We start from the raw sequence: 144179 nt of genomic DNA, 5'->3' as shown, positions 1-144179 counted from the left end.
CGCAACTAACCTCGAAGTCGGCCGCCCCGGCGTAATGCGACATCTCGTTTAGTCTGTTGATGTCCCCATCGTTCCCTGCCTAGCGTGTCATCACCATATCGGACTCAAATATAGTAGGAAAGGGTAAAAAGAGAGGAGAAAGAGTTTGACTAAGTCAAAATGGAGTCCAGAAACAGCCTGTAAACGACTTATATTTATAGGCGTCGTTCGCTCTTATCTCGTTTACAGTGTAAATGAGATAAGGGGCTATCTCGTTTACAGTGTAAACGAGATAGCCACGTAACTACATTGCAGTTGACGTGTCATATCTCGTTTACACTGTAAACGAGATACATGCAATGTCATCTCGTTTACAGTGTAAACGAGATATGACTGGAGAACGCAAATCGATAAATATTTTAAAAAACATTTATTTCGGTAATTGTTACTTTTATTTTATTTATTTAAATAAAAAATTCCTATATATTATGTCAGAACTAAGAAAGATATGATATAAAAATATAAAATTACCTTTGAATAGGTCGAAGCATATATAATTAATAATTATTTGATTACCACATTTAAAATAAAAGTGTTATTGCGAAAGAAGAAGAAAAAAAAAATCATTTTAACATAAAGATACACTAGCAGAATGTCTTAATAGAAAATATATTTAAAAAATAATTAATAACATTTTGATATTAGAAATGAACAAATATTTAAAATATTAATATTTTTTGTCAGATAATTATTTAAAAATAAATAAAGTAATAAGTGACTTAAGGAAAATTTATAAGATTAATTTTAGTCTTTGTCATTGATATTAAGATTTTATTTATAAGAATTCATTCTCCACTCAAAAGTTTAAGACCGAATAAATTGAAATATTAATTTATTGAAGACCAAAATATTTGATCCAAAACTCGTCGGGAACCAATTTAGGTATTTAGTATATTGATTGACAATATTATTATTATTTTAATAATTAATCATATATTCTTGTGAGATACTTAATATATAGTCAATTAATAATAAATATTCACACTTAATATACTCAAATAGTCAATAATCTTGTACGGAGTAATTAGATAAACTTGTCATGAGAATGCCTATTAATGAAATAAAATGAGTAAATTTTTGAATTCTTAAATTTAGTCAGTACATTGTAATAAAAAACAATTACATTTAATTAAAAGCTTTCTTGTATAAAATTACTAAAAGCATTTATTAGTGAATTCCATTTTTTAATTGAAAAGGTTCATTTAAAAAGAAAAGAGTAAATATCAAATTGCTTCCTAACTAATTTTAGATTAAACATTTTTATTTTTAATAAACTTTTATATATTATACTAGAAGTCATTATTAAGAATAATTATTTCGACAACACAAATTGTCCATTCGTTGTTTTCAATTAAATTTTTGGTATGCATGTTAAACATGTAAATTTCTAAAACTTTATTATAGGACAATTAGGTTTTAAAAATATAATTATAAGACAAATTAATTCTCCTTTAAAATAATGAAAAGACCAATGACAAGAGTGATTTTTGAAAAATAAAAATTTATTGTGTAGCAAAATATCTTATCTAAAATTTCTTCAAAAACCATTTAATACTATTTTTGTTACTAAATTATTTGAAGCGTTAGTAAACAAAATAATAATACTTTTAAAAACTATTAAAAAATACATAAAAATAATAATATAAAACAAAAATCATGAAAAAAATTTAGCAAAATGAAGATAAACAAAATCAAAAAATAAAAAATTATAACTAAAGTACAAACGAGAAAGAAAAGGGGTATAAATTACATTTATATGAAAAATAATATGAGAATAATTTAATTAATTCATTTATTTCATTTTTTATTCATTATTCATTAAATAGTTTAATATTTATCTTGGTCAAATTAAATAATTGATATAATTGATTAATTATAATTAATATTATTCACTTTAGAGGGTTAACTAAAATATTTTGAAATATTAGTAGTAAAATTGAAATTAGATGTTAAGAATAATATCAAAACAAAATTGCATTTATTATCCTATTAATATATTTTAATAAAAATTACATTTATACATCTTTAAAACGCATCACTTTAATATAAAAATAAAATTATAATAAAAATAAAATTATAATAAAAATCACATATACTTATTAGTAAATTATATAAAAATATTTTTTAAAGTATATCACTTTTATTATATAAAAATAACTTGCACATCTTTAAATGTAATTATGATAATTAACTAAGTATTATATATTTTTTAATAATTTATATTTTAATAGTTTATCTTTAATAATACATTATTTAATAATTTGACAATTTTCTCGTATACGTAAAACTTTTAATTGTACTAACAATGCAATATATATATATATATATATATATATATATATATATATATATATATATATATATATATATATATATATATATATATATATATATATATGGTGCGAAAAAAAAAAGTTAAAATGGCATAAATTTTTTATTAAAAAATATTTTTTTTTCAATTTTTTCGACATGTGCCCAATTTTTTAAAGTCATAGATTCTAATTGAGAATAAAAACTAATGATAATTAAGTCCAAAAAAAGTAATTAATAAAAATTAAAATTTAAATAAAACAAATATGTTTTAAAAAATAAAATAAAATAAAAAATTTTAATTATGATTATTATTATATATATTTATTTCAAGGTTCATATTTCGAAAAAATTCAAAGTATTAATATTTTGTATTTTGTATTTTTTTAATTTTAGATTATCACAAATATTAATTATGAATAAGGAAGGAATTACACCCTATATTGTATGTTCTTGACTTTTATCTATTATTATTTATGAATTTAATTTTATTGATATTATTTAAAAAATATATTTTTTTATTTTTCTTCTTTATTTTTATTTAATTATATTTCGTCAATACAATTAGTGGGAACTACTATATTAATTTTTTATAATTTAATGAAATGAATATTTATTTTATATTTTTTTTATGAAATCAAGTTTAATCAAGATTAAACTTAAAATAAAATAGAAATATTAGAAAAAATATAAAGTTTAATTAAAATTTTATTTTTTTAGTTTTTATCATTGATTAATTTAAAAAGTTATAAAATATATTGTAACATCCTAATTATCAAAATGCCACGCTTTCGGCTGCGCCACTCTGATAGCTCAGGTATTACGACGACTCTTAAAATATTTAATACTAATACATGAGCCTGTTTAAAACTTAAATCGAATTTTTCAAAAACATACATCCATACTTAAAATACAAATTACAATACTTACAAAGAATATATATATATATATATATCAAATTCCTATCCCTCTTATAAAACTTGTAAAGATAAAGACGAGAAAAAAGTAGATAAAAATTAAACAGCATTATCGACTAAGCGAAATGCAATACAACTCTTCGCGAGCTTTTTTATCCGTCTCCTGAAAAGATAGAGCTGTAGGGGGTGAGAACCTAACCACACGGTCTTACCATAGAGTTTCAGAATTGTCATAATAAAATATTTAAAGAGAAATCTATTTTTAAACGCAGTGATTATTGTTCGTCCTTTGAATCATTTAAAAACCAACAACTAGTCATCAAAAAACCCTTTTCGAATCAATATTTAAATATCCAGAAATCCAAAACCTTTCTTTTCTTGTAAGAAAATCTTAATCAGAAACCAACCACGCAATCATTCAATACAATCATCAATTTAGCATCAAAGCTCATTCTCAAAAGTAGCACACCAGGACAAACACAGGTAAAACAGACAAAGAAAGCACAGGTTAGGTAGCAGTTACAACAAATAGTTCAAGTAGCAGTTAATAACAGTTTAACAATTAGGCAAACCAAAACAAATTCAAACCCAAGGAAAGCATACAAATGCATATGATGCATGCCTGTCTTATGGCTAATGAGCTCATCTGTCGGTTATACAGCCAACCCGACAAGTCCGGTTTGCTAAACCCTTGGACTGTCCCCCGACGCGCATCCCCATGAGTCTATGCATAACTTTTTCTCATATATAAATAAAATCGCTCAATGGGGATACCATTCCCAGGAATTTATAAGTGCCCGGTCACCCTTACATCGTAGGGTCAACAGAATATTGAGTCTCAACCTAGAGCAAGTGGTGCCAAGCCACTGCGTCTACCCAGGAAAACTCGTGTCTCAGATAATTCAATTTCATAAGCCATATGAATAATTCATTCAACATTCATCAATATCTAAGTCATTCTCAATATCATCATCGTTCGTTAATCCATATCTCATTTCCAAATCCATTCAAAAATCATATTTCAAAGTCAATCCTCATCATCCTTCTTTCCATTCCGTTCATCAACAATTCCAATTCAAAACATAATTATTTCTTTGTTAAATAAACCAATCTTAAAACATATAATGTTTAAAACCCAAATCTTTTTAAATAATTACTTCAAACAAAATTTCTAATTTTATAAAATTTCAACAGCACCTCCTCTAAAACTCAAACTCTGCCACCCTTTTCGGGTCCCATCCAAACATTCCTTAAACCCGTTCTCAACCATTTCCAAATCTCAATCATTTTTCAAAATGCAACCAGTTCTAATATCAAATTATTTTCAAGTCCAACCATTTTCAATAATAAATCATTTTCAAAATTAAACTAGCTTAAATATTAAATCATTTATAAAATCAAACTAATTCAAAATTTAACCGCTCCCAAAATTAATTCATTTTCATATCTCAAATCATTTCCAAACCCTATTCATTTACATCATCAAATTAACTTCAAAACCAAGAAAAAATACTTTTTATAATAATCAATTAAATACTTTTCAAACTAATTTCTTTTAAAAAGTCACACACCACTCAAGCAATCAAATTAATCATTCAGTCTAGTAAACAACCACATTTATAAGACAATCATAATCACAGACATATGTTTCTCACATTAATATCTATTTATAACAACTCTATAAGATAAAATAAATTTTAAGAAAATCCCTATCTCAAAAAGTTGAACCCATTAACTAAATGCGTCACAAGAACCCTTTCTCTCAGTCCGAAATCAACTGCAGCTTCAACCACAAGTATGTTCGCTTTCGCAACAGCAGAAACGACTTTAATCGCAACAGAAAATCTCGATAACTCAATCCTAATACATAAATATCGCGAAAACCTTAATAACATATAATGAAAAACTAGCGGCGATGGTTTGAAATAAGGTACACTTACAGTAATAGCAGAACAGAGCAGCCGCAATTCCCGAGCTGACTCGGCAGATTTAGTGTTAGGGTAATTTTGTATATATAGATATATATATTTTTTTATATAAAACTAAGGATAATTTAGTAATTGAAAACCAATTTAATCAAACAATAATCATATATAAAAATATCGTTTATTCATCAAAATTACAAATTATTTTTAAATAAGTAGTCTAATTTAAAATACAAGATAATATGCTTAATTTTTTTTGTTCATAAAAAAATAAAAATTTTAAATTCCAAATCTCAATTATTCAAACCAAATCGTGTAAAATTCTTATTATTTCATAATTACTAAATTTTATAATTTAAATATAAAAATTATCTAATAATTATATATAAGATAAAAATCTAATTTAATTATCAAAACTTATTTTAATTAATTTTAATAAAATAATTTATGAAAATAAAATCTCTAATAAATAAATAAAATTTAAAATCAGCTCATAATAAAAAATTTTAAAAAAATCTTTGGGTCTTACATATATTAAATTATAGTAATATATGTTAGTGATTATATATGATGATATTATAAGATTTATAAGAATATTAGTTAAGATGAATTAGAAAAATGCATGCTACACTTTGTATTTAATATAATGATGGCTCTAACTAAAAGAATAATTGAAATTAATTAGAATGACAAAATATTTAAAAGCCTACTGATAGCTAAGGTCTTAGTCATTCCCAAGACATTATTTGGATTAAAGGAATTTGAAAGGAAAAAAATAAATAAATAATAAATTATTTTTTGTTTAGATGAGAAAAAAATTTGAATAAAAAAAGTGATGTGGAGTTTATATAAAAAAATTTTGTTCAAAAATAGAAGAAAATTGATAAAAAATGTATAAATAAAGATAAAATTATAGATTTATCCTTATTTTTAATTCATTTTTTCTGAAACTTAAAAATACGTCTCTTTTTTTCTTCTGTTTTACTGTCATCTTTAATAGCGTCGCTGTAATTTTATTTTTATCATTGTAGTGATAATTTTATCGCATTTTTATTTTTGCATTCTCAAAATAAAAGTACTCTTTTTTCGACATTTTCGTAATTTATTAATGTATTGATGACTTAAATGCATTAATAAATTATAATTATATATAATATAGATAAAAATATTAATATAATTTTATTCTGTTATAATTTTTTTATTTAAATAAAATATATTTTTTATTTTTTTATATATTTTTTTATTTAAACAACACAAAAAAAATACTTTTCTTTTTATTTTTTTTCCCTTATTTTCTGTTTTACTATTTATTTTTATTTATCTTATATCTAAACAATGTGTAAGGTCGTTAGATCAAAACATGGGGAATGAAATTTTTTTAATATAATTGGCTATGTTGAAATCAGAAAACACAAATAATATAAAATTAACAAATAAAATTAAATAAGATAGAAAATAAAGTGGGATAACCGAAAACAAAATAGAAAAATCAAACCAAAAGAAGATCATTCTAGAACGCACCACAACTCAAATCATTCACATACTAACTTTTTTAACATGTTTGCACACACAACACTTCTTCTTCTAACTCGATGCAACCATGAAAGCTCAAACTTCATATACATATCTTTTAAACATGATTAAGGCAAGTCTCTATTTTTTTCCCATATGCGTGTACTTTTGCTTCGCGAGACTTTAAGGCATTTGGCGATTTCTCGCCGGAGCAAATACGTAGCATGGCCCAACAGACGAGATCTCATAGGAGGATTTCGTCTGAGAGGCCAATATATCATGAGCCCGCCTTTTTTCATGCTAATTCTGCGTCAAGTGAGATGTGTGATGGGAGTGGATCCTCTCTAGTGAAAAAATTGGAGGGTGTCCAGTATTTAATTTTACTTTTCATTGCTCTCTCTTTCTCTTTTTTATTTTTGGTCCTATTAGAATATAATTAGGATCAATTAGGATTAATTAGAATTATTTAGTATATCTGAATATTTATTATAGAATATTATGTCTTTATTATTACAATTTTCTTAGTCCCTATAAATACCCTTTTATATTGTATCATTCCAGACAACTTAAATATACTCAATAATACATAAATCTTTTATCCAATTTAGTCTCTTATTTCTAACATGGTATCAGAGCCATGGTATCCTCCTTGAAGATGATAGGTTGTTTTCCTTGCGGAGAAATCACCATAGTTTTTACATTTTTTTTCTATGCCATTTTTCTTTACCTTTTGTCACTCCTTTGATGCTTTTTTACCTCACCGACTAGTCTAGTTTTTTTGTCTTGTGTTTTTTTCGAGTCGTATGATCAAACACAATTGTCATCAGTTGCTTACCTATTCTCGTGAAGAAATCATATAGTTTTTGCTCTTTTTCGGCAATTTCGTCTGCGTTTTCTCGTAGCAGTTTTTCTCTCGTGGCAGTTCCGTCTGCATTTTCTCGTGCCAATTCTGTCTGCGTTTCGTCTGTGTTTTCTTGTGGCAGTTTCGTCTGCGTTTCTCTCCGGCAGTTCCGTCTGCGCTTCCTTCAGACAAGAGGCAGTTCCATCTGCACTTCCTTCCGCCAGTTCCGTCTGCACCAGTTTTATCAGTTTATACAGTTTTTTTTTGTTGTTTTAAATAAGTTTCAAACTCAAGTTGTCACTTGAGTTTGAAGGGGGATGTTAGAGAATATAATTAGGATCAATTATGATCAATTAGTATTATTTAGTATATCTGAATATTTATTATAGGAGATTACGTCTTTATTATTATGATTCTCTTAGTACTTATAAATACCTTTTTATATTGTATCATTCTAGACAATTTGAATGATACAATATAGAAGGGTATTTATAGGGACTAAGAGAATCGTAATAATAAAGACATAATATTCTATAATAAATATTCAAATATACTAAATAATTCTAATTGATTCTAATTATATTCTAACAGGTCTCATTTATAGAATTAAAGGTGAGAGATTACACTTTATTCTCTCAAATGTTAAAAAAACTAGAGAGAATCCATTTCCAATGTGTGATAACTGGCATATTTACCAACAGCTAATTGTGCTATGAAAAGATTTGGGTCTCTAACGTAAAAAACGGTCTATCAAGTCAATGCTTCGATTTCGGTAGGACTAGCATACCCCATTCGCTAGCTTTTAGTTCCCTTTCTATCTTTAGTTTTAATATATAAAACTAAATTTAAAAAAAAAATTAGAGGCTAGATTTGTAAAAAAAATTTGAAATAAAATAAAATAGTGAAAAAATTATATATAAAAAATATTTAGTTTCACTTATTTCTTGAGACTCTTCTTAAAAAAAAATTTAACTAAAATTTTTAGATCAAATTATTTTTTATAGTAATGATTTTTAAACTCGTCTCTTTTATATTTACATTTCTTTTTTTATTCTGTTTTTGAAATCTTTTTTCTTTGAATTTTTTTTATAATTTTTCTCACAAGTTCCTTTTTATATTGTTTTCATTCCTTTTTTTATTGATTCATCTTGATATTTATAGAAAAATATAGCTTAATTAATGTGATTTGAAGTATAAAAATTATCTCCTATGTCTTAACTATAATTTTCAAAACGCATAGCACATTCCAACAGTATTTTTGAGATATGCATGCTGTCGTTTCTTCAGAGAAAAAATATTTAGTTATTTATTAACGGATCTTCTGCCATAATAAATATTTAATTATTAAATCATATATTAATATAAAAAAGATATCAATTAAAATGATTAAAATTATTGACAAATCTCAATATAAATAATTAGAGAAAAAGACAAATAGATTCCTGACTTTTTGTCCCGCGAATATTTTTGTCCTTGACCATTGAAAAATACTTTTAAGTCCCTGATCTTCACAAAACTTGGACAGATCAGTCCCTGACAGAGGCATTTGGACGGAGGGACTGATCCGTCCAAGTTTTGTAAAGGTCAAAAATTTAAAAGTATTTCTCAATAGTCAGGGATGAAAATGTCTGCGGGACAAAAGGTCAGAGACCTATTTGTCCTTTTCTCTAATAATTATTACAAAAATAATATATATATATATATATATATATATATATATATATATATATATGTCATTAGTATTTTTAGTACCAAAAATATTACACATTATAGATGAAAAGGTGACATGCAGAGTAATAATTCCTTTAGAAGTGTATATAGGCCTTCACACTCCCACCACCTCATAAGAGCTTGTTAGGAGTGCATAGTACAAAAAACCAAAAAAGGAGAACAATTTCCTCTCATCAAAATTTCTTCATTCATCATAAAGTATGTCTTCTTCTTCATTTTCATCATCATCGTCAACTTCTTCTTCTTCATTATCATCATCATCAACAACTCTTCAATGGTTAAGTTTAGTAGGAATAATTTGGCTCCAATCCATAAATGGAACAAACACAAATTTTCCAGCATACTCTTCCCAACTCAAAGAGCTTCTCTCAATCTCCCAAATCCAACTCAACAACCTTGCTTTTGCCTCAGATGCTGGAAAACTCTTTGGTTGGTTCTCTGGCCTTGCTTCTCTCTACCTTCCCCTTTGGCTTGTTCTAATCATAGGTTCAACTCTTGGCCTCATTGGTTATGGTGTTCAATATCTCTTCCTAACTAACCATATCTCAAATCTCTCTTATTGGCATGTTTTCTTGCTAACTTTCCTTGCTGGCAATAGCATTTGTTGGATCAACACAGTTTGTTATGTTGTTACAATAAGAAATTTCTTGTCTCATAGTCAAGTAGCTGTTGGAATCACAACTAGTTACCAAGGTTTGAGTGCTAAGGTTTATACCAATGTTGTTGATGCTTTTTTCTCACCACAAAAGAACAAGGCTAGAGCATTTTTGTTGCTAAACTCTGTTTTGCCCTTGGCAATAGGGTTAATTGTAGCTCCTATTCTTAGACAAACCAAAGCCACATCAAATTCATCAAGTGATTATTATATTGGGTTTGGTGTGATTTTTGTGATCACAATTGCAACTGGGATTTATGCTGTGGTTAGTATTTTGGAATTTGTGTCTAGCAAAATTTCATCACTTGGGGTTTTAATTGGTATCTTAGTGTCACTTTTCTTGCCACTATTGGTTCCAATTTCATTCAAGATCAATCAATTAGTTAAATCATGGCATGAAAATAGGGAGAAGCTTAGAGTGTACCATTACACTCTAGAGGAGAATTACATCACCAATACTAATAATGATGAAGTCAAAGAGAGTGATGAAGAAGAAGAAAAAGAAGTGTGTGTTGTTAGAGAAGAAATTGGAGTGAATTTGATGGTCAAAAGAATAGACTTTTGGTTATATTTCTTTGTGTACTTTTTTGGTGCAACAATTGGTTTGGTTTTTCTTAATAACTTGGGACAAATTGCTGAATCAAGAGGAAGCTCTAACACTTCATCTTTGGTGTCTTTGTCTTCATCCTTTGGTTTTTTTGGAAGACTCATGCCATCTCTCATGGACTATTTCCACAGGTAATAATTAATTAATACAAATTTATAATTTTAGAAATATTTTCTTTTTTTTTTTTTTTCATTTCTTTTCCCCTTTATCTCTATTTTTTTTTTTTGTGTAATAGTATCACCAACTAGAACCACTGCATTTACATTCTCATTTAATGTAGAAAATAATGACCACAGATGTGTTGGTTGATCTACATTGATTGATGAAGACAAATAAACTAGAAAATTTTAAGACAAATAATGAATACATATAATATATTTCACAATTTACAATATCTGCTATTAAGTTGATATATATGACAAATAAGTTATATATTCAAATATCGTATCTCAAAACTAAACTTGTATTTGGTAGGTACCTCATGATAACACTATAGAAATAATGAAAAGTAACTACTTGATTTGGTCTACCAAATTTTTTAAGTAACTTAAATCAATCTTTAAAATTTTAATTTAATTAAATTGATCTTTCGAATTTAGTTTTATGACTCAATTTCATCTATTAATTTCCAATTAATTCAATTTAATCCTCCAAAATTTGATGTTGTAAATCAATTTGGTCTTGTAATCACTATTCCGTGAATATCGTGATGACATGTGATGAGTGATTGAAAAACCAATTTGTATTATATCAATAAATTTAGATAGACCAAATTTCTAAATCCACCTTTAATTACCAAATTTCTAAAACCACTTTAGATATTGAAAAACCAATTCTTTTATGTATAAGAACTTGTCTTCTTCAAAATAAATTTATTAATTACAAGATCCCAATATTTGTGTGCATCATCATCAATGAGACAGATACCAAACATTGCCAAATAAAATAAAGAAAAAGGATAGGGTACCAACATATTATCTGTCAATTTCTGCCAACTCTTATTTATAATTGTGTTTCATGGAAGTATATTCGTGGATGTGTCTAATAATTAATATATTTTAAATACATATATAAAGAGACACATCCAAAAAATATATCTATAAACACACTTCTATTAAACACAGTTATAAAAAAGACATTTTTATTAAACACATCCACGAACACACTTTCATAAAACACAATTATAAATAAGAGTTGGCAGAAGTGGGCAAATATGCTGTTGGTAACGTAGCAGAACCGTAAAATAAAATATTATAAATTTGTAATAGTACTAAATTAATTATTTCTATTTCAGGGGAAAATCCAGAGTTTCAAGGCCAGCTTGCATGGTAGCACTAATGTCACCAATGTCATGTGCATTCTTCTTGTTACAAAACAGCACCGAAATCTCACTTTACATCAGCACTGCACTCATTGGCGTCTGCACCGGAGCAATCACTTCCATTGCTGTCTCCACCACAACTGAGTTATTTGGAACAAAGAATTTTTCGGTGAATCACAACGTTGTTGTTGCCAACATTCCAATAGGGTCCTTCATTTTTGGTTACTCGGCTGCTATTCTCTACCATAAGGAAGGGTATAATAGTAATAACATTAATAATCATGGCAAATGCATGGGAATGGATTGCTATGCTAACACTTTCAAAATTTGGAGTTGTTTTTGTCTCCTTGGAACTTTTTTGGCTCTCATACTATATGTTAGGACACGCAAATTTTACTCACAAAGATAGTGAAAAAAAGACTTACACATTGGGGGGTGAAATATCAAAATTGCCCTTAAAAAATTATGTCGATGACAATTTTTTATTAAAAATAAAATAAAAAGGTTTTCAATTTTAATTGTCAGAGACATAATTTTTTATAGGCAATTTTGATATTTTAATTCATAAATTTAGTTTTACCAATTTTTAAATATATATCGCCCTTGTGTTATGTTATTTTCATTTTAATTATGTAACCAAGGGAAGAAGTTGTAACTTCTACTATACCCCGATCTTAGGTTAAGATGTAGTATTAGATAATTAAGTAAATAATAGAGTAGTATTTTAGAATATATGATGATGTATAGGCAAAAAATCGTACATATATTACGAGTGTTACTGACTCTCTTGCATAGTAGTGAATTAATTAATTTATTATATAGTTTTAAATAGTATAATTAAATGGTATGCTTTTTTGGTTTGAAGCTGCTGTCTTGGAATTTATTGTATAGCAAATGATGACAACAATATGCAACAATATAATTTATGTTTTAAAATTTCAATGGATATGCCAATTGCCAAAGTCGTTTTACTTCAAAAGATGAAATATATAGTATATTAGCATTGACCAAAAAAAAAAAGATTTTTTATAGGGTCAAGCTGAGCCGTACTAAAAGGGTTAAAGAGGGACGATATTTAAAATTTTAAATATAGAAAATGACAGTACTAATTATTGAGAGAGAATTTCTTAATCATAAGTTTATGAAAAGAACAAAATGCCAATGTCATTGAACAAATAATTTAATTTTAATGTATTAATAGTATAAAATATTTTATATAAATATATAATTATATTATTTTTTTTAAATTATTATTCATACAGTTAATATAAAAAATAATTATTTTTATTAATATAAAATTACTTTATATTTATAATAGATTAAAATTAAATTCTTAAACAAAATAGTAATTGAGAATAAAACCTTGCTATAAACAAAAAGTGATGCCGGGTGTTGCTGACTCTGCTATATATAGCTTATCCATCATCAATTGATTTAATTTTGGGTTTTGTGAACAAAGTGCTTGAATAATAACACTTTCTGGTAATGTTAGCGAATTGAAAAAAAAAAAAAGTCATAAAAATTGTGTTTGGAATTGAAACATGAACACATTTATTTTGCTTAAGAAAGATCTTTTTATGCTTTTCATCCTTTAAAAAAATAGTGATAATTAAAGTCAAAGGCAATTTATTTACCTCTATATATTTATGTCTTATCTTAATTGCTTAACATAATGTTTAAAAATATAATTCTTTTATGTTTAATATAATATTTAATAATATTTAGAATTATTCATTGTTTAGTTTTTGTATAATTTTAATTATTATAAATCAAAATAAGTAGTTATAAATATTTTTGAAAGCAAAATAATTACATATACTCTAAGAACATAACAAGCAAAATATTTTTCTTAAAAAATTATAAAAATAGAAGATTTTAATTGGAAAAAAATTAATTTCTACTAAAATTAAATTTATGAAAAATGAGTAAAGTATTTATATTTTACACCTTGAATAATATTTTGAGACATTTATTAATATCATAAAACTACTTTATTTTTAGGTTTTTTACATCGTATAAATTTTGATATCATACTATAAAATTATTCCTTTTAAAAATTTTAGTTAATAATAAAAAATACATAAATAATCATATATTTAACAATTAACAAAATTTATGTTGCAAAATTTTATGAGTTTTGCTATAATAGGTAGCTTTGTTCTTTATATTATACAAAATAAAATTTTTTTATTTTTTTTTATTCTTTTATAGTTTTATTATGGTATGAGAGTCATGGTATCTTCTTTGAGAATGATATATAAAGTATTATCTTTTTTGTGAAAAATTATCCTATTTCTTTTTTATTCCCCTCTCGTAATGAATAATTAATCTTCGAATTTAACTCCGGATCCAACCAATCCCTGTTATTACATCAATCCAAATGAAAATCTTATCTTAGTCTTGGTTATTCCTGTTCTAATAAAAAATAACTACCATTCATGGAATAGATCATTTATTATGGCATAATTTCCAAAAATAAATATAGATTTTTTACCGACAGTTCCGTCTGCGCTTTCTTCCGTCAGTTCCGTCTGTACTCCTACAGTAGTTTCGTCTACACTCTTACAACAGTTCTGTCTGCGCTTCTTTTTTGCAGTTTTGTTGCACGCTTATCGCGCTCTACGCGCCATCTGAAGATCACTCTTACCACGCTCTACGCACCTTCTGAAGATCACTTTTACCGCACTCTAGGTGCTCTTTGAAGATCGTTGTTTGTTCCCTCTCCCTCAAGCCACTACAAGAAAATAGAGTTATTTTAACATTTTATTTTTTAACACCATAATTAAATGTCAAAATTAATATATATTTTTGACAAATATCACAAATGTCAAATTTTCTATGTTTTCTTGATGAATAATTTGACCGTAGAAAATTACTCCTCAATTTTGATACTCATTTGTTTTCAATTTACTCCACTATTTTTCTTCTTCTTTGGGCTCTGTTAATTTTGACATCACACTGCTCTCAGTTTAGGATTATACTACTCATTCTTTATCTTCAAAATCTCAATTTATTCTTTAGTTTCAAGATCTCATTTCATTCTTTGTTAAAATTTTTTGTTGAAAATATTTTATAGTCAATAAGTGTCAAAATAAATAGTATTTTTGACAATTAATAAATATCACAGAAAATATGTTCTCAAAATTTTCTAACAAATTATTTTTGACAGCCAATATTTATCAAAATAAGATTTAAATTTTTTTCACAATCACTTATATGTTAAAAATACTATTTTTGACAAAATTTTTATTAACATATTTTCATAGTTAAAATAGTATCAAAATTTGTTTTTTTGACAAATTTTAATTTTCTTTTACACATTATAACCCTAAAAAATAATCTATATTGTTGTAGTGAGCACAACATCTCCTTCTCTGTTTCTGCCGCCGGCAGTCCTAGCCCCGCCGCACGCATCTTATTCTGTGTTACCACGTCGCACACGTCTTTGTCAACCATTTTATTAATGTGAATTATTGATATCTTCCATCCACCAACTTGCATATTAAACCATTATTTTTATGTCACCATCTTCTTTTAAAAACAAAATTTGTTATGCTTATCTTTTTTTAAGTTTGTTATGTTTATTTTTTTCTAATAAAATTATCTAGAGAATTTGGTTGTTTAATTTTAAAATTCATAATCAATTTAATATAAATAAGTACCATTGTTCTTTATATTATACACAATAAAAATTTTTCATTTTTTTTCTTTCATAGTTTTATTATTAATATTATTAAAGTGAAAAATGTGATCTCTTAATGAAAAAAAAAACTTTTAAAAATATTGTATGAGACTTATCAACAAAAAATTGGATAAAGAAAAGGGGTACGGTAGCCAATGTCACTGGGACACTTGTTTGGCGAACCCTATTATCACTTTCAATTCTTTGAACTGTTTTTCGTTTATCGATCACATAAAAAAAAAATTAAAAGAATAAAACATGAATGCATCCGCGTAAATAACTATTAATATATGTGCTGTTATGGATTTATGTTGAGGCAAAGTAGAACGATGTGAAAAAGTTTCAGCAGTGTACATGGGTTAAATGAATGAGAATGCTTTTATGTCTCTCTGTCTTCACTCTCATAAGTCAATGTTTTTTTTAGGGGGAGAAGAAGATAATTAATTTTGCATGGCTTGGAATAAATGTTTGCCCAATTCTGCCTCAAAAAAAAAAAAAAAAAAAGAAATTCTCTATAAGTTTGTAAAAACAATATTTCCTTTTTTGGATAACCAAATTTAAAATAAACTTATGATAAAAAAATTTATTATAAATAATCTTAACAAAGAAACATTAAAATTATATAAAAAAAAGGGTGTTTGTTTAATTTATTCCTTTAGAAAAATAAAAATTTTTTGAATTTTGAATGGTTGGGATATATATATATATATATACTAACCAAGTTGGGTAGATTTAGTAATTAATTCATTAGTCTATTTAAATAAGTGTCGAAAATTTAAATATTGTTTTATATATACAGCAAACCTTTAAATAAAATTTCAATCTATGACGGATCAATCCTTTATCTACCGAAATATACATATATATACTCAATTTTTTTAGACAACTGTGTTTAGAGTGTAACTTAGGGCAAGCATCATGTGTGCGTCATCATCTTCGTCCTTTGAGAGTAGCACCTACCGATGATATGAACAAGACTGAGTCTTTATTATTTATTTAAGGTTGGTTCATTTATTGTTGTTGGGAAACGATCTATTAATTTTGGTGACAGAATTTTAATAGGACTAGACTCTATATAAGTATTCAGTGGTGAATGGGGACTAATACAATTAATGTCACAAAATCTGGATAGCTGTTAATCGATATTATGTTTTCTGTTAGGAATATAGTTGTTTATATATATGTTATAAAATAAATTATGAATGATCTCTCTAAATATTTTGATGTGATTACGTTGCACTTCAAATTAGTTGCAGCCGCTCCATAAATCTCGATCTTTAAAACCATTTGATTAATTATGAATAAAACAATCTATTTTGAGACCTTTTAAGGAAATGATATATAGTTTCACTGTTTTTCCATCCACCATTTTCTTGCACAATAATCTGAATTGAGGTATAATTTTTTTTAGTGCTGAGATATAACTCTTTTTTTTTGTTTATATGGAATTTTTTGAACACAGACGTAGAACTATACTTCAGTCGTTGAGAAATATTGTTGGAGATTGTGACCTGCAAAGAGACTCCAATGTTCAAATAAGAAAAATATAAGATGAAGTATATGTTATTCATAGTGAATAGCATATCTTTCACGTAGTTAGAGTTTTAGGTTTATAGAGATGTTGAGTTATAAGCGATTACTCAGCAAGTCAACAGGCCTAATAATACGGAGCTATTAAGGATGTCAGCCTGATTTTGTGGTAACTGCTCTTGAACATATTCAAATGATTCTATTATAGTTGAGATTCTCTCTAACTGAAGATAAGTCACCTTTATTATCTTACTTAGATTTTGAGTTATAAGTATAATGAAGTCGAACTATAGCTAATGGATCAAGAAGTAAATTTGGGCCGAGCTATAGCTAATAGATCAATGCGTAAATTTGGGCCGAGGTATATGTTTCATTGGCCGAATTATAGGTAATGGATTAAGACTTGTTCTCTGAGTAATAGGTGGTAGTTACTGAGTAATACAGAATGGACCAGACTGTAATGGCTGAGTTTGAGGTATAACGACTGAGTTATAGAGATAATGACCGAGTTATGTGTTGGTAATTTGTGAGTCATGAAAATCCTAACGTCTTGACATAATATCCGAATTATACCTTGTAGCCGCCGAGTTATAATGACCAGATCAATGCCCCCAAGCTTGACCTATTTATTTTTAAGAGAAGTAGGTTGAACTTTTATGAAAATTGAGTTATAACTTGGCAGGATATAAAAGAGATGCGCTTGTGTTATAATTCGGAGATATGAGAATTAGCCTCCAAGATCAACTTGATAATCTTGAAAATAAAATTGGACAAGCTTGTCGTTGAAAAATGTGTTGCTTATTTCAATATATTTTTGAACGAGCTTATAGATGATTGTTTGTTGGACCGACATCGACTTATAGGTGTCGGTTTGTTTTGACTGATTCAAACTTATAATTATCAGTTTGTTTGAAGTGATTCCAACTTATAGGTGTTGGTTTGTTTGGATTGATTCTGACTTATAGTTGCTGGTTTGTTGCATTGATTCCAATTTATGGTTGCCAGTTTGTTGGATTAGTTCTGACTTATAGTTGCTAGTTTGTTGGATTGGTTCCGACTTATAACTGTCGGTTTGTTTTTGTATGCCGACTTTAATATTGATTTGCCATAATATGTGTAGAGCGTAGGAAAAACAGTAGCCGAACTAAAAGCATGAATAAAAATAAAGAATGATGAAGTTAAAATAATATACTATTTATTGAGGATTACCCTTAACATAGAAGATATAGGATGTGTCTCATTAAAACTACTCCAAGCAAAATTCTGTGTAAAAAAAATCTTGTAAGTAAAAAAAAGAGTACATCTTCGAGTCATAGTTCTTTGTCAAGTAGTGTTTGAAGGGTATAAGTCCCTTGCTCATCAATTTGTTGATTCAAAAAAGTCCTTCTGGTCGTCTTATTTTGATTAAGTTGGTTTATTGATTTGCCGAGCTTGTCTAAGTTCATCTATTTCCATCTGTCCAATTGCTTTTTCTTGGAATTCTGCTAAAGTATTTGCCTTGGCGACAATAATAGTCACGTGGAACTTGCTAGGGCGAAGACCACTCTTAAAAGTATGGAGATGGACGTCAAGGTTGAGGTTGGAGATCTCCATTGCTATCTTATTGAACCTCGTCATGTAATCATGAAGACTTTCGTATTGACGTTAGCTTGTTTGATTGTGCTAAGGTAGTCAGAATCATGAATATAGATCTTGGATGCTGCAAAATTGTTGGTGAAGAGGTTGGCCAATTTCTAAAAAGTAAAGATAGAACCTGCATGTAAAGATGAAAATCAGAGTAAAGCAGCACCATCTAAAAATGTGGGAAAAGAACGATATAATATTGGTTCAGAAGCACTGTTAAGAAACATCATTGAGTGGAACTTAGTAACATGTATGTTCGGATCCCCAATCCCCTCGTATGACTTCAGAATGGTTGGTAGGGCGAAGTTCTTCGACATCTGAAACTTCATGATTTCCTAGGAAAAAGAGTTTATATGCCTTTTCAGTGCCTTTGAATGTGTGACTTCTACCAGAGTATGAGTTTCTGACACATGCTCATCATTATTATGAGCATCCTTGCGATCTTTCTTACTATTAAGGTTTTTTTGCTGTTGTGTTAACAACTCAGTTAACCTTTAGACTTCGGTCTCAAGCGCCGCGTTCTTAGCTAATAACTCAGTCTTGGTGGAGGAGGAGGTGGGCTTTGCACATGAGCCATTGATTATAACCTATAATAGGGTAAATAATCGGGTAGAAAGATGGCAGTGGGGTTAAGTAAACTCGGACCCACGGTGGACACCAAATGTTTCTGCACAGTAATCTAAGTCGAGGTATAACTCCTTCTTAGGGGTGGCAACGGGGAGGGTAGGGGCGGGTTTTTGCTCTACTCGACCCCGCCCCGCCGTACAATAACCCGCATAGAACCCGCCTCACTTCTACCCGCGGGTAGTAAAACGCTGAACCCTAACCCGCCCCCGTCCCTATAATTATTAAAATCCAATAAATAAAATTAAATTTCAAAATTTATATAACCATCATCACATACATAACATAAATTAAAGTAAAAATTTAAATATGATACAATATTATTAATCATTTACTAATTATTTTACATATATTATACATATTATATATTAAAATTATATATTATATATATAGCGGGGGCGGGTAGGGGCGGGTATTACCTAAACCCGACCCGCCCCGCTAAAAACCCGCCCCGAGCGGGTAGGGGCGGGGTGGATACCCGCGGGTTCGGGTGGTATTGTCATCCCTACTCCTTCTGTTTATATGGAGTTTTCTGAGCATAAATGCCGAGCTATACTTCAGTCGTCGAGGAACACCAGAGGAGGTTAGGACCTATAAAGAGACTCCAACACTCAAGTAAGAAAAATTATAAGATGAGGTATATGTTATTCATAGTGAATAGCGTATCTTTCATATAGTTACAGTTTTGTATTTATAGAGATGTTGTGTTATAGGCGGTTACTTAATAGGCCTAGTATTGCGGAGCTATTAAGGATGTCCACCTAATTTTATGGTAACTGCTCCTGAATATATTCAAATGATTCTATTATAGCTGAGATTATCTCTAACTGAAAATAAGTCACCTTTATTATCTTACTTGGATTTTGATTTATAAGTATAACTAGGTCGAGTTATAGCTAATAAATCAAGAGGTGAATTTGGTCCGAGCTATGGCTAATAAATCAATGGATAAATTTAGGTTGAGGTATAAGTTTTATTGGTCAAGTTATAGATAATGGATCAAGACTTATTCTTTGAGTAATAGGTGACAGTTAGAGTAATACGGAATAGACCAGACTGTAACAGCCAAGTTTGAGGTATAACAACTGAATTATAAATATAACAACCGAGTTATGTATTGATAATTTATGAGTCATAAAAATACTAATGTCTTTACTTAATATCCGAACTATAGCTTGTAACCACCGAATTATAATGACCAGATCACACCATATGTAAAAAGATTAGCTGCAATTATTTACAAATTCAATTTTGCTAGGGAATCAAGAGGGGGTCCAGCCAACTCTTGCCAACCCTTATTGGGCTGGACCCCGAAATCTATTTCACCACACAAACAAGAAGCAACATCTAAAATTAACCCCAAATAAACAAAATTAACCCTAGTTAAACCTCTTCCCCTTTTCACCGTTTTATTTCAGCAGCATTCAAAACCATCCAATTACTGTGCCTCCCAACCAGGTTCATCGAACGCCTTTTTCAACCGCTGTCAACCACTGCAGCGCCTCCGTCCATCCACATGCGAGCACCAGCTGACGTCGGAAGCTCGCCCCAGACCGTCGCAACGCCGTTGTGTCACCCATGTGCGAGCAACCAGGGCGTCTAATTCTCACCCACATTGTGTCGCTGCTGCTGCATGTCGTTGTCGTAGCGCCATTGAAGCGTCGCCTTCTCTGCCGAACAACTCGATGCTGGCTTCCCTGTTCTGCTCTGATGAACACCGCGTCGGACTCCTCCTGCTAGCGCCGTGAAGCCTCACCTAATAGTACTAATCAGTTAGTATCTATTCATGGGTGTTACTTGATTGAAAAGGGTATGAGTAAATTAGTTATAAGTGGATTTTAAATCAGATCATATACATATAATGACACAATCATATATAATGAATTTTGATTTATTGGATGTTGCAGCTATCTAAGATTAGAGGTTTGATTGAAGGAATTCAAATGAGTTTTCTCTGAAACTAGCTGTTTTTTTTTTTTTAACTGAGACGGAATAAAATTGGGTTCGATTGTGGTGATTATAGGTCAATGTATTTGTTTGACACTTGATGTTGATGTCGTTAGGGGCCCCATATTGTTGAGATGCCTGTACATAGAGATTGGATGTTACTGCTTTGTTAGATTGGACTGTATTATTTTTTATAAAATTCTTTGACTTTGCGACAAAAAAAGGAAATGGTGTTTGTGGGTTGTGTTAAATGTGAGTGGTTTAAAATTTAACTACACATTTGCAATATGCTACATTAACTAGACACTGTGAAACATGGTCCTTTTTTCTCCTAATTTTTTTGTGTATATGTTTCCGACCATAGTAAACATATGTTGCTTTTAGTATGTATGTGGATGATTTTTGACCGATTTTGTGTATTACTCCATGTGTTTCTTTTTCTAAGTCAGATGTTCTAAGGAGATCGACAGGCTTTAGTGTTGTACAATATGAGTAGTAAATGTCAAGTTTAGAACTTAGCTTCAAGTTTCAGTTTCATCCTTGGTTTTGCCACTATTTTGCCAAATAGTAGAATTGTATTTTTATGTGTAAGCACCAATTGGGAATAAACTAAATTTGCCAATTTGTTAGTACAGCAAATTGGATGTATTTTATTTTGGTCCTACTTAGTATCTTTCTTTTTGTAGACAACTTGAATGTTTATGAAAAAATTTACGTCACATGTTTCTTTTGTTAAACAAATAAATGCTTCTTTTTTATACTAAATAGATGATTCTTTTAAAATGAATCATCATTTAAGAAGGGAATTAACTTTGAAGTAATTGAACCTATATTGTACTTATTGATTCAATTGTTGTAACTTATGAACATTTTTATAGTTAATATATAATAGACATAGATGGCTATTATTCTGTTGCATACACGTTGACCATAAATGCTTTATTTTGCTTTCACTTTGCAAAGGCATCCTGAAGAGCCGAGCACAATATACAAAAATCTACATCAGATATTTCTTTTGTTAAACAAATGGATGATTCTGTTTATACTAAATGGATGATTCTTTGAAATGAATCATTATTTTAGGTGAAAATTAACTTTGATGTAATTGAACACATATTGTACTTATTGATTCAATTGTTGTGATTTATGAGCATTTTTATAGTTAATATATAATAGACATAGATGGCCATTCATTTGTTGCATACACCCTGACCACTAGATAATAAATTTAATCATGAAAGTAACACTTGTCTCATAAGTTCATCACTAAGTAGTACTAAGTAGTATATTGTGTATGTGGACTCTGGAGTCCAAAGTTCAAGTATAATAACCGCATAAAACAAACAGTGGGTAAAAGAAAAACTGTCAAAATACTTTGATTGCTCTTGAAAAAGCAAATAACCAGATATTGTTGTTGTTCTTTTTTTATCTTTTTTCCTTCTTTAAATTTTGTTAAACAAGCATCAGGATAAAGACAAAAAAATTTCTTTCTTTTGTGATACTTGTATTCACTATCAATTGAATCATCTCTGTACTAAAGAATAAATACAAGTAACTTATGTTAGGTACCTAATTATTTTTACAAAGATCTAAGTGGATGTTACTTTTATCAAGCATCAGGATGTTCTTTTTCCATACTAAATAGATGTTACTTTAACAGAAGCCATGTGAATGAAAAAAAAAAAACTTATCCTATATAAGTAACTATAAATTTGTCACCATGCTAAAATGCAATGAAAGGAATCATGATATTCATTCAACTTATCCATAAATTTTGCAACACTATCGATACAGGAATTCATCATGACTAAAACTAATACAAAAAGAATAATCCATTTAATATAAAAAAAAATCTATTTGTTTAACAAAAGAAACATCTGACGTAGATTTTCGCATATTGCTTTTGCCTCTTCAAGATGCCCCTGAAAAGTGAAGCTACATCATTTAGTAAACTTTATATTTTGTTTGAGGGGGGTGAAGCTACATCATTTAGAAAATGGATATATCATTAATATACAACTAGCTAAATAAAGAATAACTTTCTAGTTGCTACACTTGGATCACGCCTCTTCACTTTATCCAATTCATCAACTGTTTCAAATTCCTCTTCAATTAGTTTAAATTCATCAATCATTTCAAAGTAGACTTTCTGTAATTATCCATTTGCAATGACAAGCAAAGACACATACGCAGCCATAAGCAAAGAAATTCTATCTAAAAAACAAAGAAACAGCCATCTAATGACAATTATAAAAACAAAGAAACATCAACAATCATATACAAAGAAACATCTACTTTTAAAAATAAAAGACAGAATTATTATTCAATCTAAAATAATCTAGCTATTTGAATATAGTAAATATTTATAGAAGTAGCCCAATGCATATAATGCTATTTCTTCTCCGAATTTGGCCATAACTGTCTCCAAAATAAATACAAAGTCCTCATTTTCAACCTCATCCATCACAAGTGACTAATTCATAAAGCTTAAAGGACTAAAATAAAACTTCAATCTATTTTATGCTTGATAAACACATAATACAAAAGATGACAAGAAGTACTAGAATAGAACTCCATACAAATCAATATATATTACCTTGAAAAAAAATTGCCAAAAACCTTCGATCATTGTGGTGGTATAGTGTTTCTCTCATTGAGGCAAAAATATTATATGCTTTATGCAGCATCCTTGAGCTTCTTGGTGATGGTGGCAAGAATATTCCCCTGGTCGAATGCTTGCAGCAATTCAATCTCAGAAACATGTCTTGTTCCATCACCAGCATAAGTCCCTACTCCATAAGGGCTTCCACCTTTCACTTCTTCCATCTCGAACATGCAATGGTCGAACGTGTATCCGATGGGAACATATATCATTCCATGATGTGCCAGCATTGTTTTAGCAGTACGGATATACATAAATCGTGACAAGTTTGATCAGCAACTAATAAATACATAGTGATATCTAATAAGGAACAAGGTTAAGATATATATAGAAGCTTGTTTTCTTATGGTGTTGTTTCTTGTCCACCACCTTGCAAACCAGTGTTGTAGAAGAGTCCAATAGGCTTGTCTACAAGGTCTTGTTGCAATCAAAGAGGTCCAGTTTTGTCAAGAAAATCCATAAACTGGGCAGCCTTCATTCCGAACCGCGTGAGGAAGCCGAAGATAAGGCCATCAGCTCCATTGAGCATATCAGGTTCAATGATTAGTACATCACTATTTGATGGTGCATTCAGCCATAAGCAAAGACACGTTATTCAATCAAGAACATTCCAGAGCCTATAAAAAATATAGAAACCAAGTAAGAACTATCAATAATTATGAAATCAAAGGTTAAATGTATTCAGTAAATCTCCAACATCCACCTTCATTCACAAATGCATAATAATTAGTCAAATTTAGAAGAATGAATTATCCTAAACTAAATCCTGATTACTAATAAAACCTAATAAAGAAGGCATGAAGAACCCTAAGCAGAAAAGAAATAAATTGTACAAAGAACGAGTAACACTAAAAAGAAACTACTAATTATCTCAAAAAGAAATATCCAACACTATAAGAGTTTAATTTTTAGAACAATATTGATTAAAAACATCCAAAAGAAACATTCATAATAAAAAACACAAATTAAATTAAAACTCTAAGATGGGAAGGAAAAAGAACCCAGGTCGCTGGGGAGGAGACGCAGTTGATTGATTGGAGTACACGTCAAGGCGGAGGTTGCTGCATCGTCGGTGGTTGCTACGACGGTGGAGGAAGCCGTGATGGGAGCAATGTGCGGAGGTGGCTGCGGCGTGAGAGGACGATGCCCGCACTGTTGGACGGTGGTTGTCGGTGACGTTTTTTTCGGAGCTGTTTCTGATTTCCTTCGCGACGGAGGAGAGGCGGCTGTGGGGTGTCGCCTAACGACGCGGTTCTGGGTGTTGCAGTGGCTATACCAATTGGAGAGGAGTGTGAACGATGCGGCTGTAGAAGTGGGAGAGAAAAAAAAAAGAAAAGAATTTTTGTCCACGACTATAGAAATGAGAAAAATAAAAAAGGTTTCTACCGTTTTTAATTAGAATTTATTTAATCAATTTTTAATTATTCAAATTTAAATTTAAAAAATTTAAAATTAATTATTAAATAAAATTATTTAAAAAATTGACGGATTATTCTTAGTTTTATATACTTTTCCTTACAAATTTCATTCCAATGTTGTGTTAAACTCATCATAGGATTAACATTCAATATAGAAACGCAAGAATAATAAAAAATAGTAGTAATTACCACATAGCTTAATTGAAAAAAATGGTTCAATAATAGTTAATTAACCATGCAAGTAGCCGTTACATACATATATATACATAAATAATAACTAATGAAGACACTAATTTAGTATAGTATATGAGGAAGATTGGCTCTCTTCTTCATCTGAAAATTTGTGCTACAATGCAAGTTGTTTATTGATATATAAATTTTAAAATTCCATGTCAACTATTTCAAACATGAAAATATCTCCCAGTCAACAAAATATTTACGGTTAATGGTATATATGGTACCGAAAGTTAAAACTATTACCACTGTTAGTTAAGATACAAAATGTGATTAATTAGAAGTGTCAAAAGAGTTGGGTCAATTATTTATCAAATATATACGGCTCTAAATGAATGAAAGCCGAATATACTAGTCTGTTTATCTTTTTATTTTTTATTTTTTTCTCTAAATAGATCAATTTTAATTAAAAATAAAATTCAATTTTCAGACTAAAATGTTATTAGATTAGAACTTGAGATATTTTTATTAAAATTTGAGATATTTGAATTAGATTAACAAAAATGTTTTTAAAATATTTAAAAATAAGAAAAAAAAGCATGATTCTCTAAAATAAAAAATTAATAAAATAGTAAAATAAGAAATTAACCACTCTTAAATTAAGATAATAATACTTAAATTAAGATAATAATACGTATATTTTATGAGAGTTATAAATTTAATAATAATTAATTATTCAATTTATCACTTTACGAATTTTTTACACTTTAAAATATCTAAATAAAAAAATAAAATAAAATAATGAGAAATTTTAAAACAAGCTGTTCGGTTCCTCGGGTTCCAGACGGGTCGATGGAGCTCTAATGCTGCGATGGTAAGAACCAGCCTTGATCTGGATCTAGAGGTTGAGAGCGGAGACTTCGCGACCTCCCGAGCTGCTGCGGTATATGTGGGGAGGCGCCACCTGCAATGACACTCCGACGCCCAAGTCAGAGATGGTACAGATGGCTATGAGGATAGTAAGATAGTGACGTACCGTGGGGGAGGGGTAGGGCCCTCCCCATATATACCCTGTCAGTAGGGCGGGTCCCACAGGATTGGTGCCTTTCCTGGAAGTTTTCTTTCCGAGCTGTCATGTGGCTGCCTGCTGGGGAGTAGGTGTTAAGGTCGTGGTCCGGACGTGCGACACCCGCCAGGCCAGCTGCTCGGGTCGGGTGGTCCCGTTTCACTGGGCCGGATCAAATGGCGTCAGCTGGGCTAGACCGTAACAGTGCCCCCAACGCGCCAGCTAGGGTTGCGAACAACGTGGGTGGCGCGTTCCATTACCCTTGGCAGCTTGTCAGTTGATCGGTAGGGGCGTGCCCTCTACGCGCGAGTAGCGCTCGTCGCCTCGAAGGAATGCCCTGTGTCGCCTCGAAGGAATGCCCTGCGTCGCCTCGATCTCCGCGTTGAGCATTTAATTCTCTTGATGGCTGATTTGAACCCTGCGTGAAAAGACTACTTTGCCCCTGCCTTTCGCGCTTCTAGGAGTCAGTTTTCCTTTCAGTTTTCATTCATTTCAGTCTCCATTTCCCCACTCCGGCCATATCTCTCTTGCTTCCTTTCATCTCCTCCAAAATTCCTTACTGCGAATCTCCTGTTCGTTCGAATCTTTCCAAGCTTTCCTCGATCATTACCATCACCCTGGTAAGCTGTTTTTTCCTCTCTCATTCTTTTAGTTTTATCGTGCTTTTTGGCTTTGTGTGTGTACTGTATGCTTGTTGGATTGCATGCTTGATTAATTTCCACATTAGGCAGACATTAGGGGGGTAACCATTCCAGGTTTTTGGTATTTAGGCTTCATTTTTAACCATAGATTTAGGCCTTGCTTGACTATAGATACTGCATAGGCAAAGCGTAGTTTCTGGTTTTAGTTCTGGTCTCCCGACTTCACAAACTGACTCTGGGTGGTGCCTCCACTGTAGGTATGGCCCAACGTCCCGTCGCAAGGGGTCCTGTTGCGAGAGCACCCTACGACTGATACGCTTGGGTGACCTCGGACGTGAAGGACGCCCCCAACCAGATGTCTCTGGAGGAACTTACGGTGTTCCGACAAGCCGAGTATCTTTACGGGGGAAGTCCCGAAGAGGCTAACTATGAGGTTTTTGTTCCTACCAGCCAGGAACGGATATTCCAACTAAACCTACACTATCCCCAGGTCCCCGATTAGATCTGGATGTACAAGGCAATGTTCACCCACTTGGGTGTTTGCATCCCCTTCTCCCCCTTTCAAATGGCGCTGCTTAACCGATGTGACGTGGTTCCGTCTCAATTGCATCCGAACAGTTTGACTTCTATCTGCTGTTTCGAGATGGTTTGTGAATATTTGGAGCTGTCGGCCTCTGTTGAGGTGTTCTTATTTATTTTTACCTTGATAAACCCTTCTAAAGAGGGGAAAGCCAAAAAAGGCTTCATGTCCTTCCGGTCAACCCAAGGTCGGAGGATCTTTGGTCTGTCCGAAGATTCCTACCACGGTTTTAAGGATAAATACTTCAAGGTTCGCCCGGTTGAAAGTCGGCATCCCTTTTGGTCGACACTAGAAGGGGAACGTCGCATCCCGACCTATTGGAATTTTGGGGCGGGGTCCAACGCCTTCACAAAGGTGACATATAAAGGGTTGTCTACCGAGAACAAGAAGGTTGCCGACGTTCTGTTGGCTATCTTTGACAGGAACCATGTTAACCCTCCATTTCCTTATGGGGGATCAGAACATGGCTAGGAGTTATATTGGTGGGTGGTCGTCTGGTCGCTTATTCATTTTTGTAATTTTTGTTGCTTTATTACCCGTTTTACCTTCTAACGAGCTTTCATCTTTTGTTGCAGTATCAATGGCTGGCGAGCAGGTTGGACTTGATGCTTTGTTCAACACTCTTCTTGAGGGTAGCGATGATGACTCTGCCACCCGTACAAACAAGGTGCCTCACTCTACTGGTGTTGAGGCCGAGGCTCAGTCCCAGCCTACCCAGGGGGAAGTAATCGGGACCAGCACTGGTTTGAGTCCCCGGCCAGAGGTGAAAGTGGATGCTGGGGGTCCTGAGGTTGTCGTCGTTGACAACCTGAGGAAAAGAAAACCGTCCTCCATCCCTGAGGGGGTCCTCATAGTTATAGAGAAAAATTTTGATGCAAGTAGCTTTAACGACTCCCGGCTCTTACCTGGCACAGAGGAATTCTTCTTGGGTGGGGATCTTGCCTCCCAAGCCAAGTGGATGTACCGCACGTTGCTCCGGGCTGCCGCCATAGCAAGGAAGGCAAAGCCCGTCTTGGCGGGAGCTCGGAGTCTGGAAAACAAGCTTCAATCGTACGTCAACGCCAATGAGAAGTACAAAGCTGAGGTGAAGTCGCTGCAGGCGCAGTTAGCTGCCTTAGAGGAGAAGATCAAGACCTCCGACGCGTCAGTTGCATGACTCACCGAGCGAGAGCTCACCTTGGAGGGCCAACTCAACACTGCTCAAGGTCAGGCGAAGGAGCTCGAAAAGGAGCGTGATTAAGCCCTCTCCTCGGTGATCGCGGCCAAGGCTGAGATTGCTGAGCTGAAGAAGAAGTATAGAGAGACCGTGAAACAAGGTAAGAATGCCATCATGGCGACCGAGGAGGCAATCAAGGCTCAAGTGAAACTGTTAGCTCCCGATTTTGATACCTCGGCTATCAGCGTTTTTAAAACCATTAAGGATGGCAAGATTGTTGATATGCCGAAGAAGTGATGTAATCTCACTGTATCTTGTTAGGACTTCTGTAATTTGTGTAGATCTTTGAACACTTGGGTAGTTTTAGTGAACTCATTTACCGTTTTGTCAGCAGATAACAAATTACTTGTTCACCGCTTTGCTGGTGCTTAACGACTTGCTTGCTGTGTTTGCTGGCCGTTTTATTAATAATTAACTATTTGTTTGCACTTGTTAACCGTTTTGTTGGTAATTATTGAAGCCAGGTCGTGGCTTTTTCGTTTGAGTGCTTGAAACTTGGCATTATTTAACAGCCACTCGTTGTCGCGTTTAGAGCTTCAGTGGTTCCCGGGGTGATCAGTCCCGGGATGCCGTGTCATCGTGGAACTAGTTATCTTTACTTGGCAAAGTAACTTGAATAACTTAAATAATATTGAAATATTAAGGACAATTAGAGTAGCTAATAACTTGAATAATATTGAAATATGAAGGACGATTAGAGTAGCTTGTATACGAGTATATTAAGATGAATTGCAAATAAACAACTAACGGGAGGTAATGCAATATAAAATAAAACGGGTCTTACTAAACCGGTACATTGCCTGCTCGTCGGGTGTGCTCGGCCTTCTAAGAGTAGAACCTTCTTAGGTTCCTTGCATTCTATGTTCTCAGGACCTCCTTGCCGTCCAGTCATTCCAGCTTATATGCTCTGTTACCGACTACTTCTTTTATCCTGTATAGGCCTTCCCAATTGGTTGCCAACTTTCCTTCCCCTGGTGCCGGTAGTCCAATGTCGTTGCGTCGCAAGACTAGGTCGTTTGGCTCAAAATCTCTTTTTAGTACTTTGGCATTGTAACGCAGGGTCATCATTTGTTTCAACGCCGTTTCCGACAAGTGGGCCATCTCTCTAGTCTCATCCAGTAAGTCCTTTTCTACGGCTTCTTCAACTCCTCCTAATAGTAGTCGTGGGCTTGGTTCCCCAATCTTTACTAGAATTATCGCGTCAACCCCGTAAGTGAGCCGGAAGGGCGTCTCCCCGGTAGATGACTGCTGCATTGTGCGATAAGACCAGAGGACCGACGCTAGCTCATCTGCCCAGGCTCCCTTCTTCTGATCAAGTCACTTTTTAAGACCCTGTAGGATGACCTTGTTCGCTGTCTCGACTTGGCCGTTAGTGGGTGCTCCACGGATGAGAACTTCTGCTTTATCCCTAGGCCAGCGAGAAATTCCCCGAATTTTTTTCGGCAAACTGTGTACTGTTGTCTGAGATGACGACCTCTAGGATTCCAAATCTGGCTATTACTTGCCTCCACATGAACTTTCGGCAATTTGCCGAGGAAATGCTGGCCAATTGTTCGGTCTCCACCCACTTAGTGTAGTAGTCGATGGCGACAATCAGGTACTTGACCTGCCCAGGTCCGACCGAGAAAGGTCCTAACAGGTCAACTCCCATTGAGAGAAGGGTCGGGAGGCCATTAGTAGGCTTAGCTCGATCGCGGGTGCTTTGTGAAAGTTGGCGTTGTCCTGACACCTCCTGCATTTCTTCACAAACTCTTTGGAATCCGACATCATTGAAGGCCAGAAGTAGCCGGCCCTGACGAGTTTTTGGGCTAGGGCTTTTCCTCCTATGTGGTGGCCGCAGCACCCTTGTGGACTTCGGTTAGCACATAGTTCGTCTGGTCAGGGCACAGGCACTTCAATAGACGTTAGTTCAGCCCCCTTTTGAATAGCTGGCCTTATATTATCGTATACTTTGCCGCTTCTCTCCTCAGTGCTTTCGCCGTCTTTTTGTCATCAGAGAGTTTACCGCTTTTCAGGAAATTGGTGATCGGGTCCATCCACGAGGGGTCTGCTTGGGTTATATGCAAGGTCACTGTCGGTTCTTTTACCAAACCTTGAATAAGAGATCGGTTCCCCGTCCCTGGCTTTGTGCTCGCCAGCTTTGATAGGAGATCAGCTCGTGTGTTCTCTCTTTCACGACGTGCTGCACCGTAACCTCGTCAAATTCTTCGCTTAGCTTTTTGACCTTCTCCATGTATTTTTGCAATAGAGAGTCGCTGGCCTGATACGTCCCATTAATATGTAAGGGGGGCGCCACCTGCAATGATACTCCGACACCCAAGTCAGAGATGGTACAGATGACTATGAGGATAGTAAGATAGTGACGTACCATAGGGGAGGGGGAGGGCCCTCCCTATATATACCCTATCAGTAGGGCGGATCCTAGAAGATTGGTGCCTTTCCTGAAAGTTTTCTTTCTCAGCTGTCATGTGACTGGCTGCTGGGGAGTAGGTGTTCGGGTCGTGGTCTGAACGTGCGATATCCGCCAAGCCAGCCGCTCGGGTCGGGTGGTCCCGTTTCACTGGGCCGGATCAAATTGCGCTAGCTGGACTGGGCCGTAACACAAACTAAGCAAGCTAAAACAGCTTGTTTATTTCATAAGCCAATTCATTAAATTTACGGGTTAATCAAACTAAATTTATTAAGCATTATAGAAATATTGAATAATAAAAAAATATTAATTATGTTAAAAAATTTTATTTTTATTTTTATTTAATTCATTATATAATAAATAAATATTAAATAAAATAAATTTATTTTTTTTATTTTCTTAACATTACCCTAAATATTACCTTTTCATGAACATACTTTGACAGTCATATAGGTGAGACAACCAAATCAAATTAATTGAAACCCATAAATATGCTAAATAATCCATTTGGAGGAAGGTTTAATTAAACATTGTAAGCTGGAAGAAAATTAAAAGTGATGTTGACGTCCATGGCTACACCTCTGCATATTTGAACTTTCAATGCAATTAATAGCCACAAGAGAAGGTGCCTATCCGATGGGTGTTCATGGATCGAATCCGATCCACATATTTACAGTGTTTATTCGAATTTGATTTGAAAATTGCGGATATGAATCTGATCCACAAGGCTATTGGATAGGATTAGATCTGCACACTAATAGAATCGGATCGCAGATTTTATGTAGGTATTTGCATATCCGCATATTCACAAAAATAAATAAATAAATAAGTAAATATTATTTTTATGTTTTATTTTAACTAATAATTTTTATATATTTTGTATTATTTTAATTTATTATTTAAAAAAATATATTTAATATTATTTTAAGAGTAAAAATATTTAAAAGAATAAAAAAATAAATTTTATTGATATTTTTTAATAAAAATAAATTTTTAAAAATATTTGTGTTTTGCGGATATATCCGCTATCCGATTCGATCCGATTTGCAAATGTGTAGATCGGATCAGATCCAAACTTAAAAACTGCGAATATTAAATTTGATCCGATGATTTTAATGTTGATTGGATCGAAATTTTAGACATATTCAATCCGATCCGATCCGCATTCATCGCTACGATCCGTTACCCCTATTTTTGTTCCATGCATGCATCATGTAGTAAAGTTCAGTGAATGATAACGTTAGGAGATAAAATAAATTTAGATTGTTTTAGTTGATTTTGTTTTTATTTCTCGAACATTATTACTGTATAAAATGGTGGATTCTATGCCATGTAAATTACGCGTGCCATGCACAACATTAAATAATATGAGATAGTAAATGGGTTGTTTTTTGTTGGAAGACTCTTACCCTTCTAAATCAAATCGAATTGAATTGGTCAAGCTATATATATGTTTAATTTTATGAACACAAAAAATTAGTTATCATATATTTATACATATTTTTTCATATAATTTTTAATAAAATTAAATGATCAATTACCATAATAATAAAATGCTTTATAGCAAAAGAATCATAAATTTTAAGAGATATAATATAATAAGATCTAGTAAGTGAAATATATCTAAACAAATCAAATTTTAAATTTTAAATATATAAAATGATTTCAACGTCAACCTATTTGTCATATTTTCAAATTCATATATGGGTCTTGATGAATATGTTGACATTATTCTCTTCTTTTTCTTTTTTGAAAGAACTGAAAGAATATTGTCAATGTTGTGAGGAAATATAGTGATCTTTTTTAGGACACACCATCTTACACGTATAGCGTACTATTCATTGCATGATTTACAACCACTAATAACTTTTATATTATTCAACTACTACTTTATTAGTTTTATCATATTTATCAAGTTACTACTTATTATTACAAAATATAAATTAAAACAAATTGAAACTTCAAATCAATTATTTATTAGTTTATATTAAAATATTATTATAAAAAATTTTCACTAACATTTAATTTAATTGTTTTTCATATCTGAATTTAAAGTAGTAGTCCAATCTATTTCATTCGATCAATCTATTTCGTTACGACCTGGTCCAAGTTATAATATTTCCGGCCCACCAAGCAAAATCGATAGTTTTTTGGTCACCACATGTTAAAGCTAAAATTTTATTAAAAAGTGTTTTTACGATTAATATTACATATTTAAATTTTTTTTATAAATTAAATTTAACCAAATTAAATAATAAAACTTAAAATAATACTAACCATAAATTATTTTTGTTATGTTAGATAGTCTAATATATAGTATTATTCTATAATATACAAGGTCTCTCATCATTACTTCGATTATCACCATAACTAATTAACTCAACATAAAGTAACGTTTTCCAATTTCCATTGTAAGGAAAATAACAGTTCAATATCATTTGAAGTAGTCATTGTTAAAACATGAGTAAATCTTATTATCTACTCTTAAATACCTTAATATTCAAGTATTTTATCATCTAACTTGCACATAGTATATGCTAAAACTATTTTAACTAATTTAAACATCAAAATTCTTTACAAAATATCCCACCACTATCTAAATAAGGATAAAATAGATCATCCAAAAACGTTTGAAACATACCCATGCATTCTCTCCTTTTTTAATTAGTTTTAGATAATATCTTGAAATAATTTATTAACTGAACAATAATTAATTATATATATAAAGTTATTTACTTGGGATGGATTTTCTTTTTGTATATGATCTATATATTATTGAAGACAATAGTATACAAATATTAAACATTTTTTAAAAGGGTGTATATGGCTTTTTTTCAATATTAATTATCTTCTATTCATCAAAACTTAAATATAAGATAACTATTTTTTTTTCAAATAAAAAAAAAAAATTATTCCTCCAACAACAAACATATTTATATATATATGTGGCAATGGTTTGAGTCTTTCCTCGTTCGATATGAACAATGTGGGTTACCATGATTCTGAATACATGTCTCTCTCAAAATTCCCATTGGCGGAACCAACGTGGTCCATGGTTCCTCAAATTCTTCATATATATCTTTTGGTGGAAACAATCATTTTCCAGTATTTGATATTTCCCAAGAGACATGGCTTTATATACTAATATCAATTTTTTTTTGAAAAATAATATTCATATATAAAATATTCTTGACATTCATTAAAAATACCATTATTACTAATTGATTGTCACAACAATTAAAGTGTCGAATAGCGGCGATTTATTTTATTATTTGTGGCACTTTAAAATTGTTTTTTAGTGGCCGTTAACAAAAAAATCGCTGCTAATTTATCAGATATTGCTGCGCTTGATAAAATTACCAACCAAACCGCCGCATTCTTTCAACTTAACTGTGTCTACGTAAACTGACGCTAAATGGCTACCGCAATCCTCCACCTGTATTGTAGTGTGTGTATTCAAATTATTTTTCAATTAATAAAGGTGGAAACTCAAGTGAAGTCGACTTTACGTGAAGTTGTTACCTGAGAGCCGTTAGATGATTTGACTGATTTGACTAAATTTTCATCCAACGGTTCTCAAATATCAACTTCACGTGAAGTCGACTTCACCTGAGTTTTCACCATTAATAAAACAAAGAGAATATATATATATATATAGTTGTTAAAGAAGTACTCATTTCAAAATAGTGTTTATTATAAAGAGTGTATGTACACGTATGCGAGATTATTTTTCTTATAATCACAACTTGAACCCAAAACCACTAATTAAGGGAAATGAGTATTTGTGATTTGTCACTCCAACTAAGTGTGTACGTGTGTGTGCGATGGCCTAAGATATTGAAATGATAAATTGTCTTTCATTAAATTGCATAGAGACGTTGTTTTTCATCAAATTTATTTCATTTTATTACACTTATATTATTGTTTAGTGAATTAATTAAATTTTCTTAACTTAAAAATAAATAAAAATTTATTTAGTTCTTAGCTATGAAGCACATACACTTCACTGAGTTGTCATATTCGTGTGTCGGACACATTTTGAATACGACATTCGTCGACACTTGTCCAATACGCGTGTCTGCTGTGTCCAACCGTGTCTTAATAAAAAATAAAGGATAAAGTATTAAATTGGTCCCCTACATTTTGGCGTAATCCTGTTTTGGTCCTTAAGGTTTAAATTGTCCTATTTGAATCTAAAAAAGTTTCATTTAACTTTAATTTAGTCCCACCGGAGGTCAAAGATAAATAATTAACAAAATGTCCTATATGACAACAGTAGAAGAACAATGTCGATAATCTAGAGAATAAGTACAAGTTCCAGAATCACAAAATCAACCGTGGATGCATCAATACATTTATTTATCATTTTTCTTATAATTAAAATAAAATATTTTCTATAAAACTAAAAAAAATGTTAAATACATATATTGATGCATCCATGGATGATTTTGTGCATCTGGAGCTTGTACTTATTCTCCAAATTATTGACATTGTTCTTATACTGTTGCCATGTAAGACATTTCGTTAATTATTTATCTTTGACCCCACGGTGTGACTAAATTGAAGCTAAATGAACCCTTTTTGGATTCAAATAGGACGCTTTAAATCGTAAGAACTAAAACAGGATTACGCTCAAATGTAGGGGACTAATTTAGTACTTTACCCAAAAATAAAAAATTATTCTCCGGACACACTTGTACACACCTAAATATCATCACGTGTCGGTGTCGACGTGTCAAGTCTTATTCTTAACATATATTTTTGAAATAAATTTAGATATAGTATATATTGTTATTTATTAAAATAAAAAATATTTTAAATATTTGATAATTAAAATAAAATATTAAAAATAATTAAAAAATTAATTTATATTTTAATATTAATAAAATATCAAAATATTATTACAATTTATTTAAAAAATATTTTATATTTTATATATATATGTGCCTTCATATCTTATAAAATTTTAAAATTCTTGTGTCGTATGTGTTCTGTGTCCGTATCGGTATTCGTATATCATAGGTTCTTAAAAAGCTTAGAATCGACGGAACGAATTCAATTAAGAATTGGTAACAGAATTTGATTGGAACTATTCGCATCCTCCTGGTTTCTAGGGAGTGTGTTAAGATTATTTTTATGGCTACTTTGTGATATTAATTAATTATAATACAATTAATTAATATGTCACTGGCTTGCTTGGTGCAACTGTGCAAGTATAATTATTAATTAACAACCATTGAACCTCTTGATGCTGATAATAGTTAATAATCAAGTAGTCATATCTTTCACTAATTTTAATTCATTTTTTTTGTTATAATTTTTGTCGTTACATAACTAAAAAGATGCCTACAAATTGGGTTATTTTGTCCCAAACCCAAAATTTGCTTTGGTCATTTCTTCAGTTAAACAATACGAAGAAAATGGGCCCTACAGGCCCATATAAACAGTTGAGATGATTAAAATGCTACTATTTAAGTTTAACCAAGTTGGGTTGATCTAGTAATTAGTTCAATAGTTCACTTAAGTAAGAGTTAGGAGTTCAAATCTTACCTTGTGTATGTAGCAGCTTAGTGGCCAGCGACAAACCCTTAAATAGAGTTCAGTATTGTAACGGATTAGTCCTTAACTTACTGTGGAAAATCAAAAAAATAAATAAATAAATAAAATGCTACAGTTTAACCATGACTGCTTGACAAAAAAAAAAAGACCGAAAAAATAAATAATTGAACTACTGAATCTAGTCCTTTTTTTGGTAGGATGAATTTAGTCTTCATTCAATGCCTGATTGTGTATTTAGTTTTCCTTTTAAGTTTTGGATAGTATCTCCTAATCCTATAGATCAATGACTACTTAGTCATGGATAGCTATTTTTTTTTTAAATCCTTCTAAATTCTAATACCCTCTTCTTCCCTCATAACAAAAAGCGTCTAGCCTAATAAACTATTTTGTCGAAAAAAGCCCAAATACATTAGGGTACTTTTTGATATACTTTTTCACCATTGCCATTTGCCAATACTTTGAGAATGTCCTCTTTAGTATTGGCTCATTAAAGTCGCTAGGCGAAGACGGTTACCCAGTTTTAGTTTACAAGAAAAAATGGGAGATAGTGCAACAATCCGTGTATGGCTTTATAGAGGAGCTTTGAAGGAATCCAACTACTATAAGAGAGATCAACATGGATGAACGCGCGAATCGAATTGGATTGATTATAGCTAAAGTTTTAATTTAATTCTTATTTAAATTATCGGATCAAATTCAATATCCATATTTTTTAAGTTTAGATTCGATTTGAATCGCATATTTATAAATCGAATCAGATATCGGATATATTCATAAAATATATAAATATTTTTAAATATTTATTTTTGTTCGTATGAGAAGGAAATAGATGTGTAAATTGGCTAATTAGAAAAGAATTGAACATTCATCCTAACTTTCATTTTATTGATCAACCTCCTAAAGGATTAAGATAGATGGTCCGTAATGTTAGAAAAACAAAAAAAAAACAGTTAGAATTTGTCTTATTTAATATTTATTAATTATTATAATAATTAATAAATACTAAATAAAATAAATTATAGTTATTTTTGATTAATTTTCTTTGGTTACTAAATATTCCCATAGATTGTAGCTGATGATTTGAGAGGGGTCACCTTATCCCAAAACATTGTTGAGTTGCAATCTTGGGCGTGAGCCTCGCTTTCTCACAAAAAAATCTGTGGAATTTAATTCTATTAATGTTATTTTAAGTTTTTAACATAGCTAATAAGTATTGAATGATTGTACTGGATTATCTTCACAAAACTTTACTTATTCAATGCTTTGTCAGAACAAATAAATAATAAATAAAATAAGAATAAAATTTATTCAAAAAATAAAATTTAAATTCTTTAATATTTGTTTAAACGGATAAGTGAATTGATCATTCGACCAATTTAATTTAGTCTAATTATTTTGTTTATTCTATTATTAACTAGTCTATTTTTCTTTCAAGTATCCAGACAACAATTTATTTATTTATTTCAAAAGAATACATATTTAATCATAAATGTTAAGTGTTTCGGTTTAACCCGATCGACCCATACACAATAGTGACCTGTGCGTTATTTTACCTCTCAATGAAGATTTGGATAGCTGACAGAAACTTTCAGGCAGACAAATTCAAGTCAGAGGGCCCATTCGAATACAATATATAAATGAGGAGGAATCTACCTCTTTCCAAAGGTACGCTACCTTTATCCTAATAAACCGCTATATATATCTTACAGACGCTTATTTTAGCATTGGAGTGTTCTTGCAAGTGACTCCATCCCACAGACCCACCAATAATCAAGACAACATCTCTCCGTAAAACTCACGTCCAAGTTCAGATACCACTTTCACTTAACCTGTTGCTCATAATCTGATGTCCATCCATTCCACCATTCTAGCGAGCAACCAAACATTAAGCAAAAGGATTATTTACAGCTTTTACACCAACGGTTACTATTAAAATAATGTAACTTAGCTTCATTCACAAAGTAAAGGCCTGTTTAATTTGTTACTCTACCTTGTTTGGCTTTTAAAAAATGTTTTCTGTTTTTATTTTTAATATTTTTATTTCAGAATTTTATTCAAAATGAAAATGGAAATACTAGAAACATTTTTCTTTCAAACTTTTTCACAAAATCTTAAAAATAAAAAATTTAAAAAATGAAAATACAAACTAAATAGACCTGAAAGCACTCGGTAATTATAATTACTTGGCATGACACAGTATTATTAATCACTACTGAATATTAATCAATTGTGCACATGAACTTAATTACTATAATAATATTATTATTACTATCAGATGTTAAGTTATTTATGCCCGTGAGTTACAAGAAGATGTGGTAGGTGTTTCTCGATGTTATCGATTATGCATATATAGACGAAAAAGAAAATATATTAATAATTTAGAGCGTACAATTAAATCTAACTAATTAATTTATTAGAGTACAACTATATATATTTGCATGAAACTTGGAATTCAAATTTCGAAGAGAAAATTTGTCTTGATCGAAAGAAATATTGTTTGGAATTCATAGGTTGTCACTTGTCACGGGCCATGATCATATATTATTAGGATCTGGATTTTGCACTCAACACATGGCTGGTCATGAGTGTTGGTATATACAACAAAATTAAACCAATAACGAACTACTAATAATTGAGAACCACATCATGTAGTTGTGATTTATCAAACTCAGAAGGGATATTAATTTTCCTGCCCATATATGATTTACTTGAATCTAACATAATTACCTTAGTTAGGAAGATAATGTTAGAAAATAAATGAAAGTGGCTGGTTCGGTTTAATCTCTACATTAATCGATAAAGAAGACAAACTGTTACGGATCTGGACCACAGATTCCAGACCCGGGACTGCACCCGACCTCGGCTTTCCGGGTCCGACCCGCACCTCGCTCAGAAGGTCCAAAAACCGGCCCTCCAAATCTCCTAACCAACTTTCGAATTCACTCGTCCATCTTATCTTAACCAGATAAAGATAAGATAAGATACTCATCACTACCTATAAATAGAGGACTAGAGTCCCTCCAGGTATTGATCAATTCCATACACCTTATACCTCCTAAATCCATTCTGACTTGAGCGTCGGAGTGTCTTTAAAGGTACCTCCCCCCATTGCTCCAGTCAAGCGACCTGGCTTCAGCCTCGATCCGCAGGTTCCCGATCCACCTCTCAAACCCGTACCAGAGACATCTCGTACACAAACAAATATAAAATATGTGATAATTTTATCCAAAACCAAAATCTTTAATGAGATATAATAAAGTGTTATATTTTGTCTATGAGAGGTAGAATATATATATCATAGTGTAATTCATCCTAATATATTTTTCATTTAGTTTCCTTCTAATGCAAGTTATTGTTTTAAAATCTCTTTCACTCTCTCTTTCTTCTCTGTTGTTACAGAAATCCATTCAGCTATTAGCCATCTTCTTATTATGTGCTTCTATATTTGTATGGGTGTTATTTACTTATTTATATATCTACAGTAATCTTAAGTCTTAACTCACAAGCCTAAGTTATTATTATTATCGGATGTAAAATTATTCATGTGTGGTTAAACTTTTCGGATTAAGAAATGATTCACCAAGGATATTGTTAAATTTTTAATGTCAAGTTTTTTTTTTATTGCTATGAATAATGGCTTGTATATGTAACTGTTTCCTTGTTCTAACTCAAATCGTATATTTTGCTTTTATTATTATTATTATTATTATTATTATTATTATTATTATTATTATTATTATTATTATTATTATTATTATTATTATTATCCACAGTTTAATTATAATGATTAATGATACTATTCTACAATTCGTTAATAATTTGTTTAGTTAAGTAATAATTTGGAGATATAATTATTAATGTACTTTTTTTTTTATAAGTATAAGTTTTTAAGAAAAATTTTATGGCATGATATTTCAAACTTTTATAACCTAAAGATCTAGAATTTGATTTTATTGACTCTAAAAAAATATTTTAGTATAAGACAATATATAAAAAGAAAAAGAAAATCTATTAAAAACATTTACGCAAACCTAAAACAATTTTTGTGTGAGAAGTATATATGTGCTGTTAAAAATATAATTATTTTTGTGTCTTGATTTCTATTAACTTAAGTTTTTAAGACAACAGATTTTATTTAACTTCGTAAAGAAAGAAACTAATAAAAACCTAAATATTGCCCTAATAACACAAATCTAGGGTTTTAGTTTCTGCTTATTTAATTAATTGTAAGTTGTTGATCCAACAATATTGTTTAACTGATAAGAAGCTTGACTGCAATAATTTGTAATCATTATAGATATTTTTCAGTTTCTTGTAAATTAATTATATTCATCATCATCATAGTGATCTACGGTTCTTTTGCATAGTTGGAACTACCGAACTAGTAGATTCCAATGCATGATCGAGACACGTGAATCAACAGGCATCATATTCATGCAACAACACCAACAATGTTCTATTTTGTTTTGTCACTTTGCAACTATCAATTCCCGGATTTCACATCTTACTCTAATTTCTTGTAATTTGTAAAAGCATTTTTTGTTGCAACATTAATATGCATTCATTTGTGTGGCGTTTCTTTTTCTTTCTATTTCGTAGTTTTTTATTTTTAATTTGTACATTGCATAACTAAAAGAAAATCGTAAAGAAAAAAGGTTGTAGTAGTTTTCGAGAACTACAAAACCGAAAGAAAAATGAAAACACCCACAAAAAAATCTATTGTTTAATTTGTAAATATTAATAAGCACATGATCTTTGGCTCAAGTTATAGCAGTAGTTCTACAGATTTTTTTTTTATCTAGATGCAAAAAAAAAAAATTGAAAAAAAAACTCAAGGGAAAATAGTTTTAATTTATATTGGCTAGCACTTTTAGTTAGTAGCCCAATAGTTTTAGGTGTTGTTTGGGCAAACTTATAAGAAAATATCTTTTTTTTTTAATTATCTTTTTTTAAAAGATCTTATAGAATCAACTTGGGTTGGTCGAGTTGTCAGTTCACTCGTCTGCTTAAGCAAGTGTCAGGAGTTCGAACCCCGTCTTGTGCATGCAGCAACTCATTGGCCAGCGGTAGACCCTTAAATAGAGCTCAGATCCGTGACGGATTAGTCATTAACCTGTCGGGTTGGGGAATACCATTTAAATAAACAAAAAAAAAGATCTTATAGAAAAGTAAAAGTAATTTTATGTTTAGATATCTCATGTAAAAAGATTTTCTTTTATTTATCAATTATGTTTGGATATAATAATATAAAATTATTTTTTTATTTATTTATTATGTAAAATACATATTTTGTTTAAAAACAAGATTTTTTAAAAAAGATGTAAATTGTAATTTCTTAAAAAAGATATTTTTTAAATTTTTTTAGTACTTTTATTTTTACTACTAAAAATTTATCAAACATGCTAAAAAAATAATAAAAAATATTTTTTATTAAAAAATATATTTTTTTTATCATCTTAATGACACCCAAACAAGTACTTAGTCTAACAGTTTAATATCATTCTTTTAAGCAACACTTTTAAATATTGTTAGTTAACTATTGGTCAAAAATAATAAATTATACTTGTAATGTAGCATTACTCAAAAATAATTTAATAATTTTACACCGCCATCATTTATTATTTTTTTAAAATAAAACTACACAAATTGCAGCGGTTTGCAATTGTCATAATTGGTTTTTCATACTTTCACAATAGATTGTGACAGTTTGCGATTGAATACTAAAAGCTCCCAAGTCCCAAATAGGATTTTAAGACACCAACATGTCTCGGGAAGTAGCAAAGGCGAGCAAAGGATTCAAATGTTCTCTCTAAAAAGGATCTTGGCATGTTCAACCATTTTCTTGGTCTAAAGTTACAAATACAAATCAAAGCAATCTGATTTTGACTCCATCTAAGTATGCTATGGAAGATTAAATTTAGCCTTCTCATTGGAAATTAGTGAGAAGAATCCTTTGATTAGTGAAAAAAATCCTTTGATTTGTCCATAGTATATATAATAAATAATGGTCTCATATTTATAAGGTGTACTGATTTTAGGATTGTTGACTATTGAACATATCAATTATGGAGTAAATTTGAATGATAGATAAAGTTTACACTCACGTACAGATAAAAAACGTACATAACATACATATAGAATAAGCATAAAAAAAAAAAAAAAAAACTCACAAAACATGATATTATTCTTTTTCTCTATCTCTACACATTCTCAATATACATAAGAATAAATGTTAACGTTGCAAGTGTGATGAGTAGTGTAAGAAATTAGTCTCACATTGAAAAAAATAAAAAAGAATGAGGAGTTTATAAGATGAGAAATCCATGAATTTACAACTTTAAGATTTTGAATTTGATGTGATGTCTTCACTCTCACGACAATTTATACTCTTGAGTTCTGTGTTCTCAAGAACCATCAAGAACTCTCTATATGGTTACTTGTTTCTCTATGTGTATGTGTATATCTATCTATATCATAGCTCTGAATACAAACATTTGGGACATCTCTAGAGACAAATCCAAATCCAATTTGACGCATCAACTACCAATTTCCCATCATCATCCCCAAGAAATACTTAGCTAAAAGTTAAAGATATTGTGCTTCGGAATGTCTATGGTACATTTTTGTCATTCTCTCTCATAATTAAGCTAATAAGACTAGTAGTATACCCTTTTTCGATGTACATTAATATAGATATGGATATATATAGATGGCATTGTGTCACACTTTAAACTTCAAAAAGTGTCTCCTATTATATTATATTACATTATATTATATTAGTTATCTAACCATTTTTTGAAAAAAAAAAAAAATAGTTACAGCAAGTTATATATAGCTAAGAGAGTAAGAGCCAAAAAGTCTAGCTTAGCTTGTTCATGATGCTAAGATCCAAATGGCCAACGAGTTTCCAAAAGTACAATAATATAAGATCTTGTAGATCACACACGGCACTCAGCAGTAGCATATGTATATTATTAAGATATATAGAAGTTTACCCAGCCACAGATTTTCATAAATTGTGTGGATAAGGAGCATAGTACTTTAGGCTAAATTAGTCTCATAATAAAAATTATTTAAGAGTAACATCCTAGATTAATTTTTAAATTTTTTTATTAAATATTTTAATATTGTGTAAAGAAATGTTGGAGGCATCCATAGAAGACAAATAAAGGTGCAAGATGTTTTTTACACTTTTGAGTTTTGAGTGGTACTAGTTGTTATTGGCACATTTTTATTTTTAATATTGGGTTAACAATTATATTTTTTTAAATTGTGATTTACTGTGGTATTTTTTTAAAATATGGAATGATTTAATTTACGAAGTATAAATCGGACCGTCTGATTTTTAAGAAGTACAGAAATCGGACCGTCCAATTTCTGTACTCGGATCGTCCGATTTGTGTTTAAAAAATTTTAAAAAAAGTATTTTTTAAACACAAATCGGTGGATCCGATTTGGGTACCCCAAATTTTTAAAATTGTTAAACACAAATCGGAGGGTCCGATATGTGTACCTCCCATAATTTTAAAAAACACAAAAATTATCATGTTAAGGTATAACACTCCTCCTACTTCCATATCGAAATTTTTTAGCCTGTTATTGGTTGTAAAATGTAAATATATGAAAGGAATAATATATAGTATAGTTGAAGAAATAGTGTGACAAATTAAAATTTAGTCTTTGTCAATACGTATAGTGTCTCAAATGGTGAATGAGATTCTCCTTGCCAGCTTCCAATTATGTTAACCCCACTGCCCAGCATCTCTTTCATCATCATCACGTTCCCATGCAGAACAAGAATGTTTGTATTCAGAAACATGTACTACTATTATATATTTCTTTCTTGTTTTATGACCCCACAATATACAAGCCTCCTCTCATTATTATTATTATTATTATTATTATTATTATTATTATTATTATTATGCATCCATGGCTTATCTAAATAGGACAAAGATTAAAACAGCTTGCAGATATTGTCTTTTTTCTGTATTATGGAATGTCTTTGTGACTGGGCAAAATTCTTTCCATGGATCTACTACATATATATATACTACTTAGCTTATAGTTTACATTCCAACCATGGTGTTTTTTTTTTTTTTCATAAATAAAACGTTTTTTTTTCTCACATGATATTCTTTATTTTTGTAGTTCAAAGATTAATTTATTGTAGATCTAATTTCAGTTTCATTTAAAGATTTATTACTGATTAATATATTAATATAATACACAAAATAAAATTTGAATTTTTGATATTTGTTTAAACGAAATCAGTAAATTTATCACTCAACTAATCTGAATTAATTAAAAAATGAGAAATATTATTCTCACAATTACAATAGACAAAACATTTAGGGTGAGCTTTTTTTTTTAGTAAACACTCAATCTGGTCCTTGTTTATTTTAAAATAGGACAAGGCAATTCCTGTCAAAAATAGATCCATTCCGTCCCTGTCTTTGTCTTCCATGAGTCATGGCGGCCCCTCCGCAATCTCTCTTCACCAAACTTAACGGAAGAGAGCTATGTGGCACTTAACATTGTTGATGTGAACGTTGAGTCTCCGTTAAGTACCTTGTTGGCGAATGAGCAATGGTCATGGGTCAATTTATCCCTCTATAAAAAATGGTAAGGGATTAATTTGTCCTCTTTTATTAACCAAAAAACTATGTTATTTGGGGATAATTCATCTCAATTGAGACCTCTCATTCCTATTCCAAAATCAAATAATTGAGACCTCATGACTCACCAAACCCATCGAATGGACTAACAACGTAACTATTACAACAAATTCAATAATTAGAGATTGTGTAATAATATCAGCAGAGACAATAGTTGTTGTAAGTTCAGGGACTATCATCAAAGCTTCTCTGATTTGTGTCTACTCCAAGTTTAAAGCTTCCAAAGTTTAGGCCACCTAAAAAAAATTGATATTGGATAACTTAGACTTTGCTAGCGTGGATATTAGCTATAAGACTTAAGCACATATATTTTGTTGTTTTAGTTATTTAATTATTTTGTTTACCAACGGAATTTTTTAGTAATTTCGCTAGTAAATTTGATGATTTTCAACAATTTTCTTGTAGTGTCATACAATTCTATTTGACTTGGAAGAGAAGTAAGAGGTTTCAACTGAGATGAATAATCACCCCAAATAATATACGTTTTGGTTTAGTGTAATACGTGAAACGAAGTCATGTTTGGTGGATAAAAAGGGACAAATAATCCCTGATTATTGTTGTTGAGTTAAGAATTTATCTAACTTAATTGATGATAATAACATTATTTTTATTGGGTTAACTACCCAATTAGTTTTGATTATGTTTGATTAGTGTTGCAGGTCAAAGAAATATTGTTGCAACAGCCCAATAGGATGAAAATTAAACCAGAAACATAGTGGGCTATAAAGCACTAAAAGCCCAAAGTTGTTAAGCAAAGAAATCACTTAGACTGAATAAGAAGAAAGCCAACCCAAGTCCGAGTTGCTCACCCAAGTTGATCTCTCTAAGTTGGTATGCTCTAAAGCCAACATTCATTTTTCTTTCGGTCAGTCTCAGAGAAAACAGAGAGAGAGCTTCGTTCTTTACTCATTTCATCAAAGAAGAAAGAAAGAGAAAGCTTAATCAAAGAAAGCAAAGGTCTAATCACCCAAATCAAACCTGTCTAAGCTAAGTCTGAAGTTAAAGATGATTTATTTCCATTTGCATGCAATTTACTTTCTTCACTCCTTCTTCAACTCTCTACTACTCAAATTTGGGATAAATGGAGAAAGTGATTTCTGATAATCACTGCTGTGAATTAAAGGCCAAAATTGTTTCTTGGGGACAAAGTTGTAGCTCAAAGATTTATATCTGGGTTTACCATTGAACAACTTTTTCATTGCTTCTCTGAGGCTTTCGATCAAGCAAAAATGCTCAATTTCAAAGTTCCTAATTTAGGGATTAATTGAAAATGGTAAAATGGTAAGTTGGTAGCACACACCTCGAGGAGTTGACTCTGAGAAAAGCAGTTCAGAAACTTGGAAAGAGATACAAAAAAAAGATGTTCATTCTTTGAAAAGCAAGGAGAAAGAACAAGAGTTAGAGTTTTCATTGAGAGCTTCCTGAGAAGGTTCAACGTTTTGGACAGTGCTATCTAAAGAAAGAAACATTCCGCCAAAATGAAGAACTTGATTAGTGTTTGCTCAACCCAGTTTAACTCATAGTAACAGAGGCTGTTGAAGCATCAATCTCCTTCATGTTTTACAGATTATAATTTCATTTTCAATGTATATCTTTCTGTAATTTCTTGAGAGGTAAAAGGCTAAAAGAGAGAGTATAAGAAAAAGCCAAAGAATGACAAAAGGCTGAGTGATACACTTGAGTGAAAAGTCTAGAGTTATTTTAGATTTCTTTAGGTGGTTTCTTGTGTCTTGTATCTTGTACCAGTGAGGTACCCCTTTTTTAGTTGGGTAAGCACTAAGAGTGAAGAGTTAGTTATTAGCATAGCCAAGTCAAGTTAGGTTAGAACTTGAGAGGAAAAGGATTGTGTCAATCCTATCGAATTGGTATATATAATATTTTAATTATAGTGTTATTCCACCACTGTTGTGGTGGAAACTGGATGTAGGTTGCATTGCACAAGGCAACTGAACTAGGATACATGATGGTGTCAGCTTTTTTCTTTCCTTCTCTGTTCTATTTTCTGATATTCATGAGACAAAACAAAATTGTCTTATAAACTTTTCGCTGCTGAGTTCAAGTAGATTCAGACTGAAAGTTTGTAATTAAAGTGTTATTTCATTAAAGTAAAAGAATACCATAGATTCAACCCCCTTCTCTAAGCTTTCTACAACTTTCAATTGTCTATAAGAGAGACAAATCAACCCCTGATCATTGCCTATAAGGAGACAAATCAATCTCTGACCATTTCTCATTCGCCAACATATCATTTAACAGTGACTTAGCATTCACATCAACAATATTAAGTGTTACAATAGCCTCTTTTATTATATTTGGTGAGAGGCGATGACGGAAGGATCACGCCATGACTCACGAAAGACACAGATAAAAATTGAAATGGGTCTATGTTTTCGACAAAAATCACTTTGTCTTATTTTAAAACAAACAGAAATCGAATTGAGTGTTTTTTCTTTTCAAAAAAACAAATATGCTTCTTAATATTTAAATTTATCTTATTATTCTTACAATGATAATTGAACCACACAACTTAATTACCACTCATGGTATAGAAAAAAGTTATAGCAATTTATGCAATCAAAATTACGTACGCTTTTGATGCATAAAATTAAAATTACTCCCTTCTTTTCGTTTCTTTTCTTTTCTTTCTTTTCCCCCTATTTTGGATGATTCAATTCCAAAAAATTACTTTGTGCCCCATGAAAATATGAATCTGCGTATATATGTCGTCAAACTAGCTGGGTCTTTAAGATCAGCTTGTCAAGATTATTGGAATTATTGGTTCAGTAGTGATGAGAAGTGACAAATGAATATACAACACGAGGGGAGAAAATAAAATAAAATAAAATAAAATAAAAGAGAAAACAAGATTGTCTTGAAGTTATAATTCATTCATAACATTTAATTTGATTCACATATATAATATATTATATTATTGTAACATTCCAAAACTTCATCACATGTATGTGTGCTCAACAAGATTCTGTTTCTTCATATATATCCTCTTTATAAACAATCAAATATTGTTCACCTTTCTTTGTGCATATCTCTAGATAGATACATACATAGAGAGAGAAAGAGAGAGATATGGTCTCCAAGGTTCAAAATCAAAAGACAAGATCCATGTTCAACAACCTTCAATTACTTCATTCTATCACACACTTTCAAAGGGTGATTCATTCATTATTTTTAAACATCTCTTTAATTTTATTCCATGTTTATTGCGCTAGCATTTTTCCTTCATTCACTTTATATAATTAATCTTTCACATTTTCAAAATGTCAATTTGATCTATTATTCAGTGATTAATGATCATCATTTTTTTTTTATAGAGACCAGAATCTATTTTTATTATAGTCTTGTTAGGAGCAATTCTTTCCACTTGATATGCTCAAATTTGAATATGATATATATAACTCACTTGATCTTATAAATATTATTTGCGTTTTGGGATCAATAAGAGTCGACAAAAATTGAACTCTAAATTTTTTTAATTATAAAATTCTAATATTATATCATAATATAAAATTATTTTTTTCAAAATAAAATTAAGCCGACAAGTAGATTTTATCTATACATATATATTTTGGAGATCATATGGAAATAGCAAATATGAATATGATGAAATATGTTTTCCTCTTTATGCAGAGGCAGAAGACACTAGTGTTATTGGATGCTTCAGAATACATAAAATTTTTAAAGCAAAGGCTTGAAGAAGAATGGAAGCAACTAGTAGCAGCCGCAACGATGCCTATGGTATATACTTTCTATTTTAATCAAAATAAATGTCACCATTTGAATTTAAATAAATGAATACATTAAAAAATATATATTTAGATATAAATTATGTTGAATTATATCAATATTTTTATTTAGAAATGAGATTAAGCAAATTTAACTCGATCCAAAAATTAGTTCATGTGGTAGAATGATGTTTTATATTATTTATAAATTCTTTAAAGAGTTTATTTTTGAGAGATGTGAGACTTATAATATATATCCTTCACATTTAAGAATGATCATGTGAAGTGTAAACATTTAGACTGCGTTTGTTTTTTAGAACAGGATAAGACAAGACATTAAGAGCAAGATATAAAGGATATAAACACAGAATTTAGTATTCTTGTATTTTGTTTGATGATAAAATAGAACAAATTATGAAAATTTAATTTATTCTTTTTTTTCATTCAAAAAATTTGAGAAAAAAATATAATAATAAAAAATATAATTATAAAAAATTAATAAAAATAATGAAAGAAAAAATAAAAAATAAATTGTCATTTGTTAGTATTTCTGTGTTTTTCTGTTAGAATGGACATAAAATATACTAATTCAGTGTCTCAAGACATAATGTCTCTGTTCATGTCTTATCTGTCAAATACGATTTTGTGTTTCAGTGTTCATGTTTTAGTGTTCTATCCCTTAAAATAAACGCAGCCCTATAGATAGATGACTTAATTATTTTAAAACAAAGGAATAACAGTATGATTCATAATATAAATTATAATTTATTAATCATAAGATGTTGTTTATACTTTTTGTTTATTGTTGAAAATAAATAATCATCCATCTAGACTTTGGACAGATTGATAACATTAAAAAAATTAATATAGGACTTTGTTAAGTAGATAATAATTTTTGTGAATAATGTGAATAATGTGTTTTAAAATTGGCCTAATAAAATAAAAACACACTACACTCCTAAATTATCCACCTATCTAAATCTTAATATTAGGATAACTATCCACACACCTAGTAAATTGAACATCCGATATATCCATTGTTTACATTATTTAGTATTTTCATTATCTACCTATACTTTTCCATCAATATATTATATTGAAGCAAAAAGTTGCATTACGATACATTAATGTTTAGAGGTATTAACTTGTATAAAGAGCAATTTATTCATACATAAACTGGTCATTATTAATTAATAAGACATAAGGCAATGTTGTGTAAATATTTTTGTGCTTGTTGCTAAATGCTAATTATTTTGATTAATTATTACAGCTAAAAGTTGAAGCGCAAGAGGAGAAATTTATGATAAAGGTTGTGAGTGAAAGGAGTTGCAAAGGTTTATTGGTTTTCATACTTGAAGCCTTTGAAGAGCTTGGTCTTGATGTGCTCCAAGCTAGGGTTTCCTGTGCTCAAAACTTCTCTCTAGAAGCAATTGGAATCAAAGTAATGATATATATACCTCTCTTACATATACATTTATCATAATATATGAAGAGAAAAAAAAAAGAATAAGGAAAAAAAGTATTATTATATGTATTTAAAAAATACAATCCTACTATATGCTCATAAAAAATCAATCACCAAATCAATTATTCGTATATTATACAGATATATAATAGTCGAATTTTTTATATACAAATAATATTTTAAAAAAAAATATTTATGATTTTAGATACATTTAAACATTTTGGGTTGATTATTAACATTAAATATGATGTTAAAATTAATTAATTAAAATAATTGATAATTGATAATTACTTACCCTCGATTCATTATTACTTACAGAATTGAAATACATACAATTACTAACATATAGTTCTTCAATTTTCCTAAAGACGTATTCACATTTAACTAATTAAATATCCGCTCATAATATTTGATTCAACAAATACTAAAAGATATGTGTATTATCGTTATTTATCATTATACGATAGTACATACATAAATATGAATAATAAAAGAAAAGAAAAAATTTAAATAATGAGTTTAATTTTGATACACTGAGAGTGTAAAGTGTTTTGCAGAGTCGTATAATCACATCCGTTCTTTTGGATGACTATTTACACAGTTAATATGAAAGTTAATTATGTAATTAGATACACGTGTAAAACTATTTTATACTAACAGTACATCAAAATCAAACTCTTGAATAATATCCCTTTTAATTTATTTATGCTCGTGTTTATTACTTGTAACCTTTTTGAATGGAGACAAAGAGAAAAACACTGACAAAATGAATTATTTTGTGAATGTCCCAGGATAAGAATGGTACATGCCATTTGGATGCACAAGTAATTCAAAAAGTAGTGTCCCAAGCTATTCAAAATTGGAGTGAAGTCACACACCAACAATGATCCCTGCTTGTACCACTTTGTTTCGTCCTCTCAAATTCGTTCAGATGTTTACCTTTCTGAATTATTTTGGTATATTATTATTGCAAGAAAATTGCCAGTTTTCCTTAATTAGATATAATTAGATATAGTCTCTCCGATCCCTTGACTTAATGGGATTAGAGAGATTATGTAAGTTATTTCCTCTAAAATGTATGTGAAGAATGTTCTAGATTTCTAGTGTATGTTATATATAAAAGGTATTGACAAATAAAATTAACTATATATATATATAAAAGAGTCCTGAAGACCTTGATGAAGGTTAATGAACCACAAACTTAATTAAGAACAAAGCTATAGCAGAAGAGCTGAGTCTAAGAAATGAAAATAGAAAGGGAAAGTATAAGGAGACAATGGAATATTTGTACAATGTGTACAATGGAGGTTTAAGGAGTATTAGAGATATAACCATTAGTGTTACCTTTTTTGATCAGCTCGGATGGTTATTCTAAATAGTATGGGAGATGTTCATTTTGTAACTCATATAACCCATTGTACACATTGTACAAATAAGCCATTGTCTCCCTAGCGGAACTAAGAAAGAAAACATTGCTTGAGTAATAGGTAAATTGTTATTGAATTCAAAGAGTAATACAATTGATACAAAGCACTGCACTATGAGCTACTATATAGTATGGGAAAAATTTCAAGTGCACCGAGGAACATTGGTGTTCTAATTATTTTAACCGTTGATTTTAATTAATATATATTATATATATTTTTTATAATTCAAATCAATGGTTAAAACAATTGGAATACCGATATTCTCATACACTTGAAACTCTTCTTATAGTATGACAACTAACCACTGCCTAACAATTCAACTACTTACAGAATTCTAGTCACGGTTGAGTCTAATTAGGTTTAATTACTCTGTTGGTTCCTATAGTTTCACGAAATTTTCAATTAGGTCCTTATACTTTTTTTCTTTTCAATTAGGTCCCTATATGTTATTTTTTTTCAATTAAATCCCTAATGTGACAAAAACGTCTAAAATAACAGAATATTCCCTTAAAAAAATGAATATTCTCTTTTTTTGGGATAGCAAGACACTCTTATATTTTTTAAATTCCAAAAAAACCTTCTCACTTCCACACTCACATATCTTTAGCCCTAACTTTTTCATCAAGCTCTCTCCGGATCTGCCGCACGGTGCCCTCTCGCCGCGCCTCCTCCTCTCGGCGTCCCTATCGTGCCTCGTCCCTTGTATTCTACTCATCCCTTGTATTTCGCCGCGTCTCTGTCCCTCTCTCCCTCGCCGCGTCTCACCTACGTGCCTCTGTGCCTCCGTTCTTCCATGCTTCCCTCGCCTCGCCGCGCCGTGCCTCCGTCCCTCCCTCACCACGCCGCCGCTCCGTCCCTCGCGCCTAGTTTCACTGTCTCGCGCCTGCTCTCGTGGCTTCCATTTCAGACAGAGCCTAGGACTAGCTGGATGCAGGGACTTGGGGGGTTGGCCTTGGTTATTGCGTTTCAGACAGAGCCCAGGACCAGGTATGATATTAGTTTTCACTTTTCAGCATCATGATTGTAAAGAAATTTGAGTCTGTCTTCAATTGCATATGTTTTACTTCATGATTACTTGAATACTTGTTTATTGTTTGTTTCTATTTAGGGTTTGATGATCAGTATTCAATAACATAATTCATAACATGATTGTACTAGTGATTTGTGTTCAATGCTTGATTCTCTTTCGGGATGACCTTATTGCTTGGCCCTCCAGGAAGTGGCAAAACAACACTATTGTTGGTTCTGACAGGGAAACTTGACCATTCTCTCAAGGTTTTGAATCTCTAGCCTTTTTTCTTGTCATTTTTTTTGACTAATTTTCTCTATATAATAATTGGTGTTTGAAAGTGGCATCTGCATGCCATGCCATATTGAATCTTTCAAGCATTGCTGCATTAATTTGTCATAGCATTTTTTTGTCTGCTAATATATAGTACCACAAAGGAATTAATTATGAATGAGGTGGAATGAAACTTAATAGTTGATAGTTTCTATTTAATATACTGTTCCTTACGTTGATTCATTGTTTAGATACAAGCTTATAAAAAAATTTTAGTCCCTCTAAAAGATTTTTCCTTTTTAACTATCCATTTATGCTCTTATTTTGTGTATTGGATCTGGCTTTCAAGTACTGATGATAGTTGGAGTTACTGATTTGGAATATTTGTATATGTTATTTTTCAACTTGGAGTTTAATTATCTTAATGTTCCATACAGAGAGATCCACAAGCGCATCTGTGTTGCTGGGAGTGATCCTTCACTTGTGGAATCTCTAACTGAGCCTACGTGGTCCCCGGATGGTATGTAAATTTGGCATCTTCTCTAATCTCTAAACAAGATATTTTCTTAATATCATCAAGTTATGATTTCATTAGACATTGACGCATGATTCTTATTGCTTTAGGTTATTTTAATATGCAGGTGAGCTTTTTTTCATCACAGATAGGAAAAATGGTTTTTGGAATATCCATAGATGGATAATTTTCATTATCTTATTATTGTGCCTTTCTCAACTTCCATATATAATTCTGCCTTTCTCAACTTCCATATATCAGGCAAGCTATCTTGTGCTTCTTATTGACAACAGGAAGTCATATATACTAGTTCTTATTTACAGAATTTGTTAAAGTTGGATGCTTTAAGTGGGAGGAATGGTGCTGGTTCTCAGCCAATGCCAAGAGCTAAACAGTAGACACTATCAAGAGTAGTTGTGACAAGAACGTCATCAGAGAAATATTCTAATTTCAGCTTGCCAACCTCACAATATTCTAAGGAGCAATCTAAATCATGTGAAATCTGCAAACGATTTAAGACTGTTTAAATCCAAGATTATGTGAGAAGCTTGAGGTAAAAAGAAATGGACTTTGAATGCCTCATTGTTTTACATTGTTTTATTTAATTCAGAGTAGAGATAGCAACATTTTGTATGCCTTATGTGTTAGAAAACGAGCGAAAGCATAATAAAAAGTATATTTTTAAGATTTTGTTTATGAGTTATATAATATTTTATTTATGGATTTTAATTTTTTATTATTGTGAAATTTTAATAAAAAAATTATTTGTTTAACATAATGAATCATTGAATAGGGATTATAGAAATATTTTTTATTAAATATTTATAGTTTAACCGAATTTTTAATTAAGTCCTTATAATTTTTTTCTTTTCAATTAGGTCCCTAAGGGTATAAAAGTAATTTCACAATTTACTAACATTTTTTTGACGTTTAACATTAATAGGGACTAAATTGAAAAAAAAATTAACGTATAGAGACCTGATTAAAAAGAAAAAAAATATAAGGACCTAATTGAAAATTTCGCGAAACTATAAGGACCAACAGAGTAATTAATCCGTCTAATTAATCACTATACTTTGGGTAGTTAAATTACACCCTTGATAATATATATACACACACGTGAGTTTAATTTTGACATAACAATACTGATTTTAATTTAATTATAATAAGGTGTGAGAAGTGCTAGCTCCATAAAAAAAAAATAGTTCACGGAGTGAAGTATATTTCACACTTTTAAATTATGTAAAGACTTTATTCTTGATAGATAACGTAAAATTTGTATGTAAATATATATTTTTTTTACGTTCAAAAATGATAGTCTGAAATGTGAATATTTACAGACAGGTGGCTCAATATTATTGGATCCAATAGATTCTATTCTAATTCTAATACTATATTAAAATTGAGATTGAGTATTCCTAAGTCAATTTCAAAAACTAACTCATTCAATAAAAAATATCTCATACTTATAAATTATTTACATGCAGATTTTATCTTATTAGATATAAAACTTGTAATAGTATATATCTCATTTTCTTTAAAATTAATTTATAAGAGAAAATATAACATATGGTCAATTAGAAAACTTTGACTATCTATATATTATACAGGTATAACTATTATAAATGTATAATTTATAAATTAGTTAAAAAGGAGATAATCACTCATGGGAATCCAAAAGTATATATTTTTCCCAAAACACCCCTAATTAAAAAAAAGTTATTTATTTTTTCTATTTTTTATAATTTCTAATTCCTAATATGTTATTGAATTACATAATAAAAATAAGAAAATGTGTGTGTAAGTTTAAACACATACTAAAACTAAGAAATCCATTATATATATCTAATTTTGAAGTCAAAAATTGTCACGTGGCATCTTCTCATTATCTCTAAATAAAAAATGTTTCCCGCTTTTTTTACTCTATTCGCGCTTCTTAAATCCAATCTCAATCCCCAATTGCATATTCAGATTAAGTGCTTAACAAAAAGTTTCTTCCAATTTTAACCCTCTTTCACCTTTGAAATTCCCATGCCCTGTTCCGCTTGAACCTTGGTCTTCAACAGCTTCCGCAACCTTCAGAGAACGCTGCCTCATGAGTCACTTCACTGGGTCTTCTTCTTCCATTTCCATCAACTGAGTCGCTCAATCATCTGCTTTCTAGCACTGTCGACGATTCAACTCACCACCTTACCACTGCATCAATTACTTCAGTTTCATGTGAGCAACTGTGTTATCCTTTCTATCCTTTCTACTCTTACCTTGATCCTAATATGATTAGAGATTGGGTTTGTTCATAACTCTATGCTTATATTCAAGCAAGAGATTGGTCAATCCCTTTACTTTCTTTCACTGTATAGTACATGTTTGATGATTTTGAACTTAATAATCGGTGAATTACTTTACTTCTTTTTTTTTGCACATTACATGTTTGTTGAATTGCTATGCCTAAACTTAGTTGCTGATTTTTTTGAAGCATTGCTTCCTTGCACATTACATGTTTGATGAATTGCTTTGTATTATAAATATTAGGTAGCCGAACTTAATAATCAGTGAATTGCATCACTTCCTTTCTCTTGCACAATACATGTTTGATGAATTGCTAGGCCTAAACTTAGTTGCTGGTTTTTTTATAGCATTACTTCCTTGCACATTACATGTTTGATTAATTGCTTTATATTATAAACATTAGGTAGCAGAACTTAATAATCAGTGAATTGCATCACTTCCTTTCTCTTGCACAATATATGTTTGATGAATTGCTAGGCCTAAACTTAGTTGCTGATTTTTTAATAGCATTGCTTTCTTGCACATTACATGTTTGATTAATTTCTAGGCCTAAACTTAGTTGCTGATTTTTTATAGCATTCCTTTCTATTCCTTACTCTTCCTCTGTCTTTATTTTTCTTCTTCTTTCAAAAACAAAGAACACTTAACAAGAAGAAAGTCTTTCCACCAGGTCCTAGAAGCCTTCCAATAATTGAAAATCTTCACCAATTAGATACTTCTTCCCTTTATCTTCAGCTATTCCAATTCTTAAAGAAATATGGCCCTATATTCTCCATTCAATTAGGTCTAAGGCCAGCAATTGTTATTTCATCCTGGCCAAAGAAGCATTGAAAAATCATGATCGTGAATTTGAAGGAAGACCAAACATGATTGCTCAACAAAAACTTTCCTATAATGGATTGGAGATGTTCTTTTAATTTTATATTCTTATAAGCACACTATAATATTTTAATTCAGATTGAACTTTGTGTGGACCTAATCAGTGTGGTGTATTGCATTACATGATATAAATTGAAACTTTAATTATCACATGAACCTCATTTCAATCTATTATACATGCTATCATTCTTATTTCAATCACATATGGCATTTAACTTGAATTTATACATAAGTTGTTTATACATATCTAAGTAATACTTATTCATTAGTTTGTATAAATTTTATTAGACATCTTTAATTTAAATTGCTTTCTATTTTAAATTATTATATTATGATTTAGTATTTGATATTAGAGCTTATTAGTTTATTCTGTTGTAATTTTTGCAGTTATTATTAGAAAGAAAAGAATGAATTCTACTAAAGATGAGTGCAAAAAGGTTAGATTAAGAAGAAAATCAATATTACTGCTGAAAAGAGGGCGACAAAAAAAACTGGTGACTCTCAAACTAATGAAAGGAATATGAAAAATTTAGGAAAAAGAAAAGTGCTAGCTGAAATCACTAATAGAGAGTCAAAAAAGAAAAAGATTTTCATTGGTATTGGAGAAAATTAAAAAAAAGCTGCAAGGATAGAGAGTTTGTTGCAAGTACTTCATACCTACCAGCACATATGTTGACTGATGAACTTGAAAGACTAGAGTCTTTTACACAAATATTTTTTAATCCAAATGCATTTCAATATGGAGTAGCTGCTGGTCAAGATTATTCAAATACAAAGAAATCTATGACACATCCAAGTTGTCATTTATCTTCTGGACGACATGTGATCAGTGGGATGAAGTTATTTTCTCAAGATTCTGAATTTGATATTTTAGAAGATGGATTAGTTTCTGTTAGAGTTGATTATGATTTCAACTATGATGATATTTCTGGTGAGTTTGCTATGAGAAATTAATTTTTTTATGCTATTAGTACTGTTACCTATTCTGAGTTAGTTTAGTGTTTAACTTTTCTATTTTATATGCAAGCAGCTTCTCAAAAATTTTACTCTCTGAGCATTGGTTTATATGAAAGTAACACTGATTTTCAAGAAGGTACTATTATGCTATGTTTTTATTATATTGTTTCACATATATTTATTTTGTCAATTACTTTTACATTTATTTCATTTTGAAGTTAAATTTATTTAGTTGAGAAATATTATATTTGATATGATACAGGTAATGGTCACCAAGAAAATAACTTTCAGTTCACATATGGAGGTAAAAGGTTACTTTTTACCTATAAATATTCTTTTTCTTTTGTATTGTATATTCTAAAGAAAAAATTTTGTCATATAATGCAGATTATTTTGATTTTGGTGATCCAATTTCAATTTGTCAAGAGTGTGGTGCTTTAATGTGGTATGATGAAAGAAATCGAAAAAATAGAAATTATATCATTCCAGAGTTTAGTCTATGCTGCAGTTTAGGAAAAGTGCAATTGCCTTTTCTAACAGAGCCTCCTGAAGTTCTAAAAGAGTTACTTTATGACTATGGTTCAAAGCATTACAAGAATTTTCAAAATAATATCAGAGCATATAATCAAATGTTTGCATTTACTTCTTCTGCTGGAAAGGTGGACTCATCTATAAACAAAGGCCATAGACGTGCTCCAACGGTCTACAAGATTAGTGGAGAAAATATTCATTATATTGGTAGTTTAATGCCTATGCCCGGTGAAAAACCTAAGTTTGCTCAGTTGTATATCTATGACACAGAAAACGAAGTAAACAATAGAATAGCACCATTTAGGTAATTTGCTTTATCTAAACTCGATTACTAATATGTTTTTTTTTCATTTATATTTTCTGTCTATTTTCTATATCATTTTGTTTAGCTATAGAAGTTCTTTTTTTTTTTACTTCTTTTTTTATTGATGTTGTAGGTCAAATGATTCTGAATATGCTATTGACTCTGAGATTGTTGGCAAGTTACAAAAGATGTTAGATGAGAATAATGCTTTGGCAAAATCATTTAGAATGGCGAAAGAAAGATTTGCAGGTTCTAATACAGAACATGTAAGGTTGAAGCTTTTAAGTTCAAGGTAAAAAGATAGAAGAATTTATAATTTGCCTGATGTTTCTGAAGTGGCAGCTTTAGTTGTTGGTGATATTGATTCTCTTTCATCAACCAGAGATATAATCTTAGAAAGGCAAGATGGTCGCTTAAAGCGTATGAATGAGATTCATGTTGCTTATCTTGGTTTACAATATCCACTTCTTTTTTCATATGGAGAAGATGGCTACAGAATTGATATTCAACATAAAATCATCGGGAGTTTGAAACCTAACAAGAGGAGCAAATTGACCATGCGACAATTTTTTGCATTTAGGCTTCAAACCAGGAAAACAGAAGCTCCAACAATACTGGTTTCTAAAAAACTTTTTCAGCAATTTGTAGTGGATGCTTACACTATGATTGAGTCAGAACGTTTGTTATATTTTAGGATTCATCAAAAGGAACTTAGAGCTGATGATTACAAGAGTTTGAAAAATGCTAAATCTACAGGTCAAACAAGTGGCTCAAGTGTAGGAAAAAGAATAGTTTTGCCATCAAGTTTTATAGGAGGTAGGCGTTATATGGATGGCTTATACCATAATTGTGTTGCAATTTGTGGCCATGTTGGTTATCCAGATTTGTTCATCACTTTCACATGTAATTCAGAATGGCCAGAGATCAAGCGACTCTTAGACCCTTTACATCTCAAACCAGTAGATCGTCCTGACATTGTTTGTCGAATGTTCAAAATGAAGCTTGATATGCTAATTAAAGATTTGAAAAAGGAAAGATTCTTTGGTAAAGTTGTTGCTGGTAAGGTGTACATTAAAAAAAAGTATATACTATTTTAAGAACATCAAGTATATCTATAGTTGCTAATATGTACTATATTATGATTTATGTGCAGATGTTCATACAATTGAATTTCAGAAACGAGGTCTACCACATGCTCATATTTTGATATTCTTGGATTCTTTAAGCAAATTTCCAGATCCAAAAGATATAGATAAAGTAATTTGTGCTGAGATTCCTAATCAATTTGAGCATCCAGAGTTGTACAAGGCTGTAAAAAAATTTATGCTTCATGGTCCATGCGGTTCTGTAAATATATTTTCACCATGCATGAAAGAAGGTCGTTGTTCAAAGTTCTATCCCAAGTCTTTTGCTGATTTAACAACTATTGATGCTGAAGGGTATCCAATATATAGAAGAAGAAAGACTGGTTGTTATGCTGAAAAAGGAAATGTGGCTCTAGATAATCGCTATGTTGTTCCTTATAATCCTTCTTTGCTAATGAAATATCAAGCACACATGAATGTTGAGTGGTGTAATCAGAGCAGAGCAATTAAGTATCTCTTCAAATATATAAACAAGGGTTATGATCGCGTCACTGCTATTTTAGATAATGCTGATGATAGTAAATGCTCAAATAAAGTTATTGATGAAATAAAAAACTATCTTGATTGTAGATATATATCCCCATGTGAAGCTGTTTGGAGAATATTTGCATACCCTATTCATTCTAGAGAACCTGCTGTACAGAGATTGAGCTTTCATTTGCCTGGTCGGAATCCAATTCTATATGAAGATGGTGAAGATATTGATGATATTCTGTCAAAACCCGGGATTGATCAATCAATGTTTACTGCATGGATGGAGGCTAATAACAATTACTCGGAGGCTAAAGAGTTGACATATTCTGAGTTTCCAAGATTCTTTGTTTATAATAAAAAAGAAAAAATCTGGTCAAGAAGAAAGTGTAGCTATACTATTGGAAGGCTTTATTATGTACCTCCAACATGTGGAGAGTTATTTTATTTACGAATGATGTTGAATTTTGTTTGAGGTCCTACCAACTATGACCAAATCAAAAGTGCAAATTGTGTTATTCACAATAGCTTTAGAGATGCTTGCTTTGCTTTGGGATTACTTAATGATGATAGAGAATATATTGAAGCTATCAAAGAAGCTTCATGTTGGGGTTTAGGTGATTATCTAAGGAAGCTTTTCACTGTAATGTTGATGTCAAATAGTGTGAGCAGACCAGAACATGTTTGGAAAGAAACTTGGAGGCTTCTATCTGATGATATTTTGTATAATGAAAGAAAATTGTCTAAAAATTCAGGTTCTCCTTTGATTCTAATAAAAATTTATTTTTTAATGATTCATATTGTGTTTCTTACTATAACTATTTTATTTGTTCTTATATTGTTTTTTCTTTTTATTTGCAGATTTATCTTTGACTGATGAAGAGCTGAAAACAAGATGCTTATATGAAATTGAGATGATATTGCAAGATAATAGGAAGAGCTTAAAAGAATATCCTCATATGCCTTTTCTAGAATATTTTGTGAGGCTGAAATTTCAAAATGGTTTAATTTATAAGGAGCTAAACTATGACAAGAACAATTTGAAAAATGAATTTCAAACATTATTCTCATCCTTAACACAAGAACAACAAGGTGTTTTTGAGAAAATTGTGGAAGCAATTTCTAAAGAAGATGGTGGAGTATTCTTTGTATATGGCCATGGAGGAACAGGTAAGACTTATCTCTGGACAGTTTTGACTTCTTTTTTAAGGTCACAAGGAATGATTGTTCTTACTGTTGCATTGAGTGGAATTGCTGCTTTGCTACTACCTGGAGGTAGAACAGCTCATTCTAGGTTTGCTATACCATTAACGGTGCATGAGGATTCTGTATGTAATATTAAACAAAATAGTGAACTAGCTGAGTTGTTAAAGCAAACAAAGCTTATCATATGGGATGAAGCATCTATGGTTCACAGATATAGTGTTGAGGCAGTTGATAAAAGTTTAAGAGACATTATGTCATCTACAAATAATAATAATGCTAATTTGCCTTTTGGTGGGAAGGTAGTGGTATTTGGTGGAGAATTTAGACAAATTCTTTCTGTCATTCCTGGAGGTGGCAGGACAGAAATTGTTAATGCAAGCATATGTTCCTCTTACATATGGGACTATTGTAGTGTTTTGAGACTTACAAAAAATATGAGATTAGAGGAATCTTCACATGCTGATAATGATGAATTGGCTTTGTTTTCACAATGGATCTTAAATGTTGGAGATGGCAATATAGGTGGGCCTAATGATGGCATCTCTGAGATTATGATTCCTACTGAGTTGCTCATATCAAATTTTGAAGATCCTCTTAGTTCTATTGTGGATTGTATATATCCAAATCTTCTTGAAAATCACTTGGATTCTAATTGGTTGCAATCACGAGCAATTCTTTGTTCTACGCTTGATGTCGTTGAGAAGGTAAATCAATATATTATCATGAAAATTTCAGGAGATGAAAAAATTTACTTGAGTTCAGATAGTGTTGACAAATCTTATGGAAGCGGACAGTATGCTACTGAAACACTTACTCCAGAGTTTTTAAATAGCCTCCAATGTTCAGGATTACCTCATCATGCTTTGAAGTTGAAGGTTGGAATTCCTATAATGCTTTTAAGAAATCTAGACCAATGTGCAGGTTTATGTAATGGCACCAGGCTAATTATAACAAGGTTATCTAATCATGTTATAGAAGCAGAAGTATTAGTTGGAAGCTATCTTGGCAAAAAGGTCTTAATCCCACGCATGTGCATGTCTCCTTCTCAATCACCGTGGCCTTTCAAATTGGATAGGAGACAATTTTCTATTGTTGTCTCATATGCCATGACCATCAATAAAAGTCAAGGACAATCTCTTAGCAATGTTGGAGTGTATCTTTCTAAACCCGTGTTTAGTCATGGACAACTTTATGTTGCTATATCTCGTGTTCGAAGTAAGAAGGGGTTAAAAATTCTTATTCACAATAAAGAAGGGCATGTTTTAAATAGCACAACAAATATTGTATTCAAAAAAATTTTCTCAAATTTAAAATAGCATGTTATTTTTTATTATTACTATTTTTATTTTTTTATTATTTTTATTCTACATTACAATTAAATATTTTAGATATTTTTATTATATTTTATCATAGTTAATTTTAGTCTAAATATACCCGTAATTTTTCAGGGGTAAAAATACTAGTGTCCACTATTAGTAACTACATAATGAGCCAGAATATAATAAGCAGCCACAAGAGATGGCTAATATTCTCAATAACGCGGTTCCCTTTTGGCTAAGATTCAACGTTACTTTGGAACTCAACATGTTCAACCATCTTCCTTTGCTGACTAAGACTTTCTCACGATACATGCAATAGTATATATATTACAAGCTAGCTATATATCACATCATTCATTCAACAAAATTTATATCGCCATTACTAACTCCCTTATGTACTCTGAGACATACACATACATGAAGCTTTTGTGGTATCTTTTGCGCTTCTTCTGTCTCTTTCTGATTCTTTTCCATCCTACCATTGCTGCTAGGTAAATAATAATTACACTACTCTTTAATTACGATACCTACATATATAATAGGTTTAATTATTCTGTTTGATCTTTATAATTTCACAAAATTTTTAATTAGGTCTTTGTATTTTTTTTTTTTTTTAATTGAGTCTTTGCACCAAAATTTTTTTTTAATTGGATCCCTACACTTTTTTTTTTTCATTTGAGTTCCTGCACCAATTTTTTTTAGTTAGATCCTTATAAAATTAAGTCAATTACTGTCAAGAGAAACTTAATTGAAAAAAAAATTTAGTGCAAAGACCCAATTAAAAGAAAAAAAATTATAAGTACCTAATTGAAAATTTCGGAAAACTGTAAAAATCAATAGAGTAATTAAACCTATATAATATATACGATGAATTTTAGTATGGCTATGTTTATAGTGATTATAGAAGTTATGAAGCGTTAAAATTAAAGTATTTTTTTATATATTTTAATAATACTTTTTTTAACCATATTTTTTAAAAAACGTTGCTAAATAATTTAAAAAAAAACATTTAACTTTAATTTTAACAATATTTTTTAAAACATCATAGTTACGGTAACATAGGCATATTAAAATGAACATATATATTGTTATCATCATGTATATGAAAGAGTATCAGTAATCTTAGAATATAACTGAATCTTTTATACCCAAGTAATTTTGTTATATCTTAACAATACTTCTCACATAAAAAAGCCAACAATCTATATGAGTTCATCTTATTACCTTGTGTAATTTAGGCAAAAAAAAAACTTAATCCTCTGAAAATTGAACTTCTATTTAGAAAAAATTAAAGATAACAAAAATCGAATTAAACTCTTCTAATTATAAAAATTTTAATACTTCATCTGAAAACCATCCCTTAGGCAAATTAATGTTATCACTCTGTTGTTGTGGTTGTTGTTGTTCCCTGAAGCTAATGATATTGTCCTCTCTATTATTACTATAAATAAAGGAGAGTGATTCCCTTTAGAGCATAGTAGTCAAACTAATCCTTCTTTTTTTTTATCTTAGTATATTTTGTTTATTGCGTTAGAGTATGTCTCTACGTACTATTCTATTACTATGTTAAAACTCTTGTTAAATGATTTTATATGTAACATACATTTTCTTACATTTTATGTCTAAGTTTCTTTGTATCTAATGGTGAATATTATAATGTTTGTAACAGGAGTAATCTTAATTTTGGTCGTGTGCAAGATCACGCAATAAAGGCTCCTCCAGCCCCAAAGATTGGCTCTAATTCACGCCCATGAAATAATAATAATGTCAAACAACTTATACATACACTGTTGTGCTACTATTTTATTATACGGCCTTAATTTTTTTTATTATTGTATTTTAATTTTCGTAATAGGACTCAATCCATTTTTGCTAACCAACCTATTTTTTTTTTTATCTTTCTTTATCTTTATTTGAGTAAACTATCAAAACTGATCACGCGCTAATAAAATTAACCATACAAAAAGAAAAACTAACTTGTGTCCATCAATGAAGTTTTTTGTGTGCCAAATCTAACTATTCTCTAACTGGAGTTGAATTTCGTTGGTCAAATATCCTAAAATTTCTTTTTTTTTTTTTGTTCATAAAGTATCCTAAAACTTAAATTAAATAAAAAATGAGGGTTGTTTTTGGTATATTAAAATTATTGTTTTGGTAAGTAAAAATTTTACCGGTTGGGTTTTTTTTTTTTTGGCCATACCAAACACACTCACACACACTAACAAGGCCACCACTGCTAGAATTCGAACCTGAGAGTTATTAATTCGTTGGGCTTATGTATGTCTTGGCGGTGTTGTTTATTGGGCTCATTTATGCTTGAATGAATCTCTTTATGAGACTGGACCTTTTGCCGTCTTGGCTTTTGACGGGTTGATGAACTACTCCATTTTGTTTTTAAGACTTTTTCATTTTTTTATGATATGAGGGGCCATATATAGGCCCAACAAAAAGGTAAAAAAACACAAGAAAACAAAAGAACGAGACAAACTACTGCTTGGGACAGCAAATGATTGAGAGAGTGGATTCTCTCCTTTTTTTTTTTTTTTTTTAATTGAAAGAATAAAATGTGATCTCTAATTTTTTAATATTTTTTTATATTTTTTTAGTTTCACCAATAAAATGTATGGAAAGATCTCACTTTATTTCCTCAAGTAAAAAAAAAAATTGAAAGAATTCAATCCCAAAATTAAAATGATACTCATCTTTCTTGAAAACTTTTCTATTTTGTTAATTTCCAGCCTCGTCAAAATCCACGAGTTAATTTCTCATCTTAGTCCATCATTTTTTTGGAAATTAAATGAGCTCATAACTAAGGTAGAGAAAATCGAGATTTTACATGAAATTGAAAAAGTAAATTATATACATAAAATGTAAAATTTTAACAATATTTAAATTGTAAAATTGTTAGACCTAGTACAAATTTCATAAAATTGATTGACTCATTTAAAATCGTAATATCAGAAGATTTTAAGAGTTAAATCAAAATTCTAGCTACTATACTCATAACCAAGGTAGAAAAACCGCAATTCAATTCGCTGAATCGCACGATTTTGTGACTTTATCTCTTCCTCTCTTCTCGATTCTAGTCATCGTTCTGGAAGGTAGCCGTTCATGCAGAATCGCCGAGCAAAGACGCAAACTTACTAGAATCGTAGTTTTCTTGTCGTGTAGCATCTAAGGAAGCAAACTGAGGAGAAGCATGGTTTCTTAGCTCAATTAGTGGTGAAGAAGGATGAAATCCTAAGTGCCATTTCTTCCCCTTTTGGATTCTTGGAATTTTAATCATGGGAGTCTTTTTTTTATTTTGGCTCAATCTCTCAATAATTAAGTCTCTACATTCTCTTTTGTTCTCACCAAAGTTTGCTGCTTGTCACCGTCAATGTTATTCCAGTAAATACCTTTTTTGTCTCTCTAGTCCCCACTAATATAAGCCTAGGCGAATCACCGCTTTGCTAATTCTGTCGTTGTGTTGTTTTTCTCTATTATGTTTTGTTTTTATTTATGATGTTCTCAGTTATTCATGCGGTCATGCCTCAAGCCACATGATTGTTCTTCTTCGTTACTACTCTAATGTTCTAAAAATATATTATACTAAATTCTCTTTTGTTGATATATTGAAATTATGTTCTTGTAATCATATCCATATCGACAGATGATTTAATAATGCATTTGATATTATACACGATGTACATGGCATACATATTCAAACTTTATTTTCGATGATTAACTCTGTTTCTACATACAATGCTTTGTGATAAATTAGCCATATTCATATCCTGATAAAACATATTATGATATGTTCATATATATATTATATTGAATTAACCTTAAATTAATTTTATGAAATATATATATACGAGTAGGGGCGGAGCTAGATTAACTTTTAGGGAGGAGTCAAAAAAAACATTATAATTAACAAATAATAAAATAAAAATTTTAAGAGGGGCTAAACTAAAATTTATGTATAACTTGTAAGAAAAACTTGATAGTTGGGGGAGGCCATTGCCCTCCTTGACTTGTGCGTGGCTCCGCCTCTGTATACGAATTATATTTACTTTTCGTCTTACGATTTTACAAATTACAATTCAATGCTAGTCCATCGAATCGAAGTAAAAACTACGAATTTACTACCTTACTCATAACTCAACAAGCTTAGTCTATTTTGACACTTTTATCCATAATAAAAAAAATATATTATGCAATCACTTTGTCTAAAATATCACATTAAATGCTATCAATCTTTCTTTCTTTCTTTTTTTTCTACCTCTCCTCCTTTTATTTCCTTTCCGAGTCCCACTAGGGGGACAATGGACTATTTGTACAATGTGTACAATGAACTCTCAACCTTTCGGATCTAAAACTTTAATACCATGTTATGATACCACTCATCCCAAAAGCTTCACTTGATGGAAAAAGATAACACTAATGGTTATATCTTTAATACTCTCTAAATCTCTATTGTACACATTGTATATAGAAAAAGTCTAGGGGGCCAGCAACTTTGTTAAATTCTGGCCAGCATGTAACCAGCAAAGAAAAGTGAGTCATTGGATGAAATTTCACACCAATCTCACACCATTAAAATCATCATTGATGACTATTTGATGGCTACAAATCACAAAAGTTGCTGGTCCCCTAATATTTCTCTTATATAAATATTCCATTGACTTCTCATATTTTTCCTTTCCTTTAATGCAAATTTTTTTCTTGACGTACTAAAATTTAAGAAAGTTGTCAACCACCAACCATGATCTTAATTAGTAGGGTAAGTAGTAGGTAGTTCTAGTTTTGCATCATAATTTCCCACTTCAATTCTCCATATTTGTCAAAAAGAGAAACACAAATTGGTGATAAATATAATTTTGATGGTATATGTGAATATATGCTATGTATTACCAAAGAAAATTTCATGCTATTACCATCTAATTTTTATTAGATATTACCAGCTTATGATGTGGCCATATTCTTCTTTGGTTTAATCATAGTTCCTCTAACAAATCAGATTTAAATATGAACCTTTTTTACCCTTTTATATGCATAGAGTTTACTTTTTACAACTGCATGTTATTAAACGAAAAAGTATAAAAAATTAATTTTTAATTAGTTAACTTTAGAGTTTAAATTTATAATTTAGAATTTAAAATTAAGATTTTATAACTTAAGATCTAAAGTTTAAGATAAACAAAATAATTAAAAAAAAACTGATATTAATTAAAAAAAATAATTATCTAATATTACTCTTATTAAATTGCAATCGTCATTTGAATAGAAAGACACTCGGAAAGTCAAAGTTGAAAGTTGAAAAAAACGCTTGGAATGTTCCCAAGTTTGGCAGATTTGCAGAACTTGGCTTCTAAGTCTAGCAAATAATTATGTTGACTAACTTGATTCTATTTATCATTGCACGTTCACATGCATGTACTTTTATATATAATATAGGAAAATTTTCAAGTGTATCGTCATACCGGTGTATTAGTGATTTTTAACCGTTGATCTTAATTATAAAAAATATATATAATATATATAATTAAGATCAACGGTTAAAAATTATTGATACACCAGTATGACGGTATACTTGAAAATCTTCCTATAATATATATCAAAATTTATGAAAGGTTAAATTATATAATTGGTCCTACATTTTCAGTAAAATTGCAAATTGATTCTTACATTTTAAAAATTTGTAATTGAATTTCTAAAGAGAATTAAAATTTATAATTTAGTCCCCGTCGGACAAAAAATGTTGATTTAATAAAATATTTTGAAAATATGCTGAGAATATTCTGTTAAATCAAGCATTTTTTGAACGACGAGAGACTAAATTACAAATTTTAATTATCTTTAAGGATTCAATTACAAACTTTTAAAATATAAAAACCAATTTACAATTTCATTAAAAGTATAGGGACTAACCGTATAATTTAACCTTTATGAAATGCTTGGCGTGATTGTATACTATGCTCAAATAAAATAATGATCGAGCACGATGCACCAATATGTGATAATAGCCAATCGTAAAACTGATCAAACTCTTGCTATATATACTTATTATATGTACGTTTAAAGGGATCGTTGAAGAGTATTGGAGTTTTTCCACTAAAGTCATTAAAATCGATAGATCCATTGATATAGTATGGTCAAAACTCTTGGCAGGTATATTTTTTGTGCTTGCTAGAGGAACCATTGGAAGATGTGTTGGAATTTATCCTAAAAAGACACTTTGTATAGCAGTATAAATTAAAATTGGCTGAATTTAAATATGAATTAAATCGATTAGAACCCTAACTGAAAAAAAAAAAAGGAAACTAACACTTAAACCAGTGAACTTAAATAACTCCATTTAATCATTATTAATTTTAAATTTTTAGAAAAAATTAAAATTTGAATAATTAACATTAAACAGATTTTGAATAATAAGGATTAGTCAGGCAAAATAACTGCTCTATAATTACAGTCCATAATCGTGTCAGCACCCCCTCTAATTATGTCAATGTTTAAATTAATTATTATTTAAAGAAATTAAAAAATTAAATTTGATAAGTTAAAAGAATACAAATATTTAAAATATGAAATTTGACACTAATTTAAAAAAAATTATTCTAAAATTGGGCCAACGGATCAAACCAATTGAACCGGATCCAAAACCCACCGTATAAATGAGAGAACTCAGCTTTCTTCCCCAAAATTCTAAGGAAATCACGCCGAAGGAGTGAAGGGAGGGAAAAGGGAAGAAGAACCCTAACCCCGTTCCAATCTTCCTTCTTTCATAATTTTTAATTCGGAGTTCTGATCGCCGCACCGTTTGCGGCCATGCATTCGTCTCGAAGTCCTTTTCAATTATATCCAAATAAAGTAGTGATTATCTCTAAATTTCGTGCCTAGTTCTCCAACCCCTTCATTTGTTTGAATTTGGTTTGAGTATTGAGTGATTTTGATAATTTTAGTGGTTTATGTGCAATTTAGTCTTGGATAATTGTTAGGTTTTACCCTAATCTTCAATGGGTAAGGTAAGAAAACTCTAAACCCTTGTGGTTTATCCAATTTTGTGAACCCTATGTTAATTATAGTGAAATTGTATGTTATTAGATTGAATTGTGTGAATTGGAACCAAATTGATGAAGTTGGAGGCGCACAAATCTCTCAGCATTGTCGTTACTGAAGTTCCCCGGCTCCCGTCGCGTAGACCGCCGCATTGCCGCCTCCGCAGTGTGCCGCACGCGTTGCCGCTAGAGGGAATTCTCGCGGCCGGTCACATCTCCGTTGCAGGGAGAAGTCACTCAAGTGAAGCAATCGCGCCTCACCCCACTCCCCTCGAGCTGCTGTCGCCTAGTTGGAGTCGTCAGCAGACCACCGTCACACAAGTGTTGTGCTACTGTTGCAAAAAGAAACATCACTAATACAAAAAAATATCCAATAACTACGAAAAGAAACCTCCTAAACCTTATACCAGTTGAGAACAAAGAAACATCCATCAAATAAAAAGAACATCCGCAACCTTATAATAAAAAAACATTAATTTATAGTACAAAAACATCCATTTAAAGAGCAAAGAAACATTTATCAATTAAAAAGGAGCATCAGAAAACCTGTATTAAGAAACATCCATGGGAGAGTTTAAACAAAAGAAAAGGAAAAAAAACCTAAGGGACCGATGAGTGGCCTTACCTGGGGGGTGGAGGGGGGAATTCGTTGCAATTGCCGACGAAGGGACTACTGACAATCCTTGGCGCGCGTGTTGCAGTGGTCTTCGGTAACGAAGGACGCGGGCAGTGGCTTTGTGGAGAGCACGTTCGCACCAGGTTGATGTCGCAGCATTGGGTCGTGTACGAGCAGCAATGGCTCGAGGGAACGGGATGCACAGGGCAGCAACGGCGCAACAAGTCTAGTTCGGCGAGGCTGCGACAACGCGCGAGATGGGTTCTGCGGAGGCAGCAACGGCGCATGAAGGGTGCCTTCCTGGGGGCTAGGTTTACAACGCTGTCGAGCTAGCGAGTGTATTCTTGGTGCGGCGGCAGTGTTACCGGAACTGATTAGGAGACAGCGGCGCGATTGGTTTACTCCGGCAGCAGCTTGGTTTGGAGTGGGAGGAGAGTGGTGGGTTGAATTGCATTATTTTACTACTTCTAAAGATGAAAAGATAAACTAGGGTTAGTGGGGGTAAAAGTGGTGGGATATTTTTCGATGTGTTAGTGGACTTTGTTGTTGGGCCATACATTAAAATTAACAGAATTAACTGATATCTTAGTTGATAACGTAACAAGATTGTTACTGAAAATAGTTCCAATCGTAACTTATTGAGTAACAAAATAATAAAATGTAATCGTAATTCTAACACTACAACAGAGAAGCTGCTTAACGGCGGTTTTTTCCTCTATTAGCGGCGGTTTTAAACCGCCGCAAAATCAAAGGCCGGCGGTTCAGTGGACCGCCATGGATATGGGCGCCGGGATTGGGTTTGGCGGTGGTTTTCAGCAACCGTCGCTGAATCAAATTTTTGCGGCATTTTTAAACCACCGCGATATACATGTATTAGAATTTAGTCCATTTTCACCGACAGTTACGAACCGCCGCAATGTTATTATGTTTTTTAATTTATGAATGTTTGCGATAACCGCTGATAATTTCAATACAAATTAAAAAAAATTCCTTTTAAAAAACGCTGATTTTTTTTGTTTAATTTTAAAGATAATTTTTTTTGCCTTTTCTGAATTTTTTTAATGCTATAAATCTAAATATTTTTCATCTATTGAATATAACTTGTGGCAAAAACAACAAAATTAACTGATACATCCTTTGCACTAAACTCAAAAAGTATACAAACCAAAATATAGAGCAACAGCTGTGGGCACATATAGTACGCATTGAAAAGGTGTGTACAACAGGTCAATCAAGCTCTTAAATAACTATCAAGTTACATTAAAAGGAAACTAGCATATTATAAACCCTCTTAGATAAATATTAGGGACTGGCTGAATGATAAAGCAATCATCAACATTCGCAATGATTAATAGTCACCTTTCACAACAGCCCCCTCATTTAGCCGCTCATATCCTTGCCCTTCACTGAGTATCTTCTTCACCACTTTCTTGTCATCAGTTACCTCAGACACAGTCTTCCAAGAGACTAACTCGAGAGTAATCTGCGCTGTTGCATTTTGTGGAACTGCTCCTTCATCACCATCTGTTGGCTTCCCTTTCTCACCAAATCCATCTACAAATCCAAGAAATCAATAAAATTATCAATTAAGTAACAAAGTGGAGAACATAAAAAATATTATTGAATTCTTCTAAAGATGGTGACATCGCCAAATTGTTCTATAGACAACTTACATTGTGGCTTCACTGTCAAAATAACTCTCTCCCTTCTTCATGGTTTTAACAGCCTTTGACAATGCAGGGCAATAGTGACCTACCATTGATTAAAAGATAGTCTTAGATATACTACAAATGGAAACAATATATTACTGTCGACAGAAATTAAATGCAATTACACTCTCTGACACTGAACTCCACTCCATCAGACTTAGCCACAGCCTTTCCATCTTCCAGAAGAACCTCATACTTAACTATATTATCAACCAATACAGTATCAGTTACGGCTAAGCTAAATAATGCAGGCCTAAATCAAATGAAATAAACTAAATGATAAATATCAATATACCTAATACTTCATCAGGATCCTTGGGGTTTTCCCATCCTTCCCCCTCCTTAAGTATTTTCTTGAATATACCACCATCCTTACATATGTCCTTTACACTAGTCCAAGACAAAAGCTCGACATCAAACTGGAGTGTTGCATTCGGAGGAATAGTTGGAGGGGAGCCAGATGCACCATAGGCTAGCGCAGGAGGGATGGTGAAAAGAGCATTTTCCCCCTTTTTCATGGTTTTAATGCCTTCATCCCATCCTTTAATTACTTACCCTGCACAAAGATGACACCAGTTACAAACACTTTCAACGGATAACTGAGGTTACTGACATGCAATCTTCACACCAGTTCCACAAGAGTGATGACAGTGAACCCCTATTCGACACCATATCACTGAGAAACCTTTTATAACTACAAACATGTACATACTATAAACAACCTATCCTAGTCATAGTCCGTGTACTAAAAAGGTTCTATCTTATTTTCAACCAGTAATATGCACTAAAATACCAAAACAAATTTAATTTCACAAATTGACACACTAAAGTCATACAACACAATAACTAACATAATTGAAAGTTCAACAAATTATCATAGGTCAACAAGAAAGCAAATATCATCAATCTGTGTTGAAAATCAACTATAGGTGTAGCAAATACAATGTTACTTGCATTACAAAAATAAAAGCATTGTCATTAATTAAACCTGCATCAGAAATGGAAGAGCAGAGCAAACTAGGCAGTGTTTGTTGCTGGTTGAGTCACCCCAAACTTCACCAATAGTTTATTCAATGCCTAAGGGGATCAAACTTCATACTTGACATTTTCAGAAGGTGAGAATTATTAGCAATCTGCATGATTTTATATTATTTTGGCTTGTGCATATTAAAAGAGAAGAAGAACATGCCTGGCGTTGCGGCGGCAACATTTCACGGAGATATCGGTGTGTCTTGCAAGTCAAGATTTTGCTTCACCCCCTTTTGTCCTCTATTCATGGCAAGACCAAAACCAAAATAAAAGACTAAATTGAAACCAAATCAAGAAGAAAAGGTATAATGTGAACCAAAATTGAAATCTGAGACCAAATTGAAAGGGGGGTTTTTCAGATCCCAACAATCTGAACCAAGAGTATGCAGCGATTCTGTCTCAGAACCACTTGCCGATAGCATTTCAAATAAATCCAAAGCTAGTGCAATCAAACGACTGATTAAGTAAAAGGAAGAAACCACAGAGGAGCTCAAACAAAATATGTATCTTCAATAATTAATATAACGAAAATAGTTGGAACTAGACCTATGAAAAAATGCTCAGAACTAGAGGAAATATCAAAGCTGTTGGCAGCACATTAACAAATAAGGATAACATAGGAACAAAGAGAATGTGCAGCATGGCATATTCAATGCAAACAAACGTGCTCCAAATAACTTATAAAATTCTACTCATTGCAGATCAAAATAAAATCTATAGTTCTACATTTCTATATTAAAATAACCATGTCATCATCAAACTGAATTAAAAACTACAGTTTATGGTGTAATATCTAAAGCTGAGAACTTATATTTCAAGGGAAAGGCTAGGAGAAGGCATGCAATGACAGTAAAACTTGTTTACATGCCAAACATAAAAACAAGAGAAACACATGGGATGTGATAGATCAAGATAAACCAATGTCTGGTGAAATTTGAGCTACAATATGAACAATCTATGCATCTGTGTATTAGCAACTTATTTGTACAACTGTATAGCAAACTACAGGACAAGAACCTAAATACTATAATATGCATTTCAAGGATAGCAAACTACAGAGCAAGAACCTAAATACTAAATGTTAGGGGATATGACCACACTAACACATATTTGGAGATTTAATATTTGTCATCTGGCATAACAAAGCAATGAAAACACTCACAAAGTCACAATGTACTCAAATATCGTAACATTACAAGAAGGAAGCAAAGATCAAGTAAAAAGAACATAAAAGGAAGTGCATTACCTTAAGTGGATTAGTTTTCCCCTCCAGTTCCACCATAACAGGAGCATTCATACTGCCATTTAAGAATGATCATTTTATGTCATCACAAAGAAAAAAAATAATAAGCAAAACCTTAACCCTAAGGTTAATTCTTTTTCATCTTCTATTTTCAATTCTAACTGCAAAACTACCATCTCATTTTTTATCCCCAAATCTGCTTACTGATTACAAGATAAACGAAACAATCAACCATGAGATGGCATTCTTGTGATAAATATTGAACACAACAAATTCTTTCTAAAGCTACACAGACCCTAAACATCAGGGAGTTAGAATGAAACCTGATTTGGATAGCACGGGTACCCAGACACGCTCGTACTTGGTCATGTACTTAGAAGTCTTTCACGCAGGGGGAGGAGGGTGTAAGGGTTTCACGCACGATCGAGGAGATGGGAAAGTTCGACGCTGGTGAGAGAAGGACCGAGGGCAGCCGCGCGACTCCACAACCACACAAAGGCGCAGGGTGAATCGGAGATTAGGGATTTCAGACACCGTGGATAAGGGGGTATGGATTTCAGGCAATGTACAGGAGAGTCGAAAGCTTGACGCCAGAAAGAGGAGGATGGATTAGCGATGCACGGTGGAGTAGCAGTGCCAGGGTTTCATGCGCTCCCAATCTCACTTTGCGGGTTTCTGCAATATTGGGGGAAATGAATGGTTATAAGACAAAAAAAAAGGTAAAATAAAAATTAAATTACGATAAAGATCCAAATTAGCGGCATTTCTTGATGCAGTCGCCACCGATGATGCGGCACATGAAGGATTGGTACTTCTGCAGAGATGTTTTGTGGCGGTAAACTGAGCGGCCGACAAATTTTTGCCGCTATGTTCCGTGTCTTTTGTAGTGTAACTAAATAAAATAACTAAAATTTAAAATATTAACAAATTTCTATAAGATTCCATGCATACTTACCACAAGAATATTTTACCATACATTCTAAACGAATGATTGTTTATCTTTAGATACAAAAGATCACACCCATTAAAAAAGCATTATAATTAAACTAAAATGTTAACTCTCTATATATAAGATAGCACTTGTCAAATAAGGTCAAACAATATGTCCAAATCATTTACTAATAAAGACTTATGTCCCTATTACTAAAATAATCCTCGCTATAGTGGATGAAAAACGTGAAAGAACATGTATTGAATACATCAACTACTATTTTTTGTCTTAAAGATTAGGCTATCTTCCAAGCGTGTTCTGGACAAATAATTATGAAGTTATTGAGATTGGCCTACTCTAAGATTAACTAAAATCCTATGATCAAGGTTGTAATTAAATATGAACAGCAAACCAGTGATGATAAAGCTAAGTGTAAATCCGTGAGATAGCTAGAAGTTCAACAAGTTAAAATGGATGGAAATAGTAATTAGCAAACTGCAGTTTTATTATTGCCCTTATTATGTTATGTCAGAAAGGCATAATATTAAAATTTTTATGATTAAAAGTCTAGAAAATTAAATTTTTATATATTATCTTTTTTTTTACCTGAATGTATTGATTTTGGAATAAATAGTTCTAATACAAGTCTACAATGCATAACAATAATCATCAAATATAAATATTATTGTACATCTAGAATAATGCACTTAATTAAGTGAATATATATTTTGAATTGGAAGTATCATAAATTACTTTTTTTAGAAAGTTAAAGTTAATAAAAAATATATAAATAATTATATCTCTAACAGCCATTCTCTAATTCTACTAATTATGGACTAATGACTATATATGAAATAAATCTTAATAATTTTTAGTTTTCCTCCATTGTTAGGATCGGAAAATGGACTATCTCTTTTTCAGAATAAAATATCACCTTTAATTTTCTGGTAATAAACTTTCATATCATCAAATCATCAGTATATAAATATACACAACTCAAAATAATATAGAAACTTCACTTAATTATTTTTTTAAGAGATCAAGTACATATGAGTATATAAATGCTCGGTTTTAGTTAACAAGTGACCTAAAAATCAAAAGTGAAAAATAATAATTTAACTTTTCAATCAGTTTTACTTGGAAATATTTTTAAAAATAAATATTTCAAGAGTGGAAGGGCGATTCCTTTTCTGGCTAATTTTTTTTATATTGATTAAATATATGTGTAATATATTATTATTGGAAGATTAGGTGTTTTTCTTTGTTACGACGTTTTTTTTTTAATTGATAATATTCAAATCGGACGGTTCAATTTATTTGAAAAAAAAATAAATTACAAATCGAAAGGTTGATTTATACTTTTAAATTTTTTTATTTTTTAAAATAAAAATCGGACGGTCCGATTTTAATATTAATTTTTTTTTTTAATTTTCAAAGACACACATCGGACCGTCCAATTTGTAATTGTTTGTTTAAAAAATAAAACAATACAAACAAATCGGTGTCTCAATTTATGTAACCCATAGCAATATAAAACACTTCTCTTCTCACAGTATCTTGCCATACACCTCTCTCTTTCACACGAAAAAATAAAAAGTGTTCCTTTCCCGGTTGCTTTGACTTTTGACCAATAATAATAATGTTGATACCATAATTAATTATTAATTAACCTATGCCTTCCTATATAAATGATGCTCTCTATTTGGTAACTTAATCATATCTAGAACTCATAACACAGGTGCAAATTGGGCACAAATAATTAGCATATAATATAGATATTTGAAAATGGCTATCCACTCATCAAATAATAATTACTTCTACATTATGTTTACTTCTTCCCTATTATTTGGCATATGTTCATCTCAGCTAACATCAAATTTCTATGATTCAACATGTCCCAAGGCACTCTCTATAATCAAATCTGCAGTGGCCAGTGCAGTGGCGAAAGAGCATCGAATGGGTGCATCGTTGCTTCGTCTTCATTTCCATGATTGCTTTGTTAATGCAAGTTTTCTTTCTTCCCTTCTAGCTAGTTAGCTTCCTTTATCATCTCTATCTAATTAATTAATTATTAGCAAGTTTTTGTTATGAGGTCAATATGGGTAAAGTTTTTTTTAAAGGTCGTCAAAAATAATCTTAAGTTTTGTTTTATTTTAAAAAATTTTTATTTGCATCAATTGTATATTTTTTCTTACAGCTAAATTTTCAAGAATTTTAGAATTAATTCAGCTATAATATTATTTGACAATATAAGAGCTCCTAACAAATTTTGTATCTAAGTTACGTTATTAAAGATCTTTGTGAAGTTATTAAATTGGTCAATTTTTAAAAAAATTAATTGCCATGAATGTATTTGTTATAAATTGAAAATTTTTTAAATAAAATAAAATAAAATTTAAAAATATTTTAAAATTTTTTATAAATTAAAAAAATACATTACTCATTCAATTTTGGTTATAATTAAAAAGCGAAAGAACATGTATGTAGTGTATGAAAAGCCAATAATATACCATATAAACTAACTATTTTTAGATTTTTACACGTGTCATATAGTCCGTTATCGAAAAAATATATAATTCTTTTTTTATTTTTATTAAAGATAGAGAGACTCAAACTCGCGATAAAAGATGAGTATGAAGAGATTATGCCATTTGAGCTATAATTCATTGGCAAAAATATATAATTCTCTTAAACCATGATAAAACTAGGGGTGTATACGGATTGGATAAGATCGGATCGGATATGGTCGAAAATTTGATCCGATCAGCACAATTTCCATCGGATCGGATCAGATATGATATCCGCGTTTTTTAGTGTCAAATCCGATCCAATCCGCACATTTGCGGATCGGATCGGGTATATCCGCATAATTGAACATTCTCGTTTTAATCATATTTTTATATAAAAGAAATTCAATAAAAATATTTCTTTCACACTTTTAAATCTATTTATTCCTAAAATATTTTTAATCAAATTTTTTCTAAATAATAAAAATAAAATAAAACAATATATAAATAATAACTACTAACTAAAACATACAAACAAGTAAATATAATACCAATATATATATATATATATATATATATATTTATTTGTTTAAATTATTATTGTGTGGATCCACATATCGGATACGCGGATGCAGAGCTGATATCCGCGATCCGATCCGTAAAGAGTGCGGATCGGATCCTATCCGATCCGATCAGACTGTGGATCAGATCGTATCCGCAATTTTCGGATCGAATACGGATATTTACAGCGGATTTACGGATACGATCCGATCCATGAACACCCCTAGATAAAAGACAAATATATATATATATATATATATATATATATATATATATATATATATATATATATATATATATATATTGATAAATTGTTCATAATAAATAAATTAAATATTTTCATGTGTTTCTATCCATGGATAAACTTGTGTGTGTATATATATAATTATATATGTATTGATTTGAAAGGTGTAGGGATGTGATGCATCAATTTTATTGGATGACACTTCAACATTTACCGGAGAGAAGACAGCTGCTCCAAATTTGAATTCTGTTAGAGGTTTTGATGTAATTGATAACATCAAATCTCAATTGGAGAGTGCTTGTCCTGGAATTGTTTCTTGTGCTGATATTCTCGCTATTGCTGCTCGTGATTCTGTTGTTTCAGTAAGTTTACTTAATATACATATATTCAATTATATATATCTCAACATATATATAGAGTAGAATTTAAGAGAGATAATTATATTTGTTATATGAAGTCATTTCTTTCCAAAATTTAAATGGAAGAAAGCAACATACATATATATAAATGATTATACTTTTAATATATCTTTTAATCTCATAAAAAAATAATTTATTCTAAAAATTAAATTATTTTACACAAAAATCTCTTTTAAATGTGTAAATTTTTTGTATAGATATATATTTTTTTTAATTTGCCTTCTGTTAAAATTTTAGATTTTTTTATAGGTAAAAACTCAAGTGCAATCAACTTTACGTGAAGTTGATAACTGAGAGTTATTAGATAAAAATTTAGTTAAATCATTCAAATTATTTAACGACTCTCAAATATCAACTTCACGTGAAATTGACTGTTCTTGAGTTTTCACTTTTTTTATATAGAAAATTTGATATTATACCATTAAATTGTTTATTTCGAAAAGAGATATAAGAATGAATGAATTATATATTTAACGATATTGAATGTGTATATATGTAAGTTGGGTGGTCCATCATGGAATGTTGGATTGGGCAGAAGAGATTCAACAAGTGCAAGCAAAGATGCAGCAACTAAGGATATTCCATCCCCTCTTTTGGATCTTAGTGGCCTCATAACTGCTTTCTCCAATAAGGGTTTCACCACTCAAGAGATGGTAGTCCTCTCAGGTAATAATAACCTAAAGAGTAAAGTATCATTTTTGTCCTCAACGTTTGAGGTAAATCTTATTTGTGTTCCTAACGTTTAAATTGTCTTATTTGTATCCCTAACGTTTGTAAAAGTGATTCAATGTTATCCTGCCGTCAATTACACATCATGAGCGCTTTAGTTTGAGTTTAAAAATCTCTTCTTGAAGTTAGAATAAAAATGACTGGGATAGAATCGATGATCTACTCCAAAAATAGCTCATCAAATGTTGAAACTAATTCCTACAACATTTACATAATTCACTTTTCTAGGAACATAATTGAATCTAAACACAAATAGTGGGTATAATATTAAAATTGAACACATCCAAGTGAGACCTAATTGAGAATGAATAGATTCAAGGGAAAATAATTGAAAAATATAACATGATTTGTTAGTATAATTGATAGTAGGATAACATTGAATCACTTTTATAAACGTTAAGGATACAAATAGGACGATTTAAACGTTAGAGACACAAATAGGACTTAACCCAAACGTTGGGGATAAAAACGATACTTTACTCTGACCTAAACTATTATTAGTTGAAATATGAATCTTATTAAAATCAAATATAAAATTAATGGATTAACATATATAATATACGTGAAAACTCAAGTGCAGTCAACTTCACGTGAAATTGATAATTGAGAGCCGTTAGATGAAAATTTAGTCAAATCATTCATATCATTTAATGGCTTTCAACTATTAATTAACTTCACGTGAAGTTGATTGCACCTGAATTTTCACCATAATATATAAGCCGAGTTTATACTGCTACAATTATAAAAACTACAGTAGATAGATATACGAGTATTGTTAAAATTAAAAATATATTTTTTTTATATTTTAGTAATATTTTTTTTATTTTTAAATTAAAAAACATTGTTAAATAATAAAAAAAAAACATTTTAATTTTAACAATATTTTTTAAGATATTGTCGCTATCATAAACACCATAACATGCACTATATATATAATACTCCAAATAAAATAAAACCTCTCACATATAATTCATTATTAATTTGAGAATGTATACCTAATAATATTATGTAAAAGGAAAGAACATATATAGGAGATTAATCTCGAGTTTTTTTATCTAATTTATTTTAATTTTATATATGTGTATAGGAGCTCATACAACAGGACAAGCAAGATGCCAAATATTCAGAGGAAGAATCTACAATGAAACAAACATTGACACAAACTTTGCAACATCAATGAAATCAAATTGTCCAAGCAGTGATGGAGACAGCAACCTCACAGCACTTGATGTCACAACAAATGTGCTCTTTGACAATGCTTACTTCAAGAACCTTGTCAACAACAAAGGCCTTCTTCATTCTGATCAGCAGCTCTTTATTAGTGGCGGTTCCACTAACTCTCTTGTCACTAACTATAGCAACAGTTATTCAGCTTTCTTTGCTGACTTTGCTAGTGCTATGGTCAAAATGGGAAATTTAAGCCCTTTAACTGGTACAACTGGTCAGATTCGTGCCAATTGCACCAAAGTTAATTAATTTAAACATTGTTATTAGTAGAAAATCACTATAAAAGAAGTGGGTTATAGTCACAAAAGAAACTGTGGCTAAAATCTGACAAAACCCTAGTTACAACACTTTTGTCACGCATTGAGTGATGAATATTGAGTAATGAATATAGTATGATTTACCAAAAGAATGGTCATAAAGTCAAAATCGCTTTATGTATTATGGTTTTCTTTCTCTATGATTAATGTCTACTTAATTGTCTTGGTGTTAACTAATGAGTCTTAAGAATTTGAATTATATAAGGTGTTGTGTTGAAATCAATTATATATGCATACTGTAGTAGTTTTCTATAAAAGTATCAATTTGATACTTATTACTTAAATTAAAATAAAATAAAGTGTATGTGGTATTATTCGTTCAAAAAGGTGAATATATAGTGTGTATTTTAAGTTACATATATATTATGAGCGCAACTAAGTCGGCACCGGATTCAATGGTCCAGAACGTTTGGACCGTTAAATGGTCTCATAACAAAACATATTTTTTAAGTTTTTTAATAACTGATAAATAGTCCTTATCTAATTTTAATTACAAATTAACCCCATATATTTTATTTAATCATAAAAACTATTTTTTATTTTATAAATTATTATTTTATCATTAATCTATTATGTTTATTAACAATTAAAAATAAAAACAATAACAAATTAGATCTTCCATTGATTGTAATAAACTTTTTGGCTATTCCAATCGATTAAAAGATTATATTTGATCCGTGACGTTCGTCCATGACTGTGAAATCGTGTTTCTTTAAAAATCAATCGATTGGATTATCAAAACAATCGATTGAATTTCAGGTTTTCCATAACTCAATCGATTGGACTACAGGTTGTTATCACAAAAAAAATCGATTGAAAATTGCACGGCAACATGGTTTTCACAAAAATCAATCAATTGGTCATATTACCCAATCGATTGAATAATGATTAAAATGTGGGTTTTTAATAATTCAATCGATTGCTTATACTACCCAATCGATTGAATTCTTCAAAACAACCTGAGATCTCACAATTCAATCGTTGGTTGTGTTATTCAATCGATTGAAGTCATCAAAACAATATGGATTTGTTGCATGGCACTAAAGAAAAGATTGGGTGTGGTCCATTAGGATCCAGCTTTAGTAGATAAATGTGCATGTGATATAAAGTTGGAAGACTAGGCTATTGCAATGTTGTAAATCAAGTGATCTGCCCTGAGTGATTTTCGCCAAACAATTTTTATTTTTTTTAACCAAAACTAATTGATAATACAAAAAGCTACCATATTACGTGGGAGGTAGGTTGCAGCATGAAGGTAGATTGGGAGAGGAAATTAATCTACATGTGTATTTTCGTAGGATTGAGTAATCACATTTTTGTTCATTGACTGAACTGCAAATTTGCAGGAATATCCAGACGCAGGAACCAGTTGCATCTTTTGGGGGAAATCCTTTTGCATAAGATTTGGCTGTAGAATGTAGCGTCAATCTTATAGAATTTGATGCATAGAGAAGCATAGTTAATTGTGAGAGATTTTAAATGCTTCTTATTTTCAGATTCGAATGATTATTCAATTGTTTGATTACCTCCCACGGAAAGGAAGGCCTTGCAATATTCATAGTCCCAGCTATACACGGCAAATCCATATTGTTTTGATAAATTCAATCGATCGGGTAACACAACCAATTGATTGAATTGTGAGACCTCAGGTTGTTTTGAAGCATTTAATCGATTGGATAGTATAAGTAATCGATTGAATTATTAAAAACCCACATTTTAGTCATCGTTCAATCGATTGGGTAATATGACCAATCAATTGATTTTTGTGAAAACCATGCTGCCTTGCCATTTTCACGATTGAGTTATGGGAAACCTGAAATTCAATCGATTATTTTGATAATCCAATCGATTGATTTTCAAAAAAACACGATTTCACCATCTTGGACAAACGTCACGGATCAAATATAATCTTTTAATCAATTGGAATAGCCAAAAAGTTTATTACAATCAATGGAAGATCTAATTTGTTATTGTTTTTGTTTTTAACTGTTAATAAACATAATAGATTAATGATAAAATAATAATTTATAAAATAAAAAATAATTTTTATGATTAAATAAAATATATGGGGTTAATTTGTAATTAAAATTAGATAAGGACTATTTATCAGTTATTAAAAAACTTAAAAAATATGTTTTGTTATGGGACCATTTAATGGTCCAAACGTTCTGGGACCATCGAATCCTTTGCCAACTAAGTCTAAGAACCGGTTCCTATGCAAAGGAGCCAATTTTTTTTTTTTAAAGTTAGAAGTGGGACTTGAATCCGAGACCTCTAGGTGAATACGATGAGATTATACCATTTGAATTATAGTTCGTTGACAAAGGAGTCGAAATTTATGGAATACAACATGAAAGAATTATTTTCTTCTATAATTTTTTCCCCCAAAAATTAAGTTGTAATTGTAAACTCCGCTAAATTAGTAAATAATTAGTCAATAAATTAAATTTTAATAAGAAAAATTAAAAATGTAAATCTTATATTAAATTAGGATAGAGCTCATTAAAACGAGAATTTTGACACTAATTTCAAAAAATTTGGCCCGAAATTAGACCGAATAGGTCGAAACGGTCGAACCGAACCCGTGAACCCAACCAGCCCATCAATTAAATGAGCTGAAGCTCATCTCTTTCCCCATTCAGTATGAAGAACGCTGAACACAGCCAGGGGAAGAGGAGAGCTTCCAAACCCTAACCTCCACATCATTCCACCATAACTTTTTCATCTGAGCTCCGATCGCCGCACCATTTGCGGTCACGCGTCCAGCACGTCGAGCTCTACAAACCTATCGGAACAATTTCATTGGTAAGTTTCTCTATCATCCGAGTTCTTCTACCCCTTTAATTTTCGAAATTTTGAGTGCCCAAGTTGAAGAATTTGTTAATTTTGGTTCTCTAGGTTCGAATTAGCTTGCGGAATTCGTTGAACTTAGCTCTCTTGATCTGTGGATACTGTGAGGTCTCTAACCCTATCCAATCCTTGTTCTTAGTATGTTAAATTCTGAGTTTTGAACCATATATGTATCAAATATGTGAATTAGGCTTGTATAAGTGTATATCGAAGTTGATTGAGCACATTGGAGGCTTGGTGGATTTTGGGAGGCTTTGCCTTGAAGATTTTGAATCCTGAGAGTTGCTTTGGGTGCCTTGGTGGTGTCTCGGTAAATATGTGGAAATCGGCCAAGATATGGTTTAGGTTTCTCGTATTTAATATATAATGTTCTGTGAAAACTTAGGCTAGACGACCCTAGGATAGGTTGGAATGTAAAGGAATGCTTAATACTTAGTATCCTTGTTGTTGAATTGTACTATGAGTTGTGTATTGGATTGGGTAATTGCTATGGATGATAATAATAGGATGTATATTGATGAATTTATGATTATGGACTTGTTGACAAGAATATATGAATGCCTAGGATAGATGGATGACAAATTTGTTGATGTATTTAAAAGATTGATGCAGGATATTGTGGAATTGAGATATGGTAGTCATGGAAGGATTATTGTGGCGATGGCAAGGTGATGTTGTGTTGATTTTGGTGTATGATATATTAGGTTTGAATTGGATTCTTTAAGGAAATTGAGGTTTTGAACTTTTTGAGAAATTTTGTTTTTGGGCCAAACTTCGGCGAGTCATAATTTGGCTTCCGGACCCTTAAATTATTTCAAACTTGTTTTATATGAAAATTGGATCTGTGAAGTATACGCCGTTCGAAGAACGGGTGAAAAATATTTTAAGACAAAAAAGTAATGCGACTCGAAAGTTTGGGGTTTAAAGTGACAAATCTGCAGATTTCAAACTTAGTAAAATTTTTGGAAAAACGTACGCACCACACGTACGCGTGACATGGAACTTTTGTGCATGCGTAACCTTCATTTGGATATGGTAGCTACTGCCTCGCGTGCATGCGTGTGGGAACGAGTCTATGCATATGCGTAAAGTGCCAAATTGCACGCCACGCATACGCATGGTCGACGTGTACGCGTGACTTGGAGTATATGCGTACGCGAGTTCCTCCTACGCAACCATGTGCTACTGTCTGGCACATATGCGTGTGCGTAATCAGGGGATGCGTACGCGTCTTGGTCCAAACGCGTACCCACACGTACACGTGAGCCACGCGTATGCGTGGCCCCTGTTTTCTGCAAAACTGGATTTTATGTTTTTAAACCAAATTTCAAACTTCTAAATCTCTATTTCCATTCTTTTAGTCATAAAATATAATAGTAAACATAGTGATTAGCTGAAGCTAGGAAATTGAGATGACTTGGAGGTGAAGTAAAATGGTAAAAATGATGAATTAAACGTGGAAACGAGTATATTTGGAGTATATATATGTTATTTGGCTGATATGATATGATTATACAAAGATTGCAAAGATTATAAATATTATTTGGCTCATATACTCGATTGATTTGAGATACGAGTTTTTCTGGGTAAAGTACTGTGGCTTGCCACCACGTGTACTAGGTTGAGATTTGATACTCTGTTGACCCTACGACGTAAGTGTGACCGGATGCTTATAAATTTCCGAAAATGTTGACCCCATTGAGTAATTTTATATATTTGAGAAAAAGATATGCATAGACTCTTGGGGATGCGCATCGGGGGACAGTCCAAGGGTTTTGTTCTTGTCGGGTTGGCTTGATAACCGACAGTTGAGCCTCATCAGCCATATATAGGACAGGAATACATCATGTGCATTGTGTTTATTTGTTTGCTATGCCTTATTTAGGAATGCTTACAGAATATATTATGTTAATTGTAATAATTGCTACTTGCACTACTTGTCTCCTATCTGTGCTTGCAATTGTCTATTTGTCTGTCTTTGCAAATTCACTGGAGATGGAGGAACGGAGGAAAGGTGGACTGGTTGAGTGTTAGGATTAAGTTTAAGTTGAGTTAGAATTCCCTAGATACCTACCCTCTTTTATGGTTTCTGTTTAATACTTTTAAGCTTTATAATCTGAGTGTCGGCGTTCTAGGATTGCCTCTGGCATTCCCAAGACCTTATATATTATGTGGTGAAACCTTTACCATGCTGAGAACCTCCAGTTCTCACCCCATACTGTGTTGTTATTTTTTAGATGCAGGTCGAGATGCACCTCACTAGGCGTCTGGACTTCTGAAGCGGAGTGGTTTCTGGGTTTCTGTTGCTTTATAGTTTGTGTATATGTGTACTTAGCTTTCTCTCCACATAACTTGTTTATTTTGTTCCTCTTAGAGGTTATGGAGAGCAGTGGCGGAACTTGAAACAAAATTTTGGGGGGGGGGGGATAGAAAATAATTGTCAAAATATTTTTGATATGGACCCATTTAAGATAAGCTCGTCTAATCTCATCTCTCTGATTTGGGTGATATTGCCAAATTTAAAGCCGTTTTTCAAGATCTCGTTCCAAAAAGTTAAGGTTAAAGTCATCAGATGTAACTTTTTGAACTTTTGAAGGTTATATCTCACTTTTTTCGTGATTCATTAAAGTAGAAGAACTATCTACATGTGTTGATATTGTAAAAGTTATATGTTCTCCTTCTTAAATATTAGCCTTCCTCTTAAAAAATGTATCAATTCTTTGATTTTTTATTATTATTTTATATAAAAACTTGAATATATATCCTGTAAAATATGTAAAGAAGAAGTTAGAAGGACAAATATTAAAATTTATAATATTTATTAAATTTTTTATCAATTTATACAAATACAATAATATTAATACTTATTGAATATTCTATTATTTTTTATCATATAAAAAATTAAATTAAATAAATAGTAAAATATAAAATAATATTAAATTAAATAAATAAAAATATCTAATTTTTTATATTTGAACTTAAAGATAGAGAGAGTGTTGTTTATTGAACTTATTAGATACTTTAAGTCATAGTAAAATATTTAAGTCAATTGAACTATTTTTTATCTTTTAAAAAAGTACTACTAAATTTTTTATAAAAAGTTTGGGGGCCATGACCCTCCTTGTCTGAACTAAGCTCCACCACTGATGGAGAGCTAGGGTTTTATCTATATATTTTGGGTATTTTGGGACATGTATATATGTATGTAAATATTCTCTGGCCAGCCTTGACTTTGCAGGCTGAGTTAGGAGTTAGTTATTTTGTATCCTTGACTCTCTAACCTCACTTTCTGTTTATTCATACTTATAAACCTTAGATTTCTTAGCACGCAAGTAATCTCGTTTCCTGAGCGTTGCGTTTTTATTTTCGCGATTTTGTTCTACCTGTTTTTCAAGACTCCTAGTGTATTATATTCTTTCTGCTATTATATATCTATATTTTATTTTTGGCGGTCGTAATACCACACCACCTCTATTTTACGGCTTAAGCAAAAAGTTCTGTGTGGTAGAATGTTAAAGTAATGCTAATAATAAATTAATTTAAAACCTTTGTCACTCTTTGCTTACAACAAAAAGCAGAATGTCAAAGGTACCCAATTTAATAATTATCATCTTTTAATTTATATTTCCTTCGGGATTTTTAACATTGATTATCCAGTGTGTATAACAAATTAAATGGATGGAATGTTGTCTTGGTTTTTTATGTGTGCAAGTTAATTAAACAAATTGATTGGAAATCAAATTTACTAGATTACAACTTTTTAATACTGCAGATGTATATGCAATTTTTTTTATATCTATAGAAACTATTACTGTAACAGTCCAGACCACCCGCTAGCACGATATTCTCCGCTTTGGTACACAAGGCCTCACGGTTTTGCCTTTGACGATAGGGATGCTAGCCGAAGCCCCCACACTCACTCGTCAAAACGCGTCATGCTAGGGAGAGGTATCCACACCCTTATAAGGCATGCTTCGTTCCCCTCCCCAACCGATGTGGTTTCAGATTCTACTTCATAAGGCTCCATGAGATGTTTAGGATAATACCAGCTGATGCGAGTGAGGATACTGTACGCATATACGCACATGCGTACATCGTGATGCTGCTATCCACTTAGCAGTTTGATGACAAGAGTCCAAATCGGGTACATATTCGGTGGTTGTCATTTGTGGCGAGGCTTGACGAGATGGGTATTTATAGCTGGGGTTCAGTTGCATTGCCATGGCTATATCGATGCATATGTCGGGTGGCCAATAAAAATGTCACGAACTTGGACAATCCCCTTCAACTACTATAGTCTTGGATTTTCTGGTGGTTCCCTACGCTCAGGTCGCATGGGTTTGACGACTTTTCTTTTCTATTGGCATTCAGGTATCGATCAATGCATTGAGGTCTCGTTTATAGACAATCTCCCTGTACATAAAGCGCTACAATGTGCAATAGTTTATGCAAGGCAACATTTTTTTAGAAACCACTACAGTCACTCGCGGTTTATGTACAACACAGTTTTTTCAAAAACCATTACACCCTATAGCAGTTTCTACTCAGCACGTAAATTCACATAAATCGCTACACTTTGTAGTGGTTTACGTTCAAATTAAAAACCACTACACCACCCTGTAGCAATTTTTATAGATATAAAAAAGTTGCATATACATTTACAGTTTTAAAAAATTGTAATTTGATAAATTTAGTTCCCAATCAATTTATATGCGTAACTTTTTCTTTTTATGTTGGATAAGATGTTTGAAAACAATTTTTTTTAAAAGACCAAGTTTTTTATAGGTCAGTATTTATATTATCTTTCTTCAACCAAAAGAAATTGATTCTTTTCATGTTATATATGTACATCCCATTTATACTCTCAAAGTTTATAAATGATTTTTAAATAATTTCTAAAAAAATGTGATAATTTTACTATAAAAAAAGAAAGGTATAAACTTGAAAACATTGATAATTATAGAAAAAAGAAGATAAAAGAGCACATTAATAGAATTAAAGAAAAATTTTATGAAAAAATATGACAAATTAAGAAAGAAGGGAAAAAAAAGGTTGAGACCATATGTCTAAATATGTACAAATATAGAATTTCAAATATGCGATAACAATTGGCCTATTAGCTCAGTTGGTTAGAGCGTCGTGCTAATAACGCGAAGGTCGCAGGTTCGAGACCTGCATGGGCCATGTTTTTGGTTTCTCTTTTGTTTTATAAATTATGTTTCTGTAAAACGTTTCGTTGAGCCAAATTGGGCCGAAAGTTTTATCAGTAAGCTGAGCCAATTTGGGTCATGTTAGTTCCAAGCGTACATTGAGTTAATAAACGTTATCTGACAAAAACAAAAAAGACATAGTTATAACCATATCATGAAAAAAAAACCGTATAAAAAAATTAAAATAAGATAGTGGACAGTGGACACCCATTTAAGGTTGAAATATCATTTTAAGTCATCAATAACTTCAACAATAGAAATATATCAAATAACACAAATTCATCCATCCATCAATAATCTTGAATATTGACTTGATAATAACCTTAGTATTACATAATTAATCATTCATTGTGTAGGTACCTTCATATTACTATTATTATTATTCTTGTCCAAAATAGTAAGATCATCCAATAATTAATTAATTAATTTAATTAACCCTTCTGCAATCGAGCCTAATCTCACCATTGTTTCCAGTAAGAGACTTCATATTACCCATTTTGATCATTGAATTTTTGAAGTCTCTAGCAAACGCAAAAGGGTTCTTGCTATAAAGCTCCACCAACTTATCACTCTCACTACCATTCCCCTTATATAACTCCTGATCCGAATGTAAAATTCCCTTTTTGCCCAACAACGCTTTGTAGTACAAATTATCAACACTTGATGGAGTTGGATCCAACGGTGTCAAATTGTTGTCCCCAACACCACTAGTCCTAGGACAATTCCTCCTTAGAGATGTTGCAAAATTAGTTTCAATGTTTGTGTCGTTGTAGATTCTATTCCTGTACGTTGTGCACCTTGCAAACCCAATTGTGTGGCCACCTGAAAGTACAACTAGGTCCTTGGTGTTTAGTCCAACGTTGTTGAAGCTTGTAACCAATTGTGTGAAGTTTAAGAATGGTGCTGGTAGGTTGTTATTTGCGGCGGTTATGCTTGCGGTTCTTGCGTCTCTTCTTCCTAATAGTACTTTGTACCAAAATTGTGGACCACCCAACTGTTATTAACAAACACAACATGCAACAGGTTACTCTCATCTCTTCACTTTTCAAAATGATATGTACCATGATTATAATATAGGAAAATTTTTAAGTTTGTCGTCGTACCAGTGTTTTAGTGATTTTTAACCGTTGATCTTAATTATAAAAAATATATATTATATATATAATTAAGATCAACGGTTAAAAATCATTGATACACCGGTATGACGATACACTTAAAAATCTTCCTATAATATATACTATCATGATATGAATTAATAATTTAAAGAGTCTCAAGATGATGTGTTCATCAATTTGATTCTTGAAAAATCAAATATCTTAAATTAAATGGATTTTGAAAAATACATTAGTGAACTAAATTGATCTGTTAGATAATGACATATCATAACATAATTATATCACATGTCATCTTCTAATTGATGAAAAGACCATTTTAATTCATAATTATATATTTTAGAGATAATTAAGATATTTAATCTTTCGAGTAGTACACTCTTCCAACGACTATTTTGATAATTAACCCACTATAAAAAAAAGTTTAATTATGTTACTACCAAAAAGTTTAATTACTTTGTGAAATGTTTAACTATTTTAAAAATCGATTATTTTATTAAAAATAAGTAATTAGTTACTAATTTTTAATAGCACATCAAATATTTTTGTAATACATATAAAAGGTCTGAGTATACTCTCTAGAGGTCTTCATAGAAAATTTTGAATTAAATTATTCCTATATCTCTATATATAATAAATAGTTTCATTTAGTTTTTTTTTTTTAACTAATTTAAGAGTTTTGTAATAAAATTCTTATATGCTTTAAAACATTTTTTAAGAAAGAAATAATTAAGTAGTTTATTATCATGTAAAAGATTGTGGACATACAATGGCAACAGAGTCACGAGCAGCAACAGCTAAGATATCGGCACATGAAACGACAGGTCGTTTGCAAGCTTTATCAACAGCAGCCTTAATCTCATCAACCACTTCCAAACCTCTGATTGAGTTAAGGTTTGGTTTTGCTGTCTTCTCTCCGGTGAAGTTCTTCGTGTCATCTAGCAGAATCGATCCATCACATCCCTGTATATATAAATATTAACTATATGATATATTTCCCTACGATAAATAATATATACAAGTCACGTGTTTATATGTTATCTTCATGACTTTAATTTGTTCGGTTTCCCTAGAATATGAATAATATATATAATTAATTACTGATTCATTAGTATAGTAGTTTGCAAAATGGTAGAAACTCAGGTGTAGTTGATTTTACGTGAAGTTGATAGTAAAAAATTGTTAGATGAAAATTTAGTTAAATCAGTCAAATTATCTAACGATTTTTAATTATTAACTTCACGTAAAGTTGATTGTACCTAAATTTTTACCTTCCAAAATAGATCAGAAAAATTATTATTATATGGTCTATTTCTTTATGCATACGCTTCTTTTGTCACTTTCTAATTTTGGCATTAAAAATAATTGATAAAGAAATGAAAGAAATTATGATAAAAGTTTTTTTTTATATATATATCATGAAAAGAAGGTATATAAAAAGCCGTGCAAATATCCTTTTTCATTGTTACTCATATAATAGTTATGTATCTCATTCTATCGTGTTTAAGATATAATTATTTATTTATTTATTTCTTTTTATTATATTAAAATTTTTATAATTTTATAATTTTTGTTATTTTTAAAGAATAAAAAATAACATAAGATAAATAAAAAAAATATTTATACAAAAATTTAAATAAACTCAAAAGAAATTCTTATTTAAAGTGACGTATTAAAAAATAATTTTATAATATATATAATATTAAAATTTTATAATAAAAAAATTTAAAATTCAATTATTGTTGGTTTAAAAAAATAGTATTCGACAAATAAAAAAAATTATACAAAATTTAAAAGAGATTTTTTATTAAAAAAATGTTATATATATATATATAAATGTTATTTGTATATTAAAATCAGCTAACTAATATATTTATGTATAAATATGTATAGTTTAATTTATTTTTAATATATATTTATATTCTAATATATATTTTATAATGTGACTTTTATGATATATATATAATATATAGGCAACTACTCAAATGAAGATGGTAAAAATATTTTCTCATGAAGATGCTTTGTTCAAAAGTGTGGTTTATTTATTTAGCCACACTTTAAACAAAAACAACACTTTTATAAATATCAAAATCTAACCATATAATCCATCATCCAAAAGTAAAAAAAAAATATATTCACATGAAGACAATTATAAAATCTTCATTGTAGTATCCACCTAATATATATATATATATATATGATGGAAATGCAAAGGCAACAACTTACATTAACAAAGCAATCATGGAAATGCAAACGCAGCAAAGAAGCTCCCATGCGCCTTTCACGATTTATTGCCTTTTGAACCACTCTCCTTATCACTGGCAATGCTTTTGGACAAACTTTCTTATAGAAATTAGGAGTGAGTGCTGCTGCATTTGTTGTAGTCGGAATCATCATTGTCACCGTAACAATCACAAGCAAACATTGCAAATAAGAAAAGGAAGCCATTGTTGTTGGTGCTTGAAGCTTGGTTTTGTTATTGTGCATTGCATTGGGTAGTGATATCGTATATGGTTTATTTATATAGAAGCAATAAGGTATGCCAATAGAAAACTTTTGCACATTTAAAATTAATTAAGAACCATAGTTTAATTTAATTGGTTGGCTCTATCTATACATACAATATTTTAGTTCATCAAATACAACTGGATTGTGCTACTCCATAACTTTGCCTCATCACGTTCGTTACACGGTGAAGTCAAATAATAAGAAAAGTCTTCCTTTTTTCTAACATACATTATAGTTTTTTTTTTTTCAATTGCTTAATTTTTAGAAGAGTTATGCTATGTGTACATTAAAATTAGTCATTAAAGTCACCCATTAGTATAAATTACATGTTGAAATATAAATATATATTTATTGAAAATAAATTAAACCACCTATGTATCTATACACAAATATATTGGTGGCTGATTTTAATTAATGGTTGATTTTAGTGTACAAATAACATTTTTCTTTTTTTGGAATAAGAGTTACATTTTATTATTTGATTTTTCAGTTTTATAGAGCATTATTATTTTCCACTTTTGCAATCTATTTTTTGAGTTTACGTGAACTTTTTTTTTTTGCATATATATTTTTATATTAATTTCATGCTGAATTTTTTTTTTGAAACTCAACAAGAATCAAAATTTATATTTTTAGGTTATAAAAATTTTAATATTATATTATGATAAATTTTTTTTTTTTTAAATTTAAGTTGATGAGAAATGACACATATATTTTTACTCTATAAATAGCACAACTAGTAGGAGTTTAATTTAAATAAAAATGACTAAAGATATCAAATAATTAAACGATGAAAAAAGTATGCATAAAAAAACAGTAAAAGATAAATACTGCAAAAGATCTCTTCTAATTTAGGAGAATGTCTCTGTATAAATTAGGAGTGGCAATAGAATGGATAGAGGCTATTTTTGTTCTACCTAATTTTGTTCTGCTATACAATAATTTGTATAAAATTTATTATACTCTTATTTATGAGTTGTAAAAAATTAAATCTTAATTTATTTTTGTAGGTACTTGTTCTACTTCTACCTGCCTCATTCCTATTAGCTCCTATAATTATTAAAATTTAATAAATAAAATTAAATTTTAAAATTTATATAACTATCATCACATACATAATATAAATTAAAAATTAAAAATAAAAAATTAAATATGATACAATATTATTAATTATTTTATATATATTTATATATATATATATATATATATATTTAATTTTAAAATTTATATAACTATCATCACATACATAATATAAATTAAAAATTTAAAATAAAAAATTAAATATGATACAATATTATTAATTATTATATATATATATATAGAGGGACGGATATTATCTAAATTCGACCCGTTCTACCTTAGTACGAGACGAGTAATTATCCATTTTGAGCAGATAAAGACAAAATAGATACCCACAAATTCAAATGGTATTATTAGGGGTGCACAGACCCGGCTCGGCCCGAAGACCCGACCCAATTCCGAACATTTTAGGGGCTAACTTGGTGTGATTTCATCGGGTTTAGGGACGGGTAAGGGTCTCAAAAATAGACCCGGTCAATATTTCGGGCCAGGTCCGGACCATAACTCGGGTCACCCGAAGTCGGCCCGGTGGCCCGGTCATCATACACAATTAATATTTTGTGTTATTAGTGATGGATCATAACTATTCTTATGTGAAATTTAAGTATTGTAAACCTTAATATTTTGTGTTATTAGTCATTATAAGACTATAAGTTAATATTTTATGTTTAGAATGCATAAGACTTTAGACTAATGCATAATATTGTGTTATTTGTATTGATTTAAATATTTGGTATTATTAGACAATATTAGTATTGATTGTGGTTTTGCTTTAGTATTGATTGTGGTTATGCTTTAATTTTAAAGAAGGGTTGGTTTTTGTTATATTTTTCTAAGTGAATTTTACCATATTAAATAATGGTTGGAGTCTTGAAAATTTGGATATTTTTACATGCTAGCTTACAAGAAAGTATCAACGTAATGTAATGTTAACAGCCCGGTTTTCATCCGGTATAATTGTGGCCCGAAAGTGTATTGGTTTCATCGGGTCTAGGGTCGGGTTTGGGTCTAATAAATAGACTCGATGTATATTTTGGGTCGGGTTTGGATCATATCAAACCCGACTTCACCCGGCCCATGTGCACCCCTAGGTATTATCCCTAATATAATTGTTAAATAAATATTATACTGCAAACAGCGGTAAAGAGAAAGCCACGTATTTATCACTTTGTTACCTTTATTTATTAGGAAGAAATAATACTATATATTCCGAATATATTCTCATCCAGTAATGAGGAAATAAATAAGCTACTTTTATCGTATTTTATTTTATTTTATTTTGGGTGTGTCTATTCATCAATTACTTAACTTCTCGAAATTGTAACCAATGATCTCCAAAGTCCATTGCAAAATAATGTTATCTTAAGTTTGGTTAGTGTCTTTAAAATATATTAACATATATATATAATATACAAAGAAATACAAATAAAAAAGTATGAGGAGCTAATATATGTATTGTATAATGTATATAATGAGAATTAAATTGAAATTAAAATTAAATTATGAGCAATTAATTAATTTTAAATAGTTTTTAATTTGAAATTTGAAATTTGAAATAAATTAGAATTACTGTCAGTTATAGAATAAAAAAAACGACCTCTCTCTTAATATCGTGTGATCTCTTTCTCTCCATTTCTCCTCAAATCTCGCCGGTGTAGCGCCGCCATGGTCACCAGCTGCCGTCCGACATAGCGCTGACTCTGTTTCAACTAACGCCGTCGTCCGTACAGGCCACCGCCCAGCATCATGTTCTTATCGTGTGGGTCAAACTTCGCGGCACCGCAGCAACCCGGACGTCCAGCGAGAACAGTGCGCAGCCGGTGTGTGCCTTCTTCCCGATGTCGACGTCGCAAGATAAAGGGGTCTCAAGTGTGCTTTCTCTTTCATGCCCATGATCACCTCGCCGAAGTTCCTTAATGGAGTGCAATGTGGTTGAACCGCTGGGTTGTGTTCCATCTTCTGGCGGTAATGAGAATTCATCAAATCCACATGAAAACGTAGTCGACCATTTTGTCATCGAGGGTGAGCAATCAAATAAAGTGAGCAAGTTACGTTCAAAACATTGATAATGGATGATTATTTTTTCAAATGATTTAGATGTTTACACTCAATGCAAGTGGCGTGTTTAATTTTATGTTTAATGCTTACCCAAATGTATCATAAACATTCATGATTCAACCACATTTATGATGATTTTATATTGATGGTATGCTTATATGTATGGGAAATTTGCATAAATTAAGCAATCATGGTATATTGATTTGTCGCTGGATGAAACTAGGTCTTTTTTGGACTATCTTTTATGAATATATGAAGTTATATAACCAAATTTAAATTGCATATATAAGCATGAGAGTTGACTACATTTGGAGACCTTACTACTCAATAAGTAATCACCCATGTTCCTGTGCATGATGCTCATAGGTCCCCTGTAACTTTAGTAGTGATGTATATTAAATTTGAGTTACATCTAATGGTATTATTATTATGAAGAATATATTTGAAAATAAAAATTAAAAAGGCAAGAGTTATCAACTGATGGGATACTTAATCTGCTTCCTGCATGTTTAGATTAGAATATATGTATATACTTATACATGATGGACATTGAATGAATAAAAAAACAACTCTAGTCACCATTGACTCTGAAATCGAGGACTGAACTATGTGTATGGTAGTTGTATCTACTGCATGTTCAGCTATGTGATGTACAGTGTCATTGTGAAAGAGAATAGATACTAGTTTCAATACTTATATAATAGGTAAAACGAAATAATTAATTCAATTACTATCATTGTCATTTTCATGCATTTGTTTTTAAGCTAAAATGGGTATGATGATTGACTTGATTTCTATCTTTTATCGCATTTTTTGTGCTGGTTAGTGAGGTTTTATGTACATGATATTTACTAAGGATTTATCTTCTTCTTTTTTTCATTTCTGCGTTTATTTTGGAATTGTAGGCCATGCAACTGTCAGATGTTACTGAAGTTGGAAGTGAATAGATGGATCTTGGTTACGAGGTTTGGACTTTAGTTTAATTTTGTGTAGTCATAATCCACATCTTTGACTTGATAATTAATGGCATTGATTTTTTTTATCTGAAACGTAGTTACCGGATCACGGTTGCCTTCAGAAAGACGAAATACCAAGAGTTGGAATGCGATTTGTGCAGTTACAACTGGTTCATAAATTCTATGTTACCTACGCAAAGAAAGTAGGATTTGCAACTAAGATAAGGACGACAACATGTGACAAGATCACAAAGGAACCCGTTAACCAAGCTATCCACTATAATCGGGATGGGTTCCGCGGGTCTCGTGTTAAAGCACCAACGCGGAAGAACACGATTTCAGCCACCGGGTGCAAGGCAATGATATATGTGAAGTTTGATAAGGAAAAGCAAGAGTGGGTTTTCTTCAAGGTTGAGTTGAGGCACTCGCACCCATGTTCAGCGAAAAAGGCGGTGCACTACCATAAGTATAGGGATCTGACCATGCATGCGAAGTGCGTGATCGAGGATAATGATGAGGCTCAAATTCGACTAAACAAGACATTCCTAGCTTTGGCAAATGAGGCTAGGGGCCCGTCGAACCTGGGATTCTCAGAAAAGGATTTAAGAAACTATACTACAGCAAGACTTCGAACCAGCAACGTGAATGCAGATGTTAGGGAGATGATGAACTAGTTCATGAGAATGAAGGACATCAATCCGAACTTCTTCTACGCGATAAATTTGGACGAGGAGTGTAAATTTAGGAGTGTAGTACGGGTGCACGCAAGGTGCAGGGCGTCGTATGAATATTACCGATTGTACTTGTGAAATAACATGGTTGGCCTTCTTATCAAGTTCATCAGCGGTCCATTCAGCAATCCAAGGCTCGCATGCTTAACATGCATGTAACGAACCATGCTAAGCTCTGAAAGTAAAGAACCTAGACACAAGTAATTCACATGTTAGGATTTATAACTTAAGATGTACATGCAGGAGAAAATTAGGTAAACTATTTGCCATAACAGCAACACAAACATGCACCCACCGCATGTTTTGTGGTTCTCGGTTTGGAATTTTCTTATTGCATCTTGCAACCACTTCAATATCTGATACGGCCAGTGAAATTTTCTGGGGTTTGAGACATCCAAAATTAGAGGGAGGTGCCATAGGGAGATAGTCTGCTAGCTTGGTCTCCATTGGACAGCCAAAGACAAAGTCCCGCAGTTGTGTTATTGTTTTCTTTTGAAACTGTCTCTTAAGTGCCAGATGGGATGCATTTTTCTTCTGCAGTTCCGGGATTGGGTCCCCTACATTAATGAAACATTTTACAATAATCAATCAGTGTTTACAAAGGCAAACCAAAAAACACGCACAGTAAATATTACATCTTACATAACTTCCACTGACCTTTAGAAGGTATGCCGAATACATTACCAATCAGTTTAGCGGTAACACGGATGTCCCCTACATCCACCCTGAGAGTGTTTGATTCCACATTATACGCCCTCGCAAGTTGAAGCATGATGCTCTGCTTCACATGCCACATCGGTACCCACCGCAGAAAATCAAATCCAATAGCCTCAATCTCAGCCAACTTTGCATTCTCATTATGTAGTTCTAAGTAAGAAAACAAGTTGTTGATGAAGCAAGGTGAGCATCGCGTCTCGACTAATGTCTGTCGAGCAAAAATTAAGAAAAAATTACGTCACAACATATAATCAAACAAGTTTTTTCAATCACGTAAACAATGTGATACTTTTTTAACCATCTGATTTTGCGTTCGGACGGTATGATAATGGATGGTTGGAACGCCGTGAAAAGTTACTCACGTAATAGATCCTTTGAAATCCAATGCAAGATTCTATTTATTTTATAACCAACTAAGGAAAATTATAATAACATGAGCAAAAAACCTTGTAACCGTTCCATATGCTAATACAAAAAAATTATAAGATCCATGAAGAGAAAGGATGTCCACAGCAAGAATTTAAGTGGTCTGAGAGACCGACTCGGCCAATTATAAACACAACAATCAGAAAGGTAAATCAGATTCACACAAAGCAACAACATGGCACACCTAAACAGCAAAGTAATCAGTGCAATTCAACCATCCAGATATTTATTGAAGTAACCATTTGTTCCATGTCGATCCAGGAATGAATATCCGAGTTCAGAGTATGCTCTAAGGACCATTTATACATTTTCTTACTAAAATACAAGACAATCCTCAAACATCACTATACTCAAACAAAATACCAACACAATAAACTTTCCATATATGAAAATCAACCATCCAAATATGGACAAAAACTAATCATATTTACTAGTCATATAACATTGGTCTTTTTAATATTTAATAAGTCATACATTTAAATAACAAGATATATACATAATTAAAATTAGTGGATATAGATCAGTAGTATTTTTGTAAGATTAGTAACTTTTGATAGAAAAATCAAGCTTTCTTAAAAGATTAGTGAGTAAGGACTTGAATGGATTGCATTCACACTTCCATGCCTTCATGAAATAGAACATAGCCTCTTGAAGATAAAAACAACAAAAAGGCAATAGAAAAGCGGTGAATTTTGTGGTTTTATATGTCTTCAAATGATCTAATTCATACAATATTATAATATCAATTCCTGAGATACACTACATGGTTGCATTATCAGTTTTATTCATGACTACCGAGAACATCTTAGTGAACAACCATACGCACTATTGGACCCATATCTTGTCCTTTCTTTTAGTACACAATTAGAACCCTTCACACCTAACATCTTTTACATATGTTCTATAGTTAAATAAACTAATTTAACACCGAATATAAGAAAATTAATCTCTTTATGTGATATGTTCATAATAAAATTAAAGTAAGTCATATGTGTGATAGTAAACATCTAACTTGAACTTCTTCAAACTAAATAAACAGTTAATATAATTAGCATCATATATGCATTGTCTTACTTACAAAAAATAGAGACCCATCAAACAACAACTCATTCAAACAAGCTGATAATGTACTAAGATCAAAATAGCAGTCACCATCATGAAAATCGACCATCCAAAGGTTTGGTAAAATAACAAACATATTCGCACTTTAACTCATCATGTGTACATCAAGATATCCGCAAAGTCAAACAAATCATACTTCCAAAATCAAGGCAACAAAGTTATATAATTGCTACCAAAATCAAGTCAAAACAAATCATATTCAATAGTACTCAGATACTAAGATTAATTTGCTTACAAAGAAAACAAAAAAAAATTCCCTGCAAAAAAAAATCCAGTTAAGCAAATAAGTGATCGTCGATAGAAACCAACCATCCGATAACATGTTAAAGTAACCATCTAATCAGTGTCAACTAGAGATCGACAATAGTCAATCGGTTTACGTAGCATTGCATGCAATAGTCCACACAGTAAGGGGAAAAAATGTCCTATTTGAACCAAGCTTTTGCAATTCTTCCCGCGCAAACATTAATCAACTGCAACCATTTACATCAGAATTTTATTCAACAAGTTCTAACAAACTAAAAATGCAACTAGTGAGATTTTCACTGTGATAAATCGAACAACTCAGCAACATAAACAGTATCCACCACTAGAAATAGCAGAAACAGGAATCACGAGAATAAGACATTAAGCAACTAACCGTAGAATGTCGATGATGGAAGGCGTGATTGGGCAGGTACACCAACGAGATCGTGAACCATCCAATGGTCACGCAGTAGGGAGGACCTAGGCCGCCGGCTGACGCAGGATGGCGAGCGTGAACGAGGTTGGGTGATGCAGGTCAGGTCAGCGCAGATGGGGGTACCAGATCACGCTGGGACGCAACGGCTGGGTGTTCAGCGGCGACATTGCAAAGCGGTTGCTTCCAGCGAGGGCGGTCACACGTGACGGAGGCTCTGTGTCAGGCGGCAATTCGGCAGGGGATGCTCAGCCGTGACAGTGCGCATCGGTTGCTGCCAGCAAAGGAGGACGGGCACGATGGAGGTTGGCCCCTGAACTTCTGATCGGCACGGACGCAGTTTGCAGGTCATGCGGAGGCTGGGGGGACGGGATGTTCAGCTGCGACAGTGGGGGGTTTGGGGGGTAGCATGACCTTCCATTCAAAAAAGGAGAATTAGGGAAAAATTAAAATTAGGGGTTAAAACAAAACTGAACAGGCATTAGTGAATTAGGATAAAAGGGAGTTAATCCTCATTTTTAACTCATATTGGACCTAACAAACAGTCCATTGTAGCCATTGTATAAATATCTCGTTGGCTCCCTAGCGGGATTCTATATAAATATAAAGATATATAAATTTTGTAACGTATTTAATAATAATGCACAAGATACACGTTTATAAATCAAATATTAATTTTATTCTCTTTAATATACTTTATCATTGTCATAACCACTATTACTTTTCACCATTATCACCACTAAAATTTCAACATCAACCTAAATTACTATCAGGAACTCAGCAAAAAATTTATATCAATAATTAACTCAACTTTTTATTTTATTTTATTTTTAAATGAACTAAGTATGAGTAAGGAAAGAAAAGGAGTATGCTGATAGAGGTAGAGGGACCAAGTGGTGCAGTGTAGAATTGGGAACGTTTGTAAACACTTAACACCTGAAATTTTACTGGCTCGCTGATGGCTTTGTGGTCAGCTTCGGTTCCGCTATCGTCTTCGGCTGGAACTCTGGTCTCGTCCCTCTTCTATTGTCGATAACTGCAAAATTGTTCATCTTCGTCAATGGTCTCCGATTCTGACTAAGATCTATCGCACTTATGGCTTCCACTATAGATCCAGCTCTCTCTCTCTCTCTCTCTCTCTCTCTCTCTCTCTCTGTGTGTGTGTGTGTGTGTTTTTACGTATTGATTAATTTGAACTGCAGGTGTGAGAGTGCATAGCTAGACAAAGAAAAAAATTTTGGAGAGTGAGATAGGAAGAATGAAGTGAAGACGGCACGGCGACGATAGTGGCGACAGTGGCAGAAAAAGCAAGAGAAAAAATCATTAGTAGCAGAGGAGGGAGGAGGAAACAGGGATGAGGGAGAATAGAAAGTGAAAAGAAGATATGAAGATAAAATTGGTAATTTCAAAAATACTTAAGAATAAAAATGTCAAATTTTATGTTTTATGTATTGTGTCTCTGTGTTTCAGCTTTAAGGAGGAATATTAATTAAATACATGTATCAGTACCGTGTGTCTCAGCAAATAAACGGTAGACGTGTACTACCATGTCTAACAATTAGCTTAGTGTCCATGTCTCAAAAAATAAACATAACCTTAGGCTGTGTTTGGTTAATGTCTTTTAGACACAAAGAGATAAACACAAATACACAAGTAGACATAGACACAAATATACACAAATTTTATTATTGTGTTTGGTGATGATACACAAGACACAATATCTAATTCAAATGTCTATTTTACCCTAAAAATAAACATCACTACTACTATCATTATCACTTGTTTCTAACACCAATGCTAATTTTTCAACCTCAATCCAAATCAATATCATCAAAAAACTTAATTATTAGTTTAACAATTCAAATTAAAAACTGATCGGCAATTAAAATATAAACAGAAATAAAAGTGAGAGGAATGTGATGAGGGTTGAGAAAAGTGACAGAAGCAAAGAAGGTGATGAGAAATTGCAGATCTAGCAAAAAAGAAAAAAAGAAAAGAAAACAGAGGGAGCTAGAATAGATATGAAACATGGTGGTGGTGAAGCAATGAGATCCATGGCGGTGACGCAATGAGACCCGTGGCAACGACGATCTGCAATGGCGAGAACGGGGCGACGTGGTGACATCCATGACTAGCAAAGAAGAGACACAGAGACAAGAGGAGTTTTACGGTCAGACGTGAAAGAGAAATTTTGCTGGTCAGACTCAAGGAAAAAGAAGAAGTTTTGTGGCCAGATTCGAGGGTCAAGGGAGGAACAGAAACAAAAGAAGAAAGTAGCTGCAGTGGAGAATGAAGAAAAAAATGGCTACAGTGGAAGATGAAAGTGCGTGAAGGAGAAGAAGAAGGTTGAGGCAGTGTAGAAGAAAAAGAGATTAAAAAGGTTAAATAAATGAGGATAAAATTAGAATTTTGAAAAAATATTAAAGATAAATTTGTTCAAAATTGAATTTTAAATTGTGTCTCATCGTGTCTCATCATTTCAGCAAGATACAAAATACGTGTATTTTGTGTATCTCTGTGTGTAACCGTGTCTTTCTATTTGTATGTCTTACAAAACAAACATTAAACGTATGTAACCGTGTCCATGTTTTTGATAGACATAAACACTAACCAAACGGGTCTTTATTGTACACTACACACATGTGATCATGAAGACTTTCGAATGATAATGTTATTACAAAGGGAACATTTTTACATATAAATGAATTGCCTGCTAAGAACTAATTAATATTTTTTTTCTTCTCTATTTTAGTAATTTTTTATGGTTAAAAAAATTATGTGTTCAAATTAGACCCAAGGGCATATATCCAGCTAAAATGTCTACTCTGGGATAATCAGTTATCAAATTAGGTTTCTATCAACTATTCGGTTCAACAGTAGCCATAAGTTTGTATAGTCTAAATCACATGGGGTTGAACCAACTAAGATGTGGGTTTATACATTTCATCATATTCGACTCGACTTAAGGAACAAGTTAAATGGTCTCTTTAATTACTTCCATTATCATCACTAAGGTGATAACCACTTAAAATATGTGAATAAATTTTTACTCTATAAGAAAATAATTATTTATGATTATTTAAAGTCATCTCTAAAAAATGACTAAATTTTATTTATTATTCTATAAATATTCAAACACTTAAGCATTTTTTTAATTCAATTATACTTAAATTGTTAAAATTTTTACTAACTTAAATATTGGAGTCTTGCAGATACTTTCTATTACCATCCAAATGAAAATATGAAAACATTTACTATTGGAAAAGTCTAGGGGACCAGCAATTTTATTGCATTTTGGTCAGCATGTAACCAGCAGAGAAAAGTGAACCATTAGATGAAATCTTACACCAATCTCACACTATCAAATCATCATTGATGGCTAGTTGATGGCTACCAATCACAAATGTTACTGGCCCCTAACATTGCTCTTTACTATTATAGAAATTTAGACCTCACATCTAAGTCCAAACTTCATCTGATTTCAGGTAATTCCTTAAAACATTGACATCATTACCGAAAACTTGAAAAAACTCTTATATGGTGAACAACATTCATGAAGATGGTAAAACTACGTCGGATTCTAGTTCACACACCAGAAGTTTCGGCTGGAGTTGTTGTTCCCATTCCATACCCCCCTTTACCACCTCCACAATCTCATAATCAACCACTATAATACCAGTCTTTCTCCCAACTTCCAAACTCTCATAGAATAACTTCCACTATTCATGTACTAAATTCAAAAGAAGATAGACATAATATTGTCGATATTGAAACTCATCACAGAATTGTTTGAAGAATGGAAAAGAAGGAACGAGATTTTAATTTTTAAATCGTTTATTAGTTTTTATATTTCAATACCATTTTTACGTGTCACCCACATGGCATCTATATCTAGTAGGTATTTATATCTAGTATTAGTAGTTTATTAATTGACAACTAATTACAAAGATCGCTTAAATTGATTACTTAGCGGGTTGGAAATTGATTGATTTTTGTTTGAATCTATCCTAGACATAAGTTTGACAAATAAATTAAAGGTAATGGAAAGCAAGTTAGCATGCACATGCGTGTGCTACATTTATTCCCTATCTATCCATTAATATAATCTTTTGAAATAAGATTATTAACATCTTTTCGCTTAAGAATTTAAAGTAATAATAAGTAAAATTGTCTTAATAAACCACAACATATTCTTTGCTCTTAGAATTGAACCTAAATCAAGAAAATTTTTGTTTGATGCAAACTCATTAATTCATTGTTCTTCAACACACTACACCTGAACCGGGTGAAGTGATGTGGTGTTTGTGGTTCATTATTATTAACTAGGATTAAGTATGAAAATTTATTTCGTCTCCAGCCTTTTTTCGCTACAAAATAATCCCAAAGGTTTTAGTTTATTTTAAAATCGTCTTTCGAACGAAAATATCCTTCCTCTTCTTCTCCCAAAATCAACCAAATGCAGGAACAGAAGCAGAATACAAAAACAGAAGCAGACAGAAATAGAGTGCAGAAACAGACAGTAGAAGCAGTAAAACAACAACAACAATAAAACAACAACAACAACTAGAAGAACAACACCAACAATAACAATGGATAATGAAGTAACAACAAAAATAAAACCAGAAGAAGCAAAAATAGAAACAGAAACAGAGACAAAAATGGCGAGCGACAGCACTGAACGCGGTTTCCCCTTCTCCATCACAGGCGCGCAGGGAGCGGGGATCGGGGCGCGGGGCACAGCGACGCGGGGAACGGGGCGCAGAGCGCAGTGGCCCGGGGAGTGGGGCACATGGCGCAGGGCACGGTGAGCGGCGGCGCTACCTTCCCTTCCAAATTCTCTTTCTTCCGTCCCCCCACCCACCTTCCCTTCCCTTCCCGATTCTCTATCTCCCCCCCTCCCCCAAATTCTCTTTCTTCCTCGATTTTCTTTTTCCCTCTCGTGTTCCTTTTCTTTCTTTTTTTATTATATTTTTTAATTTATTTAAGAAAGAGTAATTTGGTAATAAAAAAAAATTTTGGTAAAAAGGACGATTTTAAAATAAATTGAAATTTTTGGGACTATTTTATAATAAAAAAAAAAGCTGAAAATGAAATAAATTTTCAGCCTCTATGTTAAGAAATAAAATTGTACTTGACCCTATTAACTACTTAACTATATATATATATTTGAGTTGGCAAGGTGCCAAGGTCTATATATATAAAAGTCGGTCATCACAGCTAATTAATCTTAACTAGTAGTATGTAACCAAAAGTTCTGAACAAGCAAAATTAGATCGGCTAACATTTAATGATTCATATCAAGGCCATCTTAATTTGACAATAAAATAAAAATAAAAATATTATGTATATACAAAAAAATTAGTTATAGAATTATTTATATATATATTTATGTATAAATATATATATTATTTAACTCATTATTAATATATATTTTATATATATTTTATATTTTAATATATATTTTATACGTATAATTAATTTGATAGTTGATTTTTGGTGAACGTGTATCATGGTTGGATTCAAATTTATGTTATTTGTATACACGCTACCAATTTGTTTACCATTGTGTTATATATCCAACAATTATATTCAAGAGTGAGTTAGCGAGGACAAAACATACATATCAAGAAACTGGTATAGAATGATGCCGTTTTAAAAAAATGAAAAAAAAAAAAAAAAAGGATGAAGAATAATACCATCGAAGTATATGAAGGCTACAAGACAAACCGGAATGTCAATTCTTTTTTTAGTATTTACTCCTTTTATATATTACTTATGAAATAAGTTAGGAGGAGTATGTTTTGTTTCTATATATACTATAATATTCTTTAGTACAAAGATATTTTCAATATAATCTGATAATTAAAATTTAATTATAAATAATATCAAAATATTATATATATATATATATAAATATATATATATATATATATATATATATATATATATATACATATGTATATAATTACTATTTTTATGTATCTTAATTGTTTCATTAATGGTTTGAAGACTTATATTATATTGTTATTACCGTAAAAAAGTTTTTTTTTATTAATATTCAATCAAATGTTATTACATAAAAATTTAATAATTGTTTTTAGCCAGACACAAATTATTCTAGTATATATTATCACATGGAGGTACTTTGATTAGGTCTCAAATTTAATTTTTTTAATTTAAATTAAAAGAAGACCTTGTTTTGAGATGTGTTGGCCGAGTCAATCAAATTTTAAATTCCATATTAGATTTAATGGCGGTTAGTTTAATTGAAAAAAAAAATTAATCATGTTAGTAGACACAAATTAAAAAATTAGACACTAAATAATTGTTATTATAATATATATATTAAAATATAAAATATATATTTAAAATAAGTTAAATAATACATATATTTATATGATTTATTTCTAATAATTTTTTGGTAAACACACACTATATGAAAAATTATTTTTAGCAGCTATTTATTTTATTTTTAGTGACAATAAACATAGCCACTAATATATTTATCGGCAATTAGATATTAATTGTTTTATACTTTATTGTCGTTAAAACTTTTTAATGGCCACAAAAAATATATCATTTGCTATTATAATATATAATAATAACGGCAAATATATAATCACTACAAAAATATAATAAGTTAAATAAGACATATAATAGCCATTATATTATTGCCGAGTTAATACTCAAATTTGTCCCTGAAAGATACCTCGATTTCCATATTAGTCCCCGAAAGATAAAGTTAATCAAAAGAGTCCTTGAAAGATACACGACTGAATCAGGTTCGTCCTTCCGTCAATTCGCTTGATAACTTGGCTAACGTCTGCTGATGTGTGACGATAACTGCTACGCTGACCGAGAAGAAAAACGACGCCGTTTTGAGTGGATGCCCAGATAGTCATGATTCGGCGTCGTTTTGTACGCAGAGTGGATTCAAAACAAGGCCAACTCCGAGCTCTCTTCTCACCAGAAGAAGATCTTCAAAGTTGATGACCACATCGGCGTTGCCATCGCCGGACTCACCGCCGACGGCCGCGTTCTCTCGCGCTACATGCGCAACGAATGCATCAACTATTCCTATACCTACGAGTCTCCTCTTCCCGTTGGATGACTCGTCGTTCAACTCGCTGACAAGGCTCAGGTATCAAGGTTTAGGATTTTCGGTTTTTTGTTACTGTTTTGGTTCTTGGATCGTGCAATTGCTGTGCTAGGATTTATTTTGTGTTTTGAAATGTTTGGATCTGCATATGCAGTTTTGGTGTTTTTTTTTATTAATTTGAATTGTCAAATTTGACAGTCCTATAATTGTTGATTATGTTAATTGCGATGGAATTGATTGGTTTTTAGGTTTGTGGTGTTATTTGTAACTGTGAGTAGTGATGAAGTGTGGAAGTTCTCTTTTATGATGAATTGAGGGTTTTGTAGTGTGGTTTAGTCATCTCGGTTATGGTGCTAAAATTGGCTATGATGAAAGGATGATTGTATATGGCATCAGCTATTATCATATATGTTCAAATTCCGTTCTTTTAAGTATTTATTACCTTTTGCAGTGGTATTGAGTGTTAAAAACAAAAAGTTTCTTTAAACTGGTACTGATTGCTATAGTGTTAAATATGAGATGTTGTGGTTATGCTGCTTGTAGTTTGTACATTCGAACTAAGTGGCTGGAGATTATTACAAATATGTTTTAATTTGCGATTTTTGTCTTCTGTTTTTGAATGTATTTGTGATGGACCTCAAAGTTAGTTATGGGATGTGCATTTTGAAATGTTGTCAATCTTTTCTTATTCTGTTTGGAGGCTATTGAGCTGAGCTCTTAAATGTGAAATGACTAGTTAGCTGCATGCAAAAACTAACAATCTTTTTTGGTGTCTTTGATGCTAATGTAATGGGAAAGCTATTTAGCTATGATGGGGGAATCAGTTCACCTAGTGTGCCTTGTGGTGAGTTATAGTCATTAACTAGATGTGCTTCCTCTAATTTGGTTTGTGAGAGGCCATTGGTCCACAATCTGTCTGAAGTTTGAATAGCTCATTGAATCTATGTAACATATTAATGGAGTGAGAGGAAATCTTGAATGGGGCAACATCTATGTCATGCAACTCTATGTTTACCTGGCTTTACTTTGAAGATATGTGGTGGGGTGTTGAAGATATATGCAACTCTATGCATATTAAGGCATGTATAATGTCTATTTTGTAAATATCTACAAATTTGATGTATGAAAGAAAGAAGTATTTGCTGAATTTATTATAAGAGCTCTTTCTCTTGTGATGCAATTTTAATGGCAGGTTTGCACCCAGCGGTCATGGAAACGTCCTTATGGGGTTGGCCTCTTGGTCGGTGGAATGGATGAATCAAGAGCTCACCTCTATTATAACTGTTCAAGTGGAAACTATTTTGAATATCAGGCTTTTCGCTATCTCTGCTGAGATAATCAAGGGGACTAGTTCAGCCACTGCTAAGAAGCTTGCCAACTTTATGACCTTCGTTCCTACTCTAGGCTTCAAGCCCCCAAGAAAGACTGATAAATGACTTTGATTGGTGTTGAAATGTATTCTGGTTAAATATGTTTTTGTGTGAGGATACTTTATGTTTTTTTGCACAGGGCAATTGAACTTCCATTATCAACATTTTAGTTATCTATGTAATTGAAAGTTGTACTATGCCCTTTTATTTTGTCTAGCATACTTTGCTGTGGTTTGTATCCTCATGTAAAACCTTTTTATTTTGCTCCTTAAGACAATGTGACAACTAGCCTTCCATGGCAACTCAATGTTTAAGAGTACTTTGACTACTGATTTTGTTCATTCCTTAGTACATCTTCCTGTAATAGTGATTCGAATTAGTTTGGAACCTTTGAATTGGATTGTGTAGTCTTAATCTTAAATAACCAAATGCAACATCTATTCTCATTCAACAAATTACTCTCATTACAACATTACATATCAACACATTTTGTTTTACTTGGAACTAGATAACAAACAACAAACCATTACATTAAGGACTACTACCACAAACAGAAAAACTATTAACATTTTCAATGATTTTACTTCAGCTTCCAAACTGCCCAGTCTCCATGTCACCTTCAACCTCCATTCATCATAGTCACTTTCAACCTGCAGCCCAGCCCCGTAATCTTTCTTTGTTCCACCTTCGCCCACCACTTCATACTCATCATCGGCAACCCACTTAAAGTAATTGCAGTGACTGCCCTTCTGCAAATTCAAGAATCAGAAAAGAAAAATCTGAATAAAACCCCAAAGCACAAAACAACATGGAAAATCTTTAACTTCTTACACAACACTCACCCGGTACCTTGGACATGCACAGAATAGTCTATCTGGGTTCTTTGCTGTCCCAGATTTTCTCAACGCAACCTTCAACCCGCAGAAACATGATTCCTCATGGCCTTAAGCGCTGGAACCGTTACTGCCGTTCGAGAAGAACGACACACCACCTCCATGGCCTCCATTTCCTGCCTCCATCTTCACCCCAAACCAGCAATTTCAACACTAACCCAGGCATATGGCCCTTTTATTGCTGAAGGCGACGTATTTATCATCGAAATTAGGATTAGGTTTCAAACAATTAGGGACTGATTTGAACTGTTTTTTCAAACTTACCTTGTCAGCAATACGTTATGACACGTTGGCCTCCTCCACGTTGGAAGCTAACGACACACCTCAGCAGACGTTAGCCAGGTCACTGACGGAGTTGACGGAAGGACAAACGTGATTAACTCGGGTAACTTTCGGGGATTCTTTTGATTAATTTTATCTTTCGGGGACTAATATGGAGATCGAGGTATCTTTCAGGGACGAATTTGATATTTAACTCTATTATTGCCACTAAAAAATTATCAGTAAAAGTTATTTTTACTGTAGTGATATACTCCCTCCATTTCATACTAAGTGTCTCTTTTCATTTTTATTTTTGTTGCAAATTAAATGTTGCTTTCTAATTTCAAGAATTCATCACTACAACATAAGTGAAAAATAGCGCCGGTTTATTTCAAAAATTGCGGCAGTTTCCAAAATATTTTATCAGCGGTTTGGCAATCGACATCGTCCTAAGGTGGAAAATTAAAAGAGAACACTTTTTAATGATATTAATCTGAACCAAGAAACATGAGCAGCAAACCTAAACGAATGAATGTTAGTGGAAGGAGGGAGCAAATCAATGATGGATACAAAAAAAAAAGACGTAACAACTGGAACTAACGGAAAAAAACTACATGGTGGCAAGGATTCGCAAAGAGTGATTTGTATCTTTGTACACTTATGTTTACGTGAAAATGAAAAGAATAATACTCTATAAATTGATTTAGGTGAAAACTCAAGTGCAGTCAACTTCAGGTGAAGTTAATAATCGAGAGCCGTTAGATGATTTGACTGATTTAACTAAATTTTCATTTAACGGCTTTCAGCTATCAACTTCACGTGAAGTCGATTGCACCTGAATTTTTACCATTGATTTAATAGCGATTGAAATCTCTAAACCGTTGCTAAATTATGCAGTTTTATAGCAGAAGCTAAATTGATATTAGAATTGCCACTGTCATCATTTTAATTTCTAACACTATTTTTCACGTGTTGTAGTGTTAATTAATTTTTATTTATTATATCTTTTATTATTAAATAGAAAGAGAAAATTAAAAAACTAAAATATTAATAAAGAGAAAATAGTATTAAAGATATTTTAGTCTTTTTTTTTATTGTTTATATTTTAACAAAATTTAATGTTTATTTTAATATTTGTGCACAATTCAAAAGAGACCGTTAATTTAAAAAGGAGGCCGGAAGTAGTATTTTATGGGAATTGAAGGCTTCTCTCTCTCTCTCTCTCTATATATATATATATATATATATATATATATTTACTTGTGTGACTTTATGTTGTGGTTATATGAATTTCTTTTTCCTTTAATATATATAATAAGCAATTAACGCTTGATTCTAAAAATGAAAGAATGAAACACAAGATATATACAATAATTTCGTAAAAGAAACACAAGATACCACAACATAAAAAAACAAGTATGAAAATTTGAATACCCCTAAATCTCAAACAAACTATTGGAAATAGCATAATCATTTTTTTGAAAAAAAATAAATTAGTCTCTAATTTTTTATCTCGAAAAAAAAATAAATTTTTGACTAATTAAAAATATAAAAATATTTTTGATTTTTTAAAATACGAGACATTTAAATTTTTTCATCTAAAATATATAAGGACAAATTAATCTCCGAAAAAAATTAGACATCTCACATTTTAAAAAATAAAAAACATTTTTATATTTTTAATTACACTTATTTGTCTTCAACATAAAAGGTCAAGAGACTTATTTCTTGTTTATTCCCCATACATGATATATATATTGCATTCTTGCCAACCTCGTTCACAACTGGTTTACGCTAACTTTAAAGATAAATTGACAAAAATGCCCCTCATAAAGTCTACAGTTTTACAATAACAAGATACAAATACAAATATTAATATTAATTAACTTTTCTACAATTAATTCTAATCTCACCCTCATTTCCGGTAAGAGGCTTCATGTTACCCATCTTGATCATAGAATGTCCGAATCTTTTAGCAAAAGCAACTGGATTCCTAGTAAATAGCTTCACCAACCTATCACTCTCACTATTATTCCCCTTGAAGAGTTCTTGATCAGAATGAAGAAGCCCCTTGTTATCCAACAATTGCTTGTAGTAGACATTGTCAAATATTTTATTAGTGGAATCAAATGGTGCCAAATTACTATCTCCACCACTTTGAGGGCACTTTTGTAATTTCAAATAGGATGCAAGTTTTGGGTCAATGTTGGTGTCATTGTAGATCCTATCCCTAAAAGAGGAACATTGAGCAAATCCAATAGTGTGGGCCCCAGAAAGGGCCACAAGGTCTTTAAGGCCCAGCCCATGAGACTTGAAGTTAGAGAGAAGCTCTGAGAAGCTTGAAGATGGGGAAGGAAGGCTTGTATTTGCAGCTTCATTGCTTGCACTTCTAGCGTCTCTTCTTCCTAAGAGCACATGGTAACCAAAGTGTGGACCCCCTAGCTGTTATAATAGAAGCACAGTGAATAAAATAAATCAATTTAAAAAATAATTTAAAAAATAATTTTTAGTTTAATTATTCGGTTAATTTTTATAATTTTATAATTTTTAATTAAATTTTTATATTTTAAAAAATTTATAATTAAATTGTTATATTAAATAAAAATTTGTAATGAAATCTTTGTTAATTATTATTTAAAAAAAACACATTAATTCTAAAATATTTGATTTTAAAATATTTTATAATTTATCATATATCAAATACAAAAGTAATATTAAAAAAAAAACAATATTTAAAAGTTTTTATTTTACATAGAAACAAATTATAAACTTTTAAACTACAAAAATTCAAATAAAATTTTGACAAAATTATAAGAATTACCAGATTAATTAAACTTTAATACTTTAGTTTGGTCTTTAAAAAAATGTGAATACAAGTAAAATTAGTGATTTATTTTCATAACTTTTAATTGAAGGACTAACTTAACTTATGCATGTACTTTTAGATACTAAATTGAGCCGTTAAATCTTTGAGAAATTTCAATTGATTTATATGAATTATTTTACAAACGGAAATGTTTGATAACCAAAGAAAATCAGCCAAAAACAGCCATAACTTGCCTTATTTAGTATTCATTAATTGTTGTGATAATTAATTAATGTTAAATAAGGCAAATTCTTACTGTTTTTTTTATCTACCTAGCATTACCCAAAAAATAATTCCAAAAAATACTAAAATACTAAATAATTCCAAAAAATTGAAATTTAATTTTCTAATCTAACCTTTTTTGGACACTAAAAATGTCTTTGATAAGTGGAGTAATAGAGAAGGGGGGTTTCAAGTTTCAAGTGTTAGTTACTTTTTTTTTTTTTTTGTTTCCCACGGTATCCCCCAACCCGGCAGGTCAAGGACTAATCCGTCGCGGTACTGAGCTCCATTTAAGGGTTTGCCGCTGGCCAATGGGTTGCTGCATGCACAAGGCGAGATTCGAACCCCCGACACTTGCTTAAGCGGACTAGTGAGCTAACCACTAGACCAACCCAACTTGGTTAAAGTGTTAGTTACTTACAATAGCAACAGAATCACGAGCCGCCACAGCTAAGATATCAGAACATGATACAATAGGACCCTTGCAAGCTTTGTCTAATTCTGATTTAATCTCATCAACCACTTCAAATCCTCTTAGCGAGTTCTTATTTGGTGGCGAATTCTTCTCACCATTTATGTTATAAGAATCATCTAGCAGAACTGATGCATCGCAACCCTACATCCCATCAATTTGAGAACGATTAAAAAAATTAAATAAAAAAAAAATATTGGTGTACAGTTATAAATAAATAAATTAATAATCGTCTATAATATGTTATATATTTGTTTTTTTCGTTTAATTTGCTTTTGTTCTAGTTGGACTAGTGGACTACTATTTAGGGTATTATTATGGATTGATAATATACAAAAACATAATTTCTTAAAAAATTAATTCATTAATAAATAAAAAATTTTATTTATTTAAAAAAAAAAAAACCTCTGGTATATATAGTTGGACCTATGGTATTTGCCATTTTTTTCTGGTCTAAATATCTATTATAGATAACTCACAAAACTCATCGTGTGGATTTTCTTTACATTAATTTTTTTTATTTCCTTCTCATCTTTTGATGTTTGGTAATAATTAAGGTGTGTTTTATAGAAAAGTTCAGAAGATATTTTTCTTCAAGATGTGAGTTGCTTTCGTTGTGGTGCATTCTATCTAAAGTTACATCATAGTTGCCGTGCTGTGACAATTATCAATTAAAATTTATTAGAGATATAATTATTTATTAGAGATATAATTATTTATATAATTTTTTTATTAATTTAAATTTTAAAAAAAAATTATTTTTATAACAAAATTAAAATGAAAAATATTCTTTTAATTTGTCTTATTGTCTATACAAGTCTTCTAAAATATATTATTAGTATATTCTTTTTACCAGCTTCAATTTGTTAGACAAGTGATTTTAAGATATTCAATAATCAAAACTTTTATAATTGAAAGTAATAGAATTCGTTTTTTTAATTTATTAAACAGACTAAAAAAAACCTTATACACATAACTATACTTAAAATTTTAAAAGAAGTGATTTATAATACTTTTAAATACTTAGCTGACACATAAATGAGATATAAAAAAAAAGAATGACATAAAAAGAAAAAATATTAACGTAAAAACAAGAAAATAAATTTTAATGTTAAATAGTTATTATTATTATTATGAGCCAAAAACTGTGTGCGTAAAACTATGTATAACTATATATGATAAACACTTATTTTCATGTGTAATCGATAATTAAGAACGGTAAAATAATAATTTAATTAAATATGTTGAATAATCTAATAATTCTCAACTATTAATTTCATATAAAAATTATTGAATGTGAATTTTCATATATATATATACTTGTACTATTAATAATCTATAGATCACTATTCACATAAAAATAATTTTATGCCAAGATAATAATTAAAATATTAATACATTATGTTAAACAATTTAACTAAACATATATTAAACTATCATAAAAAACAATTAAAATGGCTGAAACTCATATATTATTTTCATAGGAAGACATCAATAAATAGTAACTTAATTCATGCATGCAATTAATTTACTTATATTAACAAAGCAGTCATGAAATAAAATGCAAACGTAAGCACGTGAAAATTCAAGTTAGATGAAAATTTAGTCAAATCAGTTAAATTATCTAATGGCTCTCAGCTATCAACTTCACATAAAGTCGACTGCAGCTAAGTTTCCACCAGGTAAGCAATGAAGCGCTCCAATGCACGGTTCTTTCTTTACGGATTGATACTATTTAGGGTGTTAAACGTAATTTCTTAAAAAATGTATTCATTAATAAATAATATATTTTATTTATTTAAAAAAAAGTCTCTGGTATATATAGTTGGACCTATGGTGTTCGCCATTTTTTCTGGTCTAAATATCTATTATAGATAACTCATCGTGTAGATTTTCTTCACATGATGAATTTTCTTTTTCCTTTTTCATCTATTGATGTTTGGTAATAAGGTGTTTTATAGAAAAGTAAGTTAAGAAGATATTTTTCTTCAACATGTGAGTTGCTTTTGTTGTGGTGCATTCTATATCTAAAGTTACATCATAGTTGCATTGTAGTGCCGTCAACATTTATCAATTAAAATTTATTAGAGATATAATAATTCATATATCTCTTTTTATTTATTTAAATTTTTTAGAGAATTAATTTTATAATAAAATTAAAACGGTGAATTTTTTTTTTAATTTGTCCATACAATTCTTTAAAAATATATTATTAGTATATTTTTTTTTTGTCATCTTTAATGTGTTAGACAAATGATTTTAAGATATCGAATCAAAACTTTTATAATTGAAAAGTATAAAATTAGTTTTTTAATTTATCTAAAAGAATTAGTATAAGATATACTAAAAATTTTAAAAAATTTATTATACACATAATCATGCAAATAATCACGCTTAAACCTTTAAAAGAAATAATTTATAATAATCTCAAATACTTAGCTGACACATAAATAAGATATAAGAAAAAGAATAATACAAAAAAAAAATATTAACGTGAAAGCAAGCAAACAAATTTTAATGTTGAATAATTATGAGCCAAAAAATGTGTCTGTAGAACTATATATATTTGTATGTAGTGTAAATTCACATGCAGTTGTGCATTATCTTTATATATAATTGATAGTTAAAAATGATTAGATAATAATTTAATTAAACATGTTAAATAATTTAATTATTCACAACTATTAACTTCACATCAAAATTTTCACATGTATATATATGTATAAAATAATTTCTTGCACTATTAATAAATTATGAGTGACTATTCACATAAAAATATTTTTATGTAAAAATAATAATTAAAATATTAACCTATTATATTAAATAATTTAATTAAATATATTAAATCATCATAAAAGAATTTAAAATGATTGATTCTCTGTGATAAAATCACTTATTCCAAAAAATTAGCTGATAAACAAAAAATAACATAAATAATTATATTTTTAATATTTTCGTTCATTATTTTCATAAAAAGACATCTTTATTTAAATAGTAAATTAATTCATGCATGCATGCAATTACTTTACTTACATTAACAAAGCAGTCATGAAAATGCAAACGTAGCAATGAAGCTCCAATGCGCGGTTCTTTCTTTATTGCCTTTTCAACCACAGACCTTATCACTGGCAACACCTTAGGGCATGTTTTCTTATAGAAATGGTGAGTGAGCCTTCCATTACCATCATTGTTCATGCCATTGGTAGGGATCACCCATGTGCCCAAATTAGTAGTGACCATAACAACAATAACCAAAAAATAATATTGGATTATTATTTGAGAATTACTCATCTTTTTGTGCTATTTAGTATCTTGCTTTGAGTTATTATACTATTGAATAATGGCTACGGTATTTATACAAGAATTTCAAAGAGGTAGTAACTAACTACTCCATGTGTGGTTCATGCATGTCCTTCATCAGTTATTATCCACAACTTAATTATGATAATTATAATAATTTATTTTATAATAACAACTGGCACACTTGGATTGTGATTCCTGTTGACTAGACCCAAGACTTGTGATTATAAAAGATGGAGAAATTTTAGATGCTTTTAGAGTAAGAGAGAAACATCTTAATCCTAGATATTTATTAGTTTTGTCATTTTCTTTTATTATACTGGGTCAATGTGATTTAATTTAATGAAATACTAAAATTATATATATTAACCCTAACAAGTAACATGTTAGAAAACAAAAACAATACCCAATATTAAATCGGTTATTTCTTATTTGATTACAAATATTTATAAAAATATATATTGTACCCAGAAAATATACATGTAAAAAAAAAATTTGGAAAACAGTAATAAACCTAAAAACTAATGTGCTGATAAAAAATGATATAGAGAAAAAATTTTCTCTTATCTCAAATCTATATAAGAATTTATCTACAAGACTAGGTCAAGTGATCCATGAATTGCATCTAGATCTTTAGGTTAATGCCAACGTCAAGAGAAAATTAAATAACAGGTCAACTTTATTACACGAGGTTGGAATTTGGAAATAATAAATAATAATAATAATAATAATAATAATAATAATAATAATAATAATAATAATAATAATAATAATAATAATAATAATAATAATAATAATAATAATAATAATAATAATAATAATAATAATTAGCCTATTGTGAAAGTAGTTCAAGACTACAAGCTTAGAACAATAACTAACAAAAACGTTCAAGGAGTAACGAATAATTAATTTTATTTACAACTATTCGTAAATTTGTTTTATCTATTTTTTTTTAAGTTTTTAGAATACATAATTTCACAGTATGACATCAGAATTTTTGTTATAGAATAATTGAGAATTAAATTTTTGTTATTCAAAAAAATATACTTAAGCTAAAAAAAAAAAGATTATGTAAAATTTATGTAAATTTTAAAATTGTTTCTTCTGGCTCTTGATCCCCCCTCCCAAAAACAAAATGCCTAGAAATAGTCCAAGAGTTCAATAGAGATACAACTTCATTTTGGTGCCATCAAAATATAAATCATCTACGAGTAAAAGATGAAAGTATCGTAATCCCGGGAGTGGATCATCTCCGGTGAAAAAAAACTGGATGGTGTGCAGTGTTTAATTTAACTATTCATTATTCTCTTTTATTTATTTCTGGTCTCACTTATAAAATCAAAGGTGAGAAGATCCATTTTCCATAATCTCACACTATTAAAAACATTATTGATAGTCAATTGATGATTACAAAATACAAAAGTATATGGTCATCAATTTAGTTCCAAATTAGATGTGTGATCCATTAGCATTATTTTTAACTTTTGAGATTATTGTGTAAATTCTTTGTATAAATGTTCTTTATTTTTATTTTATAATTTTTTTAAGGTCAATACAGCTTAAATTCTAAATTTTTTATAAATTTTTTATATTATATTATAAAATTATTTTTTTTAAAAATTTAAACAAATAGAAAGAAACACATGATAAATAATTATATTTATAACCAAGAATACTAAAGAGACAATATTTAAAATTATTTTATATAACATAACATTCATAATTTCATATATATAATATCCATAATTACTTAATTATTACATTTAAAATTATATAATTATTTTAATGATAATTAATAAATATTAAATAACACAATTTTAAATTATTTAGTCTAATTTTTTTATTGTCTTTCAAACATTATGGATATATGAATAAATCAAGAGATAAATGAGACTAAGATCAATGAATTGGATACAATTATTTTATTATTATTATTATTATTATTTTTTTTTTTTTTTGTGTGATAAGAATTGGATAAAATTTATGTGCCACATTCTTGTAAAGATTGTCTATCGCCAACAAAATATCTTTTTTCTTTTTTGGTCTTACACTACACACACTCAATACACACACTCTTTTTTTTGTCAGAACAAGATGTCTTCTTGATCTCTTACAATAATTCTATCCATCTTCTTTAGTATTTTTGTTATATTCATTTCAGATGTGTCCATCTGACAATGCTTGCCATAAACTAATTTGAGTAATTTCACAAATTGGGCTATCACTACCTTCCACCAGCCAAAACAATCATGTCTTACATACTTCCAAATAAATATGCATTATGCATGAGCTACCAGAAAGATCATCACACACAAATAATTGGTGATTAATTTGTTTATTTAGATATGTAAAATCATGCTCTTATTATTTATTTTCTTGACATGTATAGTTCACCATATTGTTTGTAGAAATTAAAATATCTCTCATTTTAGGTGCCTTTAACCTATTTTATGACAAAGAAAGTGGTCATTGATGGGTATTGGGCAGGGATTGCAAGGGGATCCCCTCTCACTGGTGAGATTCTTGAAATATATGAAATGTGTACATTGTCTTAATTTAAGTCATGTTACACTGAAATGTGGGGATTTTTTTTAGAGTGAACATTAATAATTAATTTTTTGGGAAAAGTGGATAATGTACATAATGTTTTTATTTTTTTTTACCAAAAATAGAAGACTCGAACCCGCAACCTCTTAATTGAGTATGGGGAGACTATGCCATTTGAGCTATAACTCATTGGCAATGTTTTTATTTTTTTTATTATTAAGAAAAAAATAATTTTCATCTTTCATGGTAGCATTATCCCTTATATGTTAAATTATTAATGTGGAAGATGTCAGTTAAACCCTTAGCTAGTCCTAACCTTGAATTTTTTTTTTTCTGGAGTCAATTTCTCCCACATTTTTGTTCTTTCAATATATGCATGTTCTTTTTCTTTTTTCTTAGTGATCCTTGAAGCTTCAATATCATCACCATCAATCAACAACATCGTCAATCAGGTTGGGTCTCCTCACTCTCACCAACCATGATGAAGAACATAGAGACCTCCCAATATTGTGGAATCAACCATGTTGATGAATCATCATCGTCCTTATTCTTTTTCATCCACCTCACCACCATTGGGTTCGGTGACCATGGAATGATATACACGGAAAATCTTGGATTTGAAAGCTCAAACGAGGTGCCTATCTATGATCATCAAAATAAGAAATGATCCATAACCAGAATCATAATGCTGATGTTTCTGGTTGGAAGAAGAATAATATGGATCAGAAAGAGTCGGAGGAACCGTTTCTTTCTCCGTTTCTTTCGCTATCCGTTGAGGACATTGGAACTCACCCAAGTTAGCATTCAACCCAGGTTGAAACTCAAATATCAGTAGGATTAGGTATCTTTTAAAAGTGATATTTTAATCAGCTTTTTATTATAATAATTTAAAAAAAATTGAAATAAATACATCTAGATAAATTTAGTGTCCTTTTTAAATTAAATACACATCCAAAATACAAACTAAATAAAATTGAAATTTAGGTTGGTGGTCATCTCTAATTATTCTAGAAATAAATATTAAAAAAATAAAAGAAAGAAAGAAAAAAGTAAGTAAAGAAGAAGAAAAGAATATTGATGCATAGACATTTATGTTTAATTCAAATGTTAATATAATCTTATTAAAATTTTATTCGACAACGATGATGAATGAGTTTTGAGTTAGCATGCAAGTCACTCGAAATAAAAACAAAATAGCACGACTCATCTAATAATAAAATGTTAAATATGAAATAAGTAAATTTATTATCGAGGAGTAATACTCTTCTATGAAAATTTTTGTGAAGAACGTGAGAGATAAGAAAAAAAAGAACGAAAGAGAAAGGGGGAAACGTGCAAATAAATAAAAAATTGATAAAATAACTACTTTACAAAATAGGTAGAAAGTTAGAGAAATTTTAGTATTTAATATTTAAATTAATTTTAATTACCAACATGTTTAGCTACAAACTAGGAATATACTTTAACTAAAATTTAATTAAATAATATTATTTAAATTTAAAGGTTGAGTGAAGACTGAATTTTAAAGGACACATAGTATTTTTCCTCAAATATTTAGCTCACACATAAACGAGAGATATAAGAAAAAATGGCTAAAAAAAAAAAAAGGAGGAGGCTGCTCCTGTAAAACGCATATAACGTCTTTTTGTAAAGACACTTATGTGTCGCATTATTATTGGACGTATTAATGAATCGGTTATTTTTAAATTTCTTAACAAACTAGAATAAAACCGATTTTTTTATAAAACACAATTGTTATCAGATTCAGTTGAATCGACCAATTTAAATAACCCACTAAATTATTTTTTTTAAAACAAAAATCAGGGATAAAATTTAAACATGATTCGGTTTAGATTGTGTAAATTGATCGGATCAAATCCGGTCTAATAATTATAGTGCAGACAATTGAGTTTATTATTATTGCTATAATAAACCAATTTTGTTCTGGTTTATTAAAAAATAAATTATTATTCGGTTTAATAAAAATTTCCAATGTAACACCCTAACTATCAAAATATCACGCTTCCGACTGCGCTACTCTGATAGCTCGGGTATTACGATGACTCTTAAAATATTTAATACTAAAGTATGAGCCTGTTTAAAACTTAACCCGTATTTTTCAAAAAATTGTTTAAAATAAAATATAAATCCATACTTACAACCATATACATACATATACATAGTATTAACTTACAAGCTTTACATAAAACAAATCTTATCTCTCTTACAAATTGTGAAAGATAAAGGCGAGGAAAATAATAAATAATAACTAAAGCAATACAAAATATGGCGACAATAACAACTAGGTAAACTCTTCATAACTTCTGTGTCCATATCCTGAAAAGAAAAATCTGTAGGTGGTGAGAACATCATCCTCGAAAGGGTTCTCAGTAGAGGATTTTAAGAATTGTTATGAGAAGATATTTTTAACGAAAACTGTTTTAAAAGCTCAGTATCTCGTTTTATAACAAAACATGTATATTATCAATCTATTCATCGAATATTAATTGATTCAACCCATAACTTAATTTCGTAAAAGTTCCATTTTTATAAGTAGACATAATATTCAATGTAAATATTCACCCATCACGGCCTCTGGCCCAATATACAATTAAATCTCGGCCTCCGACCCAACAAAACTCATGACCGCTATCATCAATCTACCACCCATACTTAAAGCAGAAATCAATCACAAGCACAAACAAATACAAGGCAAACACACTTAAAGAACAGTTACAGTAAATATCACAGTTACCAGTTAAGCAGAACTTATCAGATAGACAAACCAAAACAATTTAAGTACACCCAAACAATGGCAAACAAATGCAGTATGATGCATGCCTGTCCTAGTGGCCATGAGCTCACGTGTCGGTTACTTTGCCAGAGCCCGACACATCCGATAGCTAACCCGGATATCGTCCTCTTGAAAACCGGTGAGTGGTACACCACCACGAACCCCACCATTGTGAGCGGTACACCACCATGAACCTCGCAAGATCTTCAATTGGAAAACAACACACACATGTGGGCGGTAAACCACCACGAACCCCACACAACATTCTCTTTAAAAACATGTGGGCGGTACATCACCACGAACCCCACAAACATCTCGACACTGGACAAGCGGTAAACCACCACGAACCTTGCCAGGTCAAAGCTCAAAACAATTTCATTTTCATTTGAAAACCAACATCACTCCTTGTAATCTTTTCCAAAACCCCCAAAACCACCTTACTTAAAACAAGTTCTTCTTTCATACAAAACCCAATTCTTACTCAACCAAGATTTTTTTCTTCCAAACCAACTTCAAGACCATTTCAGATTAAAACCTCTTTCAAAATACTAAAAGAATCATCTATTAATTAAACCTCACGGCGGAGTCTCGAAACTTTAGGGAGGATGACAACCAATCTCATACTTTAAAATTATTAAACTCCTTGAATCATAATTCCTTAAAATGTAGTTCTTTTAATAAAACTCAAAACATAAAGCTTTTCTTAACAAATCAAACTAAAAACATAAAACCTTTCTTAATAAGTCAAAACTCAAAATAAAATCATTTCTTAATAAATCACATTCAAAACATAAAGTTTTTCTTAATAATTCAAATCCAAACATAAATCTTTTCTTAATAAATCAAATCCAAGGCATAACCCTTTTTATTAATAGTTCGAACTCAAAACATAAATCTTTTCTCAATAAAGCTCAAAACATAATTCTTTCATTGATAAATCAAACTTAAAGCATAATTCTTTCTATAATAAATCGAAATCAAATAATATGATTCTTAAATCAAATTTTCTTTTTAAGTAGTGCTTCAAACAAAGTCTTAGAGTTTCATAAAATTTCGACAACACCTCCCCTAAAACTTGGACTTTGCCACCCTTTCTGAGTCCCAACCAAACCAAATCAAACGCCTGTCAATCATTCAAATCACTTTCAAATTCTCAAAATCTTTTCCGATAGGTCAACAAAACCCATTCCCAATATCTCAAATCATTTCAAACGCCAATTCATTTTTAATATCAAATTAAACTCCAAACCAAGAAAATCATTTTACATAGTATTTAATCAAACCAACTTTCTAACTCAATAATCAGAAACAGCCACAGCCCAATCATCATCATAATAACCTTAATCCAGGTATAATACCCGACTAAACATCTTCAATCAATCAATAAACCATTTAAACTCACATTTACATTCATTCAAGGCAACTCAATTCAATTCATAAGACTTACGAAATCATAAAAACATATTTTTCATATTAATATCAACTTAAAAAAATTCTCGATAGTAAATTAAGTTTAAGAAATCGCCCCTACCTTGTTCGCGATTCAACTACGCGATAAAACTCCCTTTTCTCTCGGCCTGCAATGGCAGCAGCCGCAACCTCAGCAACTCTAATCACGGCACGCAAGAACCGAAACATAATCCTAAAGCATAACGTTGCAAGGACCTTAGAAACATATAACAGAAAAGCAACTATAGAGGTTCGGGACGAGGAACAACTTACTATACCTATGAATAAGCCAGAGAATAGAGCAGTGGCAGCTCCGGTGATAACACAGCATCTTGATGTCGCATGCAACAATCATAGAATTCAGCATGCAAGACCCGTAACTCGATCCTATGACACCAGAACCTCAGATCCTTAAACAACTTGAAACAGAAAATACCGATTCAAAGGTTTTGGAATGAAACTCTTACCCAGACAAGGAAGAACGGCTGAACTGAAATAGCGGTAACTCCGATGGTATTTCCGGTGATTACAGCCACGTTTCCAATGACCCAAAAGGCGGCGGCATTCCCTGGCGGCAGAGGCTCGGCCGCCCACCTCCAACAGTGACGACGGAGCACGCAACGACGGCGGTGTTGGGATTCGACGACGGTGACACAAACAGCATCGCCTCCTTCCTCGCGTCGCACTCCTCCTCCGTCAGTCTCCCTCTCTGTTCGCGCACTCTCTCCCTTCGTGGTTCTATCGGCGACGATGCGGTGAGGGCGACGACTCCACAAACGGCAGCGTTTGCGATGGCACAGACAGCAGCAACGGTGGCCTCCCTTCTTCTTCTCCTCTGTTTGCACTCTCTTTTCCCTCTTGTTGAGTCGACGACGACTGGCAGGGCCCGGCGGCGGCGACTACAAGGGCCACCAGCACCGGCGCGTCTCCTTCCTCCTTTCTCTCTTCTCTTTTCCCGTTCTCTCCATCTCCTTTTCTTGCTGTGTGTGTGCGTGTGTTCTGTTGGGAAAGGGGGCTGCGGCTTGGGGCTTCAGGGGTTAGGGTTTGTGGGTTTGATTTTTAGGGTTAGAATTTGATTTGAGGTAAATTTGAAATTAGGGATTTTTGAGTTAAATTAAGGTTGGTAATTTCTAAATCAATTTAAATTGGGGTTAAGTATGATTTTGGTCCCCAACGTAGAGACTGAAAATTTATTTCGTCCCTCGCCTTTTTTTCGCTCCAAAATGGTCCCCAAAGTTTCTGTTTGTTTTAAAACTGTCCTTCGGACCAAAATGCACCTATTCCTTCTTCCCCAAAATCATGCAAAGCACCAGCATCACTACAACCACCACCACCCACCACCTACCACCACCACCACCATCATCATCATTATCATCATCATGCAAAGCACCAGCACCACTATCATCATGCAAAGAACCCAGAATTTCACAAATTTCAGCAAAGAACCCAGAATTTCACAAATTTCACCAGAATTTCACCAGCACTTAGCACCACCACCATCATCATCATCATCATCATCATGCAAAGAACCTAGAATTTCACAAATTTCAGCAACAACAATAATATTCCAAGAACCCAGAATTTCACAAATTCCAGCATCAACAACAATAATACTCAAACTCAACTCAGCAACAACAATACTCCAAAATCAAATTTCAGCAACAACAATATTCTACAATAAATTTTACAAAAAATCCAAAAATTTCACAAAAAATCCAATTCACAGAAGAAGAAGCGGCAGACGGCAGGCGGCGGTGCGGCGGTGGAGTCGACGGGAAGAAGAAGAAGAAGAAGAAGAAGAAGAAGAAGAAGAAGAAGAAGAAGAAGAAGAAGAAGAAGAAGAAGGCGGCGGTGCAGGGTCGCGAGAAGAAGCGGCGGGCTGTGATTCGGCGGTAAGAAGAAGAAGAAGAAGAAGAAGAAGAAGTGGCGTCCCTCTTCTCTCCCCTCTCCCCCCCCCCCCTTTTCTTTCTTTCTCACCCCCCGCCCCTCCCACCCCGCTTTTGTATCCCCTTTCTTTCTTTTTTTTCTTTTTTATTTATTTATTTTATATTTATTTTATTTTATAATTTTTTAATAAAGGATAATTTAGTAACAAAAAAATATAATTGGTAAAAAAGACGATTTTAAAACAAACTGAAACCTTGGAGACCATTTTAAAGCGAAAAAAAGGCGAGGGACGAAATAAATTTTCAACCCCCACGTTGGGACCAAAATCATACTTAACCCATTTAAATTATATGTATTTATTTTGAAAGCTAATTTAATTCTTTAAAATTATTTTAAAAATATTATTTAATTATCAATTTGCTAATTAACTCTCAATCAAGTATTTTAATTTAAAATATAAGATAATATAATAAATTTTTTCTATATATAAAAATTAAAATATTAAATTCCAAAATCTCAATTGTTTAAACTAAATCATATAAAAATTCTTTTCTTTTACAACTATTAAACTTTATAATTTAAATATAGAAAATTAATCAATAATTATAAAATTAAGTAAAATCTTCATTTTAATGATCAAAACTTGATTTAATTATTCTCAATGAAATAATTTCTGAAAATAAAATCTCTAATAAATAAATAAATTTGAAATCAACTCATAATAAGATTTTTTAAAAGTTCTAGGTCTTACATTCTACCCACTTTAGAAGAATTTTCGTCCTCAAAAATTAAAATAATACACAAGATATTACATAGCCTTAGCACTCTACTCTTTAAATACTTTTTAGAAAAGTAAGAAATCTTGGAATATACATATATGAATGTTCAAATACCGAATAACCATAAGATTTAAGTATATGGGTAAGGTATGGTGTAAGGCAAAGGATACGAGAAGGCTCGATGCAAAAAGGTTATATGGCCTCATGGCCTCAAGACTTTACAAAATTTGACAAAAAAAAAAAAAACACAATAGGGTGCAAGTCTTGCAAGATAGGAGTTCACAAAGCAAAGCAGTAGTTACTGTGACAAAAGGCTACAAGGCAGGCTGGTATTAAGACGACGGATATAACGTTCTATCGCAGATCTCGTACCCACTTTAGAACTTTAACTTTCCAACTCCATCGATCGCGTTACAACCCCATAACCGGTCACAAGCTTAACATCCGCAAATTCTTTTACGAGGAACAAAACTCCCACAAATTCTCATAACATTTCACACTTACCGCTTCACCTTTTCACGTTCACGAACAGTATTCTAAAGAGACTAACGTTTCGCTTGCTACGCCTAAAGATCATACGTGACTCTAAAACAATCCTCGAGTTTATTCAGAAGGATATAAGACCTGAAAAAAGAAGGACAAGCGATAAGGACAGCATCCACAAGAGTTTGAGAGAATTGTCAAAATTACAAGCAAATGAGGAGGTAAAAATATTGAAAGGTGCTGAAAGAAAAATCAATTGACAACCTTGAGGGTTAGAAAACAATAAAAATATTGAAAGGTGCTGAAAGAAAAATCAATTGACAACCTTGAGGGTTAGAAAACAATACAGTGGTTTGAAACGAATTCAAGCTGAGTCAAGGAGTATGAAACTTATAGATGAAGAATAACTAAAGTCAATGGTGATGCTTACAAAGTTTAAAAGTATACTCGGAAACACCTTCTAATACACTGTATATAAAGAATGAAAAACCTAAGGAAAAATTATTTCACGTCTCAAAAAAGTGTGCAACAAACATTTTGTAAAAGATTGACAAAAGCATACTGTGACATTACTTGATTATAAAATTCAAGTTGAAATTGATTATGCAAAGTTTGAAGAATGAAAATTAGTTTGAAGAATGAAAATATTTCCTCAAATATCTTGAAAGATATTTAGGTGTATAATTAATTAAAACATGTACTAAAACTGCAATATGGTTGGAAAAAGATCAAGTTGCATTATGCCAAACACCTACCAAGTTAAAGATAGAACGGGTGAGGTTTTAAAAAAATGAAAATGAATTGAGCTAAGGACCAAAAATAACATTCTCGAAATCTCAAAAGACATTTAAACACTTAATCAAATAAAAGTATGCGGTGAAATCGCGACAAGGTTGGAAGGGAATCAAATTTTGTTCGAAAAAAGAAACCTGAGGTAAGGTTCCTAAACACGAGTTTCCAAGGTTCATATAAAGAAGTGCATGCAAAACTAAAACAATCCTATCAAAAATTCAAATAGTTGTGGACATAGTTAGGCAAGATAAGAATTGAGTTGAAATTTCTTCATAGAGAATCCAATACAAGAATTTTAAAAGGAAATCACAAGGGATGATGTGTCGCACCAAAACGAATCCAAAACTTTTTTAAAAAGGTTTAAAATAGAACTCAGAGAGGATGTTTGAAATCACAGCCCTATAAAATATTCTAAAGTAATGAGTTATGCTAAAAAGGAAATCAATTCACATCTTGAGAAAGAAACTTAAATCAAGAGTTCATTCGGATAGAATCCATAAGGCATATCAAACCAAACAAGTTATCTGATCCAAAAAAATACAAAGCTCATAAGAAAAAGCAACTCAATCAATAGCGAATTATTAAAGGTTTCAACGATTACTTTGATGCATCAATAAAGTCAAAATTACATCAAAGAGTGCATCATTCAAGAAGAAGAGTTTATACAGATAAGACAGGTATCCCCAGTAACATAAGCAGACCTACGCAGCTAGGATGAAACGAAAATGCATATGAACATAGAGATAGGGTTGGAGAATAATCAGTAAACTTTTCAAGAAAGAGATCTCAGACAGGAATTTCAAAGCAAACCATGAAAGAACAAGAAAAGTAAATCAGTAACCTCAAGAGTTAACTTCTAACGTTCCCAAAACCCGCGATTCGCGTTACCTACAACTCCAACATCGTCTATGATAACCCATTAGCGCTTCCATATACATATGTCACTAGTATTAAGCCGGCCAAACTTAATACCAGGAAGTATGCAATGATAGACTAACAATATTAATCAATAGACAGTCATGTGCATAAATCTCTAACTTTTGTCATCAGGACGAGACCTATAACATGACAAACGCTCAGAGTATGCAAATGAAGCATAGTCAGTCCATTCCTCAAGCTCTACAGGAAAGACTGCTCTGATACTATAATGTAACACCTTAACTATCAAAATGTCACGTTTCCAGCTGCGCCACTCTGATAGCTTGGGTATTACGACGACTCTTAAAATATTTAATACTTAAGTATGAGCCTGTTTAAAACTTAAACCGTATTTTTCAAAAGACCGTTTAAAATAAAACATAATCCATAATTAATAAATCAAATCCAAGGCATAACTCTTTTTATTAATAGTTCGAACTCAAAACATAAATCTTTTCTCAATAAAGCTCAAAACATAATTCTTTCATTAATAAATCAAACTTAAAGCATAGTTCTTTCTATAATAAATCGAAATCAAATAATATGATTCTTAAATCAAATTTTCTTTTTAAGTAGTGCTTCAAACAAAGTCTCAGAGTTTCATAAAATTTCGGCAACACCTCCCCAAAAACTCGGACTTTGCCACCCTTTCTGGGTCCCAACCAAACCAAATCAAACGCCTGTCAATCATTCAAATCGCTTTCAAATTCTCAAGATCTTTTCCGATAGGTCAACAAAACCCATTCCCAATATCTTAAATCGCTTCAAATGCCAATTCATTTTCAATATCAAATTCAACCCCAAACCAAGAAAATCATTTTACATAATATTTAATCAAACCAACTTTCTAACTGAATAATCAGAAATAACCACAGCCCAATCATCATCATAATAACCGTAATCCAAGTATAAAACCCGATTAAACATCTTCAATTAATCGATAAACCATTCAAACTCGCATTTACATTCATTCAAGGCAACTCAGTTCAATTCATAAGGCTTACGAAATCATAAAAACATATTTTTCATATTAATATCAACTTAAAACAATTCTCGATAGTAAATTAAGTTTAAGAAATCGCCCCTACCTCGTTCGCGATTCAACTACGCGACAAAACTCCTTTTTATCTCGGCCTGCAATGGCGGCATCCGCAACCTCAGCAACTCTAATCACGGCACGCAAGAACCGAAACATAATCCTAAAGCATAACGTTGCAAGGACCTTAGAAACATAACAGAATAGCAACTATAGAGGTTCGGGACAAGGAACAACTTACTATACTTACGAATAAGCCAGAGAACAGAACAGTGGTAGCTCCGGTGACGACACAGCATCTTGATGTCACATGCAACAATCATAGAACTCAGCATGCAAGACCCGTAACTCGATCCTAGGACACCAAAACCTCAGATCCTTAAACAACTTGAAACCGAAAATAACGATTCAAAGGTTCCGGAATGAAACTCTTACTCAGACAAGGAAGAACGGCTGAACTGAAATAGCGGTAACTCTGATGGTGTTTCCAGTGATCAAAACCACGTTTCCAGTGACCCGAATGGCGGCGGCATTCCCTGGCGGCAGAAGCTCGGCCGTCCACCTCCAACAGTGACGACGGAGCACGCAACGATGGCGGCGTTGGGATTCGGCAATGGTGACGCAAACAGCGTCGCCTCCTTCCTCGCGTCGCACTCCTCCTCCGTCAGTCTCCCTCTCTGTTCGCGCACTCTCTCCCTTCGCGGTTCTGCCGGCGGCTTCTGGACATACCGGCGGCGATGCAGTGAGGACGACGACTCCACAGAACGGCAGCGTCTGCGATGGCGCGGACAGCAGCAATGGTGGCCTCCCTTCTTCTCTTTTGTTCAAACTCTCTCTTCCCTCTTATTGACTCGATGGCGACTGGCAGGGCGCGGCGGTGGCGACTGCGAGGGCCACCAGCACCGGCGCGTCTCCTTCCTCCTTTCTCTCTTCTCTTTTCCCGTTCTCTCCATCTCCCTTTCTTGCTGTGTGTGTGCGTGTGTTCAGTTGGTAAACGGGGCTGCGGCTTAGGGCTTAAGGGTTTTCAGTTTGTGGGTTTGATTTTTAGGGTTAAAGTTTGATTTGAGGTAAATTTGAAATTAGGGATTTTTGGGTTAAATTAAGGTTGGCAATTCTAAATCAATTTAAATTATATTGTATTTATTTTGAAATCTAATTTAATTTTTTTAAATTATTTTAAAAATATTATTTAATTATTAATTTGTTAATTAATTTTTAATCAAGTATTTTAATTTAAAATATAAGATAATATAATAAAAAATTTTTATTTATAAAAATTAAAATATTAAATTTTAAAATGTTTAAACTAAATCATATAAAAAAATATTTTTTCATAAAGTAAAATTTTTATTTTAATTATCAAAACTTGATTTAATTATTTTTAATGAAATAATTTTTGAAAATAAAATCTCTAATAAATAAATAAATTTAAAATCAGCTCATATAAGATTTTTCAAAAGTTTTGAGTCTTACATCTAATAATATTATGACACATATAAACATTTAAAAAAAAAAGATATTTTTAGTGTCTTTGTCGAAGTGGTCTCCCAAAAAAATATATTAACGTGAAAACAAGCAAATAAATTTTAATATTAGATCATTATAAGCTAGAAAAATAATATCTATAAAACTATGTATAATTGTATGTGATATAAATTCATATACAGTTATTTTTATATGAAATCAAAAACTGTTAATAAACCTGTTAAATAATTTAATAATTTTTAATTTTTAAGTTACTGAATGTAAGTTTTCACATGTATATATGCATAACATAATTCTTTATACTATTAATATTTTATGAGTGACAGATTTAGATAAAAATATTTTTATACGAAGATAATAATTAAAATAGAGAAATACTAAATGGTGAATAGAATTTATTATTTTTGACTAATAGTTAATCGTTAATGTTTAAAAATATAAGTTAAAAATATATTATTATTCTACTAGATTAAAAAAATTAAGTTAATAGCTAAAAAAATAAATTCTACAAACTTTCTAACATTTTTTATTAAAATATTAATACATTATATTAAATAATTTAATTAAACATATTATTAAATCATCATAAAAAATTTAAGATGACTGATTCTCAGTTATTGTTTTTTTAAAATAAAATAAACGTAGATTAATAACCTATAAAAAATATAAATAAAACTTTTAATTCTTTGACAAAGAATTAATTACTTATAAAAAAAAATATATTAAAAAAAGAATTAAAACATCTTTATTTAAGTAGTAACTTAATTTATGCATGCATGCAATTACTTTACTTACCTTAACAAATTAAAGCAGACATGAAAATGCAATCGTAGCAATGAAGCTCTAATGCGCGGTTAGGGATTGCAAGGGGATCCTTTTTTTCATTAGAGGAGTGTTAGGGGATCAATAATTTTTGTGTTTTGTAACCATCAATTGGTCATTAATAGTGTTTTTAATGGTGTGAGATTACATATAATGGTAAGAGATCACTCACTTTTTTCTTTATGATTAAGTACTGACCACAAAACACAAAAGTTGTTGGTTCCCTAGACTTTCTCTTTTCACTACGTGATTCTTACAACAGGATGTTCTTCGCTGTTCTACAAACTTACTTTACACAAGCTTACTTTATACATAATATGATTTTTGAACTTTAATAATTTTAATTTTTGGGTTTAATTACAACTTTAAATGCGTTTGATTATAAGTTGATTTCGAATTATGATTTGGGACGTGTTTGATCGTCAACTTCATGATATAATTAGCTTAATAATTAAACAAAACTCTAAAATCATATTATAAAATTTAGGTATAATTAGGTAAAAACCAAACTTAAAAATATAAATCCAAATTTAAATGCATTCTTTAATCATATAATCAAATTCGAAATTCATGTAAAAGAGACATTTATTATCTATTTTAAAAAAAAAAACAAAAATAATCAATATAATACGTACAATATTAGGTAAATTCTATTCTATCTATTCTTATACATCACACATACAAAACAAAAGTGGATATAATTATTATAAAAAAAATTATTTTTACAATTATATCTTGAACTTTTTCTTTTTAATATTGTATCACTAGAGGTGAAATCCTTCGTCATGAACCAAATTGTGTGTTAAACACAACTATGGCCATTTACAAAACGTTAATGACGTTTTGTGTTTCTTCAATTAAAATAATATTTTTCTAACAAAACGTCAGTGACGTTTTCTGTTTTAATAATTAAAATAATATTTTTTATTACAAAACGTCAGTGAAGTTTTGTTCTTTGATGATTAAAAAAAAAATTTATTGCAAAACGTCAGTGACGTTTTGTGCTACTACCACAACCCTGTAGAACACCAAAATCATCAAATATTTTTGTATTTCACATTAAAATTATTCATATATAAAAATTTTAGCCTTATATCTTATCTATCAAAATATGTGAACTTATAATTGACCATAATTTATCTACAAGAATACTCTCCACTTTCTAAACCTTCTGCCACAACTATCAACTAGCCTTGTTGATGATGTAGTTGGTAAAGGTTTTGACAAACTAATAGATTATGAGATATCAAGATTGAATCCCATAGTTGGTCTAGCCATTGTGTACTTCATGTCCATCTTATATAATTGGCAAACCTCATCAAACTTTACTTTGACAATTTGACAATAAAAAAAATAAACAAACATTAATTAATCAAAAATTCAAACATGTATAGTTATGCAAAATTATAATGATCTCATATTCTCATCATGGAATTTTTTCAAAAAGAAAAGGATAGGGTACCAACATATTATTTATCAATTTATTGTCAATAATAATTAATTATTATATTTTAAACACATATATAAAGAGACACATCCAGAAAATATATTTATAAAGACATTTCTATTAAACACAGCCATAAAAAAGATATTTTTATTAGACACATCTACAAAGACACTTCTATTAAATAGTTATAAATAAGAGTTGGTAGATGTTGACAGAAATGTTGTTGGTAACGTAGCAGATTTGTTTTCAAAATGGTTTCTTTTGGCTCTTGATCCCCCTCCCAAAAAAAAAGCCTATCTAGAAAATAGTCCAATAATAGAGATACGACTTCGTTTTGGTGCCATCAAAATATAAATCATCTACGAGTAAAAGACGAAAGCATCATAATCTATTTTTGGCGTATTACAAATAAACCTGACTTATAGGATAATACTTCACTTGGTAAAAGTATATGGTCATCAATTTTCAATTTAGTTCCAAATTAGACGTGTGATCCATTAGCATTATTTTTAACTTTTGAGATTATTGTGTAAATTCTTTGTATAAATGTTTTTTTTTATTGATTTTATAATTTTTTTAAAGATCAAGAAGGATTAAATTCTAGATTTTTAAATCATAAAATTTTTTATATTATATTATAAAATTATTTCTTCTAAAAATTTAAAAAGATAAAAAGAAGATGAATAATTATATCTATAACTAGTAATACTATGGAGATAATTTTTAAAGTTATCTTATATAACATAACATCCATAATTTATATATATAATATCTATAAGGAAAAGTATAGGGTATCAACATATTATTTGCCAACTTATTGCTAATAATAATTAATTATTATATTTTAAACACATATATAAAGAGACACATCCAAAAAATATATCTATAAAGACACTTCTATTAAACACAGCCATAAAAAAGACATTTTTATTAGACACATCCATGAAGACACTTCCATTAAACACAATTATATACAAGAGTTGGCAGAAATTGACAGAAATGCTGTTGGTAACGTAGCGGAACCGTATCTATAATTACATAGTTATTACATCTAAAATTACATAATTATTAATAATTAATAAATACTAAATAAAACCACTTTAACTTCTTTGGGCTAATTTTTTATTGTCATCTAAACATTATTGATATATAACATTTAAGACAAAGATCTATCAATAAATTAAGAGAATAAATGAGACTAAGATCAATGAATTAGATACAAATTGTTTTGTTTTGGTGATAAGAATTGGATAAAATTTATGTGCGACATTCTTGTAAAGATTGTCTAAAGCCAACAAATTTTTTTTTTTTGGTATTACACTACACACTCAATGTAAATGTATACACTCTTTTCTTTGTGTCAAAACAAGATCTCTTCTTTTCTTTTTTTTGTCATGGAACAAGATGTCTTCTTGATCTCTTGCAATAATTCTGTCCATCGTGTGTTTTTGTTATATTCATTTTATACGTGTCCATCACCCAAAAATATTATTGGGTTATTTTTCTTTTGGGTGCATGCTAAGCCCACCAGTTTTTATCAAAACAAAAAATTGAGAACAACAGAGAGTCTAAAAGTTTAATTTAAAAAAAGCTAGGTACGATCTTGACCAAAAAAAAAAAGCTAGGTACGACAAGGTGCTTAAATTAAGGATTCAACTTTTTAAAAATAGGATAGTTGGATCCTATACTAATCCCTTATTCGATTTAAAAAAAAATGCTATGTGACAATGCTTGGCATGAACTAATTTCACAAATTGGCGTATCACTACCTTCCACCAGCCAAAACAATCATGTCTTAGATACTTCCAAATAAATATGCATTATGCATGAGCTACCAGAAAGATCATCACACACAAATAATTGGGGATTAATTTGTTTATTTAGATATGTAAAATCATGTTCTTATTATTTATTTTCTTGACGTATATAATTCATCACATTCATTGTAGAAATTAAAATTTCTTTCATTAGGTAGGGATTGCAAGGGAATTCCTTTCTCATTTGTGAGATTCTTAAAGTATATAAAATGGGAGATTTTTTTTAAGTGAACATTATAATTATTTTTTTTTAGAGAAGTGCATAATGTACATAATGTTTTTATTTTTTTTATTATAAAAAAGAATAGTTTTTATGATACCATTATCTATTATATTCTTCTCATTCGTGAGATTCTTAAAGTATCCATTATATATTATAAAACTCAGACGAGGTGCCTCAATTCGCAAAATTTCCGTTGCCGGGAATCGAACCCGGGTCTCCTGGGTGAAAGCCAGATATCCTAACCGCTGGACGACAACGGAAATGTTAATGTGAAATCAAACAAATAAATTTTAATATTAAATCATTATTAGCCAGAAAAATAGTATCTTTAAAACTATGTATAAATGTATGTTGTATAAATTCATATATAGTTATCTTTGTACGAAATCTAAAACTGTTATTAAACAAATTATCTATAAAAAAGAAAAGAAAAAGATTAAGACATCTTTATTTAAAGAAAAAGTATTGAGAACCAATATATTTATTGTACAATGTATACAATAAAGGTTAAATTAAAATTAATATCAAATAACAATTAAGTTAATTAATTTTAAAATTTAGATTTTTAAAAAATAAAAAAAATCCATCACATAAAAGAAATTTGTTCTCCCTATTTAGAACCCAATCCCTTTTCCTCAAACCCTAATCCCTCTCCCCCAAACCTCCAATGGCGTGCTGCCCTACCCTACTCCTAACAACCCGAGGTGCAGTTTCTTCGCGCCGTCACCATGCCACGGCGGCACCGACCAGACTTCCGTCACCCCGTCCTCATTGCAGACCGCCACAGCCATCGCCATTAACACAGGAGCCCGCACGAAGGGTTTTTCACAAAATTTATACCGTTCAAAAGCTTGTAAAACCATTTTTGAGTTGAAACAAATTTCACTTCCAACCAAAACCTGAAGCTCCAGTTATGAGCGTCGGAAGTTTAGGTGTGGATTATGTGTTATGCAGGTGGAAAAACAATTTTCTGGGCATTAAAGCAGCTTTCTGGGTGAACCGTGTTTTTTTTGAACAACGTACGTACGCGTGGCATGGAATTTTTAAGCTGCGCATGCGCGAGTAGCCATGCGTGCGCGTGAAAAGCTAATGCGCATGATCTACGCGTGACCTGGTGTTCCTTCCACGCGTACGCGTGGCCTGGTTTGCTGCAAAACTGGATTTTGGCTGTTTTAAACTAAATTTTTACTTCTAAACCTCCATTTTTTTCCTTTTAGACTTAGAGTATAGTACTAAGTCTAGTAGCTAGTTGGAGCTAGAAAAATAAGATAACTTGAGGATGAAGTAAGAGATAAAATGATGAGTTATATGAAAGAGATGAGGAAATTAAATAAGGATTAATGCCATGGCTTGATATATGATTATATGTTGTTTATGAAAATGAAATGGCTTATGAATAATGATATCTGAGATACGAGTTTCCCTGGGTAAAAACCGTGGCTCGCCACCACGTGTTCTAGGTTGAATCTCGATACTCTGTTGACCCTACGTCGTAAGGGTGACCGGACAGGTATAAATTTTCAGGTATGGATAACCCCATTGAATGATTATATGATGAATAAATGTGAACTCTATGCATAGACTCTTGGGGATGCACGACGGGGGACAGTCTAAGGTTTTCGGACTTGTCGGATTGGCTGGATAACCGACAGATGGACCCCATCAGCCATAGGACATGCATGCATCATGTGCATTTGTTTGTTTTGATTGTTATGCATTTCCTGAGTTTGCCTAACTGTATGTATACATCCTGCTACCTGATATACTTGCTACTTGCACTGTTTGCCTATTACTTGTGCGTGATTTTGTCTTTGCTGAATTATGGATGACGGAGGAAAGGGTGAAATGGTTTGATGTTAGGTTAGGTTTAAGATTGAGTGAGTTTAGGCAGGTTTAGTATACCTACCCCTATTTATGCCTTCTGTTTAGAAATTAAGTTTTACAATTGTATGGCGGAGTTCTAGAATTGCCTCTAGCATTCCCAGGACCTTATTTATTATACGCATGGCACCTTTACTATGCTGAGAACCTCCAGTTCTCAGCCCATACTGTGTTATTGTTTTCAGATGCAGGTCGAGAGGCTCCTCGCTAGGCGTCTGGATTTCCTGAAGCGGAGTAGTCTGGGATGTTTTGGGCTTTCTGTTTACTTATATATGTATATATGTACTTAGCTTGCTCTCCAAGAGACTTGACTATGTTGTTTCTCATAGAGGATTACAGGAGAGTTAGAAAACTTATTTCTGTATTTTTTGTTTTTGGGATACTTATGTATATATGTAAATATTCTCCGACCAGCCATGGCTTCACAGGCTGAGTCAGGAGCTAGTATGCTGTTTCCTTGGCTTTCCTTTACTCTCTTACTTATCTTTATCATTTCCTATTAAGGTTTCTTAGCACGCAAGTATTCCTATTACTTGAGCGTTGCGTTTTTTATTTTTTGTGATTTTGCTTTACCCATTTTTCAAGGCTCCTAGTATATTTTATCTTTTGTTATGTATTATTATATATTTTATTTTAGAGGTCGTAATACCACACCACCTCGGTTTTACATCCTAGGTGTAAAGCTCTGTATGGTAGGGTGTTACATTATGGTAGCCGCGCCATTGTTCGGCGACCACTCGCCCTGCCTCCCTGACGGAATCAACCGCAGCCACTGCCGTTCACGAATGCTCGCGCCCTCCCAGTCGCGATTCGAGGAGCCGCCACTACTCCGTCCCCCTTTCACTCGCGATTCGCAGTTCACCGCCGCAGCCCCCTCTCCTCGCAGTTTGCAGATCGCTGCTGCAACCCTCCTCACCTTGTAATTGCATCTTCGTCGATCACTGCCGCATTCCAAAAGATCGTCATTTCTCCTTTTTTTTTCATAATTTTAAGAAATTTTATGAAGCACTAAGTTGGATGTTCATTCTCTGTTTTTAAGCAAATTTCAAAAAGAAAAACCCACTTAGCAACTAATAATGAATTGTTTCTTTAAAAGAGTCTAGATATTGTCTATCCTGATTCAAAGCGTTGCTGCTGATTTACAAAAAATTATTACAAATATGTGAAGAGAACCGGATCCCTTTTGGCAACTGTTCAGGTAGGATTTCTAATTGGTAAAAATCTTTTTTAATGTATTGAATGGTTCTGAGCATAACATTCTTTGTTAAAGTGGGCAACCTGTGAATTCGTTGAGAAAAAGAAAATCTTCATTTAGTCACAAAAAATTAAAGAATTTTACTAGAAATTTCATTGACAATTTATAGTGTAGTAATAATTTATAAAAGTATTACGTACACAAATTTGGAGAAGTTTTGAAATGTGATTTATTAATTTATAAACTTTGTAAGATACTTAACCTTGTTGTAATAGAGATAGTCAATCTTGAAATACTATACTGCAAAATTTAATATCATATTTTTGTTAATCGTTACTCATTATTATGTGTTCCTGAAATGTTTTTATTTAATATCAATTTTCCTTCGAATTAGCATAAAAACAATGTTGGATTTGGTGCTGGTCTTTAGCTTGTGGATGCAGATTGCATATAGGAGTGATATCTTACATGTTCTGCAACAATTGAATAATCTTCTCATTAATGGTTTACACCACTTGCAAGTACCTTATCATTTTTAAGTTGTACTTTGTTAATTCACAATACACTATAGTGTACATATGTTTTGTGATTTAATTATTCTCACAAAATACCTTATAACTGATGGTAGGATTCTCTGCTAAAATGTATTTTTGCTGCACAAAAATTATGTCTCAATGGAAGCAACAACCATATAATTTTGCCACAAAAAAACAAGGCTCAAGAATAACAATTTGTGCCACCCTCTGAAATTTTCACATGTTGACTAATTTTCAACCAAATTGTTAGCACTCTTATTTTCACTCTGACTCTTTGTATTGCAACAAATGTTAACTTATTGAAAGTATAGAATGCAAGGAAGAAATGGATCACCGTTAATAATTGGATCCATGTTAGTTATAATCATTGTCCTGTATAATGGTGAAACTTTGCTTGTAATGTTTTCCAGCCATGAAGGGTTCCCACATTGCCCTTTGAATCAACATGAATAGGGTACTTCAACAGATGGCTCTTCATTTCGGTTACTTCAACAGCTGCATACTGTCTCCAGTTATGCTCACTCAACGACTTATCCGTCTCACACATTGGAGGCTCTCCGGATGCTCGAAACATGTTTCCACTCCTCCAATATGCTCCTTTTAATTATGTGGCATTGGTATTTATTTGTTGCTGAAGTAAGGTGTTTAGATATATTTTTGAGGTGCTTGAAGGAGGCCTCTTTATGAGTTAATAATTATGATGCTATGTGGAGTAATATGGTTTATTCACCGAGCTAATGAGATAGATAGTATATATGACATTTAGGTTTGTAAAATAAATATTAAATTGTTTTTTTCTTTAGCCATCTAAACTAGATCGGATGTTCATTTTACTATAATTGCGGATGGTTCTTTCCGTTCTAAAGTGGATGGTTATTTTGGGTATACCATTTGCCTTTTACTTGATTTTTTGGATTTTGTTTGCACATGCCCCGGAAGTTTTTTTTTATTATGTGGGTTGAATTAGATTTAGTTTAATTTGATTGAATTCAAGTTGGGTTTAGTTACGCCATTTAAACATGATGCACGAGTGGTATTTTTGGTCAATTGCTTAGTTGTTTCTTATCAACTAATGTGGATGTTTATTTTACTGTGTATGCATATTGTTCCTTTCTTTTTAAAGTAGATGTTTATTTTGGGTATATCGTTTGTCCTTTATTTAATTTTTTGGTTTTTGCATGCGCATGCTTCTATGTTTCTTTTGTTTTATGGTTTGGGAATTAGAGATTAAAATACGATTCTTGTAAACATTAAAGAAATTTCTTTCATTATATAACATTTACACGAGATATATAATTTATAGTTTAGAAAAATACTAAAAAGCCAGCAGTTAGTCATCAATATTTAAAAGTGTGTGTTAAAATAACAAGAATTTTCAAGAAATGCTGCATCATGATGATAGTATTAAACTCTTTAAGGCTAAGTTAAGGAAGCTTGTCAGGAGCTCTCTACTTTTAATCTTTTTTCAACATTTTGGCTGATAGAGATTGTACCTATGATCCTTCTTTCTCGTCCTTGCTCTTCAATTTTGTAACCTGCGCGATAGCTGATGTGCATTGAAAAACAGGAATACAGCTCAATTTTCAGGCATATCAATTACCAGTGCGTAACAAGAACTCATTAACCCCAAGCTTTAGAAGATAATCAACAATCTATGGAGAAAAATCTTAACCTCCAAAAAGTATAACTAAATAATTGCTTTCACTAGAACTAATAGAACAGAGTGAAACTCAATTCCAACACAGAATAAAATGAACATCTGCATACATAGTAAAATAAACATCAATAATAAACATCTAACAAGTTAACCAAAATTTTATCCGTGCACCATGTTTAAATAGCCTAACTCAAGCCTAACTTCAATTCAAGAAAACATAAACTAAGTCTAATCTAATTTTTTTTTCCATTACTCCGAAACCACTTAACAAAAGAAACTAGTGGAGCATGTACATGCAGAATTCAGCAAATTAAGCAAAAGATCAATACTATAAGTAAAATAAACATCTATTTTTTGAATGAATGAACCATACATAATAAAATGAACATCCAGATACATAATAACCATCCCTTTCATGTCAACTCAGGAACGGACATTCGAGTTCGGAGCCCGCTATATGCACCATGTATACATTTGCGTACTAAAAAAATAAGACACCCTTCAAACATCACATGATTCAAGCAAGTTATTAATGAAGTAAAAGCTGCATAAAAGACACTACGATGAAAACCAACCATCTAAAAGCTGATAAAAATAACCATCCGTTTTGTGGCCATCCAAGTTTTGACAATGTTTTAAGTCTCATTTTGATTGCAACCAGTGTTATTCTTCTATTCATTTCATTGCCAAAAACATAAAATAACAAAGCAAAAACTTCACATAAACACAAATAACACGTCAAACAACACCTGATTCAAAACAAGCTAAAAAATTAGTGAAACCAAATACCAGTCCCTAGAAAAGAAACCAACCATTCGGATACATGCTAAAGTAACCATCCGAACAGTGTCAACTAAAGAACGACAATGGTCAACTAAATCACGTGTCGTTACATGCACATGTCCGCACAGCGAGCGAAAACTACTACGCTATTTAAACCAAACTTTTGCAAAACTTCTGCGCTAAGATTAAATCAACATCAACCATCTACAAGAACAACTAGCTATACACCTTCCGGTAAAGTGAAATTGCAACAATTGATCTGGTCACTATAAATAATCAAACACCTAAACAAGATTCATAGCATGTAAAACTAGTAGCAATAGAAACAGTTATAATCACATTAAGGAATCAACCCACTAACCTCTGGTAGATCGTCGACGCGTCGTTACGTGCTTGGGGGCCGTTTCACCTAGGTCGACCCATTATTAAACGGTATAGGCTTCAACGGGGTGATACAGGAGGGGGGATGCAGGACGTAGCGGGCGCGAACAGCGGTCTCGGTGCTGGTGCAGACACGAGCCGCGACCCATGATCCTGTGATGAGCAACTCCGTCGATAATGAGGCACTCTGGTGAAGCCCAATCGACACCCGCGCTGGAAAACAGGGGGAGACCACACTGACTGCTGTCGGCGATGGAAGAGGCTCACGTTTGAGGGTGAGCAGTGCGGAGAGTGAGAAGACGAAGTGTGGAGAAATGCGCAGAATTAAGGTGCAAAACAGTGAAGAAGATCAGCATATAGACAATAAGTAGCGAAAATCAAACATGCAAAAATCCAACAAGGAGAAGGAGTAAAAATTCATGTTGATACAGAGATAAAAATGTAAAAATAAACAAGGAGGAGGAGAAAAGAAGTAACGAAAATCAGTTAAAAAAATGTGGAAAAAAATGCGGTTGAGAATCACAACTGAGAATCGCACCTGAGAGAGGGAAAGAGGAGAAAATCGCAACTAAAAATCGCGTCTGAGAGAAAGAGAAAGAGGAGAGAATCGCTCCAGAGACAGAAGAAAGAGGAGAGAATCGCACGGTCAATTTTTGAATTTTTATATTTGTGTACGTATTTATATACTATGACTGAAATTAGTGGCTAAAATTAGTGTACACATAACATATTTAATATGATTTTTGAACTTTGATTTTGATTTTGATTTTTGAATTTGATTACAACTTTAAATGCGTTTGATTATAAGTTGATTTTAAATGATGATTTGGGACATGTTTAATTATCAAATTCATGATATAATTAGCTTAATAATTAAACATGCACTAAAATCATATTATAAAATCATATGATCAAACTTAAAAATATAAATCCAAATTTAAACTCATTCTTTAATCATATAATCAAGTACGGAATTCATGTGAAACAGACATCTATTAACTATTTTTTTCAAAAAAAAAAACAAAATTAGTCAATATAACATGTACAATATTAGATGCATTCTATTCTATCTATTCTTATACATCACACACAAAAACAAAAGTGGATATAATTATTATAAAGATTTTTATTTTTACAATTATATCTTATCTATCAAAATATGCGAACTGGCAATTGACCATAATTTATCCACATGAATGCTATGCTCTCCACTTTCCAAACCTTTTGCGGCAACTATCAATAGATTGTGGGAGATCAAGATTGAGTCCATCTGATGTATTTGGTAAACCTCAAACTTTACTTTTACAAATTGATAATAAAAAATCTGACAAACATTAATTAATCAAAAATTCAAATATGTATAGTTATGCAAAATTATAATGTTCTCATATTCTCATCATGGAATTTTCCCTTCGATTAGTCATCCATGCAATTAATTCAGTTTTTTTTTCCTTTCTCTCTAAAAAGATAATTAAAAATAAGCTTAATTAACAACTTATCATAAGTAGACATATTTATCTCATGCGATCTTAGTAATATCATTTAAATATTTATCTGCAACTACAA

General features: G+C 31.2%; 7 protein-coding genes, 4 long non-coding RNA genes, 2 other non-coding genes and 1 pseudogene across 17 annotated transcripts; 8 read left to right on the top strand and 6 right to left on the bottom strand.

Moving 5' to 3' along the window:
• The first annotated feature begins 9331 nt into the window (after nucleotides 1–9331).
• On the top strand, nucleotides 9332–12677 carry LOC112719912 (protein NUCLEAR FUSION DEFECTIVE 4). The gene is made up of 2 exons (XM_025770650.3): nucleotides 9332–10668; nucleotides 11832–12677. Exons 1-2 carry the CDS (start codon nucleotides 9476–9478, stop codon nucleotides 12265–12267), a joined length of 1629 nt encoding a protein of 542 aa, XP_025626435.1. The 5' UTR covers nucleotides 9332–9475; the 3' UTR covers nucleotides 12268–12677.
• A 35988-nt stretch (nucleotides 12678–48665) lies between these two features.
• LOC112723738 (uncharacterized) lies at nucleotides 48666–52066 on the top strand. Its single transcript, XM_025775182.3, has 4 exons — nucleotides 48666–48836; nucleotides 49314–49421; nucleotides 50679–50849; nucleotides 51665–52066. The coding sequence occupies exons 1-4, from the start codon at nucleotides 48753–48755 to the stop codon at nucleotides 51758–51760; spliced, it is 459 nt and encodes a 152-aa protein (XP_025630967.1). The 5' UTR covers nucleotides 48666–48752; the 3' UTR covers nucleotides 51761–52066.
• An 817-nt stretch (nucleotides 52067–52883) lies between these two features.
• On the top strand, nucleotides 52884–54786 carry LOC112719911 (uncharacterized). Of its 3 annotated transcripts, none has more exons than XR_011868083.1 (4): nucleotides 52884–53287; nucleotides 53517–53575; nucleotides 54020–54102; nucleotides 54420–54786. It is a non-coding gene; the product is annotated as an uncharacterized lncRNA (long non-coding RNA). The 3 variants fall into 3 exon arrangements; XR_011868084.1 differs by having other exon boundaries at nucleotides 53147–53287; nucleotides 53409–53575; XR_011868085.1 differs by having other exon boundaries at nucleotides 53160–53287; nucleotides 53459–53575.
• A 1268-nt stretch (nucleotides 54787–56054) lies between these two features.
• On the top strand, nucleotides 56055–60685 carry LOC112719910 (uncharacterized). Of its 2 annotated transcripts, none has more exons than XM_025770646.2 (7): nucleotides 56055–56316; nucleotides 57652–58195; nucleotides 58295–58357; nucleotides 58484–58525; nucleotides 58609–59056; nucleotides 59190–60115; nucleotides 60210–60685. In XM_025770646.2, exons 2-6 carry the CDS (start codon nucleotides 57934–57936, stop codon nucleotides 59350–59352), a joined length of 978 nt encoding a protein of 325 aa, XP_025626431.1. In that variant the 5' UTR covers nucleotides 56055–56316; nucleotides 57652–57933; the 3' UTR covers nucleotides 59353–60115; nucleotides 60210–60685. The 2 variants fall into 2 exon arrangements, with proteins under 2 accessions (XP_025626431.1, XP_025626432.1); XM_025770647.2 differs by having other exon boundaries at nucleotides 56066–56316; nucleotides 58013–58195.
• LOC112719909 (uncharacterized) lies at nucleotides 59614–62823 on the top strand. Its single transcript, XM_072207827.1, has 5 exons — nucleotides 59614–60115; nucleotides 60210–61047; nucleotides 61201–61427; nucleotides 61534–62753; nucleotides 62800–62823. Exons 1-5 carry the CDS (start codon nucleotides 59614–59616, stop codon nucleotides 62821–62823), a joined length of 2811 nt encoding a protein of 936 aa, XP_072063928.1.
• Nucleotides 62824–63560: 737 nt separating this feature from the next.
• LOC112723737 (uncharacterized) lies at nucleotides 63561–65091 on the top strand. The gene is made up of 2 exons (XR_003163146.2): nucleotides 63561–63688; nucleotides 64867–65091. It is a non-coding gene; the product is annotated as an uncharacterized lncRNA (long non-coding RNA).
• Nucleotides 65092–72201: 7110 nt separating this feature from the next.
• On the bottom strand, nucleotides 72202–73272 carry LOC112723998 (peptidyl-prolyl cis-trans isomerase FKBP62-like; annotated as a pseudogene).
• A 4221-nt stretch (nucleotides 73273–77493) lies between these two features.
• LOC112719905 (cationic peroxidase 1-like) lies at nucleotides 77494–81890 on the top strand. Its single transcript, XM_025770643.3, has 4 exons — nucleotides 77494–77769; nucleotides 79248–79439; nucleotides 79997–80162; nucleotides 81313–81890. The coding sequence occupies exons 1-4, from the start codon at nucleotides 77551–77553 to the stop codon at nucleotides 81699–81701; spliced, it is 966 nt and encodes a 321-aa protein (XP_025626428.1). The 5' UTR covers nucleotides 77494–77550; the 3' UTR covers nucleotides 81702–81890.
• A 7839-nt stretch (nucleotides 81891–89729) lies between these two features.
• TRNAI-AAU (transfer RNA isoleucine (anticodon AAU)) lies at nucleotides 89730–89803 on the top strand. Its single transcript has one exon. It is a non-coding gene; the product is annotated as a tRNA-Ile (tRNA).
• A 144-nt stretch (nucleotides 89804–89947) lies between these two features.
• On the bottom strand, nucleotides 89948–93417 carry LOC112719903 (peroxidase RIP1-like). The gene is made up of 3 exons (XM_025770641.3): nucleotides 93168–93417; nucleotides 91710–91904; nucleotides 89948–90823 (listed from the first exon to the last, which is right to left on the bottom strand). The coding sequence occupies exons 1-3, from the start codon at nucleotides 93387–93389 to the stop codon at nucleotides 90257–90259; spliced, it is 984 nt and encodes a 327-aa protein (XP_025626426.2). The 5' UTR covers nucleotides 93390–93417; the 3' UTR covers nucleotides 89948–90256.
• Nucleotides 93418–112490: 19073 nt separating this feature from the next.
• On the bottom strand, nucleotides 112491–117899 carry LOC112719906 (peroxidase RIP1). 2 transcript variants are annotated; one of them, XM_025770644.3, is made up of 3 exons: nucleotides 117435–117899; nucleotides 114351–114545; nucleotides 112491–113283 (listed from the first exon to the last, which is right to left on the bottom strand). In XM_025770644.3, exons 1-3 carry the CDS (start codon nucleotides 117690–117692, stop codon nucleotides 112720–112722), a joined length of 1017 nt encoding a protein of 338 aa, XP_025626429.1. In that variant the 5' UTR covers nucleotides 117693–117899; the 3' UTR covers nucleotides 112491–112719. The 2 variants fall into 2 exon arrangements, with proteins under 2 accessions (XP_025626429.1, XP_072062412.1); XM_072206311.1 differs by lacking the exon at nucleotides 114351–114545 and having other exon boundaries at nucleotides 117435–117744.
• Nucleotides 117900–122363: 4464 nt separating this feature from the next.
• On the bottom strand, nucleotides 122364–126501 carry LOC112719907 (uncharacterized). The gene is made up of 4 exons (XR_003161946.2): nucleotides 124959–126501; nucleotides 124770–124878; nucleotides 124574–124684; nucleotides 122364–122585 (listed from the first exon to the last, which is right to left on the bottom strand). It is a non-coding gene; the product is annotated as an uncharacterized lncRNA (long non-coding RNA).
• Nucleotides 126502–127219: 718 nt separating this feature from the next.
• Nucleotides 127220–131375, bottom strand: LOC140176300 (uncharacterized). The gene is made up of 4 exons (XR_011867178.1): nucleotides 130822–131375; nucleotides 130637–130741; nucleotides 130439–130549; nucleotides 127220–127781 (listed from the first exon to the last, which is right to left on the bottom strand). It is a non-coding gene; the product is annotated as an uncharacterized lncRNA (long non-coding RNA).
• Nucleotides 131376–136368: 4993 nt separating this feature from the next.
• TRNAE-UUC (transfer RNA glutamic acid (anticodon UUC)) lies at nucleotides 136369–136440 on the bottom strand. Its single transcript has one exon. It is a non-coding gene; the product is annotated as a tRNA-Glu (tRNA).
• Between the last annotated feature and the right edge of the window lie 7739 nt (nucleotides 136441–144179).

Source organism: Arachis hypogaea, chromosome 11 (assembly GCF_003086295.3).
Source record: "Arachis hypogaea cultivar Tifrunner chromosome 11, arahy.Tifrunner.gnm2.J5K5, whole genome shotgun sequence".
NCBI lineage: Eukaryota > Viridiplantae > Streptophyta > Magnoliopsida > Fabales > Fabaceae > Arachis > Arachis hypogaea.
This window is presented reverse-complemented; position numbering and strand designations above follow the sequence as displayed.

What these genes read in the sequence shown, in the direction of transcription:
- LOC112719906 (XM_025770644.3), bottom strand. Translation starts at nt 117,692, where the DNA reads ATGAGTAATTCTCAAATAATAATCCAATATTATTTTTTGGTTATTGTT. An exon ending in TTCATGACTGCTTTGTTAAT is followed by an intron (nt 114,546 to 117,434) that starts GTAAGTAAAGTA and finishes GATGGGATGTAG; the next exon opens with GGTTGCGATGCATCAGTTCT. An exon ending in CTCGTGATTCTGTTGCTATT is followed by an intron (nt 113,284 to 114,350) that starts GTAAGTAACTAA and finishes CTATTATAACAG; the next exon opens with CTAGGGGGTCCACACTTTGG.
- LOC112719910 (XM_025770646.2), top strand. Translation starts at nt 57,934, where the DNA reads ATGTTGACTGATGAACTTGAAAGACTAGAGTCTTTTACACAAATATTT. An exon ending in TAACACTGATTTTCAAGAAG is followed by an intron (nt 58,358 to 58,483) that starts GTACTATTATGC and finishes GATATGATACAG; the next exon opens with GTAATGGTCACCAAGAAAAT. An exon ending in AATAGAATAGCACCATTTAG is followed by an intron (nt 59,057 to 59,189) that starts GTAATTTGCTTT and finishes TTGATGTTGTAG; the next exon opens with GTCAAATGATTCTGAATATG.
- LOC112719903 (XM_025770641.3), bottom strand. Translation starts at nt 93,389, where the DNA reads ATGGCTTCCTTTTCTTATTTGCAATGTTTGCTTGTGATTGTTACGGTG. An exon ending in TCCATGATTGCTTTGTTAAT is followed by an intron (nt 91,905 to 93,167) that starts GTAAGTTGTTGC and finishes TTATATATACAG; the next exon opens with GGATGTGATGGATCGATTCT. An exon ending in CTCGTGACTCTGTTGCCATT is followed by an intron (nt 90,824 to 91,709) that starts GTATGTCCACAA and finishes TGTTAATAACAG; the next exon opens with TTGGGTGGTCCACAATTTTG.
- LOC112719905 (XM_025770643.3), top strand. Translation starts at nt 77,551, where the DNA reads ATGGCTATCCACTCATCAAATAATAATTACTTCTACATTATGTTTACT. An exon ending in CTCGTGATTCTGTTGTTTCA is followed by an intron (nt 79,440 to 79,996) that starts GTAAGTTTACTT and finishes TATATATGTAAG; the next exon opens with TTGGGTGGTCCATCATGGAA. An exon ending in AGAGATGGTAGTCCTCTCAG is followed by an intron (nt 80,163 to 81,312) that starts GTAATAATAACC and finishes ATATGTGTATAG; the next exon opens with GAGCTCATACAACAGGACAA.
- LOC112719912 (XM_025770650.3), top strand. Translation starts at nt 9,476, where the DNA reads ATGTCTTCTTCTTCATTTTCATCATCATCGTCAACTTCTTCTTCTTCA. An exon ending in CTCATGGACTATTTCCACAG is followed by an intron (nt 10,669 to 11,831) that starts GTAATAATTAAT and finishes TTTCTATTTCAG; the next exon opens with GGGAAAATCCAGAGTTTCAA.
- LOC112719909 (XM_072207827.1), top strand. Translation starts at nt 59,614, where the DNA reads ATGCGACAATTTTTTGCATTTAGGCTTCAAACCAGGAAAACAGAAGCT. An exon ending in CTTTGGTAAAGTTGTTGCTG is followed by an intron (nt 60,116 to 60,209) that starts GTAAGGTGTACA and finishes ATTTATGTGCAG; the next exon opens with ATGTTCATACAATTGAATTT. An exon ending in AAAATTGTCTAAAAATTCAG is followed by an intron (nt 61,428 to 61,533) that starts GTTCTCCTTTGA and finishes TTTTATTTGCAG; the next exon opens with ATTTATCTTTGACTGATGAA.
- LOC112723738 (XM_025775182.3), top strand. Translation starts at nt 48,753, where the DNA reads ATGGTCTCCAAGGTTCAAAATCAAAAGACAAGATCCATGTTCAACAAC. An exon ending in CAGCCGCAACGATGCCTATG is followed by an intron (nt 49,422 to 50,678) that starts GTATATACTTTC and finishes TAATTATTACAG; the next exon opens with CTAAAAGTTGAAGCGCAAGA. An exon ending in TAGAAGCAATTGGAATCAAA is followed by an intron (nt 50,850 to 51,664) that starts GTAATGATATAT and finishes TGAATGTCCCAG; the next exon opens with GATAAGAATGGTACATGCCA.